Genomic DNA, 144179 nt, shown 5'->3' on the forward strand with positions numbered 1-144179 from the left:
GGTGACGTGGAAAGTGGACAATTCACAACTTGTGGCAGGTGTCGTGGCAAGTGGACAATCCACAACTTGTGGCAGGTGTCGTGGCAAGTGGACAATCCACAACTTGTGCCAGGTGACGTGGAAAGTGGACAATCCACAACTTGTGCCAGGTGACGTGGAAAGTGGACAATCCACAACTTGTGGCAGGTGTCGTGGCAAGTGGACAATTCACAACTTGTGGCAGGTGTCGTGGCAAGTGGACAATCCACAACTTGTGGCAGGTGTCGTGGCAAGTGGACAATCCACAACTTGTGGCAGGTGACGTGGCCAGTGGACCATTCACAACTTGTGCCAGGTGACGTGACAAGTGGACAATCCACAACTTGTGGCAGGTGACATGGCAAGTGATGTGGCCAGTGGACAATTCACAACTTGTGGCAGGTGTCGTGGCAAGTGGACACTCCACAACTTGTGCCAGGTGACATGGCAGGTGATGTGACAAGTGGACAATTCACAACTTGTGGCAAGTGGACAATCCAGGTGATGTGGCCAGGTGACGTGGCCAGTGGACAATTCATAACTTGTGGCTGGTGACGTGGCAAGTAGACACTCCACAACTTGTGCCAGGTGACGTGGCCAGGTAACGTGGCAAGTGGACAATTCACAACTTGTGGCAGGTGATGTGGCAAGTGACACGCTAAATACACGTACACTGCTGCTCTCTTAGCTGCTACTCACTCTGGTCTCACAAAATGGCTGAAATGGTTAAATAATACTGTTTTTTGAGCTTAGGGAGGGTCTTGTTTCTTAACTAAACGCTTATAAACGCAAACGCGGTAAAACGCTGCGAAATTCACGGCTAAACAGGCCTTTTTTTAAATGCCGGTTTTAGCCTTAGCCTTTAGCAGAGTTTGCACCGGCGTCCCGTGTGCATGGGGCCTAACAATGACGTTTCTTTGCCATGAAGTCGGCTAAGGTAAATCCATACTTATGTCCTTATATGGCCTCTTAGGCTGGATTCACACCAATGCCAGTTCAGTGCTTTTTACATTTTGAAGATTTGCACTACAGCCCATTTAACAGGGTTTTCTATGGAACACGTTCTGTAGTGCAAATCTGCAAAATGCAAAAAGCGCTAAAACTGCATAGATGTGAATCAGGGTTTAAAGCGGAGTTCCACCCAAAAATGGAACTTCCGCTTTTTGGAAACTCTTCCCCCCTCGGTTTCCGTTGTCACATCTGGTACCTTTTCAGGGGGGTGCAGATACCTGTATAATACAGGTAGTCACTCCACTAATCCCCCCCTCCCCCCCGCTGCCTTCTGGGAAACACACTGGTCCCCAGGCGACAACTGGGAACGCGGCGCGCTACTCGCGCATTCGCAGTAGGGAACCGGGCAGTGAAGCCACAAGGCTTCACTTTCTGATTCCCTTACACCCCTTTCACACTGAAGCTTTTTTACAGCATTTTAGTGTTAAAAATAGCGCCATTAAAACGCTCATAAAACGCTCTCAATGGACCCTTTCACATGGAGTCCTGCAAGCAGCATCTTTGGAGCAGCTTTTGGGGCTGAAAAAAACACTCCAAAAACGCCCCTCTCCATTGAAATGAATTGAAAGTGCCGTAAAAACGCCTTACCCTTTAACACTGAGGCACTGCAAAACACCCTAAAACGTTGGGGTCTTAGCGTCGCTTTACCAGCATTTTTTGGGTGCTTGCAGTGTAAAAGGGCTCTGAAAGCACTCAGGCTTTCACATTGGGATTGCAGATGAGGCTTCGCCTGAAGAAAGCCCAAAAACGCCCCAGTGTGAAAGGGGCCTTACCGAGGATGGCGGCGGGGGCAGTCCAGAGACGAGCGATTGCTCGTCTTTTGCTGCCGACATTGCGGGCGCCCTGGACAAGTAAGTGAAGTAAGTGTCTATTTATTAGTAGTCGGCAGCTGCAGTAGTTGTAGCTGCTGGTTTTTAATTTTTTTTTTTTTTTTTTCGCGGGACCTCCGCTTTAACCAAGATGCCGCGTACACACGATCATTTTTCGGCATGAAAAAAATATGTTTTTAAAAACGTCATTTAAAATTATCGTGTGTGGGCTTTACATCGTTTTTTGGCTTCTGAAAAACGATAAAAAAAATGTGAACATGCTGCATTTTTTCATGTAGTTTTTTTTTTTTTTAAATGTCGTTTTTCGTGTTGTTAAATGGTCGTGTGTGGGCAAAAACAACGTTTTAAACCCTGCGCATGCCCAGAAGCAACTTCTAAGACGGGAGCGCTCGTTCTGGTAAAACTACCGTTCATAATGGAGTAAGCACATTCATCACGCTGTAACAGACAGAAAAGCGCAAATCGTCTTTTACCAACACGGAATCGGCTAAAAGCAGCCCCAAGGCGAATAGAACTTCCCCTTCAGAGTGCCGTCCTACGTGTTGTACGTCACCGCGCTTTGTTCATCATTTTGAAAAAACGATGGTGTGTGGGCAACGTCTTTTTTTTAATGATGAAGTTTTTTTCATGATGAAAAATGATCGTGTGTACGCGGCATTAGAACTCATTAGTGAGCCACAATATTTAATTGGGAAATATGTAATTTCTCTTTCTGTATGTTGGATTAAAGACTACCTCCACTTTTTTTGCACCATGTTTCACGAAAATAATGGAAGCGCGCCCGCACGAGTGCCCTGAGGGGAAACCTGCTCTCCAATGGAGGGGCACTCGAGAAGAGGAGGAGCCCGGAGTGCTTCTGAGGGATCCCCAAAAGAGGAGGCTCAGGGCCACTCTGTGCAAAACCAACTGCACAGAGGAGGAAAATATGACATGTATTTTTATTTATTTTTTTAAACAAACCTTTACATGTCCTTTAACCACTTAAGCCCCAGACCTTTAGGCAGCTAAAGGACCTGGCCAGGTTTTGCGATTCGGCACTGCGTCGCTTTAACAGACAATTGCGCGGTCGTGTGACGTGGCTCCCAAACAAAATTGGCGTCCTTTTTTTCCCCACAAATAGAGCTTTCTTTTGGTGGTATTTGATCACCCCTGCGTTTTTTTTTTTTTTTTTTGCGCTATAAACAAAAATAGAGCGCACACTGTGAGCCTATCGCCAAAACGTATTAACGTATTAACCACCGCAGTTTTACGGTGGCAGGTCGGCTCGGCTGTGCAAAACGACGTAATTTCACATTTCAACCATTAGGGGCGTGTACGCGCCGCCTGCTCGCACCTGGTGCCGATGCGTTTTTTTTTTTACGAAAAATAGGTAGAAGAATACGTATCGGCCTAAACTGAGGGGGGAAAATTGTTTTTTTATATTTTTGGGGGATATTTATTATAGCAAAAAGTAAAAAATATTTTTTTTTTTTCAAAATTGTCGCTCCTATTTTTGTGTATAGCTCAAAAAATATAAACCGCAGAGATGATCAAATACCACCAAAAGAAGGCTCTATTTGTGGGGAAAAAAAAGGACGCCAATTTTGTTTGGGAGCCACGTCGCACGACCGCGCAATTGTCAGTTAAAGCGACGCAGTGCCGAATTGCAAAAACTGGCCCGGTCATTGACCAGCAAAATGGTCTGGGGCTGAAGTGGTTAAAGCCACTGGACCTACATGACAGCCATGCACTTTGCATCTATCAATATGGGTCAGGGTGGCAGTTCATTCTGCTCAGCAGAGTTTTTCTATGAAGCCTTCCTGACACTCTATGTATAATAAACAGAGATTTCTGATTGCTGCTTACTGTGGGGTAGATTCAGGTACCTTTTGCGGCGGCGTATCTCCAGATACGCCGCCGTAATTTAAATTCCGCGCCCGCGTAGCGTTACGCCGATTCACAAAGGCAGTTACGCTGAAAAAATAGGCTTCCTCCACCGACGTAACTTGATTGCGGCGGCGTAGAATTGTGTGCAATATAACTTTGGCCGCTAAGGGCGCTTCTGTTGTTGTCGGCGTAGAATATGCTAATTTCCTAGATACGCCGATTCACAAACGTACATGCGCCCGGCGTTAGTTTTTTACGTCGTTTGCGTTAAGGCTTCTTCAGCGTACGGCTGCTCTTGCTATTAGGTGGCGCAGCCAATGTTAAGTATGGATGTCGTTCCCGCGTCGCGATTTGAAAATTTTACGTTGTTTGCGTAAGTCGTCCGTGAATGCCGCTGGACGCCATTTACGTTCACGTCGAAAAATGACCAATGACGTCCTTGCGACGTCATTTACCGCAATGCACGTCGGGAAATTTTAGGGATGGCGCATGCGCAGTACGTTCGGCGTTTAAATGATCCACGCCCCCTACCCGGATCATTTGAATTAGGTGGGCTTGCGCCGGGGGATTTACGCTACGCCGCCACAACTTATGGAGCAAGTGCTTTGTGAATACAGCGCTTGCTCCTGTAAGTTTCGGCGGCGTAGCGTAAATACGGTACGCTGTGCCGCCGTATCAGCGCGCGCCCCTACCTGAATCTACCCCTGTGACAATAGATCCAGCAATTGCACTGCGACATAACCCACAAGGACAACACATGAATAAGGCGCGGTACGCACAATCACCCAGTTTAGGATCGGTGTTCTAAAATAACGATGACCTCTGCCTTGACCTGTAAATGCTATAGCTCTGCAGTTATATATATATCTTTACGTGTGACGGGAATGTCCCAGCACCACCGAAGCCGAGCTAGAGCTTTACTAACAGCCAGTCTCTCACAGGAAAAAGCATGCTCACAGTGTTGTAGAGCAGACTGAAACCATACAGATATCATGTAAAGTGGTTGTATACCCCGCTTTCACATTTTTACCTACAGGTCAGCCCATAATAAGGCAAAGGCAATACCTTTACAAAGATTTCAAACACACGTTGTCTTTCACGTTGTCATTATGGGGTATTGTTTGTAGAATATTGAGGAAAAGAAGAAACGAAATCAATTTTAGTATAAGGCTGAAGTGCTGTAAATACTTTGCGGATGCCTTGAAAAAGTATTCATACCCCTTGAAATTTTCCACATTTTGTTATGTTACAACCAAAACCTTAAAGGGGTTGTAAAGGATCATTTTTTATTTATTTTTTCAACCACTTTGGTATCCTGCCTATAGGCAAAAGACGGCCACAAGGTGGCTCTCTATTGCCGGGAGGACGTCTATAGACGTCCTCAGCTCCTCCGGCCACTGGAGGGCGCGCGAGCGCATCACTGCAGTGCCGATCCGCATGCCTGGCGGCCGCGATGTCCCCCGGGCACCCGCGATCGGCCATTACACAGACAAGGACGTGGATCTGTGTGTGTAAACACAGAGATCCACGTCCTGTCAGGGAGAGGAGACTGATGTTGTGTCCCTTGTACATAGGGACACAGATCGGTCACCTCCCCCAGTCAGTCCCCTCCCCCCACAGTTAGGAACACTATGCAGGGTACACATTTAACCCCTTCCTCGCCCCCTAGTGTTAACCCCTTCCCTGGCAGTCACATTTATACAGTAATCGATGCATATTTATAGCACTGATCGCTGTATAAATGTGAATGGTCCCAAAAATGTGTCAAAAGTGTCCGATGTGTCCGCCGTAATGTTGCAGTCCCAATAAAAATCGCAGATCGCCGCCATTACTAGTAAAAAAAAAAAAAAAAAACGATGTGAGTTGCTAAATCTTGTACCTTCATTAAATGTAACCACATTGCTACACTTAGAGGCGCCTCTCTTCTATTTTATACTCTGGAGATCCTGCTGGATTTTGCTTCTAATCCCCTTGTGGAGGCTTCCATTTGTGGATGGACATTTTATGGTTACACAACCAATCACATTGCTCTAATCATTTTATATGGACTCTAAACTGAAGGACTTGTGAATAAATGGTTGTGAAACTAATCATCTGAGTTTCCATTACTTCTTATGGGGAAATTTGCTTTGATATACAAGTGCTTTGGATTACAAGCATGTTTCTGGAACAAATTATGCTCGCAGTCCAAGGTTTTACTGTACTTTTTCTACATTCCAGTGCATTTTTCCAGCCCATTCAATTGCATAGGCCGTCAAAATCGCGGCGCGCAGGAACGCTTTTCAGTGTGAACCGACCTTAAAGCGGGGGTTCACTCTAAAAAAATATTTTTCTTTATCTACCATCCCATCCAGCATACTAGCGTCAGCTACAGTATGCCTTTTTTTTTTTTGCGCTTTACTTACCGTTTAATCGTCCAGTTTAGTTTCAGACTCCGGCAGGGAAATAGGCGTTCCTATGAAGAGGGGAACATGATTGACGTCCGGCTATGGCGCGTCACGCGTTCCGAAAATAGCCGAAATAGGACTCGGATATATACGGCGCCTGCGCAGTCAGCTCCTAGTCTGTGCGCAGGCGCCGTATAGCGCCGTGAAGAGCCGAGTCCTACTCCGGCTATTTTTGGAACGCGTGACGCGCCATAGCCGGACGTCAATCATGTTCCCCTCTTCATAGGAACGCCTACTCCCCGCGGGAGTCTGAAACGAAACTGAAGGATTAAACGGTAAGTACAGCGCAAAAAAAAAGGCATACTGTAGCTGACGCTAGTATGCTGGATGTTGTTTTTTTAGGGTGAACCTCCGCTTTAACTAAATTACAGGGAAAAAAAAAGTGCACAGGACAGCAGTGCGCCATAATCCCCAAAAACCAATTGCATCTGTTCTCAGATGCCTAGAATGTGCAGTCTGGGGAAAGCTGGCTTCTGATTGGATGATTTGGGTTCCTGTACACCAGCGTGCCCTGCGCCGATACCATGTAATTGTAAGTCATCACATTGTTAGCGTTCCCTCTATACTGTATGGAGTATTCCGTTTTTTTTGTATACATAATAATGGTGTGTCACAGGTGAGGTGTCCTCTACACATCTGTCTGGGTAACAGAAACGAGCGTCTGCTAATAGCGTCCAATCCATTCACGTAAGATTTGCTGCGTGGGTGTACGGCTGATGCTCTTGTTACAGAAACCTGCAGAGAATCCTGAGACTACATCACGATGCGTCTATTAGTATTCTACATTCATACATTCTCCCACGTAGTCGAGGAGACGGCGGGGGGAACTGCAAAGTCACGCGCACACCGCTATCGTACTCGCAGACCGGAGTACAAAGAGCTGGGTCATTTATACTTGAAATAGAACTCCAGTGGATAGAGAATCACCAAAATTGCATAATTATTTGTGCTTTTAGAATGCATTTTTTTTTTTTTTTTACCATGCATCCATTTTTTACTTATGCAGCATAAGCGCCTGTCCTGAAGATGAATAACCAGATGCCCACAAGCTGCATGCTGTCCTTGGACTCCACTGTGATGTGTGACTTCCATCAAATCATCTACTATCAGGGACGGACTGCGGGACTGACTCATGGGGCCCCTGTTCAGACCACTGTGTGTGTATGCATTACAGGCCTCTTCTAACCACTGGCATTCAGAGCACTGTGCATTACAGGCCTTCCTTCAGAGTGACCACTGTCCGTCCAGAGCACTGTGCGGGTATTACAGGCCTCCTCTGACCACCGGCATCCAGAGTACTCTGCAGTATTACAGGCCTCCTCAGACCACCATCCAGAGCACTGTGCGGGTATTACAGGCCTCCTCTGACCACCGGCATCCAGAAAACTCTGCAGTATTACAGGCCTCCTCAGACCACCATCCAGAGCACTGTGGAGCTTTACAGGCCACTTCAGACAAGCGTCCAGAGCACTTTACAGCATTACATGCCTCCTCAGACAACCATCCAGAGCACTGTGGAGCAATACAGGCCTCCTCAGACCACTGTGCGGGCATTACAGGCCTCCTCAGACCACCCTCCAGAGCACTGTGCGGGCATTACAGGCCTCCTCTGACCACCGGCATCCAGAGTGCTCTGCAGTATTACAGGCCTCCTCAGACCACCATCCAGAGCACTGTGGAGCTTTACAGTCCACTGCAGACAAGCGTCCAGAGCACTTTGCAGCATTACAGGCCTCCTCAGACAACCATCCAGAGCACTGTGGAGCAATACAGGCCTCCTCAGACCACTATGCTGCATTAAAGGCCTCCTCAGACCACCCTCCAGAGCACTGTGCGGGCATTACAGGTCTCCTCTGACCACCGGCATCCAGAAAACTCTGCAGTATTACAGGCCTCCTCAGACCACCATCCAGAGCACTGTGGAGCTTAACAGTCCACTGCAGACAAGCGTCCAGAGCACTTTGCAGCATTATAGGCCTCCTCAGACAACCATCCAGAGCACTGTGGAGCATTACAGGCCTCCTCTGACCACCGGCATCCAGAGTACTCTGCAGTATTACAGGCCTCCTCAGATGACCGTCCAAAGCACTGTGGAGCTTTACAGTCCACTGCAGACAAGCGTCCAGAGCACTTTGCAGCATTACAGGCCTCCTCAGACAACCATCCAGAGCACTGTGGAGCATTACAGGTCTCCTCAGACCACTATGCTGCATTACAGGCCTCCTCAGACCACCCTCCAGAGCACTGTGTGGGCATTACAGGCCTCCTCTGATCACCAGCATCCAGAAAACTCTGCAGTATTACAGGCCTCCTCAGACCACCATCCAGAGCACTGTGGAGCTTTGCAGGCCACTTCAGACAAGCGTCCAGAGCACTTTGCAGCATTACATGCCTACTCAGACAACCATCCAGAGCACTGTGGAGCAATACAGGCCTCCTCAGACCACTATGCTGCATTACAGGCCTCCTCAGACCACCCTCCAGAGCACTGTGCGGGCATTACAGGCCTCCTCTGACCACCGGCATCCAGAGTACTCTGCAGTATTACAGGCCTCCTCAGACCAGCGTCCAGAGCACTATGGAGCATTACAGGCCACTTCAGACCAGCGTCCAGAGCACTTTGCAGCATTACAGGCCTCCTCAGACAACCATCCAGAGCACTGTGGAGCATTACAGGTCTCCTCAGACCACTATGCTGCATTACAGGCCTCCTCAGACAACCATCCAGAGCACTGTGGAGCAATACAGGCCTCCTCAGACCACTATGCTGCATTACAGGCCTCCTCAGACCACCCTCCAGAGCACTGTGCGGGCATTACAGGCCTCCTCTGCCCATCGGCATCCAGAGTACTCTGCAGTTTTACAGGCCTCCTTAGACCACTGTCCAGAGCACTGTGGAGCATTACAGGCCACTTCAGACCAGCATCCAGAGCACTTTGCAGCATTACAGGCCTCCTCAGACAACCATCCAGAGCACTGTCGGCGGATAGGGCGGTCTCTGCACACAGTGCAGAGACCGCCCTGTCTCTGCTCCGCTCTCCCCTATGGGGGATCAGATGCAGACGGACCGTCTGTCCGTCTGCATCCGATCCGTTCCGCCGAACGGAAGAAAAATAGGGTTTCTTCCGTTCGGAAAAGCGTATCCCAAAGGACGCGGACGCTAGCGGATGCTCCATCCGCTAACGGACGCGATCCCATAGGGATTCATTACAAGTCCGTTAACGGACTTGTAATGAACGGACGAATGGTCCGCTAGTGTGAAAGGACCCTTAGACATGCCCCGGTGTCTGAGGGCGGGTTCGCTCAGATACTACACTAGGAGTAAGTTGTGGTTGGAGTCTGTATAATCATTGACTTGAAGATCTTACAGATGTATCTTTGTATGTTTATAAGTACATTGCTCTTAATGCTCAGGGTCATTGATCTGCTTATGCCCAAACGGCGTCTTTATGTCATTATTTCCTAGGTTGTTGGTTACTGTGGCATTGTTATGCACCTATGCCCCTTTGATGGGAATTGTCTGTTCTGAAGTTCTGTTTTGTATCTGTTTCTATCTTTTGCAATAAAAACTTATTGAACAAAAAAATTAAAAACAGTGGGAAAACCCTCCAAGCACAGCCACAGCCGATACAGAGGCTGATTTAGCCTTAGGGTTGTAAAGGTACAATCCCCCCCCCCTAAATATCTTCCTTTACCTTAGTGCAGTCCTCCTTCACTTACCTCATCCTTCCATTTTGCTTTTAACCACTTCCTTACTGGGCACATATACCCCTTCCTGACCAGGTGAAATTTCAGCTTGTGGCACTGCGTCACTTTAACTGACAATTGCGCGGTCGTGCGACGTGGCTCCCAAACAAAATTGACGTCCTTTTTTCCCCACAAATAGAGATTTCTTTTGGTGGTATTTGATCGCCTCTGCGGTTTTTATTTTTTGCGCTATAAACAAAAATAGAGCGACAATTTTGAAAAAAAAAACAATATTTTTTACTTGTTGCTATAATAAATAGCCCAATTTATTTTAAAAAACATTTTTTTTCTCAGTCTAGCTGATACGTATTCTTCTACATATTTTTGGGGAAAAAAAAAAATCGCAAGAAGCGTCTGGTTTGCACAAAAGTTATTGCGCTTACAAAATAGGGGACAGAATTATTATTATTTTTTATTATTTTTTTTTACTACTAATGGCGGCGATCAGCATTTTTTTCGTGACTGCGACATTACGGCGGACACATCGGACACTTTTGACACATTTTTGGAGCCATTCACATTTATACAGCGATCAGTGCTATAAATATGCACTAATTACTGTATAAATGTGACTGGCATTGAAGGGGTTAACACTAGGGGGTGAGGGAGGGGTTAAATGTGTACCCTAAATTGTGTTCTAACTGTAGGTGTGACTGGGGGAGGTGACCGATCTGTGTCCCTATGTACAAGGGACACAGATCGGTCTCCTCTCCCCTGACAGGACATGGATGTCTGTGTTTACACACAGAGCTGCACGTCTTGTCCCTGTAGCCGCCAATCCCGAGTGTCTGGCGGACATCACGGCCGCCAGGCACTCACATCGGCATCTCAGCGATGTGGCGAGCACGCGCGCGCCACCGTCGGACGTGCGCGTGCCGCTGGATGCGCGCGCAGGCCGTCTTTTTACGGCCTGTTAGAGATTCACAACCACCCCGCGTGGTTAAATGTCCTTATTTCTTCTGAGAAATCCTCACTTCCTGTTCTTCTGTCTGTAACTCCACACAGTAATGCAAGGCTTTCTCCCTGGTGTGGTGTGTCGTGCTCGCCCCCTCCCTTGGGCTACAGGAGTGTCAGGACGCTCTCTACATTGCAGATAGAAAAAGGAGCTGTGTGTTAGGCTCCATTTACACCTATGCATGTTGCTTTTGAACGTTTTTGCAATGCTTTTTGCGGTGCTTGCTGCGTTTTTTCCGCGATTTGCGTTTTTTTTTTTTTTTTTAGCCAGTAATTTAAGAAGTTTTACATTTCCTTTAACAACCAGCTATAAACAGGTTAAAAAAAACGCAAATCGCGGTACTTGCGTTTTGGATACGGGTCCATTGAATTCAATTGCATGCAAAACGCTGCTTTTTGCAGGAAAAAAAGTCCCTGACCCTTTCCAAAAACGCAGAGGCACAAAAAAGCATTGATGTGAACATGTTCCATAGGAAACCATGTTAAAAAATTTCCCTGCATTTCTGCAAAATGTACCAAAAAAAGCATTAGTGTGAATGGAGCCTCATGCTTTTTTTTTATGCATTTTGCAGAAATGCAGGGAAATTTTTTAACATGGTTTCCTATGGAACACGTTCACATCAATGCTTTTTTGTGCCTCTGCATTTTTGGAAAGGGTCAGGGACTTTTTTTTCCTGCAAAAAGCAGCGTTTTGCATGTAATAGAATTCAAAGAACCTGCATCCAAAACGCAAGTACCACGTTTTTACCGCGATTTGCGTTTTTTTTAACCTGTTTATAGCTGGTTGTTAAAGCGGGGGTTCACCCTATCGACGGGAAAAAAATTTTTTTTCTTCTTTTACCCTAAAATCAGGCATTGTAGCGCGAGCTACAGTATGCCTGTCCCAAATTTTTTACCCCCGTACTCACCTTGTAGTCGTCCATCGAAGATACCGGGGAATGGGCGTGCCTATGGAGACGGAGGATGATTGACGGCCGGCTCTGGCGCGTCACGCTTCTCCGGAAATAGCCGAAATAGGCTTGGTCTTCACGACGCGTGCGCATAGCCTGTGCGCAGGCGCCGTGAAGAGCCGAGACCTACTCCGGCTGTCTTCGGGGAGAGTGACGTGCCAGAGCCGGCCGTCAATCATCCTCCCTCTCCATAGGCACGCCCATTCCCCGCGGGAGCCGAAATCTACGATGGACGACTACAAGGTGAGTACGGGGTTAAAAAAATCGGGACAGGCATACTGTAGCTCGCGCTACAATGCCTGTCTCGATGGTAAAATGTGTCGGGGGGGGTGAACTACCGCTTTAAAGGAAATGTCAAAAAATAAAAATGGATGTAAAAGAAAATTAAAAACGCAAAACACACGTGAAAAAACACAGCAAGCACCGCAAAAACGCTAAAAAGCAACATGCATAGGTGTGAATCGAGCCTTAGTGGGCGTCCTGACTCTCCTGTAGTCCAAGGGAGGGGGCGAGCACGACACTCCACACCAGAGAGAAAGCCTTGCATTACTGTGTGGAGTTACAGACAGAAGAACAGGAAGTGAGGATTTCTCAGAAGAAATAAGGACATTTAAAAGTAAAATGGAGGGATGAGGTAAGTGAAGGAGGACTGCACTAAGGTAAAAGAATATATTTAGGGAAAATAAATAATTGTCCCTTTACAGCCCCTTTAATCAGAGTCTGAGTGAACTATCAGCTCAGACACCCACTAGATATAAACATAACGCCTGGTCATCAGGAGCAGGGCGCTACATTGACTAATAAGGTGATCTATTTCTGAAGAATATTTAAATCACCATCTACACTATAAGTAGGACTATAGGCAAAACTTTTTTCTCCATGTCGGATAGAGTAAGGGAAGGTTATAACCCCTCTCTGATATATATATATATTTTTCCGCCATCGGTGTACCATTGCAGGGATTTACCTTCACTTCCTGTCCCATAGCCAAACAGGAAGTGAGAGGAAATTCCTGCAAATTAAGGGATTCTCTTGGGGACCCCCAGGTATCCCCATTGGAAGATTTCCCTTCTATTACCTTTCTGGGGATTCTTTAATGGAGATCGGCATGAATGGTGATCGGTATGAATGGAGATCGCTAGATGAATGGGGAATCGATAAGAATGGTGATCGGCATGAATAGTGATCAGTATATGAATGGTGATCGGCATGAATAGTGATCAGTATATGAATGGTGATCGGCATGAATAGTGATCAGTATATGAATGGTGATCGGCATGAATAGTGATCAGTATATGAATGGTGATCAGTATATGATGAATGGTGATCGGTATATGATGAATGCAGATCGGTATAAATAGAGATTGGTATGAAAGGTGATCGGTATAAATAAGGATCGGTATATGAATGCAGATCGGTATGAATGGTGATCGGTATAAATAGAGATCGGTATGAATGGTGATCAGTATATGAATGGAGATCAGTGTATGAATGGTGATCGGTATATGAATGGTGATCGGTATGAATGGTGATCGGTATGAATGGTGATCAGTATATGATGAATGGAGATCGGCATATGAATGGTGATCGGTATGAATGGTGATAAGTATATGAATGGTGATCGGTATATATAGAGATCGGTATGAATGGAGATCGGTATGAATGGTGATCGGTATAAATAGAGATCGGTATGAATGGTGATCGGTATAAATAGAGATCGGTATATGAATGGTGATCAGTATATGATGAATAGTGATCGGCATGAATGGTGATCGGTATGAATGGTGATCTGTATAAATAGAGATCGGTATGAATGGTGGTCGGTATGAATGGTGATCGGTATATGAATAGAGATCGGTATAAATAGAGATCGGTATGAATGGTGATCGGTATATGAATGGTGATCGGTATATGAATAGAGATCGGTATGAATGGTGATCGGTATATGAATGCAGATCGGTATGAATGGTGATCGGTATAAATAGAGATCGGTATACATAGAGATCAGTATATGAATGGTGATCGGTATATGAATGGTGATCGGTATGAATGGTGGTGATCGGTATATGAATGGTGATCGGTATGAATAGTGATCGGTATATGAATGGTGATCGGTATGAATGGTGATCGGTATAAATAGAGATCGGTATATGAATGGTGATCGGTATGAATGGTGGTGATCGGTATATGAATGGTGATCGGTATGAATGGTGGTGATCGGTATATGAATAGTAATCGGTATGAATGGTGGTGATCGGTATGAATGGTGATCGGTATAAATAGAGATCGGTATATGAATGGTGATCGGTATAAATAGAGATCGGTATGAATAGAGATCGGTATGAATGGTGATCGGGTATATGAATGCAGATCGGTATAAATAGAGATCGGTATGAATAGAGATCGGTATGAATGGTGGTGATCGGTATGAATGGTGATTGGTATAAATAGAGATCGGTATAAATGGTGACTGATCGGTATGAATGGTGATCGGTATAAATAGAGATCGGTATGAATGGTGATCGGTATAAATAGAGATCGGTATGAATGGTGATCGGTATAAATAGAGATCGGTATAAATGGTGACTGATCGGTATGAATGGTGATCGGTATAAATAGAGATCGGTATAAATGGTGACTGATCGGTATGAATGGTGATCGGTATAAATAGAGATCGGTATAAATAGAGATCGGTATGAATGGTGATCGGTATGAATGGTGATCAGTATATGAATGCAGATCGGTATGAATGGTGATCGGTATGAATGGTGATCGGTATAAATAGAGATCGGTATAAATAGAGATCGGTATGAATGGTGATCGGTATGAATGGTGATCAGTATATGAATGCAGATCGGTATAAATAGAGATCGGTATAAATGGTGATCAGTAATATATGAATGGTGATAGGTATGAATGGTGATCGGTATAATTAGAGATCGGTATGAAAGGTGATCGGTATACATAGAGGTCGGTATGAATGGTGATCAGTAATATATGAATGGTGATCGGTATGAATATAGATCGGTATATAAATAGTGATCGGTATGAATGATCATCAGATGACAGCCCACTCCGCACATGGCCGCCCGTGCTGCTCGTATCGCCGGCTGGAAGAATTTCCGAGGCCCGGCACGACCCCCGTGAGTCATCCATCCCCGCTCCCCCTCCCGGGGTCCTCCGCCGCACGATCTCGGCCTTTCACGACTACCTGACGCCCCCGGACTACAGAGCCGCCCACGTGTGCGCCGGAGAGCGGGCTGACCCCGCCTCCCACCGAGGCATTCCCCAGGACCGCGCTGATTGGCAGCGGGGCGGGGCCTGTAGCCCGGGCTCGGGGATGCCGCGCTCGGATTGGCTGGCGCGCTCCGTACAGTAAGCCGTGTGCTCACGCCGGGCAGGACATCTCAGCGTCGCCCGCCGCCCCGATCCGATCATGGAGGAAATCAGCCGAGTGCCGCTGGCCGGCTGGGCCGCCGCTACCGCATCCACCGGGCTCACTGGACTGCTCCTCTACCGCCTGCTCCGGAGGTGAGTGTGGGGGGAGGGGAGAGCCTTTTGTTATTACTGGAGGAGGAGAGTGACCGCTGGAGAGCCGCTGTCACCGTCCAGGCCGAGGAGGGGAGAGAGGAGGAGATATGTGGGGGGGTCCTGAGGTAATGGAGGGGATATATATAGGGGGGGGGGGGTCCTGAGGTAATGGAGGGGATATATATAGGGGGGTCCTGAGGTAATGGAGGAGATATATGGGGGGGGGGGTCCTGAGGTAATGGAGGAGATATATATGGGGGGGGCCCTGAGGTAATGGAGGGGATATATATGGGGGGGTCCTGAGGTAATGGAGGGGATATATATGGGGGGGGTCCTGAGGTAATGGAGGAGATATATATGGGGGGGGGTCCTGAGGTAATGGAGGAGATATATATGGGGGGGTCCTGAGGTAATGGAGGAGATATATATGGGGGGGTCCTGAGGTAATGGAGGAGATATATATGGGGGGGTCCTGAGGTAATGGAGGGGATATATATGGGGGGGGTCCTGAGGTAATGGAGGGGATATATATAGGGGGGGGGGGTCCTGAGGTAATGGAGGGGATATATATGGGGGGGTCCTGAGGTAATGGAGGAGATATATATGGGGGGGTCCTGAGGTAATGGAGGAGATATATATGGGGGGGTCCTGAGGTAATGGAGGGGATATATATGGGGGGGGTCCTGAGGTAATGGAGGGGATATATATAGGGGGGTCCTGAGGTAATGGAGGAGATATATATGGGGGGGGGGTCCTGAGGAGATATATATGGGGGGGGTCCTGAGGTAATGGAGGAGATATATATGGGGGGGTCCTGAGGAGATATATATATGGGGGGGGGGCCCTGAGGTAATGGAGGAGATATATATGGGGGGCCCTGAGGTAATGGAGGAGATATATATGGGGGGGTCCTGAGGAGATATATATATGGGGGGGGGGCCCTGAGGTAATGGAGGAGATATATATGGGGGGGCCCTGAGGTAATGGAGGAGATATATATGGGGGGGTCCTGAGGTAATGGAGGAGATATATATGGGGGGGTCCTGAGGTAATGGAGGAGATATATATGGGGGGTCCTGAGGTAATGGAGGAGATATATATAGGGGGGTCCTGAGGTAATGGAGGAGATATATATGGGGGGTCCTGAGGTAATGGAGGAGATATATATGGGGGGTCCTGAGGTAATGGAGGAGATATATATGGGGGGTCCTGAGGTAATGGAGGGGATATATATGTTGGGTCCTGAGGTAATGGAGGGGATATATATAGGGGGGTCCTGAGGTAATGGAGGGGATATATATGGGGGGGTCCTGAGGTAATGGAGGAGATATATATGGGGGGGCCCTGAGGTAATGGAGGGGATATATATGGGGGGGTCCTGAGGTAATGGAGGAGATATATATGGGGGGGGGGGTCCTGAGGTAATGGAGGAGATATATATATGGGGGGGTCCTGAGGTAATGGAGGAGATATATATATGGGGGGGTCCTGAGGTAATGGAGGAGATATATATGGGGGGGGCCCTGAGGTAATGGAGGAGATATATATGGGGGGGTCCTGAGGTAATGGAGGAGATATATATGGGGGGGGGGCCCTGAGGTAATGGAGGAGATATATATGGGGGGGCCCTGAGGTAATGGAGGAGATATATATGGGGGGGTCCTGAGGTAATGGAGGAGATATATATGGGGGGGTCCTGAGGTAATGGAGGGGATATATATGGGGGGGGTCCTGAGGTAATGGAGGGGATATATATGGGGGGGGTCCTGAGGTAATGGAGGGGATATATATGGGGGGGGGTCCTGAGGTAATGGAGGGGATATATATGGGGGGGTCCTGAGGTAATGGAGGGGATATATATGGGGGGGTCCTGAGGTAATGGAGGGGATATATATGGGGGGGGTCCTGAGGTAATGGAGGAGATATATATGGGGGGGTCCTGAGGTAATGGAGGAGATATATATGGGGGGGTCCTGAGGTAATGGAGGAGATATATATGGGGGGGGGCCCTGAGGTAATAGAGGAGATATATATGGGGGGGGGGTCCTGAGGTAATGGAGGAGATATATATGGGGGGGGCCCTGAGGTAATGGAGGAGATATATATGGGGGGGGTCCTGAGGTAATGGAGGAGATATATATGGGGGGGGGCCCTGAGGTAATGGAGGAGATATATATGGGGGGGGGGCCCTGAGGTAATGGAGGAGATATATATGGGGGGGGGCCCTGAGGTAATGGAGGAGATATATATGGGGGGGTCCTGAGGTAATGGAGGAGATATATATGGGGGGGTCCTGAGGTAATGGAGGAGATATATATGGGGGGGGTCCTGAGGTAATGGAGGAGATATATATGGGGGGGGGGGTCCTGAGGTAATGGAGGAGATATATATGGGGGGGGGGCCCTGAGGTAATGGAGGAGATATATATGGGGGGGGGCCCTGAGGTAATGGAGGAGATATATAGGGGGGGGGGCCCTGAGGTAATGGAGGAGATATATATGGGGGGGGGCCCTGAGGTAATGGAGGAGATATATATGGGGGGGGGCCCTGAGGTAATGGAGGAGATATATATGGGGGGGGGGCCCTGAGGTAATGGAGGAGATATATATGGGGGGGGCCCTGAGGTAATGGAGGAGATATATATGGGGGGGGGGTCCTGAGGTAATGGAGGAGATATATATGGGGGGGTCCTGAGGTAATGGAGAGGATATATATGGGGGGGGGGTCCTGAGGTAATGGAGATGTATATGGGGGGGTCCTGAGGTAATGGAGGAGATATATATAGGGGGGTCCTGAGGTAATGGAGGAGATATATATAGGGGGGTCCTGAGGTAATGGAGGAGATATATATGGGGGGGTCCTGAGGAGATATATATGGGGGGTCCTGAGGTAATGGAGGGGATATATATGGGGGGGGGGTCCTGAGGTAATGGAGGGGATATATATGGGGGGGGGTCCTGAGGTAACAGAGGGGGGATATATATGGGGGTTATTGTTGATCTCGGTGTGGATTTTTGAAGAGTAATGAGGAATGTTGCCAGACCTCTGTCAGGGTCAGCGGGTGATCACGGCAGTAGGTGTATTGTGGTCGGTGGCGGACGGTAGAGCTGCACGTTTCTGGCTAAAATGAGAATCGCAATTTTTTTTTTTTGCTTGGAAGATCATGATTCTGGCGGCGTAACATAATCTTTCACGTTAAACAAAAAAATGGGCTAACTTTACTGTGTTTTTATTTTTTTTTATTCATTTGAAGTGTATTTTTCCCAAAACATTTTTTTGAATGACCACTGTGCAAATACAGTGTGACATAAAATATTGCAACAATTGCCATTTTATTCCCTAGGGTCTCTGAGACACACACACACACACACACACACGTATGTTTGGGGGTTTTAAAGCGGATGTGCCATGGGAAAATAATATTAAAAGCCAGCAGCTACAAATACTGCAGCTGCTGACTTTTAATATTAGGACACTTACCTGTCCTGGAGTCCAGCGCTGATCGCAGCAGAGGACGAGCGATCGCTCGTCTCTCTGCTGCTCCCCCCGCCATCCACGCTGAGGGAACCAGGAAATGAAGCGCTGCGGCTTCACTGCCCGGTTCCCTACGGCTCATGCGCGAGTCGCGCTGCGCCCGCCGATTGGCTCACACGCTGTGTGCTGGGAGCCGAGTGTTCCTTCCCAGCACACAACGGGCGACAGACGGGGAAGTCAGAAAAACCCGTCTTTTGCCCGTAGCGTGTGGCCGGAAGTGGGTGCAAATACCTGTCTTTAGACAGGTATCTGCACCCCCCTCCCCCCTGAAAGGTGTCAAATGTGACACCGGAGGGGGGGAGGGTTCCGATCAGCGGGACTCCACTTTAGGGTGGAGAACCGCTTTAAGTAATTTTCTAGCAAAAAAAATCTGATTTTTAACTTTGTAAGTAACAAGTGTCAGAAAAAGGTTTACACTTTATAGCAAAGTTCCAGGCTTTTGTATGTTTTGTTAAGTCAGCAGCTACAAATTGTAGCTGCTGACTTTTAATAAACAGACACTTGCCTGTTCCACGGTCCAGCGATGCGGCTGAACGAAGCGTCGCTCCTCTCCGCCGGCGCCTCCATTGTCACTCCAGGCACCTGGCCATAGCAGCTTTCAGATTCACGGCCGGGCGCGCATGCGCGAGTCACGCTGCTCTCCCCGAGTGGACAGGCGATCGCTTACAGGGAGGCGAGAGGAGGAGTTGCCTAGGCGGAAGTGGGACAGAAAGCCCCACTCCTAACGAAGCCCCCACTGGCATGTAAGGAGTGGTTAAAGCGGAAGTTCCACTTTTGGGTGGAACTCCGCTTTAACTGGTTAAACTTTAAGCATTTACACACTGATAATTTATCCCTTTTGATCTAAGAAGGAAGAGTTGCAATGTTTCTACTTATCTACTAACACAGACAATGTTGTTAAAAACGTGTCAGACTGCCAAAGTGAGCAGAGAAGTCTCTACACTTGTTGCATAAAAAAATCGGGGGAAACTCTGCAATAGAGATTGTGAGGGGGGGTGGGGGGGGGGGGTTGAATTGAGATTTTTTTTTTTCCCTTTTAACAATTAATTGTGCAGCTCTAGCGGATGGTGGGGCCATGTTGGGTGTATTGTGGTCCGTGTCGGATGGTGGGGCTGTATTGTGGTCCATGGTGGGGCTGTATTGTGGGGGGGGGGGGGGGTGTTGAATTGAGATTTTTTTTTTTCTTTTAACAATTGTGCAGCTCTAGCGGATGGTGGGGCCATGTTGGGTGTATTGTGGTCAGTGGCGGATGGTGGGGCCATGTTGGGTGGTCAGTGGCGGATGGTGGGGCTGTATCGTGGCCAGTGGAGGATGGTGGGGCTGTATCGTGGTCAGTGGCGGATGGTGGGGCTGTATCGTGGTCAGTGGCGGGGGTTGAATTAAGATTTTTTTTTTTTCCTTTCTTTTTACAATCAATTGTGCAGCTCTAGCGGATGGTGGGGCCATGTTGGGTGTATTGTGGTCAGTGGCGGATGGTGGGGCTGTATTGTGGTCAGTGGTGAATGGTCAGAGTCTGTTGGGTGTATTGTGGTACGTGGCAGATGGTGGTGTGTTGGGTATATTGTAGTCCATGGTGGATGGTCGAAGTGTGGTGTGTGTTTATTGTGGTCAGTGTCGGGGGTGTGTTGTGATCAGTGGTGGGTTGTGTTGTGGTCAGTGGCGGATGTGTTGGGGGATCGTGGTCAGTGGCTGATTTGGGGGGGGGGGGGGAACACTTATTTTGTCTTCTGGTGATCATGTTGCCTTCTGCACAATCTGGCATTCCTGACAGTTGCTGCATTTCTCTCGTACTTCTTGTGCTTTGTGGGTTTCCATAAGTCTTGGAATAAATAATGCAGAAGTGTCTGTTTTGCAGTTCTATATTGACTGTGAACACGTGGATTTTTTTTTTTTTTTTTTTTTTTTGTAGCTTCAGCAGTTTGCCTGGTGGAGGTTTGTATTGTATATGTCCGGCTTTCATACTGTTTGACAGCATTCGAGGGGTTTACTAATAGTACAGCGAGGCAGCTGGTTGTGTTGTGGGTTTAGACTGTGCAAATATCGCTGAAAGAGGACATTCTATACATGTTGCTGTGTAATTAAGTGATAAATCGAGATTGAAGGCGGATTGTGCAAACTGTGGCATTGCACTGTGCAGGGATTGCACCCAGTTTTTTTTTTTTTCAGGCTGTAGCTGACTTTTAAATAAAGTGAACTGTGAGACCGGGTTCATGTTTGTGCAGTAAAACATGCATGTTAACCTGCGTTGCATTAAAGTGGACCCCCCCCCCCCCCCAACAAAAAATACGTCTACATACCTATTCCATTAAAAAAAAAAGATTCATAACCCACATTTTAATGGGGCTGTAATGGTATTTATTTTTATTTTTTTAAATAGAAAACATGTTATACTTGCCTCCTCTGTGCAGTTCGTTTTTGCACAGAGTGGCCCCGATCCTGGTCTTCTGGGGTCCCTCAGTGGCTGTCTCAGCTCCTCCCTGCAACAGCTAACCCCTGTTCTGGGAAGCGCTCTCCCAAGGGGGTCAGCTTGCAGGTAAGCTTCCATGATACAGTTTGTGGCCATCACTCGGCCCCGCCGCATTATTGCTTTCGATTGACTGCAGCGGGAGCCAATGGCTGCGCTGCTATCAATCTCCAATGAAGAGCCGCCTCAGACTGGGGGAAACCATTGCGGGATCGCGCCAAAGGAGTTTCGTGACTCAGGTAAGTAAAATGGGGGGGGGGGGGGCCAGAGTGCAAGGTGTTTTTTCTGTCTTTCTCTTTTTCGGTCTTTCTCTTTTTCGGTCTTTCTCTTTTTCGGTCTTTCTCTTTTTCGGTCTTTCTCTTTTTCGGTCTGAACGGGTGGGAGGCGTTCTGACGTCACCGCGTTTTTCCTCTACCTGGATACGGGCTGTGTATGCTTAAGCTGGCCGGCTTTTATATGCTCTGCAAACTCGAACGAATTGTAAGTGTATTTTCACCTATTTTAAACGAATGAATTAAGGTTTTACACTATGTGAGCCCCTTTTATTCCTACATACCCTCGGATGGCATATCGGGAGTCCTTCTAAGGATACGAGTTACGAGGTTTCCATCATCTGGGCTTCTTATCGGATACCATCTACCCATATCTCTTACCAGGCTGTTTTTGATCTCTTAAAATTTGGAGATCAACTGCATTCGGTAAGAGGCTTGATTTGACTGTGGTGGAGGTTCTTTCCTTTCAAGCACTTTCTCGTGTGGATTTGCTATATACACCTGGGAGACTGTTTATACACAATTTGCCTTTGGTGGACTTATCAACACAAACTTTTTTATGAACATTCATGTGTTTTTACATACTCCAATATTTTTCACTTTAGCGTGATCTTTTTTGCAAGGGGTTAAGTATGTTCCCTGGTGTGTTCTAACTGAAGGGGGGGGGGTTGGCCTCACTAGGGGAAATGACGGATCGCTGTTCATACATAGTATGAACAGACAATAAGGCATTTCTCCCCTGACAGGACCGGGAGCTGTGTGTTTACACACACAGCCTCCCGGTTCTCGCTCTGTAACGAGCGATCGCGGGACCAGGGGCGACCAGGGGGCGCGCGCCCCTATTGGCTGATTCACGAGATGACGTATAGCTACGTGATCTCGCGCAGCCGAGCCGACCTGCCGTTGTATAACTGCGGTGGCTGGTCGGCAAGCAGTTAAGCTTTGGGAATAAAAACTGGAAGCCAATTGGTTTCTATGCAGAGTTGCAGCTGATTTTGCACTCTCCAGCTTTAGTAAATCTCCCCCTATGTGTCCTTGCACACATTTACAGGTGCAAAAGAGGGCGGTTTACAGGTTGAAAATTGTAAAAAATAATAAAAAAAGAAATAATCACTGGGTTTATTTAACCACTTGCCCACCAGGTAAATTCTGGCACTTCTCTCCTTCATGTGAAAATCACAATTTTTTTGCTAGAAAATTAATCAGAACCCCCAAACATTATATATTTTTTTTTAGCAGACATCCTAGGGAATAAAATGGCAGTCATTGCAATACTTTTTGTCACACCGTATTTGCGCAGCGGTCTTACAAGCGCACTTTTTTTGGATAAAAATCACTTTTTTGAATTAAAAAATAAGACAACAATACATTTTGCCCAATTTTTTTATATATTGTGAAAGATAATGTTACGCCGAGTAAAATGATACCCAACATGTCACGCTTAAAAATTGCGCCCGCTCGTGTCATGGCGTCAAACTTTTACCCTTAAAAATCTCGATAGGCGACGTTTAAAAAATTCTACAGGTTGCATTTTTTGAGTTGCAGAGTAGGTCTAGGGCTAGAATTATTGCTCTCACTCTAACGATCGCGGCGATACCTCACTTGTGTGGTTTGAATACCGTTTTCATATGCGGGCGCTACTCGCGTATGCGTTTGCTTCTGCGCGCGAGCTCGTCGGGACGGGGCGCTTTAAAAAAAATTTTTTTGGTTTTCTTATTTATTTTTATTTAGTTTTATAATTTTTTACACTGAAAAAAAAAAAAAAAAAAAAATTGATCACTTTTATTCCTATTACAAGGAATGTAAACATCCCTTGTAATAGAAAAAAGCATGACAGGTCCTCTTAAATATGAGATCTGGGGTCAAAAAGACCTCAGATCTCATAATTAGACTTAAATGCAAAAAAAAAAATTAAAAAAAAAAATGTCATTTTTTCAAATGACAAAAAAAAAAATGTTTCTTTAAGAGGCTGGGCGGGACTGACGTTTTGACGTCACTTCCGCCCAGCAGAGCTAGGAGGACGGGTGAAGGAGATTTCTCCTTCAGTCCCGTCCCCGCTCAGCTGCCGGACACATCGGATCCCCTCCGCCGCTACCGACGGCTCCGGTAAGCGGCGGAGGGCGCGGGAGAGCGGCGGGAGGGGGGGGGGCCCCTCTCCCGCCACCGATAACGGCGATCTCGCGGCGAATCCGCCGCGGAGACCGCCGTTATCGTGTACACCACCGCCCCCTGAAAAGATGAATATCTCGGTTGTGGCAGCAGCTGCTGCCGTTATCGAGATATTCAACTTTAAAAAGGAGGACGTCTTTTTGACATGGGGCGGTGGTCAAGAGGTTAAGAGAGGTGCTAAAGAGCAGGAAAAAGCGACTGACACTGCAAAACCCATGCAAACACTAGGTGCAATAATGCAATCCAGTGGCCAGAATCAATGAATCTGGCCCATTAACAGCCAAACGTTTGACGCACCAAAATGCGTGTGCAATATACAACTTTAGATGCTTTTTTAAAATAAAATAAAAAATTTGGTGTTCTGAGGAGAAAAGCAAATGCCCAGTGTGCATGATGCCCCATTTGTCACTGGTCAGAAAGCATAAATGCCCTTTCTATTGGGAGTATTGCACCTTGTCTGCATTCCTCTGTCCAACTTTTTTTTTTTTTTTTTTTTTTATATTTACTGCCTATGGAATTTATTTGTGTGTATGAGGACATGGGCAGAGGTGGAGATTACCATCATAGCACACTAGTCATTTAAAAACTGCATACAGAGCTCCACACACCTAAGTAAAATCTTCACAATTCTGCAACATTGGGGTTTATTTACTAAAGCTGAAGAGTGCAAAATCGGTCTCACTTCTGCAGAGAAACCAATCCGCTTCTAAACTCGGCTTTGGCAAAAAAAACTGGAAGCTGATTGGTTTCTATGCAGAAGTGAGGTTGATTTTTTTTGCACTCTCTAGCTTTGGTGAATAAACCCCATTGTGTCAATCAGCCAGGCACAGACTGGAACAATTTGCAATAGACTTGGTCAACTTTTTTTTTTTTTTTTGTGTGTGTGAAAGTTCATCCCACTGAGAGGACTAGCTGCATCTGTGTGACTAAAGCCTCGTACACACGATCGGATTTTCCCGGCTGGAATTGTGTGATGGCAGGATGTTGTCGGATAATCCGACCGTTTTGTATGCTCCATCGCACAAGTGTTGAGTTGAGTTTACAACAAATGTGGGATAGCGTGCTTTAAAATTTTCCGACAACAAACGTGCATTGTTGGATTATCTGACCGTGTGTACAGAAGTCCGTCGTAAAAAAAAAAATCCAAAGTACAAACACACATGCTCAGAAGCAATGCTCGCCATAACACAACATTGTAGGGTTGCAACTAACGATTATTTTCATAATCGATTAGTTGGCCGATTGTTTCGATTAATCGGATAATAGCCTTAAAAAAAAAAAGAGCATTTTTATTTTTTTGGGCCCAATTTGTTGTTGGGCAGATTACAAAACACAAATTGCCGCAAAAACACATGACATGCTTTTTTGCAGCTTCTCCATTGAAGTATATTGAACCAAAAAAAAAAACTGCACCGTTTTGCGTTGAAAACTCCTTGCCCTTTCCAAATACGCAGCAGCTGATAAAAAATCATGGATGTGACCGTGTCCCATAGAAAAACATGTAAATGAACTGTAGTGTGTTTCTGCAAAAAGCACCAAAAACAGAGGTGTGACCCCAGAGATGTTTAGTAACATAATGGGGCTAAAAAAACAAAAATTGGAACAAAAAGAGCAAATAATTGCTACTGTAAGGGGTTCATTTTTTTTTACTGTGGGACAGTGAATGTAATATTTACAGTAGCGATTAGCTTTTTTGTACTAATTAGGGTTGTGGACTTTCGTAGCTCACCAATGCACATTACTGCAGCCCTGAAGCTGACCATACGCTGCTTGAGTTTTGGCCGACTCCTAGCACAGCTGAAATGTAATCCATGGGGGGTCCTACTGGCGCCACTCCATTCACCAAAAGTCAGTTGTTAAATTGACTTTTGCTTGGGTCCGGACAAGTGCCTGGTGGGAAAACATTTGGCCAAACACTTGCCTCCAATTAGATGCAGGCGCTGTTCTAGGCTGGCTGGCAGAATACAAGTAGCCTGGCACTGTTGGCTTGGGTGGAGAATTGGAGATATCTACAGTGGAGAAAATTATTTGATCCTCTGCAGATTTTGTAAGTTTGCCCACTTACTTGCCGTACAAGTACTCGCACAAATGCTCAGTATCGGGACAACCCTACTTATAAACTCAACTGCCTAGAAATGACTAAACGGCCATGTGTACATGTACATAGAGAAAAGCTTAGAGGCAGCTGAAAAAAACACCCTGCCCCAAAAAAAATGTTTATTTTTAATTTTTTTTAAATAAACCCTGCAAGAGGAAGGCATACTGAGCTAGTATGCACAGCATATTAGCTCTTTATGTGGCACTTACCTGAGAACTAAGTCCTCCCCGGTCCCGTCCACCGCCGCCATGTCCCCTCTGAGCTTCTTGCTGTGATTGGCCGGAGCAGTGACAACGTCACTCCCGCGCATGCGCGCGGGACCAGCAGATCCAAATACGGCATTAACCACTGTAATGCCATTCACAAAAAACTTGGCACGGTGCATTCCTTATTGCAAATATCTCCTTAACCGTGTAGGTTAAGGAGATATTTCTTGCACCTACAGGTAAGCTTTAATCTAGGCTTACCTGTAGGTGAAAAGGGGGGGCGGGGATTTACAACCACTTTAAGAGTGGACCAAAATCCCTCCTGAGATGTGTGGAAGCCTGGTCACCAACTACAGGATACGTCTGACCTCTGTGATTGCCAACAAGGGTTTCTCCACCAAATACGAAGTCATGTTTTGCTTGGGGATCACTTAATTTTATAACCTTTTGTATCGTGTGTGTGTGTGTGTGTGTGTGTTTTGGTTGATGTTCTGTCTCTATCATTTAAAATACACCTATGATAAAAAAAATTTAAGCGACTTCATTTCTTTGTAACTGGGCAAACTTGCAAAATCTGCAGGGGATCAAATTTTTTAAAATTGTATATGTATATGGCCGTGTTTACATTAGTTTGTGTGGCAGAGGGTGAAATGAATAGAACTATATGTTGCAGATAAACGCTGCATGGTTGTTGGCTTCATCATATTTTTTTGGAAAGTGGTGTGTGTCTGTCTGTCTGTGTGTCTGTCTGTGTGTCTGTCTGTGTGTCTGTCTGTGTGTCTGTCTGTGTGTCTGTCTGTGTGTCTGTCTGTGTGTCTGTCTGTGTGTCTGTCTGTGTCTGTCTGTCTGTGTGTCTGTCTGTCTGTCTGTCTGTGTGTCTGTCTGTCTGTGTGTCTGTCTGTCTGTGTGTCTGTCTGTCTGTGTCTGTCTGTCTGTGTCTGTCTGTCTGTGTCTGTCTGTCTGTGTCTGTCTGTGTCTGTCTGTCTGTGTCTGTCTGTCTGTGTCTGTCTGTCTGTGTCTGTCTGTCTGTGTCTGTCTGTCTGTGTCTGTCTGTCTGTGTCTGTCTGTCTGTGTCTGTCTGTCTGTGTCTGTCTGTCTGTGTCTGTGTGTCTGTCTGTGTGTCTGTCTGTGTGTCTGTCTGTGTGTCTGTCTGTGTGTCTGTCTGTGTGTCTGTCTGTGTGTCTGTCTGTCTGTGTGTCTGTGTGTCTGTCTGTCTGTCTGTCTGTGTCTGTCTGTCTGTCTGTCTGTCTGTCTGTGTGTCTGTCTGTCTGTGTGTCTGTCTGTCTGTGTGTCTGTCTGTGTGTCTGTCTGTGTGTCTGTCTGTGTGTCTGTCTGTCTGTCTGTCTGTGTGTCTGTCTGTGTGTCTGTCTGTGTGTCTGTCTGTGTGTCTGTCTGTGTGTCTGTCTGTGTGTCTGTCTGTGTGTCTGTCTGTGTGTCTGTCTGTGTGTCTGTCTGTGTGTCTGTCTGTGTGTCTGTCTGTGTGTCTGTCTGTGTGTCTGTCTGTGTGTCTGTCTGTGTGTCTGTCTGTGTGTCTGTCTGTGTGTCTGTCTGTGTGTCTGTCTCTGTCTCTGTGTCTGTGTGTCTGTCTCTGTGTCTGTCTCTGTGTCTGTGTGTCTGTCTCTGTGTCTGTGTGTCTGTCTCTGTGTCTGTGTGTCTGTCTCTGTGTCTGTGTGTCTGTCTCTGTGTCTGTGTGTCTGTCTCTGTGTCTGTGTGTCTGTCTCTGTGTCTGTGTGTCTGTCTCTGTGTCTGTGTGTCTGTCTCTGTGTCTGTGTGTCTGTCTCTGTGTCTGTGTGTCTGTGTGTGTCTGTGTCTGTGTCTGTGTCTGTGTGTCTGTGTGTCTGTCTGTCTGTCTGTGTCTGTCTGTCTGTCTGTGTCTGTCTGTGTCTGTCTGTGTCTGTCTGTGTCTGTCTGTCTGTGTGTCTGTCTGTGTGTCTGTCTGTGTGTCTGTCTGTGTGTCTGTCTGTGTGTCTGTCTGTGTGTCTGTCTGTGTGTCTGTCTGTGTGTCTGTCTGTGTGTCTGTCTGTGTGTCTGTCTGTGTGTCTGTCTGTGTGTCTGTCTGTGTGTCTGTCTGTGTGTCTGTCTGTGTGTCTGTCTGTGTGTCTGTCTCTGTGTCTGTCTGTGTGTCTGTCTGTGTGTCTGTCTCTGTGTCTGTCTGTGTGTCTGTCTGTGTGTCTGTCTGTGTGTCTGTCTCTGTGTCTGTCTCTGTGTCTGTCTCTGTGTCTGTGTCTGTCTCTGTGTCTGTGTGTCTGTCTCTGTGTCTGTCTCTGTGTCTGTCTCTGTGTCTGTGTCTGTCTCTGTGTCTGTCTCTGTGTCTCTGTGTCTGTCTCTGTGTCTGTGTCTGTGTGTGTCTGTGTCTGTGTCTGTGTCTGTGTCTGTGTCTGTGTGTCTGTGTGTCTCTGTGTCTGTGTGTGTCTCTGTGTCTGTGTGTGTGTCTGTGTGTGTGTCTATGTTTTTGGGAAACTGCTGCCTGTCACCAAGAAAATATTGCCTCTAGATCTTCCTGAAACGGATGCCAAGTGACCTGGATAGCATTCAGGGACAGTGTAACAAAGCCTCTTGTGTCTTGCATCTGTCGGGGTCTTTCCAGTCATAACAGTTGCTACTGTGTATCTGTCCAAGAAGATATAATGCTATATTTTGCTTGCAGGCCCTCTGACTGGAGGAAGTACAACTATCAGCAGGCTCAGCTAGAGTCCTACTTTTCCATAAAGCCCTACAAATGTTAACCTTGCATAAATTTAAAAAGCTTCAAGTTTGCTAGGTGCATGTTCAATGGTAACTGCCCAGGGAGAAATAATAATATAAACTACTGTTCCTGTCCCCTCCTAATCATGATAGTTGTCTGGCTTTCTGCTTCCACTTTTGATATAATGACACACAGTGATTATGCAGAGTGAAGTCCGACCTCTTGGTCTGCCTGGAAGGATAACAACCACAGAGCTTGCAACAAAAAAAACAAGTGTGCTTGGAAAGTCCAAGGTTTCCCTTTCTGGTGGTTTTCACTTTAAGCCGTTGCTGAAACTTTCTGCATGTTTGTACTTCAGTACAAGGTGAATTTTTCCAGCCATGACTTTCCATTGTGATTTAGACATACATTTGTGAACATATTGAAGCCGGATATCCCTTGTTTAGAAAGGGAAGTCAACCATGGCATCCTAAAAATTACTTGGGTTGCCTTTGAACCATCACCAAGCACTTTAAAGCGGAGGTTCACCCTAATAACATGTATATCTGACCAACTCCCTTATATTCGTAACAAGTACCGCAATTAGTTTTTTTATGCTGTACGTACCTTGTAATCCATTTTTCAATCTACTTCTCCCCGTAGAAGTAGGCGTTTCTATGCCTAGGGGATTGTCATCTGGGAGGTCGCCCAGATGATTGACGTCTGTTAGCCACGGCAGATAAAGCCCCGCCCCCTGTATTGCGTAGGCGCGCACGAGTTACAGTGTTTCCGAAAGAAGCCGAACGTGCAGAGCGCAGGCGCCGTATAGAGCCGACTCGCATCTCCGCATGTTCGGCTTTTTTCGGAAACCTGCATAACTCGTGCACGCCTACGCAATACGGGGGGCGGAGCCTTATCTGCCGGGGCGAACAGGCGTCAATCATCTGGGCGACCTCCCAGATGACAATCCCCCTAGGCATAGAAACGCCTACTCCCGCGGGGAGAAGTAGATGTAAAAAATGGATTACAAGGTACGTACAGCTTAAAAAAAAAAAACTAATTGTGGACAGTACTTGTTACGAATATAAGGGAGTTGGTCAGATATACATGCTATTAGGGTGAACCTCCGCTTTAAAGGATAAGTTCACCTTTCATAGCAGGTTACACCCATAATCGGGGTGTAACATGTTATTTGATGCCCCTGCACCTCCCACTTCCCCTTTGTGACAGCTAGCAGGGTATCTCCTCCACCCCGAGCCAATGGGAAAACTACAAGGTCGAGTGGCGTTTGCGGTTTTCAGCTTGCATTTTTTTTTTTTTAACTACCACGGCACTATGAGCTGTGGTAGATAAAGTTTTTTCCAATAGGAAAGGAGAGGGGATAATTTGCGGTGCGTGTTTTAACAGATTGATGGTGATAAGAAAGCACAAATTCTTTGTTACAAAATATACAAAAGTACTTTATTAATAAAAAAAAATTATGAATAAAGTACTTTTGCATATTTTGTAACAAAGAATTTGTGCTTTCTCATCACCATCAATCTGTTAAAACACGCACCGCAAATTATCCCCTCTCCTTTCCTATTGGAAAAAACTTTATCTATCCAATTGGGATTAGGTGCCTATTTTTTGGGTGAATCTACACATTTTGGACCACATTTACAATGAGCTGTGGTAGTTCATTCATTCTTCCTGTCAGCATGTATCAGCTTCCTCATGTGAGGTACAAACAAGCAGAGACCTGCATGGCATCATCCCTGGTGCAATGTTTTACAGACCAATTTTACCTACAGGTAAGCCTAGATTTAAGGCTTACCTGTAGGTACAAGAAATATCTCCTAAACCTACACGGTTTAGGAGATATTTGCAGAAAAGACTGCACCGGTGAGCGCCGTAGACAACGGCGCAGGCGCACTGAGTGTGCCATTAGTGAAGGCGATCGTGCCGTAACTGACGGCTCCCGCGTGCATGCACGGGAGTGACTTCATCACGGCTTCGGCCAATCGCAGTGCCGGAGCCGCCATACCCCGAAGTCACTCCTGGAGTAATGGCGTTGGAGGAGGCGAACGAGGGCCGCTGGGTGGACTTGGATCTCAGGTAAGTACCTCCTAATGAGCTAGTATGCATACTAGCTCATTATGCCTTATGTCTTGCAGGGTTTTTTTTTTTTTTGGGGGGGGGGGGGGGGCTTTACTTCCTGTTTAAAGGCTCCAGAAACAAATCGTACGTTCACATTTTTTTTTTTACCTGGGGGGGGGGGGAAATCTTATTTTAATGTTAAAACTGAAGTCCTGCGTTTGAAAACTGCAAGCAGACGGGCTCTTGCAGACATGCAATATGTCTTTAATAAAATGAACCTGTCTGCTTGCAGTCGTCTTTGCAATGTATACTGAGCAGTGCAAGTGCCAGCTCCATTTACATTACAACTCAGCATCTTGATGTCATCTGCACTGGCCAATGAGAACGGCTGCAGCCTGGCACCCAGTAGAAGATCCTGGCGAGGGACGTCAGACCGTTGAAGGGACGCAAGTATTGCATAGTTAAGCTCTGCTTTTAAAGAGGTTGTAAACCCTGTTTATGCCTTAACTTTTAGGGTTTATTTTTTAATGAGCTAGTGTGCATCGCATACTGGCTCATCATGTAATCCTTTCCTTTAAAACGAAGCTCTCTCAGCGGCGCCTGCACACTGCTGAGACAGCTGACATTTTTTTTGATTGGCCAGAGCCGCAATGACATCGCTTACGTGCATGCGCGCAGGAGCCGACGTTCACGGCTCGGAAGAAATGGCACCCGTGGCAATGCTTGCTTGCCTAATCGGTGCTGTCACATGGTTAGTCCTTGGCCTTGTTTAAGCTACATGGCTTTCTTTTCGCTCCCATTGGGGTAGTAAAAGGAAGGGTATGTAAATGTTGCCCCCCCCCCCCAACATTTCTTATTCCTGATATGTTTCTGCTGTACAGTGTACTTTGTATGAGAAAGTATCCTGATCTTTGTACTGCTTCCTCTGTGTGAAATCCCTGGGGTTCCTGCTATTCCCTCATAATTTCCTATTAAAAACCAAGCATGCCATGCAGGAGAGCACAGCATGGTCAGTTTTCTAGATGTGCTGGGAACTCTTCTCTTTCCAATGATCAGAATGCACAGCCATTCAAAGGGGTGAAAATCTGTGTACTGCTGCTGATTTTTCTCCCCCCAGCTCTTATGCAGCTGAGAACAGGGGGAATGTGCCCCGATGTTGTAATGCGCTGTGCGAACTGTTATCGCTATATAAACTCTGAAGAATAATAAAATAAAGCACAGGAAGTCCCACTTCTCCTGAAGCCCCCACTCCCCCCCAAAAAAATGACATGCCAAATGTGGCATGTAAGGGGGCGAGGAGTGGATTAAGCGGAAGTTCCATTTTTGGGTGGAACTCCGCTTTAAGTAATGATGTGGAGGCCAGGCGGCAAAACCAATAACTGCTGTTGGGGACCCGGAAGATCGACTCCCTAAAGCGCCGGCTTCCAGCAGTTTTAGGCCCCTTTCACACGGGCTGATCATCGTTCAGGTCCCCCAAATTAACAAAGGCGGACCTGAACGGGCACTCCCTACAAGTCTATGGCGCATCGGATGTCATCGGTGACCATGTCCGCTGACATCCGATCCGCTAAAATCAGGCGTATGGCGTTACGTCGCCATCTGTCCTATCGAATCGGGTGAGATCTGATGTAAACGGACATGCTCTCCGATCTCTCCATAGACGAGCAGCAGTGCTCGACAAGCCCCTCCCCGCTCAGTTGAGCGGAGTGGGACCCTTTTATCCGCCGGCTGACGGATCCGTCTCTGTGTGGAAGGGACCTTTAAAAGGACAGTTTCTCAGGATCGGCACGGGTGAGTATTCCCTTCTTTTACAGGTACCATGGATTTACATTTTCCTGGTTTCACAATAACCTGCATGCAAGCTATGTGTCAAAGCAGCAGTGAAACTTCTTCTCGCTCTTTTGGCAGGCTTGAGCATGTAACTTGCACTTCGATGTTGATCCAATTTTATTTTATTGCTGCAAGTTTATACAAATGTCATCTCTGCTCTGGGAAAACATGAGTTTTGGAAGGTCCTGCTTTATTATCTTTCTGCTTTTTAAGGAATAATTAATGGTTTGGTTGCTAAGAGGTACTGCAACTAAATTCCCTTTTTAAATTAGGCTTTTAACCACATCAGCCCCGGAGGGATTTACCCCCTTAATGACCAGGCCTTTTTTTTCCCGATATGGCACTGCATCGCTTTAACTGACAATTGCGTGGGCGTGTATCACTTTACCCAAATAAAATTCCCTGAGAGGTATGGTGGGGGAGGGGACCGACCGAGTACAGAGATCGTTGTTTTTGATCACTAGGAACGAACGATCACTTTGTACTCCCCTGACAGAATGGGATCTGTTTGTTTTTACATTGACAGATCCCCGCTCTGGCTCTCCATGGAGCGATCGTGGGCGGACATCGCGGCCTTCGGCTCCAGTTCTGAGCACACACCCACTGTATTTATTGCACAAAACCGCTGCAGTATAACTATGGTGGCTGGTCGGCAAGTGGTTAAAAAAATAATCAATTTGGTATACTGAAGAGCGGGTTCGCACAGACTCTCTCTGGTTTGGCCACAGCGTGGTTGTGTCTGCGGTTCACCTTTTTGGGTTTAGGTGGGCTTCCTTTTACTTCTATTATATTGTGTATTTTTCTGAAAGCACATCGAAGCTGCAGCATGCAGGACTTTTGTGCGTTTAATAAAAATGCACAGTCTGAGATTTAAATTGGGAATGCTCTTAAAACCATGTGTAAACTACGCATACAATTGCGCTGCAGCCAATGGCTGTCGGCACTGATCAGCCTGGGGTCAGAACTAGGGCTGAAATAACTAATTGATTGATCGACAACTAATCGATTATGAAATTAATCGATTACAATTTTCATAATCTATTAATCGGCCAGTAACATAATGGGGTTAAAAAAACGAAAATTAGCCCTTTATAGTACAAAAAAGCAAATTACTACTGTAAATATTACTTTCACTGACCCACAGTAAAAAAATGAACCCTTACAGTAGCGATTATTTGCTCTTTTTGTACTTTTACTTTTGTTTTTTTAACCCCCATTATGTTACTAAACATCTCAGGCCTGGGTTCACACCTCTGTTTTTTGGTGCTTTTTGCAGAAACACACTACAGTTCATTTAAATGTGTTCCTATGGGACACGTTCACATCCATGATTTTTTTTTCAGCTGCTGCGTATTTGGAAAGGGCAAGGACTTTTGAACGCAAAACGGTGCCATTTTTTTATTTTTTTTTGGTTCAATATACTTCAATAGAGAAGCTGCAGAAAAGCATGTAATGTGTCTTTGCGGCAATTTGTGTTTTGTAATCTGCCCAACAACAAATTGGCCCAAAAAATGTAAAAATGCATCTTTTTTTTTTTTTTTTTTTTTAAGGCTATTATCCGATTAATCAAAACAATAAATCGGCCAACTAATCGATTATGAAAATAATCGTTAGTTGCAGCCCTAGTCGGAGCACAATAGCTCATCGCCGGACCAACATTGCTTTGTAAGGTGACCTCTCATGTTTTTTTTTTTTTGTGGCGTGTGTTTTTCTCCCGCTAGGCTGAACGAAAAAAAAATTGTATGTGTACCCAGCATTGGTTTCAAGTATATTGCAAGCTAAATTTAAAAGTCCATATGCCAATGTTCTAGGTCAGGGGTCTCCAAACAAAGGGCTAATTTACTGCCCTTCAGACTTTTAGGGTGACCGGACTGTGGCCAGTGGGAGCAGAATGTCCTGGTCCTAAACCTATGCCAAATGTTTATTGGGTATGCCATCGTCGGCGTCTGTGTGGGGAGGAATGGTGCGCCATCGTCGGCGTCTGTGTGGGGAGGAATGGTGCGCCATCGTCGGCGTCTGTGTGGGGAGGAATGGTGCGCCGTCGTCGGCGTCTGTGTGGGGAGGAATGGTGCGCCGTCGTCGGCGTCTGTGTGGGGAGGAATGGTGCGCCGTCGTCGGCGTCTGTGTGGGGAGGAATGGTGCGCCGTCGTCGGCGTCTGTGTGGGGAGGAATGGTGCGCCGTCGTCGGCGTCTGTGTGGGGAGGAATGGTGCGCCGTCGTCGGCGTCTGTGTGGGGAGGAATGGTGCGCCGTCGTCGGCGTCTGTGTGGGGAGGAATGGTGCGCCGTCGTCGGCGTCTGTGTGGGGAGGAATGGTGCGCCGTCGTCGGCGTCTGTTTGGGGAGGAATGGTGCGCCGTCGTCGGCGTCTGTTTGGGGAGGAATGGTGCGCCGTCGTCGGCGTCTGTTTCGGGAGGGATGGTGCGCCGTCGTCGGCGTCTGTTTCGGGAGGGATGGTGCGCCATCGTTGGCGTCTGTTTCGGGAGGGATGGTGCCTACAAGGCGCACACAAGCCTGATCATTGAAGGAGAGCAGGCTGAGTTCCCAGCATAGCCGGCGAACTGATCACACTGTGCTCTCCTGCCTGTGGTCAAATTGAAATGGGAAAGTAGAGGGACTGGCAGGGACACCAGGGATTTCATACAAAGGAAGCATTACAACGATAACAGGAGGCTTTCTCATACAAGTACGTGGTACAGCAGACACATATCGGGAATATGGAATGTTGGGTTTACATATTTAATGCAGTGAATGCATTAAAGGAAAAAATATTGCTAACTTTAGAACCACTTTAATAATTTTTAGTCCACATTCAATGCATTATCAATTGTGTAAAATTTCTGTGTCAAACCTCCTTTAAAATGTAATCGTATTAACTGGGGATAAAATATTTCCACAGCTTTCTGACAAGGAGCTAGGACAGGGTTATAATAACCTCTCCCCCAAGCTTTTTCCTTTTTTTTTTTTTTTCCTTTGTGTAGTTTTATGTAGAACTGCGAAGTGGCAAAAATATTACATCGAGATTGGCCAGTCTTTGTGGGCACTTCTGCATATGTGGCTGTGAATCTTCTCTTTGATTATTTGTAACTTCTTTTTAGTTGTCTTTTTTTTTTTTTTAAAGGAAAAAATAAATTTGGAGAATGTTGCTTTTGAGTTAAAGATTTTACTAGAGTTTTCCTTTGTATGTTAAACTCCCGTGTGACTTGTGCTGCATTCTGTTTTATAGGAAACGCCCAACGCATGTGAGGGTGAACTGCTGGTTTTGCAACCAGAATTCAGTGGTGCCCTATGGCAATCGTAACTGCTGGGACTGCCCAAACTGTGAACAGTACAATGGATTTCAGGAGGTAAGAGAACTAGTGACGGTTCATCTTTCGTTTTTTTTTATATATATATATATATATGTATGTGTTCTGCTCTAGACAAATGACGGTTGCTTCAGGTAGCACAAAAACTATGGGGGTTATTTTTCTAAAGGCAAATCCACTTTTCACTACAAGTGCACTTGTAAGTGCAGTCGCTGTAGATCTGAGGGGGATATGATTGGATGTTCAAATCAGCAGAGCTTTCCCTCATTTCAGAGCTATCCCTCAGATCTACAGCGACTGCACTTTCAAGTGCACTTGTAGTGCAGAGTGGATTTGCCTTTAGTAAATAAACCCCACTGTCTTGATCCACAGACCCTAAAATCGGATTGTAAGGTCTTCTGATTGCTGGGACAAGCCTTGCATTACTATAGAAGGGACAAAGAAGCAATAATTATATGGAAGGCCAAGTAGTTGTGATTTGGCTTTCTGACAAGAAATTCAGACTGACAAGGGTCATTGTTGAGATTTGAGGTGGAAGGGCTCCTAATTAACATTGCATTCGGACCAAACTTGTGCAGGACCCTTTTTTTGGTCCACACCAGAATTGAATTGCAGGGCTGTTCACGCCCATGTGATCTGATTCTGCAATTCAGAGCTACGTTTTGCAAACTGATTGTGGGGGGGTGTTCACTTAACATATGCTCCGCAATCGGAACGCATGAACGGGTTTGCGATTTAGTTGCAGTACGAATTCACTCCTTATTTTGTTTTTTTGGAAGACAAACCTGTTATGCTTGCCTGCTCTATGCAGTTGTTTTACACAGTGCTGCCCAGATCCTCCTCTTGGGTCCCACACTGACGCTCCTGGCTCCATGCTGCCGAGTGCCCCCATAGCAAGCAGTTTTCTATGGAGGCACCCGAGCCAAACTTTTTTTTTTTTTTTTTGCTCTGTGTTTGACACGGATCCGTGGCTTGACCCCCCTTCTTTCCTCATTGTCTCACTGACTTTGCCAGCAGCAGGAGCCAATGATGCCCACTGCGTGCCTCCACCAATCAGAAGGGAGAGTCTCAGACAGCCGAGTCTCTTGTGCAACATTGCTGGACCAAGATGGGGCTCAGGTAAGTATTGGGGGGCTGCTGCACACAGGTTTTTTTTATCTTGATGCATAGAATGCATTAGGATAAAAAATCCTTCTGCCCTTTTAGAACCACTTTAAATTGAGTTGTCAAGTTATTTGTTGCTCACCTATACCTCCCTGGGTTAGCCTAACAATTTTTTTTTTTTTTTCTTGTTCCTTTTTATAGAATGGTGACTACAACAAACCTATCCCCGCACAGCACAGCGAACACCTCAACCACGCAGTGTCCAGTGGTAAGACGATTGGCGATATCATCAAACCGCAGCAGTGGGTTAACTGTCAGTTACTGCTGTGTAAGAAATGCTTCAATAATCAGAACACCAAGATAAAACAGCTGGCGTCCTTCATTCCCAGGGAAGAGGTGGGTAAAGCCAGACTTAAAGTGGACCTTCAGTCATATTTTTTTTTTTTTTTTTTTTTTTTCAACTCTATCTATTAAATCTTCTGCCCTTGTTGGTTTACCTTTTTGGATAATAAAACATTTTGCTTTCTGCCAGTAAATACCTTTTGTACAGCCCACTTTCTGTTTCTTGTCTGGTCATTAGCCTAGGGTTATGGTGGCATGCACAGCTCTCTAACTCTTGTCAGTTTTCCAGGAAGGGAAGGGAAATGAGTCATAAGGGGGCCAATGGGGAGGAAGGATTACATAAGTTCAATGCTTAAAGCAGAGCTCCAGCCCCCCCCCCCTCTCAAAAAGTCTGTTAAATACTGTAGCTGCTGACATTTTAATGTTAAAACACTTTCCCTGTCCAGGGATCCCACGGTGTCTGCAACCCAGCTGATTTTCCGATCGGCTCTTGGGTGCTGCCGCCACCATTCGTGGCAAGGGAAACTGGCCATGAAGCTTCCCTATTGCGCATGCATAAGCATTTTCCATATCCCTGGCTTGGCAGCACAAGTCTAATCATTGGAGTTCCCAACACAGCCTAAGAACTGACCGTGCTGTGCTCTCATGCATAGTGAGGTCAGTTTTTAGTGGAAACCCAGAGGGACTGGCAGGAACACCAGGTATTCCACACAAAGGAAACCATACAAAGAGAGCAGGATACTTATTCATACAGGCACATATCAGGAGTATGAAATGCTGGGGGTGACATCATCTTTAATCCAACCATTATGGAATGTGTCAGAGGTAGATTGTCCTATAACCTGCTGTCTATTAGTAGGGTGGTAGCCTGAAACTTGAAGAGATACCATGAACATGTGTCATTTAATTTAACCATGGCATAGATAACAATTGTGCTCGTCGGGGGATAAAGGCCATTTGTTTGTTTGATGGAGATGCTTTCAATCCTGTGTTTTGACTTAAGTTTCTGATAACATAAAGGATTTACTGGCCTTAACCAAATTATTGCTTTCTTGTATTAAAAATATGCATAATCCAGATATAAAGTGTTTTTTTTTTTTTGATCAGTTCCCCCCCCCCCCCCCCAACCCCTTGAAATGTATTGTTTGCAATGAGGTCAGCCATGATTAGATTTGGGATGCTAAGCCGATATCTCTATTTTTCACAGGATCGATATGATGAAGAGATTGAGGTGTACAAACATCACTTGGAACAGATGTACAAACTCTGCCGGCCATGCCAGACTGCTGTTGAATTTTATATCAAACACCAAAACCGGCAGCTGAGGGCGATCATGCTGAACCACCAACTGAAACGAAGGGAGGTGGACAAAGGTTATGTACAGGTAGGCGGACAGGAGGTTGTTTATAAATCATGAGATGTAAACATTTTGGAAACCCGCCATAAGGTTTGACCAGCAAGAAAAAAAACGTGTTCTTTAGCGCTGGAAACGGTGGTATGTGCCGAGTCGGCACTGCCGACGCTGGACTGGTCATCGGGGTTCTGTCCTGCCCCTGAATGGCATGGACAACAGCGCATGCTGTGTGGTTGCTTGACCATTATCCCAACGTCACAATACACTATTGCAGCCCTCAAAATTTCCACTCGCCTGCTAGCATTTGGCGAGTGGATTTAAGCTGGGGGCGAGTGATGACAGGGCTGCATGACCAATCTCCCTCCAATCTGTGCCTACACTTAGAGTCCCGATGAGATTGGCGGCCGAAGAGGAAAGGTGCATGCTCGGGAAAAGTAGTCTGTTGAGCCACGCTCAGGCAGAGCAGTACACAGGTGCTCTCCTTACAATTCTCATTAAGCCATGGGACCTAACAGTATGACCTCTCTGAGCCTGCCCCCCTCCCCCGGGCTCCGACCAATGTAGCTGGAGAGCAGAAAGTAATGAGTGAGGTGGAGGATTGCAAAAATTACCACTCCGGTGCAGCACTCACTGAAAGTTGCCCTGACATGAGAGCGGCAGCCTTCTAGTTTGTGCATTTTTCTTCTCCTTGTGCTCTATGTAAGTGTCCAACAGTTTAGCCTAAGCACTGTGAACAGACTGGTCTTGCTGTGTGCTGTCAGTGTGCGCTGTGCTATGGTGTCAATGGCTGTGCAGTTGTGTGGATCTCAGCGCTGGATTGTACTCCCTCCCGCTGTGCTGCAGCTCCTCTCCTCTCTGCCAGCCTGAATAAAAGAGGGAAGTGGGGACATGCAAGCGTGGAGCCGCACACACAGGCTCCTGATGATGAGATGAATGGGGGAGAGAGAGAGGATGGATGGGAGTTGCAGAGGAGACAGCAAGAGAATGGGGAAGAGACCCAGTTCTAGTGCCCTGTCCCTCTGGTCTGCCCCCCAGTGCCCTGTCCCTCTGGTCTGCCCCCAGTGCCCTGTCCCATTTTGTTAAAGTTGTTGTTGGTAATATTTAATTTTGTAACTTGATTCTGCATAAAACATTGTCATTCCATGAGATAATCTACAAGGGCGTGTTTTAGGTGCAGGGCAGTGTATGAATTAGGTGGGGGCAACTGGTGGCGAGTAACTCTTGAGGCCCGGCTAGTAGCTCAGGACTTGAAATTTTGAGCCCTGCACTATTGTCTTCCACTAGCATATAGCCCTACAAAACTTTAAAAGGTGTTCTTTTCATTAAGACTTGCATTGTTAAGGAGAAGGTGCTCTTTCCTCAATATTGGGAGTGGATGGGGAACCTCTTTGATCCTCATCACAATGCCTATTAATTTAATGTCTTCTCGTGTCTTTCAGAGTTTTTCCACTTCCTCGTGTATGCGAGTTCCTGTGCCAGTCATTGCCCTGCGCTTTCTGGCATTCCTCATCTGCGTTTTCCTGGTTTCTGTAGCCTGGTTGGGTTCCAGGGATCTGTTTCCTCCTTCCTTGACAAAAACTTCCCGCTTTGAAGCGCACATCGGGAACACCTCCGAGCCAGATGTGAGGCAGCCCACTTTCTGGGAAGGGGTCCTCGATCTCCTCCCCGAGCATACGCTGGAGAGAATTAACGAAGCATGGCATTTTGGGCGAAACCATCAAGATGGCTTGGTGGTCTTGGGTCTCTTGGCTTGTGTCTTCGCCATGGTTTTAGCCGGTCGACTCAGGTCAGTCTTGGCTTTTTTTTTCTATTTAACAAAATTTTAGGTATGTTCAGTAGGTACAGAGTAACCAGACATTTTGGTCAACATGACAACTAAAGTCTGATTTCATGCTATTCTATTAAATAAGGCAACTTGTGGTGCCTGTAAGTAACTTTGATGCCAGATAATTTCCATTGACACTAGGGATCCCCTTATCTCTATTTAGACTTTGACCATTAACTCAGCCCTGCCCTCTTACATTTAGCAATCCAATGCCAGCTTCCCAGTGGCTGGTAAAGGCTGACACATTGGCCTGGTAAATGGTGGGGCTTAATTTTCAGGTGGTGCACAACATGAGGCCTGTGTTTGTTCTTCTAGAATGAAGGCACTTTCCATATGCTTTGAAACTTTATTAATTTTTAAAGGGACCTGCAACAGTTAAAGCTTTCATTTTGTTTGTTTTGGATGAGTGAATTCCTGTTCTGGTGATGACCTTTTCACTGTCTGACAGTGTCACTAAGACAGGAAGTGAGGGAAGAATATCCTAGTGGGGACAGCCAGCTGTGAACTGAGGTTCGGACCCTTCTCTTCTGTATTTGAAACCTAAAGTGAAATTCCAATTGAACCCTCACTATGCTTAAAAATGCTCCCTGCCCCCCTCCTGTTACCTGTCCTGCTTAGCCTGTTTTTAAAAATATGTAAAAAGTGAAAAACTGCACTAAACATCTGTCCCTAAGGCCTCATTCACACTTTGCGGACTCCGTCGCTACGGAGTCCGCCAGCTCAGCGGGAGATCACTCCGCAGATCTCCGCTGAGCCGACGGATGACAAGCTCCTCTCTGCTCACTGAGCGGGGAGGGGCTTGTCGGGCACCGCTGTCTCCTATGGAGCGATCTGATGAAAACGGACAGCATGTCCGTTTTCATCAGATCTTACCCGATCCGCATGGCCCCCATACGTCTGTTTTTAGCGGGTCGGATGTCAGCGGACATGTCTCTGCTGACATCCGACGCTCCATAGGAATGCATGGAGCGGCCGTTCAGGTCCGTGACAGACGGACCTGAACGGCCCTAAGTGTGAATAAGGCTTTAAAAGAAACTTAAGCAGCAATTTTGTGCAACACAATCAAAATAAGAAAAACAATAAAATTGCGCTAATATTATAAAAGTCCATATATGTGACCAAATGAATGATTCAAATGTACCAAGCCCACTTTTATGTTGTGAATAATTCCATGATCGTGTCCATCATCCATCACCAATAGTGTCGCAGCGACTCCACCACCAGCTGTAGTAACTGCTTACCAGCTCCAGTTGACTCCTTATTACAGGGGGGGGTTCGGTGAACGCCTATGGCTTAAAACACTGCCGTGGCCTTTCTCCACATCACGGGGTCACTCCACTTCTCCTGATGGTACTCAAGGGATTCGGCAGGAAATGAACACTGGAAAGAAACCAAAGGCTCCAAATAGTCTAAAATCCTCAGGGCTGTAGGCTGATACAGACCAGAGGATTTTACACTATTTAAAGCCTCTGGTTTATTTTGGAATGTAAGCTCTACGAGCCGGCCCTCCCTTTTTTGTATTGAACTGTTCTGTAATTGTGTTGTCCCCCTATACATTGTAAAGCACTGCGTAAACTGTTGGCGCTATATAAATCGTGTATTATAATAATAAATTCTGTGTATTTTTGTTTTAGGATGCGGCGAGTTGACGCTTGTGCGTCCTTCCTGTGGACACTGGTGACGGGCATCTATCTAGCAGAAATCTACCTTCTGAGCGAATCCCCAATCTGGCTCGACACTGCCAAGCTTGGCATAACATCCTTGTGTTGCCTGGTCGGTTTTGCCTCTGCGGTGGCCACGCGGAATGCAACAAGTCAACGGAGACAGCGGCCACGAAGGTCAGATCAAGAACAGTGAACCCTGGGACCAGAAAATCACACTTCCCACTGTCAGCTGTTCATTGTACATCTGTCCACTCCTTCTCTTCTCTCTCCCGTCCATCACTGTCCTCCAGTCATCTCTGTGCGGTTCAGTATTAGAATCGGCCAAAACCTTCAGTGCCATTTTATTGGTTTTATGTTGGGCTGGTTCCCTGCACTTCCTCGTCTCTTCCTATTGGTTGTCTGAATAGCCCTTATCAGGAGACCCCTCTCAGGAAATGTCATTCACCTTTTTAAAGGGGTTGTCCGCATTTTTAGATTACTTTCTTTTTTTTATGACTTTTTTTTTTTTTTTTGTTTTCTTGGCTTTAAATTTCCCTGCCTAGTTGGTGATTTAAAGCCAATGCCTTGATAAATCACTTGGCTCTGGTATACTCTATGCCTAGGATTCAAGGACTTCAGAACGTAATGGAAACCTCTTCCAGGGAATAGGAGGACTTAGTGAAGGAGCACAAATAAAAGTTATAAAAACTACTATTTTGTTTGAATAAAGTGTACCTGTAGTTGAGGATCTTCTGTCTGTGACCCTTATCGGGAAGATTTTTTTTTTTTTCCCTTGCTTCTTGGACCAGGTGGCAACTTGGCCATTGGGACAGGAAGTAGGAGGGAAATCTTCAGAATATGGACACGGGCAAGCAGTGAATCTCTTGGTAGTTTCCAACTCTTCCACTAATATATAAAGTATTTCCCCAGACCTTTACTTTAGGCTGGGTTCACACATATGGAAATTGGGTGCGGATTTCCACACATCCAATTCACATTACAGTAGATTAGGACCAGCTCTCTATGGAGCCAGGTCACATATCTCCGTTGCGGCTGCAGAGCGGCTTGCACAGAAGTGCTGTGTGTCTTTGAATTCGGCCCTGAAACGGAACCAAACAAAAATTGGGCCTGGATTCGTCCCTGAAACGGAGAACGGGGACACACTGTGGACCCCCTGCTGCGAGCCATATTCATAGGAGGTGTGAACCCAGCCTTAAAGTTCATAAACCACCCCCCAGTAGTCAATATCCTATACCTACAGTTGCCTTTCCATTTACCGTATATACTTGAGTATAAGCCAAGTTTTTCAGCACTTTTTTTTTTTTGTGCTGAAAATTCCCCCCTCGGCTTATACTTAAGTCACCTTTTTGCGCATGATCTCCCGGATTTTGGTGACCTGGTACTGGCCCCCCGTAAGTCCCCTGGACCCCAAACTTGGCACACCTATAGCCCCACTCTTCCTCTACAAGTGTGCAGAGTTTGTTGTCCGAGATCTACAGCATGGGACGATTTATTTATTTTTTTTAAAGTCGGGCACCCCTTCTATATACTCCCATGTTAAACGTAGGTTTAGGCATGGGCACAGTGAAGGCATGCACATGGACACCCTAGCCTTATACTCGAGTCAATACGTTGTTTTGTTTTTTTGTGTAAAATTGGGTGCCTCAGCTTTATATTCGGGTCAGGTTATAGTCGAGTATTTACGGTAATTATGTTTTCTCTTCAATGAGTAATGGGAGCTCCAACACCCAGGCCGTGCAGTTAAGCAACCCAGCAATGCTGTAAAAACTTTATTTGTACTCTTCCCATCTTGCTTTTTGGCCCTAGTGTTATGGGTAGCCTGGTCGGCCAATAAATAGGTGTGATTGGGATGAGTTGACTCATCCTAGCACTGGTTGCGGGTTCGTGGCCGCTGAGACGGTTGGAGAGAAAAACCGAAGTTTTGTATTTGCACCTGCTTTTTTATTTTTTTTATTATATTTTTTTTACTTTTTTTTTATAGATGCAACAGCAGCTTGTGGTAACTACATGTACACTTTTTTTTTTTTTAAAGCCCTCCAGGGATGAGACGACCCCTTTAGACAGGTTCATCGCAGCTACTTAAAGCGGGAGTTCACCCATTTCTAAAAATTTTTTTTTTCTTCCCCTAGATTCCTGCTCGTTCGGTCTAGGGGAATCGGCTATTTGTATTAAAATATGAGCCGTACTTACCCGTTTTCGAGCTGCATCTTCTTCCGTCGCTTCCGGGTATGGGTTTTCGGGTGCGGGCGTTCCTTCTTGATTGACATTCTTCCGAGAGGCTTCCGACGGTCGCATCCATCGCGTCACTCGTAGCCAAAAGAAGCCGAACGTCGGTGCGGCTCTATACTGCGCCTGCGCACCGACGTTCGGCTTCTTTCGGAAAATCGTGACGCGATGGATGCGACCGTCGGAAGCCTCTCGGAAGACTGTCAATCAAGAAGGAACGCCCATTCTCGAAGCCCATACCCGGAAGCGACGGAAGAAGATGCATCTCGAAAACGGGTAAGTACTGCACATATTTTAATACAAATAGCCGATTCCCCTAGAGAAAACGAGCAGGAAGCTAAGGGGAAAAAGTGCCCTCTAAGGGTGAACCCCCGCTTTAAATCCATAGGCAGCTGAATTTTAATCAATGATAAATAGCCATTGAGAATCGTGAGTTCTTGTGATTTGTGAGTAATGCTTTTTTAAGCGAGCTTTTTTTTATTTTTTGTATTTAGCTCTGAGGACTAAAACCTCATTTTGTAGCCTATAGAAGGGGGTGAACTAGGTAGTTTAATTTCAAACTTTCGTCCATGTGTGCCATTATAATACTAAGTGATCAGATCACCTTGAAGTGTTGTGTTATGATTTTCTACAAATAACCTTTACACTAAATTTTTTTTTTTTTTTTTTTTTCCCCTCAAATACATTTTTGACCTGACATTTTGCTGCATAAAATCCAAACAATATAAAATTGGGCTTCAAAGTTTGACAAACCAGTCTTGGGCAGGCCATAGACGGAGCGATTCCTGCGGTTGCAGGAAAGAAAATCGATTGATTCACTCATCAACACAGGCGGTGTTGATGGGAGACTACCTCCTGCGGGGAGCTATTGTGTTCTCCGTGTGGGGAGCCGTCCCTGCTTGAAGAACCGTGATTATTGCTAGTGGCTATAGCAAATGGCAATAATCGCATGCTAAAAAGCCAATGTGTTGATTGTACCCAAGTCCGATTGATGGATCGACTTGGGTACAATTATCCAGCCCATACATGGATCAAATCTCGGCCGGTCCCTGCTCAACTGGCCAAGATTCGAACCAGCTTGCCGTGTCCGTCCAAAACTGACATTTTGGTTGTGTGGATACTGATGAGCATTTATCCATTGGTTCTTTGTATCTCAGACTCCAGATTTTAGACTTTCTGCTGGTGTTGCCCTCCTCTCCTCTTGCTGTGTCTTCCACTATGTAAATATAACAAGGGGGTGGAGGGTTCTGGCCTTTTGTGCTTAGATCCCACATTCAGAGTCCCTTAAAAGTACACTAAGCTTTAGCAATTCAAAACTCTAAACAACCTTTCTTGACCTGTTTGAAGATTACAGAAAGTGTTGTGCTGTGTGCATGTGAAACCCACACCAGACTGGATTTTCTGGTTTGGTCAGAAGTATTTGGCCACATACATTTGCACAGTAATGGCTACTCGGGGCTGAAACGGCCAAATCTGCCTGCTGGTTGGCTCCTGTATGACTGCTTTCACTAGAAACGCTTTCTTTTCAGATTTTTGTATAATCGCTGATAAATTAAAAGGTCATTAAATTCTGACCTTCATACAGTTCAGTATAAGCTAGGTACAATTTCAAGTAACTATAATGCCGTTATCTTGTAGGTGATGGAATAATCCCAGTTAAATGTGAGCTTGTTTCTTTATAAAAGAATCTTGGCAAAATATCTGGTAAAAAAATATAGATTTAGCATATCTTAGAGTTGAGTTGTAATACTTTTTTACTACACAGATTAAAAGTAGCTCCTTTTATGGCTGTGCATCGCTGCCTTTTTTTTTTATAGTGTACCTTTGTAAAAAAAAAATTGAAACGCATCTTTTTGCAGGTAAAAAAAAATATATATATTTTTTTCTTTACTAGGAGCCTGCAAAGCATTGCACCCGCGAACAGCAGATCGCAGGTACAATGCAGGACTCCTGCAAACTGTCAGGTTAAAGCGTAGTTCCAGGCTGCAAAAAGTTTAGCTGCTGACTTTTAATAAACAGACACTAACCTGTTCCACAGACCAGCGAAGGAGGCGCACGGAGCCCCACTCCTCTCCCCTTCCTCGGCACCTCCATTGTTACTGTGGGCACCTGGCTGTGACAGCTTGCGGCTTCACGGCTAGGCGCACTCTGCGCATGTGCGAACTGTGGAGAAGCAATCTTCTGGGACCTGTCGCATCCCGGGAACATTGCAGAAAGGGAGGGGCAGCCTAAGGGTAGAGGAAGAGTCGTCTAGGCGGAACCAGGAAGTGGGACAGGAAGTCCCCTTCAATACCAAGCACCCACCCCCCCCCAAAAAAAAATGACATGCCAAATGTGGCATGTAAGGGGGCAAACAGTACTTAAAGCGGGGGTTCACCTGAAATTATTTTTTTTTAAAACGGCTACAAATACTGCAGCTGCTGACTTTTAAAAAAAATTGACACTTGCCTGTCCAGTTCGACAGCCGAGGGCGAGCAGCCGCTCGGCTCTGGGCTTCACCTGCCACCATCCTCGGTGAGGGAATCGAATCGCTGCGGCTTCGCTGCCTGGTTCCCTACTGCGCATGCGCAAGTCGCGCTGTGCCATCCTCGCTGGTCCCCGATGTGTTCCCGATATGTTCTGGGAGCCGTGTGTTTCCCAGAACACAACGGGGGGGGGGTGTGACGCGAAGGGGCGGCACTCCGGTGGGTGTCTATACCCGGAGGTGATGCAAATGCCTGTATTATACAGGTATCTGCACCCCCTCTCCCCTGAAAGGTGCCAAATGTGACACCGGAGGGGGGGGGGGGTTCCGAAAAGCGGAGGTTTGCTTTTGGGTGAACCTCCGCTTTAAAGCCGAAGGTCCACTTTTGGGTGGAACTCCGCTTTAAGCCATCTGCTCGTACAGCCAGGCAGGTGCTGCATGACGGAAAGAAACCATTAACTATTTAGAACGCACAACAGTGCCCTGGTAGTTCATTAAGTATTACAAGCCAATAGCTGCAAAGGCTGCCGGTAATTGTAGTTCTCCTATTCAAAGACCCCTGTGAATGATGTGGCCCGGTGAGGATGGAGCCCCCACATGGCCACAATAAAAATTGTGACTGCATTCAGGGAGAAGATCCTCAGCCCGCTGTCGGGAGAGGCAGTGAGTCGGGGAGAGGCTGCAGCAGTGTGAACATGTTGCATGTTCCCGAAGGTGAACTTGCCTTTTTTAATTTTTGCAGAACAGTTGGTGCATTGATGGCGGCATCCACAGATAGGAAATGTCTGCCGTTCATGTTTGAGCTTCACCTGAAGTATACTGAGATCTGTAGTTTGCAATAATACGATGGGTAGGGAATTGTGACGCACAGCCCTTAATCACTGAATGGGGTTCTGCAAGTTTTGGTGCTTTAGCGAGCTACAACACGTGGCTGTAGTCAAATTTTTGTATTCCTATGTATTCATTTTTGTTTGCAATGAGCACAATTTTTTTTTTTATCATGACTACAAATGGCACAAAATCTATTATCTAGTATTGAAGTAGATGTAGAGAATAATATATGTGATTCTTATAAATCTTGGTGTTTGTTTATTTATACTTAAATTATTTAATCTTTTTGTATTTATCCTTGGTGCACTTGATAGATTAAAGCATGATCATGATATATCTTTAGTTTGAATTTTTTGCAGACATAATTTTGGGTAGTTTGGATGGGAAGCTGTTACATTTCAAGAATTGACCTGTTGTTGGTTGGAGAGAGTACTGCATGATATCCTTCAGAAATTAAGAATTATCCCACATAAATAAGATTGCACCCAGCAGGCAAATGTAACTTGTTTCCTGCTACAATCTGCATGCAGGGAAAATGTGGTTGGGGAAACACTATCAAGAGGATCATTCCAACCAGTATTCTCCTAATGGGTGGAGTCATTTGGGTGAATTTACTCGCTGGTCCCAGTGATTGGGGATCCACCCCCCCCCCCCCCCCCCAGCTCTGTTATTACCTACCTAGGAGTCTTTTTCTGCTGACATGCCTATGTTTCGTCGGATTCGGTGACCCTTCAGAATTGGTAACGGAAGTGACGTTTCGTCGCCGCCATCTTGCTATACCCTGCACTACTCCATAGTAAGTATAAGAAGGGGGGGGGGGGGGGGAGCGGACATCTTGTTACACCCACCGGACTTTTGCAATGTTCACTTATTTTTAACAGGAAAGTGAGTTTATATATTGATGTACAGTACTTGGAACTCCATGTGACTGGTTAGATGTTGAATTTTAAAAGCAGCGGACTTCTGTCAGATTAGCAAACCTGTGAGATGAGCAGGCTTGCCGCTGCTTTTAAAATTCAACATCATTATAGTCCAGACAGGGTTCTAAATAGGGTTGTCCCGATACCACTTTTTTAAGATCGAGTACAAGTACCGATACTACATTTCAAGTACTCGCTGATACCGATTATCGTTTTTTTTTTTTTTTTTTTTTTATGTCATGTGACAGTGGCACATATGTCAGTATATTATTATTATTATTATTATTATTATTATTATTATTTTTTTTTTTTAGGGGGGGGGTGGTGGTGGATGGTGTCGGTGTGTTTTTATTTGTTACAATTCATTTTATATTTTTATTGCAATTTCTTTTTTTTTTTTAAATGTTTTAGCAGACACTTAAAGCGGATGTGCCATGGGGAAAAAATATTAAAAGCCAGCAGCTACAAATACTGCAGCTGCTGACTTTTAATATTAGGACACTTACCTGTCCTGGAGTCCAGCGCTGATCGCAGCAGAGCACGAGCGATCGCTCGTCTCTCTGCTGCTCCCCCCGCCATCCACGCTGAGGGAACCAGGAAGTGAAGCGCTGCGGCTTCACTGCCCGGTTCCCTACGGCGCATGCGCAAGTCACGCTGCGCCCGCCGATTGGCTCACACGCTGTGTGCTGGGAGCCGAGTGTTCCCAGCACACAACGGGCGACAGACGGGAAGTCAGAAAAACCCGTCTTTTGCCCGTAGCGTGTGGCCGGAAGTGGGTGCAAATACCTGTCATTAGACAGGTATCTGCACCCCCTTCCCCCCTGAAAGGTGTCAAATGTGACACCGGAGGGGGGGAGGGTTGCGATCAGCGGGACTCCACTTTAGGGTGGAGAACCGCTTTAACAGACCCCTGACATCTTGCCTTTGAGACAGAGAAAGGGGACTAAGGACAGATTCCCCAGTCCCTTTCTCTGCAGCCTCAGCTAGAATGAATGGACAGGGGACAGAGGCTTCTCTCCAGTCATAAACCGAAGCATCGTAAACACGGGTTACGATGTTTCAGTTATGTGAATGGACAGACAGTGATAACTGATTCTGTTCACTCAGAACAGGTAGGAGCCGGGTTGAGTGGCTCCTACCGTCGCTCTCCATCCTGACGAGGACATGGAGGGAAAACAGAGCTCAGAGGGGGACAGCAGCAATCACGAAGGAGGACACGGGACCCAGAGCATAGATGAGGACAGCAGGATCACGGAGGGGACACTGAGCGCGTACAGCAGCATCACTCGGGGGGGGGGGGGGGGGCAGCATCACGGAAGGGAACACAGCATGGAGGAGGGGGACGCGGAGGGGGAGAGCAGCATACACCCGCCCTCTCCGCTCACAAACTCTGCCTGTCCTCTCTGCTCAAAACCTCTGCCCGCTGACCAAGTATCGGGTGAAGCATCGGGAGCATTTGTGCGAGTACAAGTGCTCGCGCAAATGCTCTGTATCGGTCCCGATACTAGTATCGGGACAACCCTAGTTCTAAGTGCTGGATTTCAGTATATAAACTCGCTTTACTGTTAAATATAAGTGTAAAATGCAAAACTCTGGTGGGTGTAACAACCTGTCCGCTTTCCCCCTTCTCTGTGTATCCATACAATGGTGGGGTGTAACAAGATTGCAGCGACGGAATGTCACTTCCGTTACCAATTCTGACAGGTTGCCATATCCGACCTAACACCTGCCTCCTCCTTGCCATCAATGCAACTGGTAAGGAGCTTGGCTATGAGGGTTTCAGCATGATGTCCCCAAGACCTACATAAAGGCATGTTGGTAATCTCCTCTTCCAAGAAACAGAATGTCGGTTTGGTTGGTCAGACCCATTATCTAAAATTCAACATTATTTTGGGGGCAGTCGTTGAAAATGTTGTTCCAAGTTTGAGGGTTTGCTTTCCTTTCCAGAACCAATTTCTAGTTGTTTAATACTACCTGTGCTCTCTTCTTGGAACAATGATGTTGATTTACTAAAGGAAAATCTATACTGTGCACTGCAAGTGCAATTGCGCTGAAATGAAGAGAAGCTCTGCTGATTTCTATCATCCAATCATGTGCAAGCAGCAAAAATGTAGTATCCTTGCATGTTCCCCTCGGATCTAGAGCAACTTGCAGTGCACAGACTATTTACCTTTTTTTTTTTTTTTTAAGGCTGGGTTCACACTATTGTAAATTGGATGCGGGTTTTCCTGCATCTAATTTGCATAGCAGGAGATAGTGAGTGACCCTCTATGGAGCCGGTTCACACATCTCCTGCGAATTGCAAAGGAGCCCTGTGTGTCTCTGTCAGTTTCAGGTCCGTATTCAGCCAAAAATTAGGGCCTGAGACGCACTGGACTCCTGCTGTGAGCCCCTGCGTTCTCAACCCAGCCTTTGTTAAATCAACTCCAGTGTTGATCTGCAACATGTGATGTTTTCCAACTTTCAGGTGGCAGCAGAGGGGAGATGAGTTGCATTGGTAATTTTACATCTGCCAGAAATGCATGAAATCAGTACCAGATTTTTATTTTTGGAAACCACCAGTCCGTACTGGAGTGACAAATCTGTTCTTTAACACTTGTATTTGTGTGTGTGTGTCACTGATTCAAGCAACTCTTAAGCCTCGTGCACGCGATCTGATTTTCCAAAGGGAATTGTGTGATGACAGGCTGTCGTCAGAAAATCTGACCGTTTTCTATGCTCCATCGGACAATTGTCATCTGATTTTCCGCCAAAAGATGTTGGATAGCATGCATTCAAATTTTCCGACAACAAATGTGTGATGTCGGATTATCCGAGCGCGTGCACAGAAGTCCTTTGGACTAAAATCTAGTATAAACACGCATGCTCAGAAGCAATGCTCACCATAACACAACATTCGCGGACGTTGCCAAACGGCTGGCGCTTAAGAGCTGGAAAAAAAACACGTAGTTTCGGGTTTGGCCGACCATTCTTTGCCATTTTTGTATGCAAGACGAGTTCATGCCCTTCGGACAATAGTCCTGCGCTTTGTTTACGGAAGATCCGAACGTGTACGAGGCTTTAAATTTGCCTTCAAATCCTTTCTTTATTGAAAAAGTTTGTTGCACACACTGTATACATTTACAGACCCTTAACACCCCCCTCCCCCAACAAAAAAAAAAGCAACAAACTGCAAACCCCCTTTTTTTTATATCAATTCAAAACCATCGTTCCTTCAATCGCTTTGCTAATGATAAAATCTTTTGCTTAGATTTTCAGTCCTGTTGGAATGCAAGCCCTTAATGCCTCAAATGTTTTAAAGCATTCCATTAATCACGGCTTCAGGATTTTCTTCCGTTTTTTTTTGTTTTTTTCTGTGGAATGGCATGCATGTTCCGAAGTGTTACTTGTGGAATTTTAGATTTAATTATTTGCATTTTTATAAATGCAAAATATACAAACACGTTTACCTAATTGTATCACATAAGATGCACACAAATCGGACATCATAATATCCTAAATATCTTTTAGGATATGTCAAACGATCTCTAATTGCATCTAATAAAGCAAGGAGAGTCCACGGCAAGCAGCAACAAGGCAAACCCCAATGAACCTATACACGTTCTATAAACAAACATTACCATTTGAATTCCCTTATTAATTGCAAAACAAGAGGGGGGGGGGAGTAAATATCAATAATCTTCCTGTTGTACAACCAAAGATTGCCTTCCATTTCATCTGTGGAATGTATTTTCCTTGTTTAGAGACTATACTGTCTCTGTGTGCTCAGAAGTGTCACTCGTGGAATGTTTTTTTTCTACATTGATCTCAAACTGCACGCATGTTCACGTTTTTAAGAGTCGAGGTGATGGAAATATGTGGGTTGCCATCGACAAACACTGTTAAAATGCTGGATTTTATGCCAAGTCAATGGCTTCAATACTTGGAACATGTTTAAAAACTTCTGCTTGGCTTCTGATTGGTTTCTATGCAGAGCTGCATCAAATTTTGCACTCAAGTGTTGGTAAATTAAGGCATAACTAAAGGCAAAACTTTTTCTTTTTCATTTTTTTTTTTTTTTTTTTTTATGGCCGTCTGTGTGCCTGTTAAAGTGATTTGTAAAGTTTCTTGCTATGGGTGCACCTGAGCCAAGTCACCGCTCCCTGTGCCCATTCAGACGCAGGGCAAAAGTGTCAGCTGCCCTGGGCCCTCTCATTGTTGTGGGGCCCAAAGCAGCTGCCTCATACTTGTCAACTATCCCAGTTTAAATTCCCTTGCAACAGAGAAAATTTCCCAGGTGGGGTTTTTAGGCAGCTCAATTAGACAAATAGGATACAATGTAGTAAAGTATTTTTTACTACATTGTATCCTATTCGTCTAATTGAGCTGCCTAAAAACCCCACCTGGGAAATTTTCTCTGTTGCATTATAACGGGGTGAGCAGCAATTTTTGTGTTCTGTCCCTTCTATGTTTAAATTCCCTTGTCCCTTGAAGTTTTAGTCCTTTGCTGTGTCCTGATATCTCAGTGTTAAGTGCTGCTACTAATGCTGCCCAGCTCTGCCCTATTGTGTACAAATGACTCACCTGCAGACCCTGTGTTTACATGTAAATAACCATCATTCATATGTAAATAACAGGATCATTCATATGTATATCATGCCCCTCTGTAGTGAAGAGATGATGTGCATCTCTTGCAATCCACAAGAAAATAAATCCTGTGCTGTAACCTCTAGCAACTAATCAGTGAGCCGTAATGTGTGCTGTAACCTCTAGCAACCAGTCAGTAAGTGGTAATGATACGCTGTAACTTCTGGCAACCAATTGCAATCACTGCCTGACCTGATACAATAAATATCAGCTAGACTTAAAATCAGTTTACTGTATGTCTCAGAGCAGGTGGAGAGCAAACATTTTTGCCCAGGGTCCAATCAACATTAAAGATGGCCCTGCACAGAGCCCCGTCCCCTCCTCCCTGATTGGCTAGCTGACTTTGATTGACAGCAGCGACAGCCAATGGTGCTGCTGCTGTGTCTCAATCGGGAGGGATAATCTTGGATGGCTGAGACACTCATGGAGATCACTGGACAGAGGGACCTCGGAGAAAGTATTAGGAGGGGGGCTGCTGCACACAGAAGGCTTTTTATCTTTGTGCATAGAATGCATGAAGATAAACCTTTTTGACTTTACTATCCATTTAAGGAGACTTGCCCTCTCGATTTGTCCTGTTTTACCATTTTATCATTGAAAGCAACAGAAAACCCCCCAAATTTTGAGTTGTCCCCAGAAAAGTAATGAAGGTGAAATCTTCCAATGGGGATACTAGTTCTGGTGACCTGGGGGCCTCTAAGAAATGTTGCAGGCATTTCCTCTCCCTTCCTATTTGGCTATCAGACAGGAAGTGAAGGGAAATCTCCGCAATGAGACACGGATGGCGACCCTCTCTTGCTCTATCCAAAATGAAGAAAAAAAGTTTTGCCTATAGTTCTACTTTAACTCAATGTCCTCATTGGCATGAAATTGCTGCAAGTGTTCATTATGCTGCTTGGATGGAGGACATCTTGATGGATTTGCTTTTAATTTGTTTTATGATTGCTTCTTTTTTTAATATAGGATTTGAGGTTTATAAGACACTCTCTATAATTGTGGTTTTCAAATGCAATCTGCATCATTCTGTCCACAGCAACCCTGTTTCTGCATCGGAGAATGTGTTTGACTGTTTTAATGTGCATGATGTCTACAGATATACATAAAACAGGCTTTTTTTTATTTTTTTGGCTCGGATAATGGTCACGAGGTTTTAGACAATTTCTTGTTTCCTCAAAACTAGTGGCATCACTGAGGCTCGGCACCCTGGGATGACTTACCAAAACTGGAGAGTGCAAAATTTTGGTGCAGCTCTGTATGGTAGCAAGTCGGCGTTGAGGTAATGACTAAGCGCTGACATTTGCGCGAAACGCGTCTATCTCTTTGTCCCCTCTGTCAACCACTTGTCATATGAAGAGGATTTTTGGAAGTACAGCTGTCCGGAATTATTTACAAGTCTGCTTCTAATTTGAGCTTGTTCAAATAAACAAAGTAAAAAAAAAAACCTGGAAGCGGATTGGTTTCTATGCAGAGCTGCCCCCGATTTTTGCACTCCAGTTTTAGTAAATCAGACCCAGTGTCACAAGTTTCATGCGGAACATAGACGTCTCCTAGGACTTGTTTGAGAATCTGAATATTCAGCCTTTTAATGACTCTGTAGGCGCTTACCCATGAAAGTTATACTTCACTTATTTAGGTTTACCTACCATCTGATCCTTTTGTTGGCTGCTGCTCTGTTGACTTCCGAACCTTGTTCATGGATTTTCAGATTTTAACGAGACGGTCACTCTGCTTGTTAAGGAAAGTGACTGTGTCTGCAGACGAGCCGGCATGCCTCCCAGGCATACGTATTGTATAGATCAGGGATATGCAATTAGCGGACCTCCAGCTGTTGCAGAACTACAATTCCCATGAGGAATAGCAAGACTGACGGCCACAAGCATGACATCCAGAGGCATGATGGGACTTGTAGTTTTGAAACAGCTGGAGGTCCGCTAATTGCATATCCCTGGTATAGATCGAGCCCAAGCTCCCATGTTGCCTTTGTGTGCTGCGAGATCCCTTGTTAACAGAGCAGGTATGGTCCAAATGTGATGGTGCTCAGGCCTAAGCAGTCAATTACAAGGGTTAAACACTGTCACATGTGCTGGGGGGAAATATACTCGATACATAAAGATAGACAAGGGGACGTTATATAAACCTTCCTACGTGAGACTAAATGTTCAGATTCTTGCACAAGTCCTGTTGTGACTGTTTTTTCTTGCTGCTTTGTTTTGTCTCCTCTGCAGTGCACCCGTCTGGCTTCCATTTTGTTCATGTCATGCTCCTGCTTCTATCATACTGTACCCATTTATTTTCTTATAATGTATGAACACTCTGTACGTACTGCTTGTATTGGCAGCTGCTTTTTTCATTTTATTACAATAAAAGCGCTCCAAGCTTGTTCCAAACTGACTTGACTCCAGTAGCCGTGCTTTCATACTGCATGCTTTAGTCTTGCTCTCTGCACTGGGTGGACATACAATTGTCAGCATTCGGGGTAATGTCAATAAAGACTGAATGTAAGGATCAACGCAAAACAATGATGAACATTAGAATTGGAAATTGTTAGAAGTTTTTCTCCCCTTTTTTTGATTGTCTTAAAAAAAAAATTGACACCATACAGCAGTTAAAGTTCTAGAGATTGCTTTTAACTATCCTTGTGTGATGGGGGTTTTCTGCAAGAGGCCCTAGCTCAGTGATGGCGAGCCTTGGCACCCCAGATGTTTTGGAACTATATTTCCCATGATCAACTACACAGCAGAGTGCATGAGCATCATGGGATATTTAGTTCCAAAACGTGGGGTGCCAAGGTTCACCATCTCTGTCCTAGCTGAACCTCAGTTTAAAAAAAAAATGTTTTACATCAGTTTTAGCTGTGATCCATATTTTAGATCTGATATCTTGCCACAATGCACTCCTCCTTCCCTACTTTAAGGTTTTATTACATTCCAGGGCAGACGCTGTTACACTGGCCAATGTTCATAGCAAATACAGTGTGCTTTTCACATCAGTTTGTTTGAGGCACGTCTGAGACCATTGCAGTTGACCACCTTGCCCTGCTTCAAGCAGCATTTATTTATTTATTTATTTTTCTTTCTAACCCTAGTCTTTTATAGGGAGATGTAGTTCTCAGGGGTACAAAATGTAGACACGGGTCCTGTTTTATTTTTGTCATCCATTGAGGGACTTTGGGTTATTCCGTCACCAGATGTGTACTTCTAGTCCCCAGGATCACCAAACTGGGGAGGTATGTCTGCATGGTACCAGCTAAAGCAGTGGCTGCCTCGGTATCTCTGTGGGATCATTACATTCTAATCTATTCTTTCCTCTACTGAAACGTCTTCCTCATCTGCTTCAGAGGATTAAGATGGAGGGCATACCAGTGGCCCCAGGCAGATATGGCATGCCCATCTGGTAAGACCTCTGACAGATCCTGAAGATCTTCTGTCCTTGGGACTCATTTGCCATTGTTTCTTGGTTGCTGGTTACCTCAATCTGATATCTGTGAGGCTAATTTTTTTTTTTTTTTTTTCCTTTATTTTGCAAGGTCTGTCATTGGTCGGCATCCTTCACTTTGGCCTTTCAACATTATCAAGTGTCTGGTTTCTGCCCTTTTATCATTCTGTTTTAGTATCTGTTGGGCTCCCATTCTGAGTAAGATCTTGTACAGGGGATCTCCCATGTAGCCCCCCACCCTCCATCCGTTCGCTGTGACTTCATAGCATTTGAATCTGGTTGCTGTTAAACTGCCAATGAACACATTAAACACCTTTTTTCTCTCTCAACACTCACCCACGGGACTATCACCACCTGTGAGGCAAATGTCTAAACTGGGGTTCCTATCTTGCAAGGAACCCTTTGTGGTTTTGCATAGGGCCAAGATAGTGTTGAGGCCCAGGACTTTCATTCATGCTTAAAGGATCACTAAAGGAATTTTTTTTTATTAGCTAAATAGCTTCCTTTACCTTACTGCAGTCCTGGTTTCATGTCCTCATTGTTCGTTTTTGCTTTGAAGTTGCTGTAATTCTGCTGTGATCTCCACACTTCCTGCTTGTCTGGCTCCTTATGAAAAAACTCATGGGAGATTCTCACTGTGGTCTAAGCTGTGTGTCTAAAACTCCTCAGAACCAATCAGATTCATTTTAAAAACAAAACACCGCCCTGGATTTGTTTGTTTTTGTTCTGTGGGTCTCTTTGCTTCACATAAACTTGAAACCAGTTTAAAACCGAAAGTGAAACTAGAGGCACATTATATGATAGAATTTAATCTATTTTTAATCATTTTTAAAAGGAATCTGTTAACTTTTATGTCTCTATACCCTGTAAACGGTAATTTCAGCAAAAAAATGTTTTTCCTTTAGTGACCTTTTAAAGTAGATTACGCCTTTCACCTCAACCAGGACTTCATTCTTCTGTTTTCCTCCAGTTCACCAAAAGGAAATTTTTGTCTCCTTTGAATAAGGTTTGGGCTGTGTGAGGCCCTCGGGAAGACACATTTTTTATTTTAATTTAATTTTTTCTGGGCTGGTAGAATGAAGTGCTAGCAGCAGTAATTGCATGTAAAATAAATCATACACAATGGTTGGCACAATCTACAAGCACCTACCCAATACATGAATCCAAATTTGGCTGGTACCTGCTGAATCAGACAAATTTAGTTCCATGTATGACTGGCTTTAAACATAAAGATTTATGCCAGGGGTATTGAATTAAAATTCACGGCAGTTCAGTAAAATTCTTCTAGCAGAGTTACCTGTTTGTGTGATGACCGCCTTGCATCCTTGCAACCAATCTCCAGCCTGTTAAAGGGGTTGTGAAGGTTTGTTTTTAAATTTCTAAATAGGTTACTTTTAAGCTAGTGCATTGTTGGTTCACTTACCTTTTCCTTCAATTTCCCTTCTAAATTTTTTTTTTCTTTTTCTTTGTCTGAATTTCTCACTTCCTGTTCCTCCTCAGTAAGCTGTTCTAAATGACTTTCCACCGCTCGCATGATGGTGGAAAGCTTACTGGGGAGAAACAGGAAGTGAGAAATTCAAACAAGGAAAAAAAAACATTTAGAAGGGAAATGGAAGGAAAAGGTAAGTGAACCAACAATGCACTAGCTTAAAGGAACCTATTTAGAAAATAAGACAAACCTTTACAACCCCTTTAACTCTGGCAGCCCCTGCCCTCTGTCCAGAACCATCCTGCCTCCAGCTGTCTAAGAATAGCAGTGGTGACGGCTGTGGGTAGAATGACTCCTAAACGGTAGAACCGCAGGGGGTCCAGATGAGACATTGACTAGGTCCTGATCTGGACCATGGTCCGCCATTTACTGATGCCTGGTTTTATTTTTAATATCAAGCTTGTTCAATATTTGCTTATTTGGGGTTTGACTTTAATTCAGCAGTGCATTTCATAGCTTTGAGTTTACCAACCCTTAGGGCTCTTTCACACGGGCGTACCGTATGTCCGCTTTTTCATCCCTCTGTGTACGGATGAAAAAGGGACATGCATTGGTACCTATGAGATTGTGGGTGTCAGCGGATGAACATCCGCTGACACACGTTCTCACCCGGTTCCGCAATCCTCCGATTCTGAAGACGGAGGAAAACCCTATTTTTCCATCCATGATCGGATGAACACAGACGGACGGTCCGTGTTCATCTGATCCCCCCCCCATGGTGGAGAGCGGAGATCTGACATCCGGCGGCTCAGCGGGAAACGACGGAGCGATCCCCGCTGAGCAAGCGGACATTCACGGGGCGGATCATCACGGATCCATCCCGTGTGAAAGAAGCCTAAATCAAGTTTGGTTGTAATGGGATTTATTTTTTTTTTCCCCCTTTTTTGTATGTTTTAAACTGTATGCATTTTTTAACCTAACTATATATACACTGATCGTGGTAGGGAAGCTGCATTATCGTGTTGCCTCCTGTTCTATCTCGGTTCAATGTCTCCCATAAATTGTGAACTTTGAATTGCGCAGACTATGCCACACCTGTGGACTTTCGCTTGGCTGAAATTTACAGGCAATGGCTGGGTTTACAGGTAGTCAGGACATGCAGAAGTAAACTTGCTAATTGAGATGCAAAACTTTTAAGATGCATGCTTTCAAGGGCTTAACAAATCTACTTTGGGATTAGATGGAAAAAGCCTTGTAGTTATTACTATTGGACAAAATAATGCATTAGCGGAGTCATTATGTGCAGACTAGCTTAGTGATGTGCTGTCCTTCAGCCAGGCTTGTTCCGGTTCTTCTCCATCTCGCTCTCTCAGCTGCCGTTGGGACAGATTCTTGATTGTATGGCCTTGCTTGCTAAGGCTGCATAGAGCTGCGGGACAACTGCGGCAAGCGTCTGCTTTTCATCAAGGCTTTTAGTGTTGAACAAGTTGGGCAGACAAGCCGTCCCAAGTGCCTTCAGATGTTTTGTGCAGAGCTCTGCTCAGCTGCTGAAGACAGGTGCTGGAGGAACATATGGTAGGATCAGGGTTTTAATCTTTGAGCACAAGCGCAGTGTTTGGATTATAATTATTAAAGTGTTTGTTAACCCCCCCCCCCCCCCCCCAAAAAAAAGGATCCTGCTCCCTTTAAAGCATTTTATACAGCACAGTGCTTGTGCTGTGTCATTTTGGCCCCCTGTAGCACCTATTAAAAAAAAAAAACCTGTCTGATCCTGCCAGTTTCTGCCCTCTATGTAAACTGACCATGGTGCAGTGTTGCCAACCATCCGTATTTTTACGGACAGTTCGTAAAAACTGGCACTTTTTTTTCCCCCCGTTCGTAAATGTCCATGGTTGCGGGAATGTGCCAGTAAAAATAGCCGAGATCGGTTCGGCTTGGAACTGTGCATGGAGTTTGGAGGCAGGGGGTGGTTGGAGGCAGGGGGTGATGGTGGCTGCGGTGACACCGCAGAGGGTGGGGGCTTGGAGGCACCGCAGAGGGTGATGGAGGCAGACGGCCTGTGGGAGATTGGAGGCAGACGAAGATTGTGGCACCCCAGAGGGGGGTGAAGGCAGGGGGGGGGTGAAGGCAGTGGGTGATGTGACTATATAATTTGCCATCATTGTATCGAAAATAACAAAAACATTTTTTACCTTTTTTAATATATACCTTAAATCGATAATATCTAGCCTAAATACTGAAATTTGCACCTAATAATAATAATAATAATAATAATAATGTAATTTAGTAACTTTTGTGAAATGCCAGTACATTTCGGGTGTCGTGCCAGTAATTTTCAATTTTTTTTTTCAGCACGTCGTGTTTTACGTCACCGCGTTCTGACACAATCGTTTTTTTTTTTAAACCGATGGTGTGTAGGCACGACTGACCTTCAGTCAGCTTCATCGGTTAACCGATGAAATCTGTCCATCAGACCGTTTTCATCGGATGGACCGATCGTGTGTACAGGGCTTAAGAGCCCTTTCACACTGCCAGCGCCCAAAAAAACGCTGGTAAAGCACTGCTAAAACTAGCAGCGCTTTTACCAGCGTTTTTTCAAACACTAGCGTGGTGCTTTTAACCCCTGCTAGTGGTTGAATAAAGGGTTATAAAGAGCCCACAAAGCACCGCTGCCAAGGCGCTTTGCAGGCGCTTCCCATTGATTTCAATGGAAAGGGGCGGTGTATGCACCGCTTTTAAAGTGCTGCAAAGAGGCTGCTTGCAGGACTTTTTTTTACATCCTGCCAGCGCAGCGCCTCAGTGTGAAAGCACTCGGGCTTTCACATTGGGATTGCAGATGAGGCTGCTTTCAGGCGCTTTTTTTTTTTTTTTTTAGTGCTAAACACCTGAAAAATGCCCCAGTGTGAAGGGTCTTAAAGCGGAGGTTCCATAAAAAAATTAAGTCAGCAGCTACTAACACTGGAGCTGCTGACTTTTAATAAGGACACTTGCCTGTCCTAGCCGCCAGCGATGTCTGCCCCCGTCGAGGCTGATCCTCGATCCTGACAGCTCCAAGCGCCGCCATCCACAGTAAGGGAAACAGGTGGAACCTCCCACTTTTAAGGTTTGAAAGTGTATTTAATTTAAACCTCTGTAGTCTTTCCCTAACTGACAAAGATTCTCTAACCCTTACTCTCTCCCAAAAGTTAAATTGTTGTTCTCCACTGTAGTTTCTTGTGTGCTTGTCATGTGACTGTTCAGATTCCCTCTACAGGTATGTTTCTGGTGACCTTGCCTCTCAGTTTGGAAGTTTGGATAACGGAGTTGTTCTCCCGGACTTGACGTCTGCGTTGTTCTCTACTCCGCCGGGTCTTGTGCAGTTGCTGAACCAGCAAGCCAATCGCTCACAGCGCAAAGCCTCGTCGTCTTCCTTGCCTGGACGTCTGAACAGAGCCCTTTCCCTTGGAACCATCCCATCCCTCACACGGACAGGTAAAACATTATTGCAGTTATCGTTGTGCGCAGTCTGTCCTCAAACTCCGCCCTCCCCTATTGTATTGTATATTGTACTGTCAGTGAGCATACATTGCAAGCAGATTTACAATGTACCTGACACTCATTTTGTTTGTAAGGAACAGTCACTGATCAAACTGATGTCAAATTACTACATAAGTACACGTGATTAGACTCTATGGCCCAGATTCTTAAAGGACTTACGACGGCGCAGCGCCATGTACGCCGTCGCAAGTCCTAATGTGGCCCGTCGTATCTATGCGACTGATTCTTAGAATCAGTTACGCATAGATATCCATTAGATCCGACAGGCGTAAGTCTCTTACGCCGTCGGATCGTAACTGCAATTTATTTTTTTGCCCGCTAGGTGGCGCTTCCGTCGATTTCCGCGTTGAGTATGCAAATTGGCTAGATACGCGAATTCCCGAACGTACGCGCGGCCGGCGCAGTAAAGTTACGACGTTTACGTTAGGCTTTTCCCGGCGTAATGTTGCCCCTGCTCTATGGTGGCCTAAGTGTGGCGCAACAATGTTAAGTATGGCTGTCGTTCCCACGTCGCAATTTTAAAAAGTTACGTCGTTTGCGTAAGTTGTCCGTGAATGGGGCTGGGCGTCATTTATGTTCACGTCGAAACCAATGACGTCCATGCGACGTCATTTGGAGCAATGCACACTGGGATATTTTAGGGATGGCGCATGCGCAGTTCGTTCGGCGCGGGGACGTGCTTCATTTAAATGATACATGCCCCCTACCCGCCGAATTTGAATTCCGCTGCGTGATTTACGCTACACCGCCGCAACTTTACAGGCAAGTGCTTTGTGAATAAAGCACTTGCCTGAAAAACTTGCGGCGGCGTAATGTAAATCGGATACGTTGCGCCACCGCATAGATACGCCATTCTACGAGAATCTGGCCCTATGTGCCACATCCCTAGGATTTCAAATACAGAAAGCAAGCATTCCCCTAATGAAGGGACTTTTTAGGCACTTCAATCATATAATAAATAACAAAGGAGTGGTTAGTAAAGGTTATTTATCTGTAACAATGGTATGAAACAAGTATGAACATAAGATACATATATGTCAGCTTGGCAGCACATGAGAGGTAATAAATATTGATAATGGGAAATACCTTGTATTACATTTTAGCAGGCATTGGTACACAATATGCAACAGAGCAGCTATAAAAACAAAGAAAGCATCCACGTCGTACACATTAATAGTTTCATAGTACTCGAAGAATATTGTGATATAAGTGCTGTGTATTGGGTTCATTCGTGACATTTTGTGAGCTGTTAGCCATCAAAGTGGCTGACGCCTTCAACGGAGGTCATATGACCAAGGACCTGGGCTTTTGGCCCTGCAACAATATTTGGGGGACTCGGGCAGCATTTTTCTCAGGAAAGCAAAGTATTTCAGTCTTTGTTCATAGAAATGCTTCAATAAAAAAAAGAAGGGGAAAAAAATCTATACGTGCGCGCACTTTATTACCAAAAGTATTGGGACGCCTGCCTTTACATGCACTTTACTGACATCCCAGTCTCAGTCCGTAGGGTTCAATATTGGGTTGGCCCACCCTTTGCAGCTATAACAGCTTCAACTCTTCTGGGAAGGCTGTCCACAAGGTTTATGAGTGTGTCTAAGGCAGGGGTGTCCAAACTTTTTTTTTTTTCAGAGGGCCAGATTTGATGAAGTGAACATGTGTGAGGGCCGACCATTTTGCCCGACATTCCTTGAACCATTTAAATCTGGTCTAAGTGTGTTAGAACGAGCACCAATGCACTGCCCAACAAGAATTATCTTGCCTTTGAGGCTGTGTGATGTGAAAAGATGAGCTTGGGTGTATTATTTGGATGGATATATAAATGTGTGTGTGTGTGTATGTGTGTGTGTTATGTATATATATGTGTGTGTGTGTGTGTGTATGTATATATGTATATATGTATATATGTATGTATGTATATATATATATATATATATATATATATATATATATATATATATATATATATATATATATATATATATATATATATATATATATATATATATATATATATATATAATATATACTTTTGTGGCCCCCAACTAATCCCAGAGCGCCGCTCAGGACGAAGGATGAGCTTGGGCGCGTTGTTTGGATTTATCGGCATATAAACATGCACCTTCACTTTAAGAGGGAAGTTTCAGGGGAGGGGGAACGTAAATTTTAAAGAACATTGAAGCAATATAAGGGTCAGAGCCCATCTGCAGCCTCACCATTGCCATCAGTGCAGCCAGTTCGATGCCCATCTGCAGTATCGGGAGGGGGGCGGGACAAGCGCCAACTGATTACATACAGGAGAATCTTCTGTTTACTCGGTGGCCTCCTGTGATAGACAGAACAGTCGTCCAATGACAGCCCAGGAGACGGGACTTCCTATTACAGATGCCTCCTGTATGTACTCTGGCGGCACTCGGATATATATCCAAATCACCAGGTGGGCCATATTAAACTGGAACGTGGTCCGTAATTGTCCCTCTGGCCGGACTTTGGACATGCCTGGTCTATGGGAATGTTTACTCATTCTTTCAGGAACGCATTTGTGAGGTCAGGCACTGATGTTGAACGAGAAGGCCTGGCTCGCAGTCTCCGCTCTAATTCACCCCCAAAGGTGTTCTATCGGGTTGTCGGTACTCTGTGCAGGCCAGTCAAGTTCCTCCACCCCAAGCTTGTTTATCCATATCTTTATGGACCTTGCTTTGTGCACTGGTCCAAATCGTGTGAAGGAGGGATTATGGTGTGGGGTCGGGCTTGGCCCCTTGGTTCCAGTGAAGGGAACGCCTATGGCGTCGGCATACCAAGACATTTTGGACAATTTCATGCTCCCAACTTTGTGGGAACAGTTTGGAGATGGTCCCTTCCTGTTCCAACATGACTGCGCACCAGTGCACAAAGCACTGTGTCCTGCTTTTCAATTTGTTTTTAAAGGAAGAACATCCACTTTTTTATAGCGTGCCCCAGATAGGGTTACCACTCTGGTTGCTCCGCTCCTTCCAGGATGGATTTTATTTTTGTTTCACTTGGTGAATTCCATTATTGTTAGGCCCTTTCCCAGGGCTGGTATGCAGCTGACTCCTGTGGAATGTAGTCTATGTGCTCCGATTCCCCCTCCTGCAGGAAATTAAGAGACTGCTATAAGGCAGGCTGATAACTGCCTACATTCCTGATTGTGTTTCCTGTCTGCAGCCTTATAACAGGCGCTGACACTGCTCTTTATACTATATGTTGCTGATATAATGGAGGGTCATGTGCAGAAGTTAGTACTTTCCACTAAACATGACTTGGCAGTGGCTCAATGCAAAATAGTTTTTAGAAAATATTCACCAAATATTTTATTTTCCTTTTTTCAATTCCTGGGAATTGACATACCCCCCTACCCCCCCTCTTCCCCTGGAATTTGATGTTCCCATGTTGGCCCCTAGGTGACACAAGGGCAGTGTTCACTTCCCACAGCCAACTCGAGGGAAAATAAAAAATCCGTCTATGCGCCTGTATTGCAAGGGTTAAAGTGGAGGTTCCATAAAAAAAACAATTTTGCTTTAAACTGTAGCTTACGACTTAAAAACATTTTTTTTTTTACTCATCTGGAAATGCCTGTTGCTATGCGGTCCCACGAAATCTGACTTTGAAAGCACCTAGGATTCTGACATCATCTCCCTCTAATGCTCCTGGGAAATGTGTGTCATTTCCCAGGTTGCAGTGCGCTGTCCAATTATCACTCCCCATCCAAGACTTCCAGGAAGTAAGTGCCTGTAGGCTTCACAATGCCCACAAGCAAATTGACAACGGTGTAGATATAGTTTTATAAACTATCTTTTTTGAATATCTATGCGGATTGGCGGCGGATTGTAAAATAGTAAGTGACCGGATTTATATTATAAAAACACAGGATGAAAGGACATACATTTAAAAAATGCTAATTGTGGTTGGAACTCCGCTTTAAATGCTCATTTAGACTGGAAAATCTGTTTTTCTTTCCCAATCCTCTGCTCCCCTACACTTCAGCAGTGGGCTGTTCCTCTGTATCCTCATGTCTGCTGCAGGACTTTGGACCCTCTGATCTTCATGTTGGTGAATGCTGGGACATAAAAGGAGATGAGACTGTGGGGATCGGCCTTTATAGCACAGAAGGGAGCTTGTGGGAGCCGAGAATCGGATAAGTAAAATTAGATTTTTCTTGTTCCCCATGATCAGGTTTTATCAACCTCTTCAATATGGAGGAACCCTTGAAATGTTCCAGGTTCAGGAACCATCTTCAGCTTACTGTACACTAGTGTGGTTGTCTAGGGCAGTGTTTCTCAACTCCAGTCCTCAAGGCGCCCCAACAGGTCATGTTTTCAGGCTTTCCATTATTTTGTACAGGGGATTTAATCAGTTTCACTGCCTTAGTAATCACGACAGCCATTTCATCTGAGGGAAATCCTGAAAACATGACCTGTTGGTGCGCCTTGAGGACTGGAGTTGAGAAACACTGGTCTAGGGCAGGGTTTGACAAATTTTCTTGGAATCTAGGAGCCAGCTAAAAAAGTTAGGCGCCAGAAAACGCACCCCGTCCCGACGAGCTTGCACGCAGAAGCGAACACATACGTGAGCAGCGCCCACATATGTAAACGGTGTTCAAACCACACATGTGAGGTATCGCCGCGATTGGTAGAGCGAGAGCAATAATTCTAGCCCTAGACCTCCTCTGTAACTCAAAACATGCAACCTGTAGATTTTTTTTAAACGTCTCCTATGAAGATTTTAAAGGGTAAAAGTTTGTCGGCATTCCACGAGCGGACGCAATTTTGAAGCGTGACATGTTGGGTATCAATTTACTCGGCGTAACATTATCTTTCATAATATTAAAAAAATGGGGATAACTTTACACTTTTTTTACTTAAAAAAAACAGTAATTTTTTCCCAATAAAGTGCGCTTGTAAGACCGCTGGGCAAATACGGCGTGACAAAGTATTGCAATGATCGCCATGTTATTCTCTAGGGTGTTGGGATAAAAAATATATAATGTTTGGGGGTTCTAATTAGAGGGAAGGAGATGGAAGTGAAAAATGGAGAGGCAGAAACGGCTCCTTGCTCAAGGAACCCCCATCAATCTCTAGAGAAATTTTGGTTAGGAAAGGCTTCCCCTAGAGATAAACTAGCAGGTCCGATGCAAGGGAGCATTTTTACTTTTAAAAAAACTTTTTTTTATTTGACTTTTTTTACTTCCTTTTGGAGTTTAACTTTAAGACTCCATTCATACCTGTGCGATTTGTCATGCGACTTTGAACATCAGTCGCACAAAAAGTTGCACCCTGTTCTCTTTATTGGCACCTGTTGGTGTGACTTTGAAAAGCTGCCTGCACTACTTTGATGCGTCTTCAATCCGTAAAATTTAAAAGTTGGCTCAAAAGTCACGCTCAAAAGTCGCACTGGAAATCGTGCGCGTTTGGAGACGCACTGTGAATAGAGGCTTTTTAGCTTCTAAGAAATGCGACTGATGTGAATGTACAGCGCTGCGTTCATTTTGCCAGAACTTGCATGTATCTTATAACATTTACTTCAAGAGGAAGTAAACCCTGATGGGTTTTACTTCCTCTTTGTTTCCCTGCAAATGTAAAGCATAATGGGTTACTATGCATCGTATAGTAGCCCATTATTTGTCACTTACCTGAAACCGAAGCCTGCGATGTCACCGCTGTTCCACGAAGCAGCCATCTTCCTTCCGGGTATCGCGGCTTCCGTCGCTGTGATTAGCTGGAGCCGCGATAATGTCACTCCTTTAGAAACGGCAGTTACTGTTCCTAAAGTGTACCTGCGCCGTTGTCTACGGAGCATGCGCCGTAGACATGGGCACCTAAATATCTCCTAAACCATGGAGGTTTAGGAAATATATTTGGAGCACCTACAGGTAAGCCTGTAAAGGTTTGTTTTTTATTTTCTAAATGGGCATCTTTAAGCTAGTGCATTTTTGGTTCACTTACCTTTTCCTTCCATTTTCCTTCTAAATGTTTTTCTTTGTTTTCTATGTCTGAATTTCTCACTTCCTGTTTCTCCTCAGTAAGGTGTTCAGTAAGCTGTTCTAAATGACTTTCCACCGCTCGGATGATGGTGGAAAGCTTACTGAGGAGGAACAGGAAGTGAGAAATTCAAACAAAGAAAAAAAACATTTAGAAGGGAAATGGAAGGAAAAGGTAAGTGAACCAACAATGCACTAGCTTAAAGGAACCAATTTAGAAAATAAAAGACGAACCTTTACAACCGCTTTAAGCTAGTGCATTGTTGGTTCACTTACCCTTTCCTTCGATTTCCCTTCTAAATGTTTTTTTTTCTTTTGTTTGAATTTCTCACTTCCTGTTCCTCCTCAGTAAGCTGTTCTGGCTGACTAACCCCCAGCCAGAACGGCTCAGGTGATGGGGGTAAGCTTACTGAGGAGAGACGGGAAATGAGAAATTCAGACAAAGAAAAAAAAAATCTTTAGAAGGGAAATCTAAGGAAAAAGTAAGTGAACCAACAATGCACTAGCTTAAAGGAACCTATTTAAAAAATAAACCTTTACAACCTCCTTTAATCTAGGCTTACCTGTAGATTAAAGTGGTTGTAAAAGGTTTACAGCCATTTTTATGATCATAGGTCTTTATGATCTTTTGACTCTGTATAGCATGCAATATGTGAAGATTGGTGGAACGTCTATCATTTTGCTTTTCCTTTCGCATCCTGTTTAATCCCAGAACCAGTAGAAACATTGTGAAAGTGTAGAATAAAGTGTTAAAAGAAGAAACTTGCTTTTCAGTTCTGAAAATATTGAGGGGAGAGAGATTTTCTTTCACCCGTATGACTTTCTTTCCTTTAATCCAACAGAATTCTGTCAAACCTGTCAAGTGAGCGACTTGTAGGTACATGGCGCTCCTCTCCTTTTGAAAATGTTGGTTGCTGTTAGTGGTGCGCCGAATGGAAATTTTGGTGTCGAACCTGAAAATTCAGGGTGCATTTTGCCGAAAATGACAGTTTTAAAAAAAAAAAAATAGAATACAATTTTATATTTAACAAAACTTTATTTGACTTTTTATTATAATCATGAATTTAAATGGATATGAATTTGTCGGCCATTATCGGCACCTATTTCGCCTGATATTAAAGCTGCACGATTAATCATTAAAAATCAAGATCACGATTCCCCCCCCCTCGCGATTTTAAAGCATTTTCCCGATTCTATGCAAAGAGTTCTCTACTCGGCTGTCAACCTAAAATAAAAAATCCAGGCAGTCTGCCAAGTTTCACAATAATCTTCAGCTGCAGAGCGAACTATAAGAACCCTTTCACACTGAGACGGTTTTCAGGCGTTTTAGCGCCAGAAATGGCCTCTAAATAGCACCTGAAAACCGCCTCGCATTCATTAGTGTGTCTTTTCACACTGGGGAGGTGCTCTTGAGGGACATTGGGAAAAGTCCTGTAAGCATCTTTAGGGCGGTTTGGGAGCGCTGTATTTAGCGCTCTCAACGCACTGCCTATTGAAATGAATAGGCAGCGCTTCGAAAGCTCCTCCACATGGGCACTTTTAACTCCTTTGAGGTTAAAAGCGCTTACGCTAGTGGCCAAGAAGCGCCGCTTAAAGCGGGGGTTCACCCTAAAAACTATTAACATTAGAGCCAGCATACTAAGGACATTTTACTTTCGGCAGGTCATTTTTTATTTTATTTTTTTTCCTCCGTACATACCTTGATATTCTGATTTTTGTCCAGGGCTTCCGAGTTCTGATGACTGCGGGACTGGGCGTTCCTATCCTTCGGTTCGATGATTGACGGCTTGTGAAACAGGTCCCCTGTCGCACAACGCGCGTCACCAGATTTCCGGAAATAGCCGAGCTGCGAGTCTGCACATACGGCGCCTGCGCCCGCCGTGTAGAGCTGACTGCGCAGGCGCCGTCTAGTGCCGACTCGCAGCTCGGCTATTTCCGGAAATCTGGTGATACACGTTTTGCGACAGGGGACCTGTTTCACAAGCCGTCAATCATCGAACCGAAGGATAGGAACGCCCAGTCCCGCAGTCATCGGAACCCAGAAGCCCTGTACAAAATCTGAATATAAAGGTATATATGGAGAAAAAAAAAAATGACCTGCCGAAAGTAAATATCCTTAGAATGCTGGCTCTGCTAGATGTAATGTTTAAAAAAAAAATTGGGGGTGAACCCCAGCTTTAAACAGCGCTAAAGCGGCTTCAGTGTGAAAGGGGTCTGCATTTGTGCTGCAGTCTTTCAAATGCAATTTGTTTGGAAAAAGTACACTAACTATTTAAAAAACTAAACAGTAAAGTTAGCCCAATTTTTTTGTGTAATATGAAAGCTGATGTTGCGAAGCAAGAATCGTGATCTTTATTCTAAGCAAAAAAGAATGTGATTCTCCTTTTGGCCAGAATGGTGCAGCTCTACCCGATATGTTTCGGCCCCCGAAGTTGCCGTGCATCTCTAGTTGCTGTTTTTTGCCTGCTGATTTATTTTTTCCACTTCTATCCGAGGCATTGGTCTAGATCAGTGATGGTGAACCTTGGCTCCCCAGATGTTTTGAAACTACATTTCCCATGATTCTCAACTACACTGCAGAGTGCATGAGCATCATGGGAAACGTTCCAAAACATCTGGGGTGCCAACGTTCGCCATCGCTGGCCTAGACCAAGCTCCAGGTCAGTGATGCAAAGTATTTAGGCAAGAGGGGTCAGCAAGAAAGAGAAACCCACAGTCTCTTCAGCAGTAACAATCAATATTTCCTCCTAATAGTCTTTTACAATTATTTTCTGGTAAAGTCAGTATGGTAATACATAAATGGTATGCTGTGAAACGTTTTTCTTCCTTTGCAATTTTTTTTGTTGTTCAGAGTATAAGCTATCGCCCAGAAGTGCGATTTTATAACGTACCGTGAACTTCTCACGTGTTTTAGATTCGGGGTACCTGTTCAGTGGCAGCCGTCCAGCGTCTCGGGCCTCTACATACATGGAGTCTCCGGGGTCAGGTAAGATGTGTTGTGTTAATTATTAGCAGTGTTTTTAACTTTTTTTCCTTTATGATGTTCACTTGTAAAAGGAATTTATGAGTCATAAAGTTCATTGATCTTTAAAGGCCAGGAGCATGTAACATGTTCCAGCTTCTGCCCCCTTTCCACTTGATCCTCCCCCCTGACAGCGGGCGGGGTATCCTCTCCCCGCACCTGCTATCACATTTAAGAAAACAAGTGCATTTAGGGTATAAATACCCGCACCCACCCCATAACTCATTGTGACAACAGGCGGGGGATGCTCTCACTGCACCAGCTGTGACCATTGAAAAAAATGTTGGGCTCGACCCACACAGCATGTCATTCATTTGCAGAAATCTCCGACTGTCTCCTCAGAACCCCCGGGATTCCCTCTTCACTCCCCGCTTCACCAGCTCTGAGATGGTGAATCGGGGAGTGTGAATTCTGACTCGGATCGCCAGTGAAGCTCTCGGATCACAGCTTCATAAACTGGCCGTTTCTGTGTCAGTCTGAGGTGTGTGTGTGTGTGTGTGTGTGTGTGTGGAGATAATTGTCAGGAGAACAAATTCACACACTTCTCCCCCAGATTATCTCTGTTTCATAAACTGTTTATGGGCTGTGATCAGTGGTGATCCCTGGGATCACCGATGTTCATTGCTTCATAAACGGACATCTAAGTGTGGTATTTGCATTTGGAATCTATTGCTGTGAACCTACATCATGTGTTCAAAGGAGCTGTCCATGCAAGTGAAACGGGCCATTGTAAGGCTTCAAAAACGAAATAAATCTATCAGAGAGCCATCAAATAGCAACATTAGCAGTGGCCAAATTAACAGTTTGGTACATTCTGAGGAAAGAAGAACGCACTGATGAGCTCGGCAACATAAAAAGACCTGGACCATCCAAGGAAGTCAACAGTGGTGTATGATCGCAGGATACTCTCTCTGTTAAGGAAAAACCCATTTACAACATCCAGACAAGTGAAGGACACCTCCAGGAGGTGGGCGTATCATTGTCAAAGCCTACAATCAAGAGAAGACTTCATGAGAGCAAATACAGAGGGTTCGCCACAAAGGTGCAAACCATTCAAAAGCCTGAAGAATAGAAAAACCAGATTAGACTTTGCCCAAAAAAATCTAAAAAAGCCATTTGTCCAACTACATTCAAGCCCCTGAAAGGGGGGGGGGGGGGCTGTGTATAAAAATGGTTGCAGAATTTAATGTTTGTCCAACCCCTTGAATTAAAACTGGAAGTCTGCACTTCAGACTTGTTTCGTTTTTAATTTTATTCTGATGGCATACAGAGCCAAAAGTATGAAAATTGTGCCTGTGTCCAAATATGTATGGACCTATCTGTATATCAATCGGTTCAGGAGTCTGGCGCCCCTCTGTTTCTCCGCTATACCTACAGAGCTGCTTGCTTTTCTCTGAAGGTGCTGCTGTTGGTGCTGCTTACAGTCATTTGTATACCATGGACTTATGAATTATGAACTTTGCCGTTTTGTGACTAGTACTGCATGTTTTGGGTACGCCACATCTCTTTAGCGTCACTATTTTGTGGATCGATATATCTATCTATATCGGTTCAGGACAGTCCAGTGTGTGGTCTGAGGGCAGGAAGATGCACTGCTTTTTCGTTTTTTTTTAATTATTATATGATGATATCTAAAAATGTTTTTTATATATTTTTCAGATTATTATTCCCTGCTGTCGGGAAGTTATGCCTCGTCACCTCTACCATCACCTACCCCATCAGTGGCCGGCTCAGCCACATCTAGCTGTGGGTCAATGTTTCACAGACGTCCCCTGATTAGCCCGGCCCGCCTCAACTTAAAGGGACAGAAGCTGAGCTTCACTCCTGCCCAGTTTGACAAAACGCGTCACAACTTTGAAGACATCGCATACCCAGACAGCAGCCTTAGTCCATTGGAGTTCAACAACTTCATGGCAAAGAGTCTAAGTGAGTTACTAGAGGCTTCCAGTGCATGTGAATTAATGTTTTTTGTGGTGTACAGTACACCAGTATTGTTTACTGCAGGCATCCATGGCTTTGATCTGACTTTTTTTTCTTTTTAAAGGGACGTTTCAATGTAATCTCTGTAAGGATATAACTTTATTTATATTGTAGTTTTTTTTTTTTTTTTTTTTTAAGTGACTTTCATGATTTTGCATGCTGATCTTTATTGGGTTAACAGTGGACACAAGAACATAGTGATATGTTTGTAGCCTTACATATGAACCTGTTGCTGACCGCATAATACATGCATGGCAAGAAAAGTGGGCTTTAATGCCCAGTCACCGCACAGATGACGAGGCCAACGTGGCCTTGGGTTGTATGCTGAGAATTGCCAGTGTCCAAATTTCCTGAAGGCAGCAGCATAACCCATTTGTCACAGACTTTTACAATCCTGTGTCCCTTAAAGTGGGCGTATAAACTCCCATCTCTGACTTTTACCTATCGGTAAGCCTATAATGAGGCTTAACTATAGGTACTGTAAATTTCTCCTAAACATGCACCGTATAGGAGATATTTACTGTAAATGCAGCTGGTGGCTTCACCGGCGCATGTGCTCTGAAGGAATGGCCACCTGGGCCATTCCTTCACAGCCCTGTGCCATAAACGAGCACATGTGCAGGAGTGACGTCATCATGGCCCTGGCCAGTTACAGCGGGAGTCCCCAAACCCGGAAGGGAGACCCGTGGTGAAGATGGGAGTGTAGCGGAGACAGTGCGGCACTGGAAGGCTTTGTTTTAAAGCAAGTTTTACAAAAAAAGCCCAATGGTTCCACCCAAAAGTGAAACTTTTCACTTTTACACTAAGATCTGTTCCTGACAGGTCCCTTTCCCGACTTACGGAGATGGGCCGCGATCCAATCTCCCAGAAGTTCGTCCCCCCCCCCCCCCATCCTTCCCCCACCGCCGGGCCAATTGGAAAGCGCAGCACGCTTCGCACATGCGCAGTAGGGAACCTGCTGTGAAGCCGAAAGGTTTCTCTACCGGGTTCCCTCATCAGGAATGGCTGCTGCAGCACCCTAGAGTCAATATGAAGATCGGCTGGGGTGCTGACATCGCAGGCTACCTGGGCAGGTTGGTGCCCTATTATTAACAGTCAGCAGGTGCAGTATTTGTAGCTGCTGACCTTTTTAAAAAAAATTCACGCAGGCTGGACCTCCTTTTTAAGTACATTTATTAATATACTGGAGTATATTTTCAGTGGGTTCACATTATTGTAACTAGTAATTCTTGATCTTGCTTATAATACACACTAACAGAGTTATTAACATGAAGGGTAAGGCCCCTTTCACACAGACGGACCGGACCGTTCAGGTCCGTCTGTCAGTTTTGACGGCGGACCTGTACGGCTGCTCCATGCATCTCCTATGGAGCGTCGGATGCCAGCGGAGACATGTCCGCTGATATCCGACCCACTAAAAACAGACGTATGGGTATGCATCCCCATCCGTCCATATCTGATCGGGTGAGATCTGACAAATGGACATGCTGTGCGATCTCTCCATAGGAGACGGTGGCGCCAGACAAGCCCCTTCCCGCTCAGTGAGCAGAGAGGAGCTTGTCATCCGCCTGCTCAGTGGAGATCAATGGACTGATCTCCGGCTTAGCTGGCGGGAGCAGGCGGACTCTGTAGCGACGGAGTCTGCCTTGTGTGGAAGTTGCCTAATGCATCATGTTTATAATTTCTAGTGAAAGCACCTGAAGACCTGTAGCCGTGTACAAATGTTTGATGTTTTCCTGCAGATCATACAAAGATGATATCTGAAACCAGGAGTGATTGCAGTAACACAACACCCAAAAAAGAGGACAGCTCTTCCCATTCTTCAGCCTGCCAGGTGGACACGACCACGGCTTTCCTAGACTCTCCGTCTAGCTGGAAAAGTGAGTTAAACTTCTACAGGCATCCCTATGATTTCAGGTGCTAGGCACAAAATACTTTTGATTTTGTTTTTTGTTTTTCGTGTTTGCTCGCTCTTTACCAGCTTAACGTCTGATTCGCGTAATGTTTCGGAGCGCAGCAATTTATACTTATTGCATGCAGCTTTTTTTTTTTTAGTTTTGATTTATTCTTAGTGCTGACTTTTTTATCACGTCTTAATTTAAATTCTTGGGTGCCAAGCAAGAACCTTAGCAATTTTAAACTTGAGGGGAATACCACTCAACTACCATATTGTACTGGGAGTTTTTCTTTATACTTGCTTAAGGCTGGATTCACACCTATGCATTTTTAGTGCTTTTTGAAGATTTGTAATTTGCAGATTTGTACTATAGAACGTGTTCCATAGGAGAACTTGTTAAATGAACTGTAGTGAAAATCTTCAAAAAGCACTAATGCATAGGTGTGAATCAGGCCTTTAAAGTAGAAGTCCACCCCAACACTAAAATCCCTAAATCTTCAGTCATCCATCATCTAAGACTAACCTATCTAGAACTTGTTGAAGATGCATTTCGATACAACACATATAGTAGAGGTGGAGAACACCCTGTAAAGAAGAAATTGGCAATTATACCTTTTCTGAAGCTGGTCAAGTCCCACGCTGAGCAGTAGCGGTGGGTGCAGAGGAGGCAGCGGACAGCAGAAGCCCCCATAGTAAGTCTATGGGTGACGTCACTTTGTTTTAATTTCCCAGCCATTGTCGGCTGTGTCCTCTGCAGAGCTTCCGCTGCTGAAGACCGGACCAGAGCGGCTTCAAAAACTGTTTGTATAGCGATTTCTTCTTTACAAGGCTAGATAGGCAAGTGTTAGATCTTGGATGCCTGAAGATGTTGAGATTTTAGTGTTGGTGTGGACTTCTACTTTAACTCGGTCTCATTCAACATGATGTAGTGGAGAGGGTAGCATACACGTTGGGTACTTAAAGCGGGGGTGCACCCGAATTTTTTTTTTTTTAACATTAGATTGAGGCTAATTGTGGGAAGCACAATCTGGTGTTTTTTTTTTTAAATCAATGCAGTACTTACCGTTTTAGAGATAGATGTTCTCCGTGGCTTCCGGGTATGGGCTTCGGGACTGGGCGTTCCTATTTGATTGACAGCCTTCCGACCGTCGCATACAGCATGTCACGAGTTGCCGAAAGAAGCCGAACGTCGGTGCGGCTCTATACGGCGCCTGCGCACCGACGTTCGGCAACTCGTGACGTGCTGTATGCGACGGTCGGAAGGCTGTCAAATAGGATCGCCCAGTCCCGCAGACCATACCCAGAAGCGGCGGAGAACATCTATCTCTAAAACGGCAAGTACTGCATTGATTTAAAAAAAAAAAAACACCCAATTGTGCTTCCCACAATTAGCCTCAATCTAATGTTAAAAATTTGTTTTTCGGGTGAACCCCCGCTTTAAAGTGCTTAAATCTTTCTTATTCCTGGTTTAGAACAGAGTTAAGTTTTAGTGACCTAATGTACCTGTAATGCAGTATGTCTTAGGTTGTGCAGGCAGCTGGATTCTGTAGAAATCTTCTGTGCAGGGTGCCCTGTCCTCTTCCTGCTGCTGATCTTCCAGTACTGAGTTATTTAATAGCTTTCTGTGAAGCCTCAGAGAACAAGTTACCGATGGGATCCATCCCTCCTCCCTCCTCTTCCATTAAGAAAACCTGTTTCGTAGTATACACTGCATGCAATATAATCTGTGCATGGGGGGAGAGAGACCTATGATTCTTCAGATTCTCCTGCAGTCACAGATCATGTTATTACGAGGGTACACTATGAAACCAGTTTTCTTGGGGGGGGTTTGGTCACCATCAGGAGCATGTTTATTGCAGCTTCAGGCTGAGTTCACACTATACCCGCATGCGTCCCACAGCAGCCATTTCGGCCCAAAATCTTGGCTGAATTTTGACCGGAAACGGACCAAAAAACGCACCAGGGCTCCTGTGCAGCGGAGATAAGTGAACTGGCTCCATAGAGTGCCGATCAAAGTCTCCTGCTATTGCAAAATTGATGTGGGGAATTCGCAATAGTGTGAACCCAGGACACCAGGTGCTAATAACTCCCCCAGTGCTGGAATTTCAACCGCAGGAAGAGGACCAGACACCCTGCACAGATTGTACAGGATCCAGCTGCATGTAAAATGTGGGTAATACTTCAATGCAAGTGGGTTGGGTCAATAAAGCTGTAGAGAATTGTATTCATTTTTTTTTCGCTTTGATTTCGCCACACCAATCAAAGAAAACACTAAAGGCCTGGAAAGAAATCGCACCCACACTCCGCCCAAAACTGCAAGCAAAAAAATAGGAGGGTCTTCCTTGTGTGTGTGTGTGTGTGTGTGTGTGTGTGTTTTTTGTTATTTTACAGTTTTGGTTGGAGTGTTGGTGTGATTTCTTTCCAGGCCTTTAGTGTTTTCTTTGACTACAGTTACAACATCTCCCAATTCTATCACATCAGAGGTGGCTCGGCTCTGAACTGAAATTTCCAGTTTTCATCTTCAAAGAATATTTTATGTATTTCCCGTTGGAGAATCCACTAGGGAAGATGAAACGTGCATTATGTATGGTACCATCAATATGTTGTCACTGCCGCCCCAGCATTGGGATTTCCATTCGATTAAATAGGGAATGGGCTCTGGCTATATGTAAAAAAGTTCACCAGATCTTTATCTGTCATGATGTGACTGGAGATGTGGGGAGGTCTCAACACACAGGGATCCCAGGCAGTGGAAAGAGTCGGATAAAACCCTATGTACTTGGCAATGTAAAAAAAAAGTTTCATAGGTTTAAATGTGCTCTGACCCGCTTCAATTTCACCCTGCAGGTTGGGGAGGGACGACGCTCCGCTGGCTTTTGGTGTTAAGTCTGGCTGGGAACATACTTTTCGCCTCCATGTACCTGTACAGAACTGTCTACTCTACTGACCCCGTGTAAATAACCCCCCCCCCCCCCCTCTACCCTTCCTCTGAGCAATGTGTCACTTGGTGCTCCTGAATATCCTGACACTGCCTGACCATCACCGGTGCTGCCCCCTGGCTGCTGCGCGGGCTCCTGCGCCTGCTCCCGACCATTTCTGTATTATAGGACTTTGTTCTGTATTGTGAACTGTGGCGATTTACACTTCCAGCTGAAGACTGTATTAAATAGCGAAAATCCAAGAAACGAGCTCTACATTTTGGTGTTTTGTGGCGTCATTCCTTTTTTTTTAACATCATGTTTCGATTTAGAATGTTAAAGTGCCTACAGACCCGTTCACCCAGTCCTGGAGAATTGGGACACACCGATTTGTGACCTTCGCAAAATATAATTGGATAAAGGCGATCTGCTACCAACAATTTCTAATGAACTTCAAAATAATCGCAGCTGTAAGTGATAAGGTTACCTTCATTCGTTTGGTCATATTTGCAATGGAAAGCATATATTTGAAGTGACCGGTGTGCGTCAATAGTTATAAAAGAGAATCTTCACTGTGGGGGTTGGAGGGACAAATACTGTAGCTGCTGACTTTTAATAAACGTTTACTTACCAGTCTAGGGATCCTGCGCTGCGCTCACCCGGCCCAGTTTACCAGTCTTCAGGTCCCCAGCGCCACCATCTTGGATATGGGAAATTACTGGTGCTTCATGGCCAGTTACCCGCTGCTCATGCGCTTTCTCAATGGATCTCAGGAGAGGTTGCAGGCAGGTAGGGGAGGGGGCTGAACTTCCGCTCCGTTTGCCTAGGCAATCTGAGTGTAAGTGGAGCAGGTGCCTGTCACAAACTAAAAGAGGTGCACTGGGCAGACAGTGAGGCACATATGAGAGTACAAGCATCGTCGGTGCTGCCTGTCTGTGCTGAAGCATCAGCGCACATTTGTGAAGGAGAAATTACTTGTTTACAAAATGTTATAACTAAAACTAAGAAAAAAAAATTTCTTTTTTTGTTTGCAGCCTTTTTTTGTTTAGCAAAAAATAAAATAAAAAACAGTGATGATTAAATACCACCAAAAGAAAACTCTGTTTCCAAAAAAAAATTGAAAAATGTCATATGGGTTCAGTGTTGCATGACTGTGCAATTTGTCATTCAAAGTTTTACAGCGCAAAAAAAATGGCCTGGGCAGGAAGGGGGTGAAAATTCCGGGTAGGCAAATGGTTAAAAAGGATGATTTGATATCTTCTTGGACGTGACGTATACAGGACTGTACAACTTTATAAAAAAAATACATAAACTCTGTTCTCGAGACCAGCGTTTCTCAACCTTTATTCAGTCAAGGTACACTTTAACCACTTGCATTCCAGCGCACGGTGATATACGTCAGCACAGCTGCGCAAATGGGCGTACAGGTACGTCCCCTTTAAATCACGGCATTGTGGGCGCACGTCCTCTGTGACCGCGGGACCCGAAGACTCGATGTCCGCCGGTGTCACGGAGAGGCAGAACAGGGAGATGCTTATGTAAACAAGGCATTTACCTGTTCTGCCTAGTGACAGGACAGATCTACTGTAATAAAAATGCCATAAAACTATCCCCTAGTTTGTAGACGTTATAACTTTTTTGCGCAAACCAATTAATATACGCTTATTTTTTACCAAAAATATGTAGAATGCATATTGGCCTAAACTGAGGAAATTTTTATATATATTGCTTTTATTTTTTTTCAAAATTGTCGAACTTTTTTGTTTATAGCACAAAAAATAAAAACCGCAGAGGTGATCAAAAATCACCAAAAGAAAGCTCTATTTGTGGGAAAACAAGGACGTAAATTTTGTTTGGGTGCAACGTGGCACGACCGCGCCATTGTCGGTTAAAGCGACGCGGTGCCGAATCGCAAAAAATGGCCCGGTCATTGGGCAGCCAAATCCTCCGGGGGTGAAGTGGTTAATATACACAATATCGAGGCACCCCATGTAAAAATCGGAAAAAAAAAGATTTGCATAGCGCAGCAACATTGACACGTAGGACACCCAACGTTGGATGCGATTTTTATTTTTAAGAAGCAAATACATCTGGCTGATACTGACTAGTATTTTCCGCGTTTCTTTTCTGTTTCTCTCCCCCATTTAGCTTATGTGACCCTAGTGCTGAGGGGGAGGGGCAAACAAGAATAATGTGTTTACATGCCGGTGGCTCACACTGTACACCCCAGGTTGCTGCACAATAAAAGAAACATGTGGCTTTGTGTAACAGAGGAGGCAGGACTAATTTTTTATAAATTCTTTATTTTTATACGGTTTTTTTTTTCCAGGACTAATTCACGTGCCAGGTTACTGACAATTTTTGTTGGGGCAATGTTTAGCCATTTTGCCAAGGCATCCCAGGGTGCCACAGCATTCTGATTGAAAAAGGCTGATCTATACATTTATTTCAAGTATAAATTCACCTAAAAAGGAAAGTTCTGCTTTTCCTCTTCTTTTCTTTTCCTCTTCTTCCCCCTCCTCTATTTTTTTGGAGGGTTTTTGTTTTCTTTTGTCATTTGTGGCGTTCAAAAAGCAGAAGGATTCTTGTGCCATTTCCATGGTTCCGTACAGGTCATCGGGATGTTCAAGGAGCCGAAACCGGTAACTACTGCTTACCCCTAGAAAGAAAAGAGACACGGAGCACCTTAATGAACATTTGGGGGGTCAACAGACCTTTTGGGTAAGTAGACACCAAAGAGTATACAATAGTACAAAAAAATGAAAATTTATTTTAATTCCTGCACCTGGTTTTGGACAGGGTTTATGACTCTTCCCTTTTTACATAGAAGTTTAAAGGGGTTGTAAAGGTACAATATTTTTTTTTTTTTTCCTAAATAGCTTCCTTTACCTTAGTGCAGTCCTCCTTCACTTACCTCATCCTTCCATTTTGCTTTTAAATGTCCTTATTTCTTCTGAGAAATCCTCACTTCCTGTTCTTCTGTCTAACTCCACACAGTAATGCGAGGCTTTCTCCCTGGTGTGCAGTGTCATGCTTGCCCCCTCCCTTGGACTACAGGAGAGTCAGGACGCTCTCTACGTTGCAGATAGAGAAAGGAGATGTGTGTTAGTGAGCCTGTGTAAACGAGCATCTCCCCCATTCTGCCTAGTGACAGGACACTAATCGTCTGCTCCTTCTCATCGGGAGCAGCGATCAGTGTTGTGTCACAGTAAGCCACGCCCCCACACAGTTAGAATCGCTCCCTAGGACACACCAAAAAGGCTACAAAAAAAATTTTTGAATTTTTTTTTTTTAATTCTAGGCAGTACTAGCCTAGTAGGCTGTTACTAGGCAGATCGTCTTAATCTGCCACTTCCTCGTCCACAGTGGTCTTTCTTCTCCTTGCGCTGCCTCCTGGGAAGTGTGTGTGTGTGTGTGTGTGTGCGCGCGCGCGCGCGCGCGTGTGTGTGCGTGCGCGTGCGCCCCCCCCGCCCATTCACATAGTGCCGCGCGACTCTCGCAGCAGGGAACCGGGACGTGAAGCCGCAACGCTTCACAATTCCCTCACCGAGGATGGTGGCGGGCCAGCCGAGACCCGAGCAATTGCCCGGCTTCAGCTGCCGACAGCGCGGGCACCCTGGACAGTTAAGTGTCCTTATTTAAAAGTCAGCAGCTACAGTGTACACTGTAGCTGTTGACTTTTTTTTATTTTATTTTTTAACGCTGGACCTCTGCTTTAACCCCTTTCTAGCCCCTTAGTGGTTAACCCCTTCCCTGCCAATGTCATTTACACAGTAATCGGTGCATTCTCCCAGCACTGATCGCTGTATAAATCGTCGCAAAATAGCGCCAAAAGTGTCCGCTATAATGTCGCAGTCACAATAACAATCACTGATCGCTGCCATTACTAGTAAAAAATTTTTTTATAAAAATGCCATAAAACTATCCCCTTTTTTTGTAGACACTACAACTTTTGCGCAAACCAATCAATAAACGCTTATTACATTTATTTTTTTATCCAAAAATATGTAGAAGAATACGTATCGGCCTAAACTGAGGAAAACATTTTTTTTATATATATTTTCGGGGGATATTTATAGCAAAAAAAAAATATTGCTTTTTTTTTCAAAATTGTCACTCTATTTTTGTTTATAACGCAAAACATAAAAACCGCAGAGGTGATCAAATACCACCAAAAGAAAGCTCTATTTGTGGGAAAAAAAGACGTCAATTTTGTTTGAGAGCCACGTTGCACGACCGCGCAATTGTCAGCTAAAGCGACGCAGTGCCGAATCGCAAAAAAGTCACCTGGTCATTGGGCAGCCAAATCCTCTGGGGCTGAAGGGGTTAAAGTGGAAGTAAACCCATCCATAAAACTGTTTCATTTTCGGTGTTATATCAAGATTCATGCTCGAACTGCGCATGCGCCATCACAGCAGCTGAATTTATGATCAGCTGTTGTGTCGGCGAGACGGCGCCTGCGCACAATAGCGGCCACTTCTCGATTGAACAACGCGCACTGCCGGGGCATGCTCATGTCTGCGAGGGGTGGATTTTTACATGATGTGGCTGGATTATTAAATGATGGGCAGTGCTGCTAAAATATGGTGGATGTTTTAATTATGCCCAGTGCTGCAAAACACATTTTTCTGATACAAAAACTAAACATGCCCGCAAGCCTCCAGGGCGAATGGCAGAAAAATGTGTTTTGCAGCACTGCCCATCAATTAATAATCCAGCCCCCATCATGAACTAATCCGTGCTCGTGACCTGGCGTGGGTGCCGGGCGGCCGCGATTGCTGCCGGGCACCCGCGATTGCTGTTAATCACGGCAGGAGTGTGGATCTGTGTGTGTAATGGTGGGGTGTAAACACACAGATCCACCTCCTGTCAGCGGTGAGGAGACCAATGTGTGTTCCCAGTACAGAGGAACACACATCAGTCTCCTCCCCTTGAGAGTGCCCTCCCCCTACAGTTAACACACATCTTAGGGAACATATTAACCCCTTCAGCGCCCCCTATTGGTTAACCCCTTTCCTGACAAGACACATTTACACAGTAATCAATGCATATTTATAGCATTAATCGCTGTATAAATGTGAATGGTCCAAAAAACGTGTCCGAAGTGTCCGACGCAATGTCGCGGTAAAAACTCGCAAATCGCCGCCAATACTTTTAAAAAAATTAAAATGAAAATGCCATAAATCTATTACCTATTTTGTAGACGCTATAACTTTTGCGCAAACCAATCAATATATGATATTGCAATTTTTTTTTTTTTTTACCAAAAATATGTAGAATAATACGTATCGGGCCTAAACTGAGGGGGAAAAACATTTTTTTTTAATAAAAAAATTGTGATATTTATTAAATAAAAAAGTAAAAAATATATATATATTTTTTTTTTTTTTAAATTGTTGCTCTTTTGTTTATAGCGCAAAAACTAAAAACTGCAGAGATGATCAAATACCACCAAACGAAAGCTCTATTTGTGGGGGGGGGAAACCATAAAGATTTAGTTTGGGTACAGTGTTGCACGACCACGCAATTGTCATTCAAAGTGCAACAGCGCTGAAAACTAAAAATTGGTCTGGACAGGAAGGGGGGTGAAAATGCCCGGTATGGAAGGGGTTAAAAAAAAAAACCTGCGGTAAAATTGCATATGCGGTTTTGCTGTGGCTCAGTGTAAAATTAACCTAAATGGTTTGTCTCATCCCTCTAACTGCTACCTCTGCAGGACAGCTTGTTCTGTTGAAAAAAAAAAGAAAAAAAAACTACTTACTGGCTCACCAGGTGAAAAGAAAACGAATGCAGCCATCACATCCAAGAATTGGTAAGCTGCAATATAATAAATGTTCGCTTTTGGGTTTAATACCTCTTTAAAGCGGAGGTTCACCCTAAAAAACATCTATGTACCATCCCATCCAGCATACTTGCGTCAGCTAAAGTATGTATTTTTTTTTTTTTTTTGCGCTGTATTTACCATTTAATCGTGCAGTTTCGTTTCAGACTCCCGCGGGAAAAGGCGTTCCTATGAAGAGGGGAACATGATTGACGTCCGGCTATGGCGCGTCACGCATCCTGAAAATAGCCGGAGTAGGATTCGGCTCTTCACGGCGCTATACGGCGCCTGCGCACAGACTAGGAGCTGACTGCGCAGGCGCTGTATATATACGAGTCCTATTTCGGCTATTTTCGGAACGCGTGACGCGCCATAGCCGGACGTCAATCATGTTCCCCTCTTCATAGGAACGCCTATTTCCCCGCCGGACTCTGAGCGATTAAACGGTAAATACAGCGGCGGAAAAAAAATAACACGTACTATAGCTGACGCACGTATGCTGGATGGGATGGTACATACAAAAAAAAAAAGTTTTAGGGTGAACCTCCGCTGCTATGGCTCCATATTATCCTCAGCAATGCTTTCCTCTTTTTTTTCGCGGTCAGTCTGGTTACATTGTTGCAGGGTCAGAGGCAGGCCAGTGGGTGGAAGTATAGCTGACCTCTGCCTGACACCAAGTGGGCGGAGCCGCAGCTCCCCGGCATGCTTTTTTGTTTACATTTACAGTGTAACTGACAGCCCGGGGGCGGAGTTTAGGGAGCCATCGGGCGCTTGTCTCAATGGAGCTGAAAGGCGGTGGGCGGTGACTGGGCGTGTCCTGTGCTAGTGGAGCGATACAGTAACAGGCGTGGCTGGTGCCAATGAGGGTGGTGACAGGTGCCAGTGGGCGTTGCTGTGTACCATGTGCATTGAGCGCCGTTATCACCGGACACTACGATGGCTGAGCAGGCGGAGGAGATCCCACAGGAGACCGCCGCATCCCCGGAGAAGCCGCCGTACTCCTATGTGGCTCTGATCAGCATGGTGCTGGAGGAAAGCCCGGAGAAGCGGCTGTCGCTGAGCGGGATCTATGAAGCCATTGAGCGCCGGTTCCCGTATTATTCCCGGCTGGAAAGGAAGGGCTGGCAGAACAGCATCCGCCACAACCTCAGCCTCAACCAGTGCTTCGTCCGCCTGCCCCGACAGCCCGGCCACAAGGGCAGCCTGTGGGCGCTGGACCCCGCCTTCCACGACATGTTCGAGCGGGGCAACTACCGGAGGAGGAGGCGGCTGAGACGTCCCCGGCAACCCCAGAGCGGAGACCCCCTGCCCGCCTTCCGATACCACCAGGAGCCGCCACCGTGCTGCCTGCAACCTGGCTACTACAACTGGGGGCCCAGGGCCCCGATCCTCTTCCCGGGGCCCTCCAATAGCCCCTATCCGATCCCCGGGGGGTTCCAAGGGGAGATGCCGCCATTTCCCTACTGGGAGCAAGAGATGCACTACAGGGGCATGGTGCCAGCCATGGTGGAAGTCTGTCCTCAAATGCCAGGCTACAGCTACAGAGCCCTGCTGGCTGAATGAACACTGTGCCAACTTCATCCAATGATCTTCACTCTGTGCCATCTTCATCTGCTGTTCCCCAGTCTGTGCCAACCTCATCTCTGTGCCATCTTCATCTGCTGATCCCCAGTCTGTGCCAACTTCATCCAAGGATCTCCTCCCTGTGCAATCTTCATCGTCCCTGCCATCTTCATAAACCCCAGTCTGTCAACTTCATCCACTGATCTTCACTCTGTGCCAACGTCATCCACGATCCCCAGTCTGTGCCAACTTCATCTCTGTGCCATCTTCATCTGCTGATCCCCAGTTTGTGCCAACTTCATCCGCCGATCCCCAGTCTGTGCCAACTTCATCCAAGGATCTCCTCCCTGTGCCATCTTCATCATCCCTGCCATCTTCATAAACCCCAGTCTGTGCCAACTTCATCATCTCTGTACCATCTTCATCTGCTGATCCCGTCTGCCAACTTCATCCACCGATCTCCACTCTGTTCCAACTTCCACAAATCTCCACTCTGATCTATCTGTGCAATCTTCATCCACCGATCTCCATTCTGTGCCATCTTCATTTTCTGATTACCACACTGTGCCAACTTATTGGCATCAGCAACTTCATCCATAGATCTTCTCTGTTTCAACTTCAACTGATCTCTTCCGTGTGCCAAATCCATCGCCACCCCAAGCTTTATAAGCTATGGCACATCCTCTGATAGTTGGGCATCGTCACCTGTCTTGCTGCAATGTCTGTGCCAGTCCCCCAGTTATTCAAGGTCTGGGCAGATTAATTCCTGCTATAACTCCAATAAACAGTTCTGACAGCCTGGCTGCATCACAATCCAATCTTCACTGCCCTACCAAGCCTCAGATGCTTCCAGCAAGTGCTACTAATACCCAGAGACCTACCTCATTGTGTTGTGAAAAGTTCTGCCTTTGCCAGCTGGGTACCACCTGCCATCCACCCTTTTAATATCCTGATTGACACAATACAGCGCTGTGCCATCCAGCCACCTCCCCAAAGCGTCAATTCATTGTCCTCTCCTTTGTGCCACCTCCAATTTCATCAGCCGACTGTCTTTGTGACCACTCATTGTCCTTTCTAGCTCTATAAGCTATGGCGTTTCCTCTGGACATGCCATCTTCACTTGTCTTTGTGCATCCGGACTACAATGACTGTGCCAGTCTGCTGCTTCACCCTTTGTTTCAGATCTGAGCAGATTCATTATATTACCACAGTTCTGACTACCTGCTTTCACCAGAATCCAACCTCCACTACCCTATCAAGTCTCAGATGTTTCCTTGCAACTCCCAGCGGGTACCAACCGTGTTCTAAAAAGTTCTGCCTTTGCCAGTTGGGTACCTCTGCCTTCCACCCTTTACCGCCCGAGGACTGACACAATACAATGTTGACAATCAAGCACTGGCCTTGAAGATCCACATAGGCACAACCACCAGACATTCCTCGCTGCCTTTACAAAATGTTATCTGGTCCTGAGCAAAGGGCCAAACCTGTCGGTTTGCATTGGATGATGCCTTGTCAGGCATTTATATTGAACTCTTATCACTATTAGAGATCACCCCCCCCCCCCCCCAAAAGAAATAAAAAATCATCAATTTATTCTTCTGCGCCCAGGTGAACTTTCTAAAGCTGAACTTTAAAAAGTTTTCCCGGAGTTGGGCTTTATGCCAGGCTATGGTTAAAGTTCATTGTACAACATCAAGATTTAACTGCCATTTGGGGCATCATTGCTTTTGTTTTTTGGTTTCCTTCTTTTGACCGCTGAAAAGTTCTTACTGTTCTAATAACTACGTTGTGTGGGCGAATGATTTGTTTGTTTTTTTACGGGTCATAAAGTAAATTTTTGTAGTCCTCTTTCTAAAGGTTTTTTACAGGCTGAGCATTGTAGTACATAGTGCTGAACAGAAGGAGAGCGATCCATAGGTGGCTTTTTATATATTTAAAGAGACTTGTCCCCTCGCTCATTCAGGGTAATTTATTGGTATTATTACCGCTTCAAGTGGCCTCTCATGGGGCCTGGGCCCCTAATGGCCTCGGGCGGCGCCCAATGGGTCAGTCCACCCCCGGTAATGAGGAAGAGTCTGTTTTAAAGTGGAGGTTCACCCGAAAAGTTAATTTTTAACATTAGATTGATGTTCATTTTGTCAAGGGGAAATCGGGTCGTTTTTTTAAAATCGAAGCAGTACTTACCGTTGTAGAGAGCGATCTTCTCCGCCGCTTCCGGGTATGGTCTTCGGGACTGGGCGCATTCCTATTTGATCGACAGGCTTCCGACGGTCGCATACATCGCGTCACGATTTTCCGAAAGTAAGCGAACGTCGGTGCGCAGGCGCCGTATAGAGCCGCACCGACGTTCGGCTTCTTTCGGCTACTCGTGACGCGATGTATGCGACCGTCGGAAGACTGTCAATCAAATAGGAACGCCCAGTCCCGAAGACCATACCCGGAAGCGGCGGAGAAGATCGCTCTCTAAAACGGTAAGTACTGCTTCAATTTTAAAAAAACTACCCGATTCCCCTTGACAAAATGAGCCTCAATCTAATGTTAAAAATTTTTTTTTCGGGTGAATTCCCGCTTTAAAGCCCATTCCCCAAACATCTTATATTTGCCTTCCCAGCACTTTCCCATTGCTCCTTTTCCATAAAGTTGCCACCTCAAAATGCTTGGTGTAGAGCAGGGATGTGCAATCAGCTGTTGCAGAACTACAATTCCCATGAGGTATAGCAAGACTCTGACAGCTACAAGCATGACACCCAGAGGCATGATGGGACTTGTAGTTTTGAAACAGCTGGAGGTCTGCTAATTGCATATCCCTGGTGTAGAGGGTAATAGTGATGTCATGCCTGAGGTCATTTGACGGGTTCCTGCTATACCTGAGTACTTCTTCCTGGCAGGAGGTTACTCGTCCGTACCCCCCCCCCCCATTATACCCAGAAACATTAACTGTCTATAAGCTAACCATATCAATTTGCCCTGAGTAATCAAAGAGGCAGGGTTTCTTAAAAAGGCTGTGAACACAGTGGAACCTTGGATAAGCAAGCGTAATGCGTTCCAGGAAAATGCTTGTAATCCAAAGCACTCGCATATCAAAGCGAGTTTCCCCATAGAAGTCAATGGAAACAAAGTTAATTCATTACGCATTGACTTCTATGGCATGCAATACCGCATGTGGCCAGAGTTGGGGGGGGGGGCGCCGGAGAGCCTTGGAAATGCTCGGGGACAGCTCGGGAATGGAGTAATTCCGAATATTTCTGAACCTTTCCGATAGTCACCGGCGCTTCCCGCACCTCTGGCCGAATGCGGTACTGCACACCCCATTAGCTTGAATTCTACTCGTTTTGCAAGACAACACTCGCAAACCGAGGTCAGGATTTTTAAAAAAACAGTTGCTAGTCTTTCAAAACGCTTGTTACTGGTAAACCAAGGTTCCACTGTATATATTTATATATATACACACACGTTCAAAATCCATTTCTCTCGTTTGTTCTCACAGGTATGGCTGTAAAATTTAAAAAAAAAATCAGTTGTGGTTATTTTGCATTCCTTATACATGAATGGTGTGGTAGGTTTTACTTATTGGGAAGCTACAAGTTTACAATATGCCATGCTGGGAATTGTAGTTCACCAATTGCTGACGTTCTGGTTTTACCTTCCATTGATTAACCCCCTTTGATTTTTTGCGTGTATCTAAGGGCCCTTTCACACTGGTGCGGTTTTGCCGCGTTTTCGCGGTAAAAATATCGCTATTAAAACGCTCCCCATGCCCCCTCCATTGAAATGAATTAAAAACCGCTGTAAAAACGGAGCGTTAAAATCGCGGTAAAACACTGCGTTTTTACCGCGTTTTTAATTTATTTCAATGGAGAGGAATGGGGAGCTTTTTTAATAGCGCTATTTTTGCGGCAAAAACGCACCAGTGTGAAAGGGCCCTTATACATTTCCTATAATTTTGTTTTATAGCCTGATAATTTCATAATATATACAGTCCAAAGTTTTAATTAAATTAAGGTTGAATGAATTGTATTGTTGTCGTCCACCATTAAGTGTGACTGTTTTCTGAGGAATCCCTTATTAATTATGGGAAGGCTCACACGTTGGCGCCAAAGAGTCACTGAATGTTTTAGGTCACATGCACAGGGGGCGTGTAAATACAGGCCATACAGCAGGGGTAGGCAGCCTCGGGCCCTCCGGCTGTGGTGAAACTACAAATCCCATCATGCCTCTGCCTCTAGGAGTCATGCCTTTGATTGTCAGGGTCTTGCAATGTATCATGGGACTTGCAGTTTCAAAACAGCTGGAGGGCTGAGGTTGCCTACCCCTGCCGTACAGCATAAAATACGCCTGTGTTTACATCGCCTGGAAGCTCCAACTGCAATGAAATTCTATACACAACCCTGTATTACAAAATCCGTTGTGTGTCTGTAATCTAAAAACCGGCTCATGATTACGGGTGCTGCACATGGGCGAGTTTTCCTGAACACAGCCCGTTCAGAAAAAAACATGTCCATGTGCGTATGCCTGTAAATTGCGAGCACCAGCGTTTGCGTGAGATTACAAACGCACAGTATAGTTTGTAATATGGACAGAAATATGCCGCGACTGGGGCTCCTGGGCGCTGTAAATAGACGTATTTTATGCTTTATTGCCATATGTTTGCGTCCGTGCGCATCGTTTGAATGGGAAAATAAATGTTTGCCCCTTTTTTTGTACTCCTTGTTTAAAAATTAAATATTTTTGTATAGTCCAAAAGAGTTTTATCAAAGATTGTAAAGTTTATAAAGTTTTTTTATTAAAAAGTTTATTTCTGTTAAAAGAAAAGTTTACGTGTTTTTTTTTTTTTTTTTTTTTAATGAGTAATAAATTGATTTTGTACGGTGATTGAATAATATGTTTAAATTGTTACTAAACCCAGTACCCTGCAATCACTATACAGGCATATCCCACTTTTAACCACTTCAGCCCCGGACCATTTGGGTGGTCAAAGACCTGGCCACTTTTTGCGATTCGGCACTGCGTCGCTTTAACTGACAATTTCGCGGTCGTGCGACGTGGCTCCCAAACAAAATTGACGTCCTTTTTTCCCCACAAATAGAGCTTTCTTTTCGTGGTATTTGATCACCTCTGCGTTTTTTTTATTTTTTGTGCTATAAACAAAAATAGAGCGACAATTTTGAATTTTTTTTTTATATTTTTTACTTTTTGCTATAATAAATATCCCCCAAAAATATATAAAAATAAATAAATAATTTTTTTTTCTGTTTAGGCCGATACGTATTCTTCTACATATTTTTGGTAAAAAAAAAAAATCGCAGTAAGCGTTTGATTTGCGCAAAAGTAATAGCGTTTACAAAATAGGGGATAGTTTTATGGCATTTTTATAACAAAAAAATTTACTAGTAATGGCGGCCATCAGTGATTTTTTTTCATGACTGCGACATTATGGCGGACACTCGGGACAATGGTCCCAAAGACCATTGTCTTTTTTACAGCGATCAGTGCTGTAAAAATGCACTGGTTACTGTGAAAAGGACACTGGCAGTGAAGGAGTTAACCACTAGGTGGCGCTGTAGGGGTTAAGTGTTCCCTGCATAGTGTTTCTAACTGTAGGGGGGGTGGGCTCTGTCACATGACACTGATCTCCGCTCAGATTACACAGAGCCGAGATCAGATCAGTGTCATTCTCACTAGGCAGAGCAATGAGATGCTTGTTTACACAACGATCGCGGCGATCGAGTCCGATTCACGGGGAAGGCGGCAGGGTTGCGAGCGCGCCGCCGGCAGGCATTTAAGGGGCCACGTACAGGTATGTGATAATGCCTGTCCGTGCCGTTCTGCCGACGTGTGTATATATACAGTGGGCGGTCCTTAAGCGGTTAAGTACACAATGGGGTTTATTTACTAAAGCTGAAAAGCGCAAAATCAGGCTCACTTCTGCACAGAAACCAATGAGCTTCAAAGTTTTATACATAACATACATACATACATACAATCAATAACTACATGGATTTAACAAGCACAAAAACATCATAGTCAAACCTAACAGAAAAAATTGTATAATATGTACATTGGGGAACAAGGGGCGGAGCTGCTTACCTAAAATAACAGAAACAAGGAAAAACAATGTTTTTCAACATTTTCTGTCTTTTTTTTTTTTTTTATTTGTTGCGCAAAAAATAAAAACCCCAGCAGTGATCAAATACCACCAAAAGAAATCTCTATTTGTGGGAACAAAATGATAAAAAAAATTGTTTTGGTACAGTGTAGCATGACCACGCAATTGTCATTCAAAGTGCGACAGAGCTGAAAGCTAAAAATTTGGTTTGGACAGGAAGGCGGTGTAAGTGCCCGGTATTGAAGTGGTTTAAGTTCATGTGCGTATAAAGGCAGGTGTCCCAATATAGGGCCAGATTCACGTAGATCAGCGGATCTATAGATCCGCTCGATCTACGTGATTTAAGATCCGCTCCCGCAAGTTTGGGAGGCAAGTGGGTAATTCACAAACCACTTACCTCCAAACTTGCGGCGGCAGATCGTAAAACCCCCGGCGGAATTCAAATTCCGCGGCTAGGGGGAGTGTACTATTTAAATCAGGCGCGTTCCCGCGCTGATTTAAATGCGCATGCGCCGTCCGGGGAATTTCCCAGCGTGCATTGCTCCCACTGCAGTCGCTAGGATGTCAGTGGTTTCGACGTGAGCGTGACTTGCGACGCGCGTGTTTGTGAATCGGCGTACGCAAACGACGTAAGAAAATTCAAACTCAACGCGGGAACGACGGCTATACTTACCATTGGCTGCGCCTCATAGAAGCAGGGGTAAGTATACGCCGGGAAAGCCGCTACGGAAACGTCGTAAGAAGACTGCGTCGGGTCCGCGTACGTTCGTGAATTTGCGTATCTCGCTGATTTACATATTCAGTGTAAATCAGCGGGAACGCCCCCGGCGCCATTTTTAAATTGAAAATAAGATCCGACAGTGTAACGCAGTGTAACACTGTCGGATCTTAGCCATATCTATGCGTACCTGATTCTATGAATCAGACGCATTGATAGGACCAATTTCAGGCAGTGTAAGTCAGAGATACGACGGTGTATCTGGAGATACACCGTCGTATCTCTTTGTGAATCTGGCCCATAGTGTCTACACATCGCTAAGCCAGCAGCCATGATGGAGCGGCTGTGGAGAAGTCTTGCAGTAGGGGAGTGTGGATTTATTGTGTTTGATAACTACTGTGCTCTGTGGAGCTATGAACACCGGGGTGTTGATTGGAATGTTAGCTTAACCACTTGAGATCCGCGCTGTAGATGAAAGACGCCGGGTGGACGTCCTGTTTACATTCCCCGTGCGCGCCACTGGGGGCGCGCAGCGGGGAAACACTGCCCGGCGCACCGCTGGGGAGCCGATGCGCGTGCCTGGCGGCTGCGATGTCCGCCAGGTACCCGTGATCGGCGGTGACAGCAGGGACGTGGAGCTCTGTGTGTAAACACAGAGCTTCACGTCCTGTCAGGGAGAGAGACCGATGCTGTGTCCCTTGTACATAGGGACACAGATCGGTCACCTCCCCCAGTCAGTCCCCCTCCACACACAGTTAGAACACACCCAGGGAATACATTTAACCCCTTCCTCACCCCCTAGTGTTAACCCCCTTCCCTGCCAGTCACATTTATACAGTAATTAGTGCATTTTTATAGCACTGGTCACTGCATAAATGTGAAAGGTCCTAAAATTGTGTCCGATACGTCCGCCGTAATATCGCAGGCCTGACAAAAAAATAAAAAATTTGCAGATCGCCGCCATTACTAGTAAAAAATTTTAAAAAATCATAAATATATCCACTATTTTGTAGGCGCTATAACTTTTGCGCAAACCAATCAATGCGCTTATTGCGATTTTTTTTTTTTTTTTTTTTTTACAAAAATATGTAGAAGAATACGTATCGGCCTAAACTGAGGGAATTTTTTTTTTTTTAATTGGGATATTATTATAACAAAAAGTAAAAAAATATTGTGTTTCTTTTCAAAATGTTCTGTCTTTTTTTTGTTTATAGCGCAAAAAATTTAAATCGCAGAGATGATCAAATACCACCGAAAGAAAGCTCTATGTGTGGGAAAAAAATGATAAAAATATAATTTGGATACAGTGTTGTATGACCACGCAATTGTCATTCAAAATGCGTCAGCGCTGGAAATTGGTCTGGGCACGAAGGGGGTTTAAGTGCCCAGTAATGAAGTGGTTAAACACAGACGACTCGTGTAAACATCTCTTCACTTTCCACATTTTTCAGTGAATGTTTTCTGTAAATCTGGAGTTCCCTTTTAAGGATTCACAAAGAAAATATTTGCAGTCTGGCTCTGAATAAGCCACACGATATATCCTGGAGAGACGGCACTAGGGCAGAAAGTTTACATGGCTGGTGTAACCTCTGTGTAAATATCTATAGGAGGCGAGTTCCAGCTGAGCAGTGTTCCCAGGACTGTGTATTATTTCTATACATATTAGGAGTCTTTGTATATAGACTGATCTCTACCTGTCTGCTCTGCTTCCACACTGATTGGCTGGCTCATTAGACTGTGGCCTGTCACCCTGAGTGCCCTAACTGGGGACTGTCAGAAGCAAAGCTTTACCACGCTGCCTCAATGAGTATTTTTCAGGTTAAATTGAGGGGGGAGAGTTACAACTTCTGTTAGACTTTTATTTCTGTTTTGTTCTCTTACGTTCTTTCCAGGGCCGTCTTTAACCACTTTACCACCGGGCTTGTTTTTCAGATTCGGTGTTTACGAGACTAAAACTGTTTTTTTTGGTAGAAAATTACTTAAAACCCCCAAACATTATATATTTTGTTTTCTAACATCCTAGAGAATAAAATGGCAGTCATTGCAATACTTTTTGTCACACTGTATTTGTGCAGCGGTCTTACAAGCGCACTTTTTTTGGAAAAAAATCACTTTTTTGAATTAAAAAATAAGACAACAATAAATTTTGCCCAATTTTTTTATATATTGTGAAAGATAATGTTACGCCGAGTAAAATGATACCCAACATGTCACGCTTAAAAATTGCGCCCGCTCGTGGCATGACGTCAAACTTTTACCCTTAAAAATCTCGATAGGCGACGTTTAAAAAATTCTACGGGTTGCATTTTTTGAGTTACAGAGGAGGTCTAGGGCTGGAATTGCTGCTCTCGCTCTAACGATCGCGGCGATACCTCACTTGTGTGGTTTGAACACAGTTTTCATATGCGGGCGCTACTCGCGTATGCGTTCGCTTCTGTGCGCGAGCTCGTCGGGACGGGGCACTTTAAAAAAAAAAATGTTTTGTTTTTCTTATTTCTTTTTATTTAGTTTTATAATTTTTTACACTGAAATAAAAAAATAAAAAAAATGTATCGCTTTTATTCCTTTTACAAGGAATGTAAACATCCCTTGTAATAGAAAAAAGCATGACAGGTCCTCTTAAATATGAGATCTGGGGTCAAAAAGACCTCAGATCTCATATTTAGATCTCATATTTAGACTTAAATGCAAAAAAAGAAAAAAAAATTTAAACTGTAATTTTTTCAAATGACAAAAAAAAAATGTTTCTTTAAGACGCTGGGCGGGACTGACGTTTTGACGTCACTTCCGCCCAATTTTTTTTGCCCAGGGTCCAATCAACATTAAAGACGGCCCTGGTTCTTTCCTTGTGACACCCGTACAAGAAATAGGGGGGTGTGGCCATCACAGGAACATAAAGGAAACAGTTATACTAACATTGTTAAAGGTTGTAATCCTTCTCTGCTTTAGTAAAATACTGTTTTTGGTTAGGTCCCCATTGGAGAGATGAGATTGTCCATTGCTTCCTGTCCTGACAGAATATGATTGGAAGTCTTCCCAATGAAAATACTAAATCTTAAAGTTTAAGATTATCCGACAACAGCCTGTCATCACACAATTCCAGTCGCATAATCTGATTGTGTGTATGAGGCTTAAAGGGGTTGTAAAGGTTTAATTTTTTTATTATATTTTTTAAATAACAAACATGTTATACTTTCCTCCACTGTGCAGCTCGTTTTGCACAGAGTAGCCCCGAACGCCATTTTCTGGGGTGCCATGGTGGTTGTCTCGGCTCCTCCCCGATTCTGGTTACCCCCTCCCCCCCCCCGGGAAGCGCTCTCCCAAGACGGTAACCTTGTGGGCGCGCTCCCAAGTCCTGTATTTGGCATCCATAGCCACCTACCACAGAACTCGGCCCCACCCCCTGGCGGCAGCGCCATTGGATTTTATTGACAGCAGCGTGAGCGTGAGCCAATGAAGAACTGAGAAGACAGGGGAGAGGAAGAGCGCGTTCGACGCTGGACTTCCTGGGCACAGGTAAGTAAAACGGGGGGCGCAAATCATAAGATGAACCTTTACAACCCCTTTAAGTGCTGAGATGGCAAGTTCCTGTGCAGTAGTGATGTCAGCCCCCCACTGGCCAGTGAAGAGGCCCAAAGGCCGGCACAGGACCGTTGGACAGGTAAGTATGGAGAATTTAGTTCCGCTTTAAGAAAAATCTGATGGAGTGTCCAAGCCAGTGGTGGTCAACTTACTTTATACAGTATATGACTCCTCAAGTGCGGCCCTGACATCATCAAAGGGCCATAGATAATTGTTTAGTGTTTACATAAGATTACTCAAAGCTATCAGAGACTGGAGACATTCAACAGGAGATAGAGACTGGAGACATACAACAGGTGATGGAGAGACTGGAGACATGCAACAGGAGATAGAGAGAGACTGGAGACATGCAACAGGAGCTGGTCAGAGACTGGGGACATAGAACAGGAGCTGGTAAGAGACTGGGGACATAGAACAGGAGCTGGTCAGAGACTGGAGACATAGAACAGGAGCTGGTAAGAGACTGGGGACATAGAACAGGAGCTGGTCAGAGACTGGAGACATAGAACAGGAGCTGGTCAGAGACTGGGGACATAGAACAGGAGCTGGTCAGAGACTGGGGACATAGAACAGGAGCTGGTCAGAGACTGGGGACATAGAACAGGAGCTGGTCAGAGACTGGAGACATAGAACAGGAGCTGGTCAGAGACTAGGGACATAGAACAGGAGCTGGTCAGAGACTGGGGACATAGAACAGGAGCTGGTCAGAGACTGGAGACATAGAACAGGAGCTGGTCAGAGACTGGGGACATAGAACAGGAGCTGGTCAGAGACTGGAGACATAGAACAGGAGCTGGTCAGAGACTGGAGACATACAACAGGAGCTGGTCAGAGACTGGAGACAGACATGTTACATGAGACTGTTGTTATGTGATTTCTATTACAGTAAGGTGACCAGATTTTTAAAATGAAATCCGGGGACATATTTTTTTTACTAATGGCGGCAATCAGCCACTCTCTGCCCGTCGCCGCCACCGCCCGCCTCACAGGCTGTCAAGTCTTATGCTGCGGGCCCCAGCTACTACTGGGTGGGGAGCGGAGGAAGATCACTTAGACAGGGAAGGCAAGGAGATAAGCAGGCAGGCAGATGGTCAGGACTTGAGCCAAGGCAGAAGAACATGCGAGTGAAGCTGAATGGGCATGCACCCGAAACGGAAAAAATATTCCCTCCTCTTCGACCAGCACATGATCATCATCAGAATGGGGCACAGATAATGGGAAAAAATAGACCCCCCTGTGAAGGATATGTCAGTGTAAATCTCCCTGCTTGGTTAAATTGTGGGTTAGATGGATTCATGTGTTACAAGCTATTGACATGTTAATGACCCTTCCTCAGCCAGCTCCCTAGTTCAAATGGTAATTGATTTATTGTGTGTGGGAAGGAGACCGGCCTTACTGTTTACAATGATTAGATAAGTGGCTCATGTTAATTATTCTGATTGCTTCATTGTGGTCAGGCTGTTACAACTAGTATTTAACTCCACTGATGTCTTTATCTAAAGAAACGTGTCTGCAGGGTCGGCTCCGACTTGTCTCCTATAATCTGTATGGGAAACCCCACTGTGTGAGGGGGGCGTTCCTAACAGGCTGTAACCACATATAAGCTGAGTTTTTGTGTCAATAAAGTGTCTTGTTCTAGCAGTAAGCTTGTCTCATGTGTGGCTTTCTGGGCGATTCCAGGGATATCCCTCCTCGTGGAATATTGGGGTGATTTTCGTTATGGGAAGAAGGGAACGTTGACGGGGATATCATACCGATACCGTCACAATTGGTTGGTAGCAGCGGGATCTTCCCTTCTATTCCCCTTTACACCCGGATTCCAAGCAGACACTGGAAGAACTACTGGAAGTTCGTGGAAGGATTGCTGGCAACAAAACCAAGCGGGTCATCATAGCAGAATCAATGGAGCTAGACCAGGAGGACGGGATTGCAGCAACGCCAGCAGTACAAGAGATGGAGACACCAGTGATTCAGGAGGAGGAATCGCCAGCCAACAAGCTAATGAGAGAGAAGCTAGCTTGGTTCGGCCCGAACCCAACGCCGGATGTGGTGCTGAAAGTGATGGACATGTTAGTAAACGCAGAGCTACAGAAGGCTAAAGAAATAAGAGACGCAGAGCTACAGAAGGATAAACAAATAAGAGAAGCAGAGCTACAGGAGGATAAACAAATAAGGGACGCAGAACTACAGAAGGATAAACAAATAAGGGACGCAGAACTACAGAAGGCTAAAGAAATAAGAGACGCGGAGCTACAGAAGGATAAACAAATAAGGGACGCAGAGCTACAGTTAAAACTGGCAGCAGTCCAACAAGCAGCCGCACCTTCTACGAACAGTGAGTACAGCACAGCAGACGCAAGGAAGATTCCGTTTAGTGCTTTTAAAGCTTTTGATGAAAAGGACTGTGAGATTGATAACTACCTGACGGATTTTGAGCGACAATGTAACCTGCACCGAATAGCTAGAGGAGAGTGGGTTTCAATATTGTCAGGCAAACTGTCAGGCAAAGCTTCTGATGCTTTCCGGACCGTGCCAGATCAGGATATCCATAGCTACGCCAGGGTTAAAGAAGCGCTCCTGGCTCGTTATGCAGTAACCCCAGAGTCCCACCGACAGAAGTTCAGGGACTCACGCAAAACCACGGAAGACTCTTACGCAGAATGGGCATGCCAGCTGTCCCTGTCGGCCTCTAACTGGGTTAACAGCAGCCAGGCCACCACCGCAGAGGACATTTTGCAACTAATGCTCCTGGAGCAATTTTACAATCACATCCAGACGGACGTCAAGGATTGGGTGAGAGATCGCAGGCCCATGACTCTACCAGAGGCCGCGAAGTTGGCGGATGAATATGCGGATACTCGCAAGACAAACCAGGTCACACCACGGGTACAACCCCCACAACCAACGGCGCCCTCACACCCACCAGCCGCTAGATACCAACCGCCTAACAGACCGATGACATATAGCCCTCGCTACCCACGCCAGGAGGACAACGAACAACGCTGCTTCCGGTGCAAACAGTTGGGTCACTTCAAGCAGAATTGCCCCATGAATGACAACACCAGGTCAAATTGGTCTCAACCTGGGTACCGCCCACCAGCAGCAGCCCATTGTGTAGACTCAGCTTGGGATCCCCAGGAGCTGGGTCAGGAAGAACCATTGGGCACCCCTTACGAAGCCCTCATGGTACAATCTGTTATTACGGACAACAGGGAACACCATTGTCAGCTGGTCATGGGCGACAGCCATGAGCCGGAGGGGCCTTGGAGGGAGCTGGGCAGAAAGAGGCACCGCCAGCTACCCTCCAAGAAGAAGAGGTCCTGGAAGTCATTTAACCAGCGGACCTGGGAGGAGAAGAAGCGACTGGAGGAGATGGAATCGCAGCGGGCGTCCCAGATGCGGGCCGAGATGTTCGCCAAGGGCCCACCGGTGGCCCCTTACACCACCACCCAGTTCCTGATGATGAAGGACCACGTGGAGAGCCTGCAGGACATGAGCAAGCAGGAGCTGATCCGTGAGTACATAGAGCTGGAGGAGTGCATAAGCCGCATGGAGGAGGAGAACAACCACCTGAGGTCACAGCAGGCTGACCCCCCCAGGCTCCATGAACTGGAGATGGAGCTGGAGAAGCTCCAAGAGGAGAACCGGCGGCTGCGGAGGGAGCAGGGGGTGGCTGACCTTATGGGGCTCTGAGTCCCCTCCCCCCCCCCCCGGACTCTGAGCACCAGTGCTACAGCATTTCAACAAATATAACTTTTTCTTTTTATGAATCTCCTGTGATTGTCACTTCAGAGCCATAACCTGCCCCCTCCCATAGCGGGACACCTAGACGGCGGCGCACAGACCCATTCGCTGTCTTCACACTGACTTCTGGTGACTTTGCAGATCGCACAAAGACTTGGGGACTGACCGGCGTGTGATCTGACGACCCGGTGGCATACCTGAGTCGGAAGCAGTTACCAATGGAGGTCAGTCACGCCAAACGGAGTTAACCTCGGACTAAAAGCTCTGAACCCGTCAACCCTACTGGACCAGGGAAGGTCCAACCGGGTTTGCCGGAGCAGGGAGAAAAAGGGGGGCCATTGTGAAGGATATGTCAGTGTAAATCTCCCTGCTTGGTTAAATTGTGGGTTAGATGGATTCATGTGTTACAAGCTATTGACATGTTAATGACCCTTCCTCAGCCAGCTCCCTAGTTCAAATGGTAATTGATTTATTGTGTGTGGGAAGGAGACCGGCCTTACTGTTTACAATGATTAGATAAGTGGCTCATGTTAATTATTCTGATTGCTTCATTGTGGTCAGGCTGTTACAACTAGTATTTAACTCCACTGATGTCTTTATCTAAAGAAACGTGTCTGCAGGGTCGGCTCCGACTTGTCTCCTATAATCTGTATGGGAAACCCCACTGTGTGAGGGGGGCGTTCCTAACAGGCTGTAACCACATATAAGCTGAGTTTTTGTGTCAATAAAGTGTCTTGTTCTAGCAGTAAGCTTGTCTCATGTGTGGCTTTCTGGGCGATTCCAGGGATATCCCTCCTCGTGGAATATTGGGGTGATTTTCGTTATGGGAAGAAGGGAACGTTGACGGGGATATCATACCGATACCGTCACACCCCCCCCCTAAGCTAGTATGAGAGGCGGAGGGGGGGGTGTGTAATTCATAATTTTTTTTATTAATTCTGCAACTGACTGTCTTTGAAATTGCCCCAGCCCCTGTTCAAGTCCAATCCGGGGACAAAACTGGGGACAGACGTGGTCCAGGGACAGTGTCCTCAATCCGGGGACTGTCCCCGGAAACCGGGGGTGTCTGGTCACCCTATATTACAGCCCCTTTACAAATCAATGCTTCTTCAGCTGCCCCTTAAAAAAAATATTTGTGCCACATTTGATATTTCTTTCAGCAAAACCCACTAGAAAAGATCTGGGCGAGCTCACAGAGCTTCCACCAGGAAACTGATGAGGTCCAAGTATCAGCCTGGACCATATAAGAACAAAAGATGATCAGGACAGCTGCACTCCAATCCAACGTAACTTTAATGTAAAAAAATGGAAACGGGCACTACAAATCACAGCAACGGAACCTAGGACAGCTGACGCGTTTCACACTAACTTCAGTGTTTACTCATAGCTTGGACCAGGTTGGTGTGATGAGTATCAATGGAATGCCTTCCATTTTGATCCTGCCAAGCAGATGAGGAAGGGCGTGCATATACGGTTGATGTATGTTAATGGTGCTGCGCTGTTGTAAAACGAATGTGGCATATGGCATACCTACCAACTTTTTGAGATGGGAATGAGGGACACCTATCAGCAAAAGTATACAGGCGTAGGACACACCCCTTACCACGCCCCCTTAAAGCAGAATTGTACAAAAAAAAACAAGATTGGTTAAACCCACAAGTGCTTTTTTTTTTTTTTTTACCACTACTATTCCTTTATATTGGCTTTTGGAATGTACAAATGCAGCGATTTAGAAATCAGATGAAAGGTTTAGCTCTGGGAAACAGCTTTTGATAGATAAAAAGTGCATTTTATATACAACTATATAGATCAGACCAAAATGAGGAGGAATGAGGGGGACAGAGGGACATTGCTCGAAATCAGGGACAGTCCCTCGAAATCAGGGACCGTTGGGAGCTATGCATATGGTGTTAAAAAAGTAATAATTAAACTATGCACAAGGTGGCAGTGTAGCTCTAACATCAAATACATATAACTTCCAAAGTGCAATTGTAAAAAGAAACATCCAATGCAAAACACAAAATTGAATACCGTGCTCAATATGGATGCATAAAGTGAACTGGTAAAAAAGTCACTGGAATCTGGAATAATAACTAAGGTGAAATGTGATGTTCCAATCTTAATCAGATTTTCTCTGTGGGTCCTTGCATGGGTGGTTTCTCATTCTGTAACCTTTAGGAGTCTTCCTTGTATTAATCCAGGAATCCGTATGCAATGGTGGATGGTGATTCCGCTGTATTACACTTCCACATTCACCCCAGCAGGATAAAGAGGAAGAAGGGGATGCCCAAATAGTGTAGTATATCATATAAAATGTATTTGGTAAGACACACTACAAGGTGGCACTCACAATGAATAAGATGGAACAAGCAAATATCCATGAGCGCCGAGCTTGTCTCCTGCGTCACTTCTGGTTGTGTCTGTCGGCCAATCCCAACGCGTATCATCATGGGTCACGTGACTTCATCAGGGGATCATTATGTTAATTGTTAAACTGATCCCAAATGGTCACCCGGGAACTGCTAGAGATAGAGGGTCCCAGGACCTGCTTACTAACCTGCTCAGTTGGTTTTTGAGCGTAAAAGCTTGGAGAGCAACATCTGGCATTCCCCCAACTGCGACAGAAGTCTTAAAGCTCCGCTGGGTAGAGAGACCATTCTCTGGGGGCCAGGCACTGGCAGGACCCACCAGGGAAAAATAAGGCCTTAGAAAGGGCTTCCAGTCTTTTATCTACAGGGTCTTTGAACACTAGGATGTTCTCAACGCTAATGGTTGGAGTCTTTTTAAAGGCAGGAAATGGCTGGGTACTCAACAGGAGCGGCTCGTCAATACTGCTGAGCAAATGCTTTGACGGGATACATCATTTGTCCAGATTAGGCCAGCTGTCCTACAAAACCAGTTTTAGCAGCAGGTGTGCTGGGAAGGTTTCGACCGGTTGGGGACACTTTATTGAGCCCATACAGGTAAACCTAGAGGCCCAGATTCTCGTAGAATGGTGTAAAACTGGGCGGGCGTAACGTATCTGATTTACGTTACGCCGCCGCAAGTTTTTCAGGCAAGTGCTTTATTCGCAAAGCACTTGCGTGTAAAGTTGCGGCGGCGTAACGTAAATCACCCGGCGGAATTCAAATTTAGCGGGTAGGGGGCGTGTTTCATTTAAATTAAGCGTGTCCCCGCGCCGAACGAACTGCGCATGCACCGTCCCTAAAATATCCCGGCGTGCATTGCTCTAAATGACGTCGCAAGGACGTCATTGTTTTTGACGTGGATGTAAATTACGTCCAGCACCATTCACGGATGACTTGCGCAAACGACGTAAATTTATACATTTCGACGCGGGAACGACGCCCATACTTAACATTGGTTGCGCCTCATATAGCAGGGGCAATTTTACGCCGGGAAAAGCCTAACGTAAACGTCGTAACTTTACTTCGTCGGCCGCGCGTACGTTCAGGAATTCGCGTATCTAGCTAATTTGCATACTCGACGGGGAAAACGTCGGAAGCGCCACCTAGCGGGCAAAAAAAAAAATTGCAGTTAAGATCCAACGGCGTAAGAGACTTACGCCTGTCGGATCTAATGGATATCTATGCGTAACTGATTCTAGGAATCAGTCGCATAGATACGACGGCCCAGATTAGGACTTACAACGGCGTACATGGCGCTGCGCCGTCGTAAGCCCTTTGAGAATCTGGGCCAGAGAATTCAGACACATGCTCCTCTAACTTCACATAGGTGTGCTCTGCATCAGTAAATACTGCAATGCTAGCCTTTATTGCTAACTATGCTCCGCCCCCACCCCCGCTTCTAAATGCTATCTATTCTAACTGCCCTGAAAAAGGAAGATGCTTATACTTACCAATTCTGGGGGCACTCTGGTCTGGTCACATGATCTCCCCTGCGTCCAACTTTAGGGGACCCGAGAGGTTGCTGACAAGGGCTGAAAGGCCTGGGAGGTGACGTCCTACAACCACTTTAAGATGAAAAACCAGTGCTGCAGCTCCCCCCCCCCCCCCCCAGACCCCCATTTTTCTTACCTGAGCCCATCTGATCCATCGATATGCACGAGCACAGCGGCTCCAGCTGCTGTCCTCATTGGAAAGAATGATAGCAGCAGCTGCCATTGGCTCCCGCTGCTGTCAATCAAAAGCTGTGACACAGGAGCGGGGCTGATGACTGTGTAAATGAACGCAGCAGGAGGACTCGGGAGCGTGCCTGCACGGGTGCCCCCATGGAAATCGGCTTTCCATGGGGGCGCCCAATTAAGAGGAAGAGCCAGGAGTGCTGGCAGGGGACCCTAGAAGAGGGGGATCGGGGCTGTTCTGTGCAAAACCATATCAAATTAGTGTTTCCCGTTGCAAAGGTGTTCCCCTCAAAGAATTGCACTCACCAAAGATAGGCACAGCTTTTCTTTATTTTTTGGTTGAGTGAAGCATGAATATAACCCCTGTTTTTATTGCTGTCTGTGTCCTGTTAAGGAGATTCTCCTTTGCTGTTTTCACTGAGAGTGAAAGTGAAAGAAAATCCCAAATTTTGAGTTGTCGTCAGTACAGAAATAGAAGGAAAAATTTCAATGGCGACACTAGTTCTGGTGACAGCCAGAGATTCCCTCACCTTGGTTCCTGTTTTGGCTTATGGGACAAGAAGTGAAGAGAATCTCCTGAATGGAATGGATGGAACACATATAGGGGGAAAAAAAAAAACACAAAAGCTGACATGGGGTCTAACCCTCCCATACTCTATCCAAAATGAAAAAAAGTTTTGCCTTCAGTTCTACTTTAAAATTCCTCCTCGCTCATCTCATCAGTACATTCCTACCTGACATGTAGTACCCTACTCTGAACACTAGATGTCACTAGATGCTAAACACTGATAATATAAAAACAGACTGAGAATAGTAAAGTAAAAAGTAAAAGATAGAAAATAGTATAAAGACCAAAATTCTCTTAAAAATGTTACATCGACCGGATGTCTTGCTATAAACGGACACGAGTTCGGGGACCCCCCCCCCTTTTTTGAGGGGGGGGGGTCCTGCAGGTTTTACTTGGTGGCGGCCAAGTAAATAGGAAATCTCCAGATACGCCGTCGTATCTCTGCGTCCGGCCGGTCGTATCTATGCGCCTGATTCTTAGAATCAGTTACGCATAGATATCTATTAGATCCGACAGGCGTAAATCTCTTACGCCGTCAGACCGTAACTGCATTTTTACGCTGACCGCTAGGGGCGTGTATGCTGATTTACGCGTCGAAATATGTAAATCAGCAAGATACGCGAATTCACGAACGTACGCCCGACCGACGCAGTACAGTTACGCCGTTTACGTTAGGCTTTTCCAGGCGTATAGTTACCCCTGCTATATGGTGGCGTAAGTGCGGCGTACCAATGTTAAGTATGGCCGTCTTTCCCGCGTCGAAATTTGAAAAAGTTACGTCGTTTGCGTAAGTCGTCCGTGAATGGGGCTGGACGTCATTTACGTTCACGTCGAAACCAATGAAGTCCTTGCGGCGTACTTTGGAGCAATGCACACTGGGAAATTCCACGGACGGCGCATGCGCCGTTCGGGAAAAACGTCAATCACGTCGGGTCAAGCCTGTTTTACATAACACACGCCCACCTCTTCACAATTTGAATTAGGCGGGCTTACTCCTGCCTATTTACGCTACGGCACTTGCCTGTTAAAGTTGCGGAGGCGTAACGTAAATAGGATACGTTACGCCCGCAAAAAGTTACGCGATAAATGACAATTGCGGGGTCATGCAACGCTGTACCCAAATGAAATGTTTATGTTAACCAAATTCGGCTTTGTTCGGGACTCTGGCCAGCCAGCGAACATGCCGGCTGGTGGATCGCAACATCTATCTCCTATAGACAGAACTGAATTTGTCCAATTTTTCTCACTCCAGTTATAAGGTCCGACACCCCCCCTCCCCCCCTCCTACCTTAGCCGATCTGACAACAGCAATGAAGGAGACGATTGATTCATAGCTAAAGCTTTTCCTCAAAAAAAATGACAAGAGAAATGCAGGGGGAGGTTGAACACAATGGGCCAGATTCACATAGGTTAGCTTGTTGTTCCTATAATTGTTGCCCATTATTGGCACCTTTAGTGCAAGAAAAGCTCAAGAAAAATGGAGTCTGCAGTCTCTGACCATCTCTTGTATCATGTCCACAGTCTCTGACAATCTCTTGTATCATGTCCTCAGTCTCTGACAATCTCTTGTATCATGTCCTCAGTCTCTGACCATCTCTTGTCCTCAGTCTCTGACCATCTCTTGTATCATGTCCTCAGTCTCTGACCATCTCTTGTATCATGTCCTCAGTCTCTGACCATCTCTTGTATCATGTCCTCGGTCTCTTAAAACTTAGACACATTTTGGTTTTGGGTTTAATACCACTTTAAAAATCTCTAACCTGGATTAAATTTAAAAAAGGTAAAGGGAATTCTAATAGAGGGCACATGCATGCTTAATTGAAGCGAATAGCCACATGGGAGATTTATTGTTGGTCTATCATTCTAAACCTGTAGATTTTAGCGACTCGACAAGAGCAGGATCTGGGCTGCTCTGTGCAAATCCATGTTTGTTATTTATAATTTTATTTATTAATGTTTGTTATTTTTAGAGAACAAAAAAAATGAGGCTTTACAATCACTTTAACCACTTAAGCCCCGGAGCAATATGCTGGCTAAAGACCCAAGGGGTTTTTACAGTTCGGGACTGCGTCGCTTTAACAGACAATTGCGCGGTCGTGCGACGTGGCTCCCAAACAAAATTGGCGTCCTTTTTTCCCCACAAATAGAGCTTTATTTTGGTGGTATTTGATCACCTCTGCGGTTTTTATTTTTTGCGCTATAAACAAAAATAGAGCGACAATTTAAAAAAAAATGCAATATTTTTTACTTTTTGCTGTAATAAATATCCCCCAAAAACATATATAACATTTTCTTTTCCTCAGTTTAGGCCGATACGTATTCTTCTACCTATTTTTGGTAAAAAAAATCGCAATAATCGTTTATCGGTTGGTTTGCGCAAACTTTATAGCGTTTCCAAAATAGGGGATAGTTTTTTTGCATTTTTATTTTTTAAATTTTTTTTACTAGTAATGGCGGCGATCAGCGATTTTTTTCGTGACTGCGACATTATGGCGGACACTTCGGACAATTTTGACACATTTTTGGGACCATTGTCATTTTCACAGCAAAAAATGCATTTAAATTGCATTCTTTATTGTGAAAATGACAGTTGCAGTTTGGGAGTTAAACACAGGGGGCGCTGTAACATTTAGGGATCACCTAGTGTGTGTTTACTAGTGTAGGGGGGTGTGGCTGTAGGACTGACACCATCGATCGAGTCTTCCCTATAAAAGGGATCACTCGATCGATGCGCCGCCACAGTGAAGCACGGGGAAGCCGTTTTTACATACGGCTCTCCCCGTTCTTCAGCTCCGGGGAGCGATCGCGATGGAGCGGCTAAAAACAAAAAGGCCGCGCCGTCGTCACGGATCGCTCCCCGAGGGAACCCGACCGCCGCATGTACCGGGGGGGGGGGTCCCGATCAGACCCCCCACCCACGTCTAGCAGAGGACGTACAGGTACGTGATTGTGCCTGTCCGTGCCATTTTGCTGACGTAAATGTACATGAGGAGGTCGGGAAGTGGTTAAGGCGTCAGCATACCAAGACATCTTGGACAATTTCATGCTCCCAACTTTGTGGGAGGAGTTTGGGGACGGCCCCTTCCTGTTCCAACATGACTGCTCACCAGTGCACAAAGAAAGGTCCATAAAGACATGGATGAGCAAGTTTGGGGTGGAGAAACATGACTGACCTGCACAGAGTCCTGACCTCAACCTGATAGAACACCTTTGGGATGAATTAGCGTTGGAGACTGTGAGCCAGGCTTTTTCGTCCACATCAGTGCCTGACCTCACAAATGCTCTTCTGGAAGAATAGTCAAATATTCCCATAGACACACTCCTAAACCTTGTGGACGGCCTTCCCAGAAGAGTTGAAGCTATTATAGCTGCAAAGGGTGGGCCAACGCAATATTAAACCCGTTGGACTAAGGGCCAGATTCACAAAGAGTTACGCCGGCGTATCAGCAGATACGCCGACGTAACTCCGAATCTAAGCCCGTCATATGTTTAAATGTATTCTCAAACTGAGATACACTTAAACATGCCTAAGATATGACGGCCTGCGCCGTCGTATCTTAGGGTGCAATATTTACGCTGGCCGCTAGGTGGCGCTTCCATTGAGGTCGGCGTAGAATATGCAAATGAGTCGTTACGCCGATTCACGAACGTACGCTTGCCCGTCGCAGTAAATTTACGCCGTTTCCGTAAGAGATACGCGGCGTAAAGATAAACATGCCCCCTAGGCGGCGTATCCAATGTTAAGTATGGCCGTCGTTCCCGCGTCGCAATTTGAAAATTTTACGTCGTTTGCGTAACTCGTCCGTGAATAGGGCTGGACGCCATTTACGTTCACGTCGAAACCAATGACGTCATTTAGCGCAATGCACGTCGGGAAATTTTAGGGACGGCGCATGCGCAGTACGTTCGCGCGGGAACGCGCCTAATTTAAATGATCCACGCCCCCTACCCGGATCATTTGAATTAGGCGGGCTCGCGCCGGGGGATTTACGCTACGCCGCCGCAACTTTACAGGCAAGTGCTTTGTGAATCAAGCACTTGCCCGTAAAACTTGCGGCGGCGTAACGTAAATGTCATACGTTACGCCGCCGCAGTTTTGCACTATTCTACGTGAATCTGGCCCTAAGACTGTGATGCCATTAAAGTTCATGTGTGTGTAGTAAAGACAGGCGTCCCAATACTTTTGATAATATAGTGTATATACAGTACTGTGCAAGAGTTTTAAGCAGGTGTGAAAAAAGCTGTAAATGAAGAATGCTTTCAGAAATAGAAGTGTTAAGTGGCGGTTCACACCAGCTCGCTCTGCAGTGCAAATCACATGCGATGTCCGTGCGATGCGATCTCAGCCATGCAGAAAGTATGGCTGAGATCGCATCGCATTCGGACCAAACTCGTACAGGACCCTTTTTTTGGTCTGCACCAGAATCGCATGGGTCTTCACACCCAATGCGCTGTGATTCATGTCCGAACTGTCAGTTCCCAGTGCGATATGCGAGCTGAAATGGGGGTGCCATTAACAATGTATTGACACCCCCGGCAGTTTTGCATACGGCATTGTGAACTGCTGTTCGAGTCAGGTGCGATGCGGGAGCCCGCAGTGGATTCGCAGGGTTCCCGCATTGCACTAGTGTGAACCGAGCCTTATCGTTTATTTTTTATCAAATTAACAAAATGGAAACTAAATGAAGGGAAGAGAAATCCAAATCAAGCCAATATTTGCTGTGACCACCCTTGGCCTTCAAAACGGCATTCAAGGTACACTTGCACTTGTTTTTAACCAATTAAGACCCCCGGACCTTTAGGCAGCTAAAGGACCCGGGCAGTTTTTGCGATTCGGCACTGCGTCGCTTTAACTGACAATTGCGCGATCGTGCGACGTGGCTCCCAAACAAAATTGGCGTCCTTTTTTTTCCCACAAATAGAGCTTTCTTTTGGTGGTATTTGATCACCTCTGCGGTTTTTATTTTTTGCGCTATAAACAAAAATAGAGCGACAATTTTGAAAAAAATGCAATATTTTTTACTTTTTGCTATAATAAATATCCCCCAAAAAATATAAAAAATATATTTTTTTCCTCAGTTTAGGCCGATACGTATTCTTCTACCTATTTTCGGTAAAAAAAAATCGCAATAAGCATTTATCGGTTGGTTTGCACAAAATTTATAGCATTTACAAACTAGGGGATAGTTTTATTGCATTTTTATTAATTTTTTTACTACTTATGGCGGCGATCAGCGATTTTTTTTTTCCGTGACTGCGACATTATGGCGGACACTTCATACAATTTTGACACATTTTTGGGACCATTGACGTTTTCACAGCAAAAAATGTATTAAAAATGCATTGTTTACTGTGAAAATGACAATTGCAGTTTGGGAGTTAACCACAAGGGGGCGCTGAAGGGGTTAAGTGTGACCTCATATGTGTTTCTAACTGTAGGGGGGTGTGGCTGTAGGTGTGACGTCATTGATTGTGTTTCCCTATAAAAGGGAACACACGATCGATGACGCCGCCACAGTGAAGAACGGGGAAGCTGTGTTTACACACAGCTCTCCCCGTTCTTCAGCTCCGGGGACCAATCGCGGGACTCCAGCAGCGATCGGGTCCGCGGGCCCCGCGGTCACGGAGCTTTGGACCGGGTCATGGGCGCGCGCCCGCGACCCACGGCTGGGCACTTAAAGAGGATGTACCTGTATGTGCTTGTGCCCAGCCGTGCCATTCTGCCGACATATATGTGCAGGAGGCGGTCCTTAAGTGGTTTAGACCACAGTATATACACAGGGCTCTTGACATGGGCACTGCGGCTTACACATGTATTTGCAAAAGTGTGCAAACAAAACCCTCTGTTTTTAACGCCAAATGTTAGACAAAATAATTTGTTTGTTTTGCAGGCTGGCCGGTAAGTGTGCTGGGAAATCTTTTGTTTGTTTGCTAACTAACTTCATCCTTAGTGCCTGCTCTGTTCTTCCCCCCTGTGCGTCACAGCTTCACTGGTTGCAAGGACGTTGCCAGCTTCACTGCACTGATTGATCGTCACAGTGTTCTTGAAGTACAGAGCCACTCAGATACGCTCTGTAATCGGTGTCTAAAGATGGTGCAGTTCACGGTCATTACCTTTTGAGGCGGCTGCTTGACGGTTATCTCTGCTGCTTCTGCCATTTATAAACGTTGCTGCAGAAATATGTGCCACCACTTCACTGTTTTTAGACCTACAGCAGTAGAAGGTTGGTAAATAAAATGCCCTAAACTGAGAGGAATTACCCTCTTAGAAAGTTGCCCTGGAAGATGTGCTCTTAAAGCGAAGTTCCACCCAAAAGGGGAACTTCCACTCATTTGTCTGCTTCGGCACCACAATTGGAACCTTTTGGGGGGGGGGGGGAAGGATACCTGACAGGTATGCTGTTCCCATTTCCGGAGGCCACGGCTGCGGATATTGACGTCACGGCTCGGCTCCCTCCTCCTATTCCCCCGGTTGCCAGGAGAGAGGAGCGGAGCGCATGCGCAGTAGGGTTTCCAGCGTGAAGCCATAAGGCTAATCTGCCGGGTTCACTTACCTGCAGTGGTGGCGGCAGCACCCGACAGCTGATGGAAACATCAACTGTGGTGCCAACATCGCTGGACTCCAGGGGCCAGATTCTCATACGATCGCGTAACTTTGTGCGGGCATAACGTATCTGATTTACGTTACGCCTCCGCAACTTAGACGGGCAAGTGCTGTATTCTCAAAGCACTTGCTCCGTAAGTTGCAGCGGCGTAGCGTAAATCGGTCGGCGTAAGCCCGCCTAATTCAAATTTGGATCAGGGGGGGCGTGTTTTATGAAAATCTTCTGTGACGCGACGTGATTGACGTTTTTCCCGAACGGCGCATGTGCCGTCCGTGGAATTTCCCAGTGTGCATTGCTCCAAAGTACGCTGCAAGGACGTCATTGGTTTCGACGTGAACGTAAATGACGTCCAGCCCCATTCACGGACGACTTGCGCAAACGACGTGACTTTTTCAAATTTTGACGCGGGAACGACGGCCATACTTAACATTGTTACGCCGCACTTACGCCACCATATAGCAGGGGCAACTATACGCCGGGAAAAGCCTAACGTAAACGGCGTAACTTTACTGCGTCGGCCGGGCGTACGTTCGGGAATTCGCGTATCTAGCTAATTTACATATTTTGCCGCGTAAATCAGCGTACACGCCCCTAGCGGCCAGCATAAAAATGCAGTTAGGATCCGACGGCGTAAGAGACTTATGCCTGTCGGATCTAACAGATATCTATGCGTAACTGATTCTAAGAATCAGGCGCATAGATACGACGGCACAACGCAAAATACGACGGCGTATCTGGAGATACGCCGTCGTATCTCGGTTGTGAATCTGGGCCCAGGACAGGTACGTGTCCTATTATTAAGCAACTGCAGTATGTGTAGCTGCTGGTTTTAATTTTTATGTTACGGGCGGTGACCTCCGCTTTAACTTATTTTCTGGGGACAGCTTTAATATTTTGGATTACCCCCTCTTTTTTTCTGTCTTGTGAACAATGATCACCAGTACAAAATAAAGGGGTAAATGTCTCTAAAGGGGACACAGACAGCAATAAAAACTTGAAGAAAGGCCCAACCCTTTCCCACTCTATCAAAAACCTTAGAAAAAAGCTCAGGCTCCGGTTTTCTCGGCAGAATCCAGCAAGAAACTCGATGGGAGACGTATTCTGCCGAGAAAACCGGTCGTGTGTACACTTTTCGCAGAGAAACCCGTCGGGAAACTCGTCGAGCCAAAAAGCGAGCATGTTCTCTATTTCCTCGACGGGCAATGGGAAAATTTGGCTCGACGAGTTTTTTGACAGCCGAACAAGGAACTCGACGGGGAAAACGATGTGTTTCGCCCGTCGAGTTTCTCGGTCGTGTGTACGCGGCCTCACTGTTGTACACCTACGGATGGTGCTAGAGATGCTTGAAAATTTGCTTCCAGCTCTGTGCAGGCTTCTGAGAACCGCAAACAGCCAATCACATGAGCAAGGAAGGGGATTCCTGCAGGCGGACTGCCTGTTTAGGGCCAGTGATTATCGGCATGCTGACTTACACTATATGAGGGTCATTCATGCACAGATAAGTTTAAATCCCCCCCCCCCACCCGTCACAGCAAATTCCCAAACTCCGACCCTTGGGAGATGCCAGGGCTACCCCTGTCCATGGTGCTGAACAGAGAGCAGCACTGCTCCCAGACACTTCTGAACCACTTATGAGGCTGATTAAAACTGGAGATTGCAAAATCTGCATAGAAATCAGCTTCCAGGTTTGCTTTTTTTTGTCAAACCTTAAAGCGGAGTTCCGGCAAAAAATAAAATAAAAATTTAAGTCAGCAGCTACAAATACTGCAGCTGCTGACTTTTAAAATAAGGACACTCACCTGTCTAGGATGCCCACGATGTCCTTACCCAAAGCTGGACCCGTACCTCAGCTCCGGGTGGAGGCGCTGGTATCTTAAGAAAGGGAATCAGGAAGTGAAGCGTTGCAGCTTCACAGCCTGGGCTCCCTACTGCGAATGCGCGATTCCTGTTGCGCGTTCTGAGTGGTCCCTGCTGTCTTCTGGGACCTGTGTGTTTCCCAGAAGACAGCAGGGGGATGGAGGAGGGGCCGGGCATGGTGTCGATCGCTGTAAATCATGCCGCGATCGTTTGAAGGAAATGGGAGCAAATACCTGTATTAGACAAGTTTCTGCTCCCCCCTGAAAGGTGTCAAATGTGACTCCGGAGTGGGGGAGGAATCCAGACAGCGAAAGTTCCATTTTTGGGTGGTACTCTGCTTTAAATGAACAAGTTGAGGTAAGAAGCTGATTGGCTACCATGCACAGCTGCACCAGAGTTTACACTATCTAGTTTTAGTAAATCAACCACTATGGGGGAGATTTTTACTAAAACGGAAGCATTTAGAATTTGGTGCAGTTGTGCACGGTAGCCAATCGGCTTCTAACTTCAGCTTGCTCAATTAAGCTTTGACAATAAATCCTGGAAGCTGATTGGTTTCTATGCAGAGCTGCACCAGATTTTGCAATCTCCAGTTTTAGTAAATCCGCCCCTATGAGTCTTCTAGCTTTCATTATATGTGGTCACCCAGCAAGTTATGCTGGGAGTAGCCATTTAAAAACAATAAGCAGGGCACCTGTCATTCTATAATCACGAGAGCAGCAGCTTGGGAGCGAGCCTCCTCGGGTGCCCCCATAGCAAGCTGCTTGCTTTGGGGGCACTCGGCAGGAAGGAGGGGTCAGGAATTGGGGGGGGGGGGGGGGATCAGGGCTGCACAGAGCAGGTAAGTATGAGGCCCCGTACACACGGCCGAGGATATCCCCGCTCGATCCCCGCTTCCCGCGCTGTGTTCGAACCACTGCGCCGACATATACCGAGCGGAGTACACTCGGGTATAGTCGGGCGGCTCGGCTCCTCTCGCGTAAACGACGTACAGGACGCACACGACGTGACCGTGAGAGGAGCTGAGCCTGCCTGACTATACCCGAGTGAACTGCGCTCGGTATATGTCGGCGCAGTGGTTCGAACAAAGCGCGGGAAGCGGGTATCGGCGTATATCGCTCACCCACGATTTTGCCCTGATATTCAGGGCAAAAAAGTGCGCGGTATACGCCGATAAATACGGTATATTGTTTGGTGGTTTTAACTAATATTCAGACTTAAAATTATTATTTTAACATGTGTACAAAAAAAAGCGCAATAACATCTCTGGCAGCAAAATCGCTAAGTGATAATATGATAAAGTCACTACAGAACACAGTAGTAACCATAGGAGTTGGTAGGAAAGAACAAAGAGCACAGTGGAGAACCAGGAATCCGACAATCCAAGAAGTGTTGATTTCTTCATTACAGCCGTGTTTGGCGTCATCATAGTCTGTGAGAGGTAAGTATTTACTATCTTTTTAACAAGAAACTCTTTGGGCCAGATCCACAAAGAACTTATGCCGGCGTATCTATTGATACGCCGCGTAAGTTCTACGATGCGCCGTCGTATCTTTGTTTTGTATCCACAAAACAAGATACGACTGAATGTGGGCTCGATCTGACTGACGTACGTCTTAGTACGCCATCGGGTCTTAGGTGCATATTTATGCTGGCCGCTAGGTGGCGCTTCCATTGATTTCCACGTAGAGTATGCAAATTAGCTAGATACGCCGATTCTCAAACGTACGTCCGCCCGGCGCATTTTTTTACGTCGTTTACGTAAGGCTTTTTTCGGCGTAACGTTACCCCTGCCTCTATGAGGTGTACGCAATGTTAGGTATGGACGTCGGGACAGCGTAGAATTTTCCGTCGTTTGCGTAAATCGTTCGCGAATAGGGCTTTGCGTAAGTTTCGTTCACGTCGTCTAGGCATTGAGCGGGCGTAATTTAATTTGAAAATTCGACGTGATACTGAGCATGCGCCGTTCGAAAAAAGCGTAATTTACGTGGGGTCATGCTTAGTTTACATAAAACACGCCCCCCTGTTCCTCATTTGATTAAGGCGCGCTTACGCCGGCACATTTACGCTACGCCGCCGTAACTTACGGCGCAAATTGTTTCTGGATAAGGAAACTACGCTCTAAAGATAGGCAGTTCTTTGTGGATCTGGCCCTTTGATTTTAGCCACAGAGACACTGGCAGAGTGCACAGTCTATTTGCTTTTAGTAAATCTCTATGCAAGCTTTGAAACCATCCAATATGGAACTTACTAAGGGATTTTTAGAGAAGCTGCAGGGGAGATGGTTATAACAGTTTTGAGGTGTGAGCCCTAAATGGGCAAAGGGACAGAGCCTCTTTGAAAATCCTTTTAAAGTTGAACTTCAGGCTGATATAAAAGACAAAAAAAACGAATGCAGCTCTATCAAGCAGTGAAAGTACAAAAAATCGACCTGGTTTAGCCTCTGGCAGTCCCTGTACAGCAGGGCTAGAGTATGGGAGGGAGAAGCAGTACAAGGAGCCAATCAGGTTTATGTTTTAACAAAAAGTATACTGACAGCAGTATTAAGCAGAGTGACAGAGAGATGAGCTCATCACTGTACTGCGTTCTTATTTAAGAATTCTTGCACACTGAGGCGGTTTTCAGGCGTTTTAGCTCTAGAAATAGCCTCTAATTAGCACCTGAAAACTGCCTCCCATTTATTTCAGTGTGTCTTTTCACATTGGGGCGAAGTTAGGAAAAGTCCTGCAAGCATACAGCACTCCCAAGATGCCCTGCCCATAGAAATTAATAGGCAGTGGGGTGGATTCAGGTAGGGGCGCACACTACTACGCTACTTTACGCTACGCCTCCGTAAATTACCTGCGCTACGCTTCATTCACGAAGCAGTAGCTCCGTAATTTGCGTGTGCGCTCCGGAAAACTGCCCCGCGTAATTTAAATGATCCCGTAGGGGGCGTGGATCATTTAAATAAGGCGCGTTCCCGCGCCGAACGTAGTGCGCATGCTCCGTCGGGAAACTTTCCCGACGTGCATTGCGGTAAATGACGTCGCAAGGACGTCATTTGCTTCAACGTGAACGTAAATGGCGTCCAGCGCCATTCACGATTCACTTACGCAAACGACGTAATTTTGAAAAATAGCGACGCGGGAACGACGGGTATACTTAGCATTGGCTGCCCCTGCTAGTAGCATGGGCAGCCTTACGCAGAAACCGACGAACGCAAACAACGTAAAATGCGAACGCAGGGAGCGCGTACGGTTGTGAATCGGCAAGAGTATGCAATTTGCATACTCTACGCTGACCACTACGGGAACGCCACCTAGCGGCCATCGTAAGAATGCAGCCTGCGATACGACGGCATAAGAGCCTTATGCCAGTCATATCTTAGGCTGCAGTCGGCGTATCGAGCTTTCTGAATACAGAAAAGTCGATACGCCGGCGCAACTAAGCAATTGCGCTGCGTATCTATGGATACGCAGACGCAATTGCTTACTGAATCTACCCCAGTGCTCCCAAAGCGCCCGAAAAGCGATTTGAAAGAGCCACAACACAGGCGTTTTTAACCCCTTCTTTAGAGTTAAAAGTGCCCTGCTATCAGCCGAACAGCGCCGCTAAAACGAGTGTTGCCATAGTGCAGCCACGGCGCCAGTGTGAAAGGGGTCTTTCTTACTAGCCACACACTGGCTGAGGGAGGTCAAGGATGAGGTCGAGCTCAGAGCAGGTGGGATGAATGATGCTTGCCATCTGACTGAGGACATCTAGCGGCAGAATTAAAGTACTGCGGGTATAATCTGGGGATAGAAGGGGAGTATAGCATCTTTCACATTTGTGGTAGTATTTTTCCACCCCCCTGTGAATATCTGTGGTAGATTGCTTTTTAGAGGGCATTGAAAGGAGGTTTGCAGGCATTTAGGCCAGGTTCACACTATTGCAAATTGGATGCGGGATCTCTGCATCCAATACGCAATAGCAGGAAAATGTGAACGGCTCTCTATGGAGCCGGTTCACATATCTCTGATGCGGCTCCGGTGCGAATTTGCACAGGAGTCCTGTGTGTCTTTTGGTCCATTTTAGGTCTGAATTCAGCCAAAAATTTGTTTTCATTCATTTTTATTCGCTGTTATTGATGTCAAAGGGGGCAAAACACAGTGGGCCAGATTCTCAAAAGAGTTACGCCGGTGTATCTACTGATACACCGGCGTAATTCGAATTTCCCGCTGGCGTATCATTGTTTTGTATTCACAAAACAAGATACGCCGGGATTAGGCTAGGATCCGACTGGTGTAAGTCACTTACACCGTCGGATCCTAAATGCAATACCACACTGACCGCTAGGTGGCGTTTACGTTCAGGTCTCATTTGACTATGCAAATGAGCCTGATACGCCAATTCCCAAACAAATTTGCGTCACGTACTCGTCGCATACGTCGTTTCCGTAAGCGTAAGGTTACGACTGCTATATGAGGGGTAACCTTACGCCAGTCCGCCGTATGCCATGTTAAGTATGGCGTTGGGTCCGCGTCGTCTTTTTCCGTCGGTTACGTCGTTTTACTAACTCGTCCGCGAATACGACTTTACGTCAATGACGCTCACGTCGGCGTCATTGACGTTTTCCGTCGTGAGCTGGAGCATGCGCACTGGGTTATTTTTCAGCCCGGCGCATGCGCAGTTCGATCGTCGCGGGGGCGCGCTTGATTTGAATACAAGCCGCCCCCTTTGAATTACGCGGCCATACGCCAGGCCATTTACACTACGCTGCCGCAAATTACGGAGCAAGTGCTTCACGAATACGGCACTTGCTCCAGTAAGTTGCGGTGGCGTAGTGTAAATGACTTACACTACGCCTACGCCGTTTCTTAGAGAATCTGGCCCAGTATTAAGAACTGGGGTATGTAAACTTTTGATCAGGATCATTTGGGTAGTTTCTGTTGTGATTATGATTTAAAAAGACTAAACACAGTTGATTGATAATAAATGGCTTCAGCCAAACACTAACCATTAGAGCCGGTTCACACTGGGGCGGCACGACTTCGGGGGCGACTCGGCAAGGCGTCCTGAAGAAGACTTTAGAGGCGACTTGCAAAATTACTTCTGTATAGAAGTCAACGCAGGTTCGCCCCGAGTCGCCCCCAAAGTCGTACAGGAACCTTTTTCTAAGTCGGAGCGACTTGCGTCGCTCCTATTAGAACGGTTCTATTGACTAGAATGGGACGCGACTTGTCAGGGCGGCTGCGTCGCCTGTCGAGTCGCCCCAGTGTGAACCGGCTCTGAGTGAAAAGAACGTTTTTGTGTTCTCATTCATGTTCTCTGAAAAATGGCCAAGAAATCATAAGTTCTGCCAGGGTATGTAAACTTATGAGCACAACTGTATGTGTGTGTGTGTGTATGTGGGGGAGGGGTAGGGGGTCAGCTGCTGGTTTGATTTACGGTAATTGAGTAAGAGTGATTGGAAGAAGGCGTGCGACCGAGTCATTAGAAGCCTCACACTTCCTGTTTTTCTCTCACAACATTCTCACCACGGCTTGCAGCATGCTGGAGGTGAATGTGTAGCTCGAGGTATCTTGCATGTAACAAGGACACACTCCTCTGCACAATTATAAATCTGCATTGTTAATAAACAACACCATAAATGTCACATTTTAGGCACAACTCCAGACAACTTTTTTTTATGTTTTGGACATAGAAGGAACAGTTTAGTTTTTATTTACTGTTTTTGTACCCATCGGGATTTTCCATCTCTACCTGTGTACTCACTGAAACAGAAAGTGAGTAAAATCTGTATTGCGGGGGCCACAGATAGTGATAAAAACATTTCATCTTAAAGTGTTTTTTTCTTTTACTTTTGGATAGAGTAGGAGGAGGTTAAAACCTCCCGCTAGTTTATTTTTTGTTGTTTGTATACCATTGGGAATTTTTTTCTTCTTAATTTCCTGCCCCGAATATGCAAAGCAAGGTTAGAGGAAATCTCCGAAAGTGAGGGGAATTCCCTTCTTAGCCTGGAACACATGTCCCCATCGGAAAATATCCCCTTACCTGGGAATAGTTCTTAAAATGTTGGATATCTTCATGTTTCTTTCTTAAAGCGGAACTTCACCCGAAAGGGTAAGTTCAGCTTGTTTGCATCCTCACCACTGCCACATTTGGCACTTTTTGGGAGGAAGCGGGTACTATGTCGGTGATATCCTGGAATGTGAGGGGCCTCAACTCTAAATTTAAGCGGGCACTACTGTTCCAGTATATTAACCTCCCTGGCGGTATGATTCTGTCTGGAATTACGTACCAAAAGCGGTACAATTATTTGCAAGGAAATTTGGTGATTTGTACTGTAGGCCTGTAATTCTTAGGAATAACTCACTTAAATCTGACCAAACAAGAATCTAATAGGCATCCCGGGTATGACATTTTTTTAAAAACAAAATTATAAATTATAATATAATAAATAATTATAAATAATTATAACAAATAATAATATAATTCTAATAAAAATTATTCAATAATGTAATCAAAATCACTGAAATTTTCTCAGTTGCAAAATTGTCGCTGTCATTATTTTTTTTTTTTTTATGACGAATTTCCCCACAAATCTCTATCGCACAATTCTGCAAGTGATTATAATTTATTATCGCTGTTTTTTAGCTGATCTAAAACCATTTTTGACATAAAGGGACACTTTTGGTTGCTATGGACAATCTACAGTTTGCAGGGAGAAAGAAAGGTTTTTATTATATAAAAGTACATGCAGGACACTGGGCAGACCACTAGGGACAAGGGGGGTGTGTTTTTTTTACATACAGTACTGTAATCTATAAGCATGGGCATCCGCTGAAATTTTTTCAGGGGGGGGGCGCTTCGGCAGCAGAGATACAGAGTCGCATTTTACCCTTTCTTCAACCGCTAGTGGGGGTTAAAAGCGCCCCCCCCACCCCCCACATTAAAATGTAAAAACACCCCACTGTGCCCCCTGCATCTTTCAATATCTCTTTGTCACTACTGTGTACCCGCTCTCCACAACTGCACATCTGGACCCCTTTACATTACACAGCACCTCACAGCTCTGGACCCCTTTACATTACACAGCACCCCACAGCTCTGGACCCCTTTACATTACACAGCACCCTGCATCACTGGCCCCCTTTACATTACACGTGCTGAAACACTACACTACACTATATTGACAGTATATTTATTTCAGGTCTAAAAGAGGAACCTTTTGGAATGAGGGATAAATGGATTTGATTCCAGAAGAGGGACAGGCACTCTAAATAAGGGACAACTAGAAATTATGTCGTGGGCTACAAGTCTGTGTTTTGTTTGCTGTGCGTTTGCAGACTTGCTAAAAATACATCAGAAAATAGTCTAGTGTTACCTGTGGCAACAGATGTTGGAACAAACAAAGCACAGGCCTAGTAAACTTTATAAAACGGCGCTCCCCTCCTCTGTCCTCTGGTGCTCGTATCGTATGTCACGGAGCTGGGTCTGTGTGCAAGGTCCTGCCCCCCTAGTTCGGCTTGTGTGATAGGCGGAACACTAGAAGACTATCGGAGGAGCCGAACTAGGGGGGCGAGACCTAGCACACAGACCCAGCTCCATGACATATGATACAAGCGCCGAAGGAGGGGAGCGCTGCAGTCACCGCTTAAAGTGGACCCAGGGCCAGTTTGGCCCTGCTCCTGGCTCTCCCTGGTGATTCCAGAGGGGGGCAAACGACCCCCCTTGCCCTATGGAGCGGACGCCCATGTCTATAAGATTACAGTATACTGTATGTACTGTGTTTGTTTACCTTTTTGAATTTGGCGCCGATCTCCGCTCCCGTGCGTCGTAACGTCGCAGGGAACGGAGATCGGCGGCACAGGAGGACGCTGTATGAATCGAGCGAGGTCCCGCTCGCTCACACAGCGCGGTGACATCGCTGGATCCAGGACAAGGTAAGCCAGCGCACGCTGCAGGCTCTGCATATCTACCCCGAGCGTGACTCGGGGATACCGATCGCAGCAGAAAAAATCAACCCCGAGTCACGCTCGGGGATACCGCCAGGGGGGTTAAAGCACATAACCCTCATGTATTAATCCCACAGGAGAACCACTAAGGTGCTGGCTTTAAAAGAGCCCTGGGTTCAGAAAGCCTTTCATGCCTCATACTCTTCATGTGCCAGAGGGGTTTCAATTCTGATGTCAATAAATCCCTTCCATGTAATGTCGAGGCGGTTCACACTGTTTATAGCGAAAAAAAAAAAAATACGCAGAGGCGATCAAATACCACCAAAAGAAAGCTCTATTTGTGGTGAAAAAAAGGACGTTGATTTTGTTTGGGTACAACATCGCACGGCCGCGCAATTGTCAGTTAAAGCGACTCGGTGCCGTATCGCAAAAAATGCCTGGTCATTAAAGGGGCAAATCTTCCGGGACTGAAGTGGTTAAGGTTTCCTACTCCTGCTGTATACCAATGGATATGTTAAGGACAGGTGTGCCTGGAGGGAGCCCACCCCTCCTTAACCCCCTTAGCGGTAAACCCGAGCGTGACTCGGGGTGGGTTTCCAATGTTAGGATCGGTATCCCTGAGTCACGCTCGGGGTGGACGTGCAGAGTGTGCAGCGGCGCGGCTTACCTTTCGCTGGATCCACAGGCAAGTTAATTACCTTGTCCCTGGATCCAGCGATGCCTCCCCGCTGTGTGAGCGAGCGGGTCCTCCTCGCTCGATTCACACTGTCCCCGTGTGCCGCCGATCTCCGTTCCCTGCGACGTTACGACGCACGGGAGCGGAGAACGGCGCCAAATTCAAAAAAGTAAACAAACACTATACATATAGTATTCTGTAATCTTATAGATTACAGTACTGTATGTAAAAAATACACCCCCCTTGTCCCTAGTGGTCTGCCCAGTGCCCTGCATGTACTTTTATATAATAAAAACTGTTCTTTCTGCCTAAAAACTGTAGATTGTCCAAAAGTGTCCCTTTATGTCAAAAATGGTTTTAGATCAGCTAGAAAACAGCGATAATAAATTATAATCACTTGCAGAAATGTGCGACAGCGATTTGTGGGGAAATTCGTCATAAAAAAATAATAATAATGACAGCGACAATTCTGCAACTGAGCAAATTTCAGTGATTTTGAGTTGATTACATTATTGAATATTTTTTATTATAATTATATTATTATTTGTTATAATTATTTATAATTATTTATTATATTATTTATAATTTTGTTTTAAAAAAAAAAAATCATACCCCGAATGCCTACAAGACTCTTGTTTGGTCAGATTTAAGTAAGTTATTTCTAAAAATTACAGGCCTACAGTACAAATCATCAAATTTCCTTGCAAAATAATTGTACCACTTTTGGTACGTAATTCCAGACAGAATCATACCGCCAGGGAGGTTAATGGCACATGGATGCACATGCTTTTATGATCTTATCGGCTCTGCACTGGAAATCTGCAACCTTTTCACAGCTCACCCAACTATGCTTCAAATCTGATCGCAGCATATCAATAAACATTTTTCCTCCTACTCTTCCTTTAAAGTCCATCGTAGCCGGCGGCTCAGGCGTCATATGCCGTGACAATCATTGAGTCATTGTGGTGTCGTTTCTTGGTATGTTTGTCTGTTACATAAGTAATGGGGGTAGAATAACACCACAGGAAATATATGTAGAAAGCAGATAGCGGAGCGCTGGGTCATTCATCCATGGAACATTAGATAATGGCCCTAAAATGACACCATGCACATATTACAGCAGCCGGTGACAGTGTCCCTGTGCTACTCACTTTGGAGCAGGGGGCGCCTAGACAAGCGGCTGCTATCCACATGTGGATCTCATCTCTGATTGACACGACTCACAGCAGCCTCTCTGCAGATACAAGTAACTGTGGGCCAGATTCACGTAGAATCGCGGCGGCGTAACTTATCCTAGATAAGTTACACCGCCGCAATTTTTCATCGCAAGTGCCTGATTCACCAAGCACTTGCGATGAAAACTACGCCCGCGGCCTCCGGCGTAAGGCGGGCCAATTTAAATGGGCGTGTGCCATTTAAATTGGGCGCGCTCCCGCGCCGGACCTACCGCACATGCTCCGTTTCCGAACTCCCGCCGTGCTTTGCGCGCCGTGACGTAATTTTTTTTGAACGGCGACGCGCGCAGCGTACTTCCGTATTCCCGGACGGCTTACGCAAACGACGTTGATTTTTAAATTTCGACGCGGGAACGACGGCCATACTTTAGACAGCAATACACTTGCTGACTAAAGTTAAGGCACCAAAATTTTTTTTTAATTTTGCGATGGGAAACTTGACTAGCGGCGACGTAGCGAACGCGAAAAACCGTTGTGGATCCGCCGTAACTCCTAATTTGCATACCGGACGCTGGTTTACGACGCAAACTCCCCCCAGCGGCGGCCGCGGTACTGCATCCTAAGATCCGACAGTGTAAAACAATCACACCTGTCGGATCTTGGGGATATCTATGCGTAACTGATTCTATGAATCAGTCGCATAGATAGAAACAGAGATACGACGGCGTATCAGGAGAAACGCCGTCGTATCTCATTTGTGAATCTGGCCCTCCGTTTCTGAGCAGCCACTACATTGTACATATTTAGGGCTTCATGCACGCAGGAGTATAACCAGGAGATGGTAAACCAGCGTTGGAGAATAAAAAAAATCTTGTATAAAAAAAAAAAAATGTTTGTTTTGCATACTATTATGTCCATTTGGGGTTTAGAGGCGTATGAGTGTAAAAATACAGACCCAGACAGGACCAGAGAGATGCTGAGCACCCCAAAATATTACTGTATAAAGAAAGAATGGATTCCCTCAGGGGTTTTGATGCAGCAAAAAGACATATCAAACAAATATCAGTATAAAAAAAAAAAAAAAAAATATTATTATCCAAAAATTAAGACCAACAAAGGTTAAAAATATGAGCTCTGATTGCATACAATCCTATTGTGGCCTGACAGCCACGACAACATTGGATAAGGCAGGTATTTGTTTTTATACAAGAATTTCCTTTACTGTTGATAATGCCAACACGTGTTCCACTTCCAACGCGTTTCAATCAAATAAATCGCAGTCTTCATCAGGGGGACTGTGTTATCCAAATAAGGAAGCATATGATTTAGCCCTTGTTCACATTGCAGCGATTCGGCATGCGATCTGACATGTCAAATCGTATGCCAAATCAGCGGCTATTCCTGGCAGTGGCACCATACGAATTAGTGCGACACAGCATTTGCGGTGCCGCTTGGATAACCCAGGGTGTAGTTTTTGTACTACTTTTGCGACTTCGGGGTGCAATTTCAATAGAAACCCACACAGATGTCTCTGAAAATCACCCACAAAGTTGGGACTGAAATGCGAGAATGAAATCGTGCAAGTTCAACTGAACTCGTACGATTTCACTCCCGCTGTCAGTGTGAGCCTAGGCTTAAAGGGGTTGTAAAGGTGTTTATTTTATTTTATTTAAAACAAACATGTCATACTTACCTCCTCTGTGTAGTTGGTTTTGCACAGAGTGGCCCCGATCCTACTCTTTTGGAGTCCCTCAGCAGCGCTCCTGGTGCTTCCTCTTCTTGAGTGCCCCGTTGGAGAATCGCTCTCCCTCTGGGCACCCGTGCGGGCGTGCTGCTGTGTCCTGCTTCTGCGTCTATGGACACAGAAAGCAGGACTCAGGCCCGCCCCCGGCTCCCGCATCACTGGATTTGATTGACAGCAGTGGGAGCCAATGGCTGCATTGCTATCAATCTAGCCAATCGGGACAAGAGACACCGGCTGGAGCTTGTGTGCTTGTACCCGGCACGAGAAAGAGAGGGTTCAGGTAAGAAAAACACTGGGCACTGGGGGGCTGCTGCACTGCAAGAGGTTTTTCACCTCAATGAATAGAATGTTTTTATGTGAAAAACCACAAGGGTTTACAACCCCTTTAAAAGAGAAGTATGGGTTTTCTTTATTTTTTTTGATTCATACTTACCTCGGTGGATGGAGCATCAGACCGATGCTGCATCCCCCGGCGACTCTGCACTGAGAGCCAAGCCACCAAACATCGCCGATGGCTCGGTTCTCACTCCTCCCCGGGAGGAAAGCTGCTGACTGTCAGTCAGCGTTCCTCCTCTCTGCTTCTCCACGCTCATTGGAGCTCTGAGCTGTGGAGGGGCGGGAAACGGCCTCTCAGCGGCTTGCTGACACTGCTATCAATCAAGGCAGCTTGCGGATCCAGACTCGGAAGTCCGGATGACACGCTGCCTTAACTGATGACAGTGACGTCAGCAGAGAGCGGACTTCAGACCCCTCCGCTGAAAACGGGTCACAGGAGTGCAAAGCACCCTGTGCACCCTGCCTAGGATCGGACCTGACGACGGCACTATAAAGGGGAAGTTCCATTCGAATGGCGCCACCCTTTGGGCTGATTATGCAAATTTTCCTTGTCATAACTTGCTTTTGAGCATGCACATTTTTTTCCCGCCGTTAAAGCCTACACACGACCGTTTTTCACGACGAGAAAAACAACGGGAAAAAATAGAGCATGTTCTAAATTTTTAATGGTCATTTTTCTCGTCGAGCAAAACGCTCTGGAGCCTACACACAATCGTTTTTAACGACCAATTAAAAAAATGACATTTTTCTCGTCCTGAAAAATGCTTGTGTGTGTACGCAGCATAAGACTTTTGCACAGTACTGTATGTTAAAATAATTTGAGGAATAAATAAGGATATATGCACTTGTCGTTTGCTGTTCTGGTTTTATCTGTAGCTGAATATATGGGATGTGCAACTAAAAGTGCAACATGTCCAACTAGAGGAGTCTTGTCACTTTAACATGCTTTTGCCTTTCTATTAAATGATGGTAAAATATCTGGCGTGTGTGTTTTCAAAAATTATAATTAATATCTAAATATTAAATTCCTTATTCCATAGACCACACTTGTATGGATTCTCAGTGCGCCAGTGTGGGTACTGCCCTGGAAGTCTCTGGCAGATACTGCGCCAATGCCTTCCCACATGACTCAAAATATCTACAGTATATAGCGGCGGAGAGGACTTTTCCCCCAAGGTACCCATTGCAGTATAATTTGTATAATTTGCATTACACACTATATACTTTATTACTTTCCATATGACAGGAAAGCAGCTTTACACAACACTCTCACAGTTTGATTTCTTAGTATTACTGGTGTTTACATTGTAAATATGCTAAAAAGGAGAAGAGAAACTTTACTTTCCTGTAAATGTATGACTTTTACAGTACAGTCTAAAATAAAAGCCTAATTTACAGTCAATATAGGAGTGTGCATGCAGTACAGCAGGGGTGCCCAACCACTGGCCCGGGGGCCACATATGGCCCACGGAGCCCTCCGATGTGGCCCGCGACCTCCTGCTCTGGGATGGAGGGTTGGCAAGTGTCTGTTTTACATCGCCTACCTCCAATTTGATCTTTTAAAAAAAAAAAACAGAATCCGTCCCCTTCCATTTGATCAGATCAGAGGGCCCATAGAGTAGAGTGGGCTGTGTCTGTGTCCGCTTTGCATATGCAGAATGGACATGGATCTGTCATCTGCCCACTCTGCTCATTGTGGCCCGCGACTGGTTACTAAGTCGCTTATGTGGCCCTCGCTCTTCAAAAGGTTGGGCACCCCTGCAGTACAGAATCAGAACTTTTTCCATGGAAATCATTACACCACATACAAGGGGCCAGATTCACAGTCAGCTTACGCCGACGTATCTGTTGATACGCTGCCTAAGTTCTGTGATGCGCCGCCGTATCTATGCGCCGTAATCAGGGAACAAGATACACCTGAATTTTGCCAAGATACGACCGACGTAAGTCTCCTACGCCGTCGTATGTTGGGTGCATATTTACGCTGGCCGCTAGGGGCGCTTCCGTTGATTTACGCGTCGAATGTGTAAATGAGATAGATACGCCGATTCACAAACGTACTTGTGCCCGTCGCAGTAAGCTACGCCTTTTACGTAAGGCGTACGTCCGGCGTAAAGTTACCCCTGGTATATGAGGCGCAGCCAATGCTAAGGTATGGACGACGGAACAGCCGTCGAATTTTACGTCATTTACGTAAGTCGTACGTGAATGGGGCTGGGCGTAGGTTGCGTTCACGTCGTTGCCATTGAGCTGTCGTATCTTAGGGCGTAAATTCAAAATGATTCTGAGCATGCGCGCGCATGCGCCGTTCGTACGGCGCTTCATTTACATGGGGTCACGATTCATTATAATAAAACACGCCCACTACCAGCCTACTTTGAATTACGCGGGCTTACGCTGGCCCATTTACGTTACGTGCTTTGTGAATACTGTACTTGCCTCTCTATGTTACATTGGCGTAGCGCATATGAGATGCGCTACGCCCTCACAGAGATACGCCGATCTCTGTGAATCTGGCCCAGTATGTCTATGTATGTCTCTGCCGAGGGTTAAAGTGTGCTTGCACTTGTCTTTGTCCTACTAGAACTGAATTGGAATATATACAGTGGGTATGGAAAATAATCACCCCTTTAAAATAATAGAACAATAAAGAAAAGATTTAAAATAATCTTTAAAATAATCACATTTTATTGCTTTGCAGCCTGAAATGAATACAAACAGCGTTTTTGTTTTATCCAGCTGTATTTACTCTGCAACCTATACCAGTAGAGTCTGGGCTCTAACTAGGCCACGCAAGGACATTCACCCTTTTCTCCTTCAACCACTGTGTGGTCATTGTTGCTGTGTGCTTTGGGTCATTGTCATGTTGGAAGGTAAACCTTCTACCCATTGACAACTTTCTGGGCAGCAGATTTTGCTCAGTAAGTTGACAGTATTTTGCCCCATCCATTCTTCCTTCTATAGTGACAACTGCTTCAGTCCCTGCTTCAGAGAAACACCCCCATACCAGGATATTACCACCCCCCATAAAGGGATATTACCACCCCCATACCAGGATATTACCACCCCCATAAAGGGATATTACCACCCCCATAAAGGGATATTACCACCCCCCATAAAGGGATATTACCACCCCCCATAACAGGATATTACCACCCCCCATAAAGGGATATTACCACCCCCATAACAGGATATTACCACCTCCATTCTGTACCGTAGGAATGGTGTTATTTGGATAGTGAGCTGTATTGGATTTCTGTCAGGCATATCATTTGGTGTTGAGGCCAAATAATTTTTTTTCAAATAACAAACATGTTATACTTACCTCCACTGTGCAGTTAGTTTTGCACAGAGTGGCCCCGATCCACGTCTTCTGGGGGTCCCTCGGCGGCTGTCTCTGGTCCTCCCCGCAAGAACCCACATTCATGCGAAGGAGCTCGCATTGTGTGTAGTCCTTGCGGGCGCGCTCCCGTGATACAGCAATCGGTCATAGCCGCTCACTGTATCACTCGGCCCCGCATCACTGGATGTGATTGACATTCAATCCATCCGCTCTAGCCAATCAGCGGCCAGGCTGAACGGCGAAGAGGATCTCGGGACCGAGCGCGGGACTTTGGAGGGGTCAGGTAAGTATAACGGGGGGGGGGGGGATACTCTGAATAGAATTCATTAAGGTGAAAAAACGTTTTCCTTTATAACTCCTTTAAATGTTAGTCTCATCTGACCATAACACCTTTTTCCACGTGGCCTCAGAATCTTCCAAGTTTTGGCAAAGCTCAGTGGTGACTGCATGTGGCCTTTCCTTAGGAGTGGCTTTTTTCTTGCCACCCTCCCATACAAGTCACATTTGTGGAGAATTTGTGATATTGTTGTCACATGCACACAATGACCACTCTTTGTCATAAATTAATGCAAATGCTTCAGAGTTACTATAGGCCTCTTGGTAGCCTCTATGACCTGTTTCCTCCAGGCTCTTTCATCCAGTTTGGAGCGGCATCCTGATCCAGGGAGGGTCTGTGTACCAAACATAGGTGTGTGCAGACCATGGCATTAGGATGTGCACCCAAAGCTCAAACACACATGAGTGTGTGTGTATGTGTGTGTGTATATATATATATATATATATATATCTCAGTAGAGCAGTGGATGGTGTCAGTAGGGAAGAGAGTGATGTCAGTAGTTAATTTTTATTGTTTTTTTTTATCATAACTGTTTTTACAATTCTTCTATTTTTTACAATTATTATAAAAATTGTAAAAAAAAGTTACGGTATGATAATGAATAATAATATATTATTATTATTATTATTATTATTTATTTTTTATCATAACTTTTTTTAATTTTTTCTATTTTTTACAATTGTATTTAATAATAATAATAATAATAATAATAATAATAATAATAATAATATATTATTATTCATTATCATAACTTTTTTTTTACAATTTTTCTATTTTTTACAATTGTATTTTATAATAATATATTATTATTATTATTTATTTTTTATCAAAACTTTTTACATTTGTTTCTATTTTTTACAATTGTATTTAATAATAATATATTATTATTATTATTATTATTATTATTATTATTATTATTATTCATTATCATATTTTTGTTTACAATTCTTCTATTTTTTTTACAATTTTATTTAATAACATATTATTTTTATACTTTTTTAGGAGCTCCATTAGGGGGGGGCTTTGGTGAGATATCAGAAACAGGCCCCTGATATTTCACTTTTAAGACAGAGTTTCCCAAGTCCCTACTTCTGCAGGGGGAATCCGTGCAGCACAGTGTGATTAGGCTGTGCCTATGGTACCAAATACCTTCCACTTCTTAATAATAGACTTCACTGTGCTTCTAGGCATTGATTAAGCCTTTAAAAAAAAAATTGTATCCATCTCCTGACTTGTGCCTGTCCACAACTTTATCCAGGACAGTGCCTTGCCACCCATAGTTCATTGTTTCCTTCAGTTGCATTACTAGGGACTGAAATGCTCCAGGAAAGCTCTTTTCATACTGAGCTAGTCAAAATCACCGCAGCTGAGCACAGCTGAAGGTTAAATGTCTTTGTGTGCCATTGAGAAGGTGATCAGCTACACCTGATTGAGTTTACAAGTCATTTTTAGGAGGGAGTGATCCTATTTCCAACTCCGTTATTTTGTTTTTTATTTTGTTTTCTGACATATTGGTGTTATATCTTTCACTAGGATTTCTTTCTTCAGAGGTCCAAAGCACCCCCTGATGAGTCACAGCTAGAGCTCTCCAATCAGCAGAGAGCATAAACTTTAGTGATTGCAGAGCTATCTGTCTGACTCAACAGAGAATGCTCAGTTGGGGTTTAACCACTTCCAGACCTGCGCACGACGATGTACGTCCTTTTTTTAAAGATGGATATCTCGGTAACAGCAGCAGCTGCTGCCACAACCGAGGTATCCATCTTTAGTGTGCGCGGTCCTGTACACGATAACGGCGGTCTTCGCGGCGGATTCGCCGCGAGATCGCCGTTATCGGTGGTGAGAGAGGGCCTCCCGCCGCTCTCCCGCGCCCTCCGCCGCTTACCGGAGCCGTCGGTAGCGGCGGAGGAGATCGGGTGCGCTCGGCTGCTGACTGGGGACACGACTGAAGGAAAAATCTCCTTCACCCGTCCCCATAGCTCTGCTGGGCGGAAGTGACGTCAAAACGTTAGTCCCGCCCAGCCTCTTAAAGAAACATTTTTTTTTTTTTGTCATTTGAAAAAATGACAGTTTCAATTATTTTTTTTTTTTTCTTGCATTTTAGTCTAATTATGAGATCTGAGGTCTTTTTGACCCCAGATCTCATATTTAAGAGGACCTGTCATGCTTTTTTCTATTACAAGGGATGTTTACATTCCTTACAATAGGAATAAAAGTGATCAATTTTTTTTTTTCAGAGTAAAAAGTAATAAAATAAATAAAAATAAATAAGAAAACAAAAACAATTTTTTTTTAAAGCGCCCCGTCCCGACAAGCTCGCGCGCAGAAGCGAACGCATACGTGAGTAGTGCCTGCATATGAAAACGGTGTTCAAATCACACAAGTGAGGTATAGCCGCGATCGTTAGAGCGAGAGCAATAATTCTAGCCCTAGACCTCCTCTGTAGCTCAAAAAATGCAACCTATAGAATTTTTTAAACGTCGCCTATCGAGATTTTTAAGGGTAAAAGTTTGACGCCATGCCACGAGCGGGCGCAATTTTTTAGCGTGACATGTTGGGTATCATTTTACTCGGCGTAACATTATCTTTCACAATATATAAAAAAATGGCGCCAAATTTATTGTTCCCTAATTTTTAATTCAAAAAAGTGAATTTTTTCCAAAAAAAGTGCGCTTGTAAGACCGCTGCGCAAATACGGTGTGACAAAAAGTATTGCAATGACCACTATTTTATTCTCTAGGTGTTAGAAAAAAAATATATAATGTTTGGGGGTTTTAAGTAATTTTCTAGCAGAAAAAAATGTTTTAGTCTTGCAAACACCAAATCTGAAAAACACCTAAGGTCTGGAAGTGGTTAAATAAAGTTAATTTGGGGTTTAAAGCCCAATTCCAGGCATAACAAAGAAAATCCCAACCACCACACTACTTGCCTGGAGTTTGCATGTTCTCCCTGTGCTTGCGTGGGTTTCCTCCGGGTACACCGATTTCTTCCCACACTCCAAAGACATGCTGTTAGGTTAAATGGTTCCTGTCTAAATTGGCCCTAATATGTGTATGTATGAATGTGAGTTAGGGACCTTAGATTGTAAGCTCCTCACATTTTTGTAAATATTTTCTTCTATCTTTTCATGTGGCAACACTGAAGAAATTAAACTTTGCTACAATGTTGTGTAGTGAGTGTACAGCTTGTATAACAGTGTAAATTTGCTGTCCCCTCACAATAACTCAACACACAGCCATTAATGTCTAAACCGTTGGCAACAAAAGGGAGTACACCCCTAAGTGAAAATGTCCAAATTGGGCCCAAAGTGTCAATATTTTGTGTGGCCGCCATTATTTTCCAGCGCTGCCTTAAAGTGGTTGTAAACCCTTTCAACACACTTTCACCTACAGATAAGCCTAGATTAGGGCTTCCCTGTAGGTGCTGAAAATATTTACAATTCCCCATAGGAGGATTTCTTTTGAGCATGCGCCAATGTATTTGGCACATGCGCACTTTAGACAGGTTATGCCGTGCCGTTTCCAGTAAAGGTCATGCCGTGACTGGCAGAGTGACGTCACGTGACTCCGGCCAGTCACAGAGACAGAGTTTGCAACCCCCCGGAAGGGAGATGGATGCTTCCAGCCAGCGAGGAAATCGGGGACATCGTAGGCTTCAGTTTCAGATAAGTGACACATAATGGGCTACTATGTGACGCATAGTTGCACATTATGCTTTACCTTTGTCGGGTTTACTTCCTCTTTAACACTCTTGGGCATGGAGGTCACCAGAGCTTCACAGGTTGTCACTGGAGTCCTCTTCCACTCCTCCATGATGACATCACAGAGCTGGTGGATGTTAGAGACCTTGCGCTTCTCCACCTTCCGGTAGAGGATGCGCCACAGATGATCAATAGGGTTTAGGTCTGGAGACATGCTTGGCCAGTCCATCACCTTTACCCTCAGCTTCTTTAGCAAGGCAGTGGTTATCTTGGAGGTGTGTTTGGGGTCGTTATGTTGAAATACTGCCCTGCGGCCCAGTCTCTGAAGGGAGGGGATCATGCTCTGCTTCAGTACATGTTGGCATTCATGGCCCCTCAATGAACTGTAGCTCCCCAGTGCCGGCAGCACTCATGCAGTCCCATGCTTGACTGTAGGCAACACACTTTTTTTTTTACTTGGGAAAAAAAACAACTTTATTGATGTAAACACAGTTTACAAGCCATTCAGTTACATTTAGTCTCATAAGGTCTTTTGTATGATTGGACAACGGAAATACATACACAAGTATATTATATTAACAAGGTGTGCCCCAGATACATAGGAATTCTGCACCAGGCACAGAACACTTACACACGTTTCCCCAACCTCCAACCATCTGTCCCAGATCTTGGAATATTTTTGGGTAGATCCCCTGTGTGTGTAGATCAGCTTCTTGAAGGGCAAGGTGTCATTAACTGCTTTTTTCCAGTGCCGTAGTGTGGGTGGCACGTTCTGCATCCATCCCTGAGCTATCACCTTACTTGCCAAGAATAATGTTTCAAAGATAAATATTGTGTGCTATTTGTCCACCTCCACATCTGGCAGTAGCCCCAAAATACATAGCTTAGGGTCCAGCACCACAGGGGAACCCATATTGTCATGGAGGAAACAGACAACCTGCGTCTAATATGTCTGGATTTGGGGACAGGTCCACATCAGATGGTAGAACGAGCCAGGGTCAGCCCTGCACAAGCGACACCTCGGGTCCGGCGTGTGCTGAAACTTTGCCAATCGCATAGGCGTCAGGTAGGCTTTGTGCACTATATACAGTTGTGTCAGTCTGTCGGATATCTTGGGAGACACTGTCTTGGTTCCCTCCAAGATCTCGTCCCAGTCATCATCAGCTATGGGTCCTACGTCCTGTTCCATAGGCAAGACACACTTGTCTTTGTCCTCCTCACCTGGTTGCCGCCACACACACTTGACACCATCTGAACCAAATACATTTATCTTGGTCTCATCAGACCACAGGACACGGTTCCAGTAATCCATGTCCTTAGTCTGCTTGTCTTCAGCAAAATGTTTGCAGGATTTCTTGTGCATCATCTTTAAAAGAGGATTCCTTCTGGGACAACAGCCATGCAGACCAATTTGATGCAGTGTGCGGTGTATGGTCTGAGCACCAACAGGCTGACCCCCCCACCCCTTCAACCTCTGCAGCAATGCTGGCAGCACTCATACGTCAATTTCCCAAAGACAACCTCTGGATATGATGCTGAGCATGTGCACTCAACTTCTTTGGTTGACCATGGCGAGGCCTGTTCTGAGTGGAACCTGTCCTGTTAAACCGCTGTATGGTCTTGGCCACCGTGCTGCAGCTCAGTTTCAGGGTCTTGACAATTTCCTCATAGTCTAGGCCAGGGATATGCAATTAGCGGACCTCCAGCTGTTGCAAAACTACAAGTCCCATCATGCCTCTGCCTCTGGGTGTCATGCTTGTGGCTGTCAGAGTCTTGCTATGCCTCATGGGACTCGTAGTTCTGCAACAGCTGGAGGTCCGCTAATTGCGTATCCCTGGTCTAGGCCATCTTTATGTAGAGCTACAAAAAGGGCTGTACTCACTTTTGTGAGATACTGAAAATAAAATAAATACCTCTGCAGTGGGGCCCACATTGGAAACGTTACATCTGTTTGATCGCTCCAGGCTAGTGCAGCCTTGTCAGTAAACTGCTCCCATCCGTGGTCACACTCCTGTTTCCACCACATACAATGCAAGCAGGGATGGACTGGCCATTGGGACTACAGGGAGTTTCCCGGTGGGCCGATGGCTCAGTGGGTCGGCTTCAGTGACAGCGGACTGCCGCCCCCTCCGCTCCTGTCTCTCCTTCCCCTGCAGCGCTCATCTGGGGGGAACAAAGAAGCAGGGGGAGGACCAGAGGAGCAGGGGGGACGACAGGGGAGCATGGGGGAGGGGACAGACAGCTGACTCAACAGCTATTGCCTGGGAGTTTCTCACTTCTGCCTAATCCATTTACTCAAAGTCAGCAGCTGCAGAATTTGTAGCTGCTGGCTTTTAAAAAAAAAAAAATTGGGGTGGACCTCCGCTTTAAGGACAACACCCTCTAAGGCCAGCTTGTGTGTTTATGACAGGCTGCCTGCAATCGGGCTGGACACCGCGCCTGACCCTCTGGGGCACAGTAAAAGCACCAGTATGGATGTACTAAATGCCCCAGTATGTAAGGGGCCTTCGTTTTGACCGTCTATTTGCAAAGTCCAAACTTCTAAAGACGTCTTGTTTTGTTAGATTTGACCTCCTGGAAGTTGCAGTCCCCGAAATGAATTGCACAGAAAACAAGGCTGATTAGTCAGAAGCCGATTACTGGGCGGGCAGATGAAACATGAAAGATTCCTGTGAGTACATCATCATTTATAGAGAAAAACCTACAGCTGGCCCTACAGATAAGAGCCACTCTGTGATGGTCTCAGCCCAAAGTCTTCCCATTTACAGGAAGAAATGCCTGACGATTATTCTCAGTACGTCTATCAGAAGACACCATTCCAGCAGAAGTTTACATTGAACTTTAAAGAAAGCCGGTGTATTGTCACATTCTGCTGCCTATCGTAGAATGCTGCGGAAGTCACGTGGCGGCCAACTGATGAATCCAATGGATTCATGACAGTACACACCAGTGAAACCTCAGTCGGCATCCAGGCTCTTTCCTTAACATCCCCGTGGATTGGAGGATGTTAAAAAAAGCCAGGAGGCCGAGCGAAGCGAGGATGTGAGGCCGACTGGCCACTTTCCTCTAAATCCACATCGCCCTGAATGCCGGGTTCGCTGGTGTGTACTGTCGTAAATCTATTGGAACGCATCGCACTTGCGTTTGGAACGCATAGCGCATGCGCAGTTGGCTGCCACGTGACTTCCGCAGCATTCTACGATAGGCAGCAGACTGTGACACTACACCGGCTGTAAGATCAATACATAGGATGCCATCGCCAACTTCTCCTGGCTGTCACAATGGCCCAATAGCTTCTATACTTTCTGATTTAGTTACATGGGACTAGCAGGCAGACCACATGTTCTGATTTCACTTGCTGCATGCTTATTTTGAGGCAGTGACTCAGAATGTGTTAATGAAGTATTAAGAGCGATCTACTTATTTTCCCTCACCAGGGCAGGGCAGAGGGTTAGCCAGAATAGGGGACTGCCTTGGATGGAAGGCAGGAAGGGGGTGCAGAAAGGCCAGATGGGGGGGGGGGCGGGGGAGCTTTTCCCCTTGGGCCCTGGCACTCCTCCTCACTTCCTGTCCTGGTGAGAAGGGGTCAGAAAGACAGAAAGTGATGGGAAATAGCTATAAATCAGTGGTGGTGCGTCCATAGAGGGCGCAGGAGCGCCGCCCCCTCTCGCTCCTGCACCGCCACTGAAAACAATTCATAGATTCATGCATTGCATAAATCTATGTATTGTCGCCGTCGCCACCCACTATTCAGATGGCCGGTCCCCTGGTGAGCGCCGGCCATCTGAAAAACAGGAGTTGGTTGGCTTTGGAAGTGTCTATCAGAGCCAGCGGGCAGCCTGGGGGCTGTAATTGGCTTCCAAATAGTTAACCAGGGGACACAGGGGGTGTGCGTTCCCTGGTTAACACTGACACGCATCTCAGCCAATCAGGTTCACCGGATCTGGTTACCGGTAACCTGATTGGCTAAAGCGACATCGAGGGCGGGAGAAGACATCGAGGGATTGTGGAGGAGGATGGCTGATCAAGAAAGGTAAGTGGCGGGCGGGGGCAATCTGCCGGTATTTTGAGGCAATCTGGCGGCACTTTAAGGGGCAATATGGCAGCATTTTATGGCACAGTGGCGACAATTTTATGGCACAGTGGCTGCGTTTGATGGGCACAGTGGCTGTGTTTGATGGGCACAGTGGCGGCAACTGATGGGCGCAGTGCGGCTGCAATTGATGTTTTTTTTTTTTCGTTTGTTTGCGACCACCCCAAAAAATTGGAGCACCAGCCGCCACTGCTATAAATGGGGACATGCACAGCAACATAGACCCCACTCCCAAGTAGAGCTACACGATTAATCGTCAAGAATCGTTATATATATATATATATATATATATATATATATATATATATATATATATTAGTAGAGACTCTAGAGAATAAAATGGTGGTTGTTGCAATATTTTATGTCACACTCTATTTGTGCAGCAGTCTTTCAAATGGAATTTTTTGAAGCATGTGTTCAGAGCAGGCCCGAACTGGCCGCCACTACTTTCAGGGTCTATTAAGCGTTTTAAAAAGCTTTTCTTTCAACACCCGTGTGAGTCCAACTTAACGAACACGCTTTGCTCAATCCAGAGTCAGGGTATATATCACGCTTGTTGTTTGCTGTTAATTAACCAGCCAAGTAGGCGTGTTTCACTGGGTTGTGAAAGTGAAAGTCTTCAGATGCAAGTGACAGGAGGGGAAGTGAGAGAGCTAGAGAGATGCCGGAAACCATCTAAAGAGATAAGAGTCATTTCAGGAAAATGCTACAAGATAGCTGCAGATGACTCAATGCTTGAGCTGTGGTGGAAAACAACTTGCTCCTTCTAGAATGGTATACAAAGTACAGTGCAATCCCGAAGTATTCAGACCCCCTTCACCTTTCTCAATTGTTTCATGTTGCAGCCAAATACTACATTTGTTTAAATTCTTCATTTTTTCTCTCTCATTAATCTACACTCAGTACCCCATGATAAACAAAGTGAAAATAGAATTTTAGAAATGTCTGTGAAATTATTAAAAAGAAAAAACTGAAATATCACATGAACTTAAAGGAGTTGTAAAGAATTTTTTTTTCACCTTAACGCAATCTATGCATTAAGGTGAAAAAACATTGAATGCTGCCGCCCCCCCCCCCCCCCCAGCCCCCATTATACTTACCTGACCCCTCCAAAGTCCCGCGCGCAGTCCCGATATCCTCTTCGCCGCTCAGCCTGGCCGCTGATTGGCTAGAGCGGATGGATTGAGAGCAGCGCAGCCATTGGCTGGCGCTGCTGTCAATCACAATCAGTGACGCGGCACGCCGAGGGGCGGGGGCCGAGTGATACAGTGAGCGGCTATGGCCGCTCGCTGTATCACGGGAGCGCGCCCGCAATTACTGACCACCATGCGCGCTCTCGCATGACTGTGGTGAGTAATTGCGGGGAGGACCAGAGACAGCGGCCGAGGGACCCCAGAAGACGAGGATCGGGGCCACTTTGTGCAAAACGAACTGCACAGTGGAGGTAAGTATAACATGTTTGTTATTTTTAAATATATATATTTTTTTTCCTTTACTGACACTTTAAAGTGTTAATAAAACCCACAACAGTAAAATCAGTCTGCATATGCAGTAAAGCATGCTTGTTATACTCTCAGGGCCAGATTCTCGTAGTTCTGCGTATCTCTTAGACGGGCAAGTGCTATATTCTCAAAGCACTTGCTCCGTAATTTGCGGCGGCGTAGCGTAAGCCCGCCTAATTCAAATTTGGATCAGGGGGGCGTGTTTTATGTAAATGTACTGTGACCCGACGTGATTGACGTTTTTCACGAACAGCACATGCGCCGTCCGTGGAAATCTCCCTGGTTTTGACATGGACGTAAATTACGTCCAGCCCCATTCACGGACGAGTTACGCAAACGACGAATTTTTTTTAAATTTTGACGCGGGAACGACGGCCATACTTAACATTGTTACGCCGCACTTATGCCACCATATAGCAGGGGCAACTATTCGCCGGGAAAAGCCTAACGTAAACGGCGTAACTTTACTGCGTAGGCCGGGCGTACGTTCGGGAATTCGCGTATCTAGCTAATTTGCATACTCGACGCGGAATTCGACGGAAGCGCCACCTAGCGGCCAGCGTAAAAATGCAGTTACGAGCCGACGGCGTAAGAGACTTACGCCTGTCGGATCTAACAGCTATCTATGCGTAACTGATTCTAAGAATCAGGCGCATAGATACGACGGCGCCATGCAGAGATACAACGGCGTATCTGGAGAAAATACGCCGTCGTATCTCCACTGAGAATCTGGCCCTCTAATTTTTGCAGTCCGAAATTTCGACAGGATATGTTCGATGGAGCCTACACACGATCGGAATTTCCGACCAAAAGCTCACATCCAACTTTTCTTGTCGGAATTTCCGATTGTGTGTACGCGCCATTCGTTTTAGGACTAAAATGGCATTTCAGTTTTAGTCCCATTTTAGTCTTCTCTAATTGTTTTAGTTTTAGTCGTATTTAGTCGACTAAATCTCCAGTACATTTTAGTCGACTAAAATCATTTTAGTCGCCTAAAACTGATTTTAGTCATCTAAAATTGAATGGGTGTAGTTAAATTGTAATGCATTATTTAAGCATTTCTCTACAATTTCCAAACTCATTATATACTGCTGGAGTGAATAATTGAATATGTTATTATTTATGGTATTGAGGTATGAACATGCACTACAGACCAGTGTTCATTTTGACGTCAAATTTCGATTTAGTTTTAGTCTAAGGCCCCGTACACACGACCGAACATGTCCGATGAAACTGGTCCGCGGACCATTTTCCGCAGACATGTCCGACCGTGTGTACGGCCTAGCGGACAGGTTTCCAGCGGACAAAAGTTTCTTAGCCGTCTAACCAGCGGACCAAAATCCCGCGCATGCGTCGAATTGATTCGACGCATGCGTGGAAGCATTGAACTTCCTGGTTTGCGCACGTCGCCGCGTCACCGGCACCGCCACGTCACCACGTTCCCTGTCCGCGGGGATTTTGGTCTGATGTTGTGTACATACATCAGACCAAAATATCCCAGGAAACATGTCCGATAAAAACGGTCCGCGGACCGTTTTCATCGGACATGTCTCCTCGTGTGTACAGGGCCTTATGCCGCGTACACACGATCGGAATTTCAAACAAGAAAACCATGGATTTTTTTCAGACGATATGTTGGCTCAAACTTGTGTTGCATACACACAGTCACACAAATGTTGTCAGAAATTCAGAGCGTCAAGAACGCGGTGACATACAACACTACGGCGAGCCGACAGAAAATGTCCGATGGGGCCTACACACGGTCGGAATTTCCGACCAAAAGCTCACATCAAACTTTTCTTGTCGGAAAATTTTGATTGTGTGTGTATGCGGCTTTAGTCTTTTAACTAAAATGGCATTTTGGTTTTAGTCCCATTTTAGTTGTAGTCATATTTTTAGTTGACTAAAATGTTTTAGTCAACACAATTAACACTGGTGTGGTGGGGTATACGGTACATTATGGTGTGACTTTTGCCTTTTGCAACCCTTCTAGTTAGTCCATCCCCATCTACTCACCCCTCTGTCTGAGCTTCCTGTGGTTAATGTATTTTTTTCTTTGCATTGTAAGCTTACATGTAGCTGCATAGTCAAAGGTTCTCTGAAGACACTTCTACAAAACACGACCTGTTTCCTCTTTTCAAAATAGCAAACTTAGAAGCTAACCACAGGGCCATCAAAGGGTAACTACAGCTACACATCTCGATGCAAAGCCGAAGATTTCGATTACCGGTATATTGTTTTGTTTTTGTTTATTCATTATTTTAGTTCAAACAATACAGGTTACAACAAGCCACCCAACGTGGACAGCAACCGGCCCAAAGGGGTGCCGGTGACTTGTCCTCAATGTTCCCCTATGGGGGAAGTTCCTCCACTGACTGCGCAGGCGCAAACTTCCCGACGGAAATCCCCGAACCTCGCCCGGCATCCAGGCTCATTCTTTAACATCCCCGTGGATTGGAGGATGTTAAAAAAAGAGCCAGGAGGCCGAGCGAGCGCAGCGAGCCGTCCGAGCGCAGCGAGGACGTGAGGCCGACTGGCCACTTTCCTCTAAGTCCACGTCGCCCTGGATGCCGGCCGCCGTTCGGGGATTTCCGTCAGCAAGTTTGCACCTGCGCAGTGCTTGAAGGAACTTTCCCGATGGCTGGAACCATCTCTGCGCATCAGTTCGCGCATGCGCTGGAACTTCCGTGATACCTGGAACCAGCACGGCAGATCACCGGCATATACAACAAGGACAAGGAAGAAAAATAAAAATAAAAAACACAGATAATAGTTACAACAACAAAAAAAAATCATCAAAAGAACCAGTGAAAATATCCCCCCCCCCCCCCAATGCTTGCCCAGACAGGTACGGAAACATGCCGACCTCCGTACAGAGGTGGTCAATCTAAAACATGTGTACAGTCCCACCGCTCCCCATACCCCCCACCGGATACTGGGCCAGATTCACATATAAATGCGGCGGCGTAACGTATCGTCTATACATTACACCGCCTGCAAATTTTCAGCGCAAGTTCCTGATTCACCAAGCACTTGCGTGTAAACTTACGGCGGTGTAACGTAAAGGCGTCCGGCGCAAGCCCGCCTAATTCAAATGGGGCGTGTACCATTTAAATTAGGCGCGCTCCCGCGCCGGACGTACTGCGCATGCTCCATTTTGAAATTCCGGCCGTGCTCTGCGCGAAGTGACGTAATTTTTTTGAACGGCGACGTGCGTAACGTACGTTCGTATTCCCGGACGTCTTACGCAAGAAAAAAAAAAATTTGAAATTCGACCCTCGCGAACGACGGCCATACTTTAACATGGCTCGTCTAAAGTTAAGCCATGTTAAAGCAGGCTTAACTTTGCGACGGGAAAAAATTACTAGCGACGACGTAACAAACGCGAAAACCGTCGTGGATCGCCGTAAAACCTCATTTGCATACATGACGCTGGAAAACGACGCAAACTCCACCCAGCGGCGGCCAAAGTATTGCATCCTAAGATCCGACGGTGTAAGTCAATTACACCTGTCGGATCTTAGGGCTATCTATGCGTAACTGATTCTATGAATCAGTCGCATAGATACTTTCAGAGATACGACGACGTATCAGGAGATACTCCATCGTATCTCGTCTGTGAATCTGGCCCACTGTGTTTAGCAATCACTCCCCCAGGACCCCCCCCCCCCCTCCCCCACCATCAGGAACATATTTCAATGAACTGGATAGTTCACAGACCCTCAGAAATTTAACAAAAAGACTCCGCCATCATTCTGATGCTGTATGCATGGAAGCCAACCCCCCCCCCCCCCCCAAACCTTATCAAATTTAGTCAGGGCCCCCCTGTTCAAGTACATAGCCTAATAGAAGGGGACAGCCTTAATAACCAATACCTTCCAAGACTCCAAAGTAGGCGCTACATTGCTCTTCCAGGATAAAATAATGCGTTTTTTTTAGCATAGAATGGTAACAAAGTAAAGAGGGTCCGTATAGCTCTGGTCGTGGCCAAGGGCTCCACTATATGCAAAAGACATACCTCGATGGACATGGGGATGGAAGTGGAAGTGACCTCCCTGATACAGGAGGCAATAGCTTGCCAGTAGGATTGTATTAATGGGCATTCCCAAATAATGTGTAAAAAGCCAGCCATGGGTGCCGCACACCTCCAACACTGCGAATTGCTAGTCCCAAACATTCGAGCCAACCTGGCAGGGGTAAGATAAATTCTACGCAAAAATTTGTACTGAATCAATCTGTCCCTGCTAGAAACTAAATGCTGAAACGCAGTCCCCCACAGGTCGTCTCAGTCATCTCTGTCCAATCCCAGGGCCACGTTGTTTTTAAAACAACAAATGACTGTTGTTATTTTTAGTTTGTATGTCATTACCGAGATTCAGATGTATTTGCTGTGACTTCCGGGTATTTTTCCCCGTGGGAGTGGGCGTATCTCTCCCTTTCCCCGATGCCCCAGTGTGTGCTGGGACCTGTTTGCAATGTCTCCTGGGAGTTCTGTGTCATGATTCCCAGGAGACGGAGACGATCTGTAGCTCTAATAATCTCGCGCTATCTCCCTTGTCGCGTGACTCGACAAGTAAGGGAGCGCATGCCGATGGGAGCACAGCGTCACCGCTTCCCGGAAGTCTTTGCTTGTGGGCTTCACAATGCCCACAAGCAAGATGGAAAACGATTGGTACCATTTTTAAAACTTCTTCTTTCAGACGGAAAACGATTGGATCCTTTTAAAAGTGGCTAGCAAGTGAGTCTTAAGGATATATCAGTAACACTGTTACTATGTTATGTTAGCACAGTAATAGAAAAAAAAGAGAATCTGCGGAACCTCCGCTTTAAACTTACCTTCTCTTTGACACACACACACACACACACACACACACACACACACACACACACACAACTTTCCATGCTTTGGAGCTTATACTGTTTAGGCCCAGTGAATGGCTGCTCTGCTGCAAGCCCTGCATCCTGGGTGAAGGTCACAAGGTCCCCAATACTTCAAAAGAATCAGGCAGTGCAAGAGGCCTTCAGCCTAGGTTCACACTGCTGCGAATTCAAAATCGCGGTAAAATGCACGATTTTACCGCGATTTCGTGGCTGCGATTTTGCCGCGATTTCGGCCGCAATTTAATGTAAATCGCGGCCCGAAATCGCAAAAAGTAGTACAGGAACTAGTTTTTGAAATCGCAGATGCGGCGTCGCACTGATTAGGACAGTGCCATTGCCGACAATTGCCGCCGATTTGAGATGCGATTTGACATGTCAAATCGCATTTCAAATCGTTCCAAATCGTACCCAGTGTGAACCAGGGCTCAATGTAGATCGTGTTAATACAAAGTTTATATTATGGGTGAACCTCCGCTTTAAGTGGTTAAGATACGTTTGTTACTGGATGGGCAAAGTGACTGGGTCTCTTTAGACAAGACGGGGAGAATGCCAAAATTTCTCTTTTACGTTATAAAACCCGTAATGTATATGAAGAACGTAAATTGCCGGAATGTCCGTTTTCCTTAAGGCACTTCCAGAATTCAGACGTCTGTGCACTCCTCACTGGCTGCAATAAACCTCCTGGGAAATCCTTCACCAATGATCAGGCCTGGAAGTGGATTTCTGGGAGCGGTGTGGTTTTCCTGCAAACTTAGGCCGGGTACACACGGACAAACATGTATGGTGAAAGCGGTCCGTCGGACCGTTTTCACCATACATGTCTGCCAGAGGGCTTCTGTACGATGGTTGTACACACCATCGTACAGAAGTCCGCGCGTAAACAATACGCGGGGCGTGTCCGCGGTGTCGCCGCGTCGATGACGCGGTGTCGCCGCGACAATGACGCGGCGACGTGGGCGGCCCGCCTTTAAAATGCTTCCACGCATGCGTCGAAGTCATTCGACGCATGCGAGGGACGGCGGGCGCCTGGACATGTACGGTAGGTCTGTACTGACGACCGTACATGTCCGAGCGGGCTGAATTCCAGCGGGCTGTTTTAAAACAAGTCCAGGAATATTTGTCTGCTGGGAAAAGGCCCGGCGGGCAAATGTTTGCTGGAATTCGGCCCGCTCGCGCCCACACACGACCAAACATGTCTGCTGAAACTGGCCTGCGGGCCAGTTTCAGCAGACATGTTTGGTCGTGAGTATGGGGCCTTATTGTGAAATCTTCACATTCCAGGGAAGGGAGCACACAGCTGTGCGGATTCCTATATACGAGGGACTGATGTCATAATAAGCCTGGCAGTTCTTCTAAAACCTGCGATGAAAAAAAAATATGTGTGGAGTACTTTTATATTCCAATCTTTTCATTAGATATAACCGATGTACAAAAATGAAAAAAGCACAAAGAAAGAAGAGACATAAAGCTCTCAGGTTATCTCATTCAAGTATAACATAAATTGCATTGACAATGCTTGGAAAGAATTTGCAAATAATTAGCAAGTGAACAATGGGGTAGATTCAGGTAGCAATTCCGCCTGCGTATCCATAGATACGCAGCGTAATTGCTAAGTAGCGCCGGCGTATCGACTTTCTGTATTCAGAAAGCTCGATACGCCGACTGCAGCCTAAGATATGACTGGCATAAGGCTCTTATGCCGTCGTATCGTAGGCTGCATTCTTACGCTGGCCGCAGGGTGGCGTTCCCGTAGTGGTCAACGTAGAGTATGCAAATTGCATACTCACGCCGATTCACAACCGTACGCGCACCCGGCGTTCAAATTTTACGTCGTTTGCGTTCGTCGGTTTCTGCGTAAGGCTGCTCCTGCTATTAGCAGGCGCAGCCAATGCTAAGTATACCCGTCGTTCCCGCGTCGCGATTTTTGAAAAGTATGTTGTTTGCGTAAGTGAATCGTGAATGGCGCTGGACGCCATTTACGTTCACGTTGAAGCAAATGACATCCTTGCGACGTCATTTACTGAAATGCACGTCGGGAAAGTTTCCAGACGGAGCATGCGCACTACGTTCGGCGCGGGAACGCGCCTAATTTAAATGATCCACGCCCCCTACGGGATCATTTAAATTACGCGCGCTTACGCCGGCCACTTTTACGGAACGCCCCCGCAAATTACGGAGCTACTGCTTCGTGAATGAAGAGTAATTTACGGAGGCGTAGCGTAAAAACGGAACGATGCGCCTCCGTAAGAGTGCGCAGCCCTACCTGAATCTACCCCATTG

The 144179-nt window shown here is 45.6% G+C and overlaps 2 protein-coding genes across 2 annotated transcripts; both read left to right on the forward strand.

Moving 5' to 3' along the window:
• Positions 1 to 15172: 15172 nt before the first annotated feature.
• On the forward strand, positions 15173 to 77823 carry TMEM201 (transmembrane protein 201). The gene is made up of 11 exons (XM_040326397.1): positions 15173 to 15354; positions 35895 to 36015; positions 37282 to 37476; positions 38630 to 38806; positions 40216 to 40562; positions 42236 to 42439; positions 61450 to 61667; positions 70643 to 70714; positions 72410 to 72676; positions 74473 to 74610; positions 77475 to 77823. Exons 1-11 carry the CDS (start codon positions 15260 to 15262, stop codon positions 77582 to 77584), a joined length of 1944 nt encoding a protein of 647 aa, XP_040182331.1. The 5' UTR covers positions 15173 to 15259; the 3' UTR covers positions 77585 to 77823.
• Positions 77824 to 83875: 6052 nt separating this feature from the next.
• LOC120916122 (forkhead box protein L2-like) lies at positions 83876 to 86478 on the forward strand. Its single transcript, XM_040326941.1, has one exon. It carries the CDS (start codon positions 84303 to 84305, stop codon positions 84927 to 84929), a length of 627 nt encoding a protein of 208 aa, XP_040182875.1. The 5' UTR covers positions 83876 to 84302; the 3' UTR covers positions 84930 to 86478.
• The last annotated feature ends 57701 nt before the right edge of the window (positions 86479 to 144179 follow it).

This window comes from Rana temporaria, chromosome 10 (genome assembly GCF_905171775.1).
Source record: "Rana temporaria chromosome 10, aRanTem1.1, whole genome shotgun sequence".
Classification (NCBI taxonomy): Eukaryota; Metazoa; Chordata; class Amphibia; order Anura; family Ranidae; genus Rana; species Rana temporaria.

Excerpts from the sequence above, each read along its gene's own strand:
- TMEM201 (XM_040326397.1), top strand. The coding sequence starts at position 15,260 with ATGGAGGAAATCAGCCGAGTGCCGCTGGCCGGCTGGGCCGCCGCTACC. Across the intron at positions 15,355-35,894 it reads CTCTACCGCCTGCTCCGGAG|GAAACGCCCAACGCATGTGA; the intron begins GTGAGTGTGGGG and ends TCTGTTTTATAG. Across the intron at positions 72,677-74,472 it reads CTTCATGGCAAAGAGTCTAA|ATCATACAAAGATGATATCT; the intron begins GTGAGTTACTAG and ends GTTTTCCTGCAG.
- LOC120916122 (XM_040326941.1), top strand. The coding sequence starts at position 84,303 with ATGGCTGAGCAGGCGGAGGAGATCCCACAGGAGACCGCCGCATCCCCG.